Below are 144,179 nucleotides of genomic sequence, written 5' to 3' on the forward strand. Positions count from 1 at the left end.
TTATGGAAGGATCTAGAAGATACAGCATCATTGCCTGAGAAGTCACACACCTGATTCTAGGTGTCGTGATTACAATGGCAGAGCAAAGATACACACCCAGGTCTTCTATGGGTACCATTTTGAAATGGTCTCTTTTGAAGTCATTAGTCTTCTGGAATTCCAGATTAATCAGAAAATGGGACGATGTAACAGCTTAACTCTAGTGGGAGGAAAGGTGAAAGGAACAGCTTTATACTTCTTTATGCATCCAGTGTATGGAATCTTCGGCCGTCATGCAGGGGTAATCAAGGGACATATTATTTAGAGTAGTATTTGGACAAGCTGCCCTGGAATGCAGGCTCCCAGAATTACTCAAGATCAATAAACAGTGTTCCTCAGAGGGCACCGCAGCAGGCACCCAGACCAGCAATCCTGCAAAGGCCTGCGACCCATGCATTCCATTCCATTCCAGAACTCACTACAGTGGGACTTCCCAGTGGCTGGAGGAGAAACAAGTTTCAAGCACATGGTGTTTCAGTGGACTTGTCTGATAAATACTGGAATGACAAATGGTCTTTCACTGTCCCAAGTGCTGAATGGTAAAACACAGTGATGGCTCCCTGGACAAGTCACATTCTGAGCTGGCAAGACTGCAGCCGAACCAAGCACAAATTCCCAGAGTCCTTTGGCCCCCAGACCAAACTCTCTTCCTTGGGAAAACACCACCCAAAAGCAAGCACACCCCAAACACATGGCACTCTCCCACAGAAACAACTCCAAAACAGCTTCAGTTCTCAGCACAAGCTCAACTTTTGAAAAACAAAGGGAAGATGCTCCTCTAGGGAGAAGAGTTTATTTCTGACTTCCCAGGAATTAGCCTTCTTTGGCACTGTTTTGGGAAGATGCCTCGCTTGGGGCTTTGATGAGTTGTAATGATTATATGCTTATCACCCTTGTCTGCTCCAAGCAGAGAGATTAAAATCCAAAATGCACTTCTTAGCACCTAGACGCCAATAGTGTTTGTTTGGAGAAGGACATTTCCTACATTCAGCTTCCTGTTTCCGTGGGGCTTATTTTTATTTATGAATTATTTTATTCTTTTGAAGTGTGCTTTAGGATCTCTCTGTCTGTCACTATGAGGGCTGAATCTTCCTGGAGTCTGTACTCATGTTCTGCACAGAGGGCTTCAAATAATTTTTGTGGCAGAAATAATGGTTGAGGTGTTTTGTTTAGCCAGCACTGAGACTTGAACTCAGGGCCTTGTACTACTCTTGCTTAGCTTTTTCCATTCACAGTTGACATTCTACCACCTGAGCCACAGCTCCACTTCTGGCGATTTGGTGATTAGTTGGAGATAGGCATCTCATAGACTTACCTGCCCAGGCTGGCTTTGAACCTCGATTCTCAGATTTCAGCCTCTTGCGTAGCCAGGCCTATATATCTAAACCACCAGCGTTCAACTTAGTGATTGTCGTTAAAGGTGTTCCATATTTTGTGTGCAATTTTATGAAGTCTGAAGTTGCCATTGTTGACTTACATGTAGTTGTGATCTAGTTAACATAAAAAAAAACCCAGCTCTTTGGGAAATGTATGAGGGGGATACTACAAAGGGAAAACTTCAGGTTGCCAGCTTGCAAATTCTTACATAAAGAGAGTAACAAAACTTTATAGAATATTTTTTAAATTTTCTATTGAAAAAATTGGTATTACAAATGCCACAGTTTATATGCTGTCTAAATACCTGCAAGCTACAAAGGAAGGCTTGGTGGAATATAAAAGAGCAAGTTATTTAAAAAAAGAACACACACAAGATTACATACATGGTTGGGGGCAGAAAAGTACACGAGACTCTTTTCTCCAGTTAATCAGCAAAAAGCCAAAAGTGGAGGTGTGGCTTAAATGGTAGAATGCCAACCTTAAGCAAAAAAGTTAAGGGACAGCACATAGGACCTGAGTTCCAGCCCTAATACTGGTACAAGAAAGGACATATGTGTATATAACATATATAACTTAGTAAATATTACACAAATGTAGTTTTCAGCAACATTTGTAAGTGATCAGTAGCACCACAAATTATTTTAAATGTTGGCAATTCACATTAAGAAGAATAAAAATATTCATCCAATGTGACCTTAGCCTCTCTCCAGGGAAATAGCATTATGGAATAATTCAAATAAATGACAAAAATTATTTCCAAATATGGTTAGGCTTTTTTCATATTTACACAAAGTTAAAGACTACACTGTCTCTAGCCTTTCAAGGTTTCAGTATCTCCATTATAGTCTAGGGAACCATCAATGAGAAGTCTGACTTTAGTCTTATCACAGACGACGTAGCACAACCTATTTTGACCCTGGTTTAAAAATTATAAATGTCCTGGGCTGAGAAGGTGGCTCAGTGGTAGAACACTTGCCTTGCATGCATGAGGCCCTGGGTTCGATTCCTCAGCACCACATAAGCAAAAAGAAAAAACCCAGAAGTGGCACTGTGGCTCAAGTGGTAGAGCGCTAGACTTGAGCTGAAGAGCTGAGGGACAGCGCCCAGGCCCAGAGTTCAGGCCCCATGACCGGACCCCCCCCCAAAAAAATTATAAATGTCCGTAATTTCAAATTGGTGATGTGTGCAAGTTTCTAAACAAAAGCTGACTGCTTTTCAACATTGTCCTGAGGACTGATTGTTTTCCAGAAGCTGGTGGAGACATGGGACATGTCTAAAATCACTCCCGTGCTCTTAAAATGCAACGAGTAATCAGAAATAGCCCAAGGAAGATGAGTAAGAAGAGCTGAGCCATGTTTGGTAAACGAGTTTGCTAAAAGCTACTGTTCTGTGTCTCTTCCTCACTTATTTGGCAGTGACACTCCATGACACCATTCTTCTAGCAGCAAAGAGATCAAATAGATTTTTGGAGAGCCTGAACCACTCTTCTAGAAAGCAAAGAAAATAAGGATCACATGCCTCAAAAGCCGATCCCTTCCTTCAGGGCTTATGAAAACAATTCTGAAGTCTGAAGATTCATTAGAGTCATTTTCTATAACTTCTGAATTTTATTAGAGAACAGAAAAGATGCTGACAGACGAACACCATTCAGATGTTCTTCAAGCCACTGTGGACAACCAGAGAAGTAGCTTATTTTTTCTTTTAAAGGGAATCACTCTTCTCTGAAGAGCCAAGAGTTGGTTATTACGTGGATGCGTCTGCACGAATAATGGCTGGTACTGATGTGGTCTGTGCTTCCTCTATTGATGGTTTTCCTCTGGGGTTGGTAGCACAAGGACCAGGATGTCTTGGTTTCAGGGAAGCATTTGATAACATTGTTTCCCTGATGGTGACATGCGAATGGAATGGCAGTTCTGCTGGATGACATCAAGGACAAACTCATTCTCTCCAGCCAGGCGTGATTAATGGCTCCTTGTCAACTTGGTGGGAGGTCTACAGAAAAGTGACACAGGGATCCCTTTCTGGCCCTGTCCTGTTGGTGTGCCCCCCCCCCCTCAGTTCCTTGGGTTGAAAGTATGCCTATCACATTTTCAGCTGCCACAAAGTGAAGAGAGATTGTTAATACATACACGACAGAGCCAAGATACAAGAAGATCATCAGCCGGGCAGCACAGACTGAAACTGGAAAGTAGACTTTGATAAGGAGAGGCCATCCTAATTTGGAAGTTAGTAATGAGTTCAAGAATTTCAACATGAGAGATATAGACACAGCATAGAATCAGGGAGAAATAATCTGACTTTTCAAACCCAGAACAATGAGGGCCCTTAAAAGTTGAACGATTTGTGAATATATTACACACATTTTTGACAAAGCTTCATCCAAAAGAAATTCCTGTTTCAGCACCACGCAGCTCTATGGATGTGGAGAAACTTCCAGTCAGTCCTGTGTTTCCATCCATCCTCTTTAAATCATGAGATCTGCTGAGTATTTTTCTGCTCGTGTGCTTGTGCGTGTGTGTGTGTGTGTGTGTGTGTTTGTGTGTGTGTGTGTGTGCATGCGTGCAGGTGTGTGTGCGCACCCTAGGACTGGAGGCAGAACTCCAGGCCTCCCACTCTTCTTTGGCTGTTCTACGCAGGGCTGTCACTCTGCCACTCGAGTCACTGGGCCAGGATTTCCAAGGCTGGCCTATTCCCATTTCATCACGCCACAGCCCATTGTAGACACCAGGCTGTCCCTAGTAGAAAGCCAATAGCTCAAGAGGAAGTGGACCATTTCTGTTCTACTTGGTTAAATATATACAAATCACAGACCAAAAATTCTTCTCTCTTGGACCCTTCTTGGTTATTTATCGTTGAAATGTCTTTTAACTTTTGGACAGTTATGACATTTTAAGGCATCAAATCCAAATATTTGGAAAGTATGTAAAAATGCCCAAATAGGAGTCCTCTCTCATCCTACCAACATACCCCTTCACATACTCTCCAGAAAAGAGCTTGGTTGAGAGTTGTACATATCCTTACAGGGTATTTTATTTATTTTCCAATCACAGAGAATACCCATTTCTCTGTCTGTGGCAACAATCACGGGAAGTATTGCTACTGGCTATGAGATAGATACAAAAGTCAGGTGAGTAAATGCAGGACATACTCTCCCACAGGTAACAAGAAGCTGACAGGGCTCTGACCTTGCTATCTAAATTAATTAGTTCTTCTTCTAATACCAGGCTACTTTGAGGCTGTAAGAACCAGCCTTATCTGATTATGATAGAAAGAATTATAAAAACAACACAAAAGACTAACATTGAAGTTGAATTCAGTTAGCAACTAAAGCTTTCACATTAAAAGAGGGGAAAAAATGTGTACCAAACTGTATAAAGAAATATGTAAGCCAAATCTCAATCAACAATGTGCCCTAACTATTGGCTTTAAAATGTAAGACAAGAAAATAACCCCCCCAATTTTAAAGTGATGATACGGGCATTTGGGTATTTTGTGTTGGAATAGTCTGTCTCGATAGATTCTCAATTTCTAGCTATTTGCACCCAGCACCAATTTATGGGAGAAGTGAAAAGCACTGTAATTCAGGGGAAGAAAATGCATGTCTTTCCCCCCCATAATGCTTCCTTTTTTAGAGGAGTTGTTTATTTAATAATCAAAATCAGACATACTCCTTGCAGGTTTGGCAAGTGGCTACCAGTTTGAGATCCATTCTGATTTGATTAATTGGACCACAGAGAAGACACAGGAACAGGCCCGACTCAGTCTTTCCCTTTTTTCTCCATGAAACTAAACAGTTGGGCTTTGCTTCATTAATATATATTTTTTGCCTGTATACATAAAACCAGAGTGTTACATGTTCTAAAGTCCATTGTTGGCTTTAGGGTGTTTTATTTTGCGGCTCCTTCTCTTCCTGATGGGAACCTGCTTGATGTTTAACTTCAGAGCTAGTTGCACATACAATGTGCAGACGTGAAGCATGATAGGATGGATCCCCAGTGGTTGTCCCCACACATGTCACGGAGAGACATGGGGTCTGGCAGACACCAGGGTTTCAGGGTAGCCCAAGTCCTGACTTACAGGGATTCTTTGGGAAGCTCAAACAAGATATTGGAGGTGACCAGGTTGGAGTCAAGCCGCAAGGTCTCCCAGTCATTGTTTGATTGCTTTAACCTTCTCTCCGCACCCCTCCATTTGAACTTGAGGCCTCCATGTGAGAAACACATTCCATTTCATGCACTCCAGCAGGTTCTCAGGGACACCCAGAGCCTGTAGAAATTTCAGTAGCCTAACACCTTAGGTCATTCCTATAGCTGCATAAGACAAACTTATGTTAGTGTGTGAAGGAAGTCAAGTTGTATTACTACTAAGTAGTGCAAGAGGTACACAGATTTGGCAACACACGTGTGCATACACACATACACACTCACACATTGGCATGTAAGTAGTTGGACTCCATTTCCAAGAATTCTATCCTTCTGATTTTGCTATTCCTATTGTTTTTCTTATTCTTTAATAAATGTAATCAAAATGATACTTGATATTTTATTTTGTTTCAAATTCCCCAATTCTATACTTACTTACTAAAGTATTTTGTCTTCTTCAGCTACTCTGTGTGTGTGTGTGTGTAAGCTCACCCTTTGCTTTTGTTTTTGTGCAAGGCACTCTACCACTTGAGCTGTACCTTCACTTTGGGTTTTTGGTGTTCAAAAGGTGATAAGAGTTTTATGGACTTTTCTGCCCAGACTGGCTTCAGACTTTAATGATCAGATCTCAGCCTCCTGAGTAGCCAAGATTATAGGCATGAACCTGGCACCTGGCTGTATTCCATTTCACTCATTATTATCCTATCCTATGCCTACAATCCAGCCAAAAACATAATAGTAATTCAATAAATATTAGAACAAACACTTTGTGGCAAAGTGTGATAGGGTTATTGCATCCTTTTACAACTCTTTTGTGTTCCATCATTTGTGGGAACAAACCCCCCAATCTTTGTCTCGAGAATAGGGATTCTAAAATGTTTTGGTGGAGACTGGAATCACCCTCCAAGTTGTTAAGAGAGAGGGCTGGGCTCCGTTGTTTCTGACACTGTAGGTGATGGGCTACCCATTGTGGAAGGCGAATATGATCAAAGTACCTTGTGTGCTGTGTGGCAACGATGAAACCCCTTGTGTGTGCAATTAATACACATCCATAAAATGTGCACATCTGGTAAGTTACCTGGTGATACTGCTTGGCTGGGCTCTGCACTTGAAGAACTTCAGTTGCAATCGATACACAGTTTTGGAAGACAGTTTTTTGAGTCTCTGTGTTCTTAAACAGTCGTGAGGAGCCAGCTCCTCCTTGTTTACTGTAGCAGACATGGCATTGAATCTATGGGAGATGGAAAGAATCTATGGGAGATGGAATGAATCTATGGGAGATGGAATGAATCTATGGGAGACAACCTTGCTTCTTCCTAAAAGCCCCAGGAGACACTTTGGTATGTCAGCAAACGTGTGTGGCATTGCTCAGGGGATTCTGTTTCCAGCAGTGATTTGCTCCGGGGGCAGAGTCGCTCCTGATTCTCCACAGGGACAAGTGCCTGCAACTGAAAATCCAAGAGGGAGGGAGGATGGGGAGGTTTAAGTTTCAAACATCTTTCACTGAGGAATTAATTCTAAGGAATCACACAACAATCAAGCACGAGCAGAGTCCAGACGCTGTCATTCAGGGCAAGCTTACCCTCGAAGCTGGCACCCCGCCAGCCAAGAGCCAGGTGCCTCTCTTGGATCTCAGTCAAATGCCCTCTGGCCGCCTACAGAGCACTCAGGTAGGATCCTAACTCTCCCCTCACCTCTGTCTGCCCTGCTGGATTACTAGTTCAGGTCCTACCTAAAGATACCCCACTGGCTGGCGAGGGTCCAAGCACTGAGGCTTAGTCTTCATGTCCTCTGCTTTGTTGCGGGGATGAGAGCAGGCTTGTCGTGGTGAGGGTAGACCATAGGTCCAGCTCTCTCTCTGCTTTGAGCTCCCCTTAGAGACGTCCTGTTCACACAGGGTGACAGTGCTCACGTCTTATGGTCCCGGACTAGTGGCTACAAAAAGAAGACAGAGGGCCAAACAATCAAAACGCTTAGATCTATGGTTTCACATAAAACCAAACAAGATACTAGGACATCTGGGAGAGGGAAGTGGGGTGGAGTGGGAGATTAACTGTTCCAGTGAGGGGCCTTTCTGACACGCCCGCCCGTCACCCAGTTCACTGGTTAAGAGAATACTAGGATAGGATGCTCAGGTTAAAGCTCAGAGGTAGAGAGGTGACATCCTGTTTACCCAAAAGATGTGTTTGAGAGTAGGCATGCCTATTGAATAGACAGAAGATTTGTGTTTGTTCTATGAAACATTAAAACAAATAATTCACCTCACAAACATTTAGCCCTAGGAAGGGCAGCTGATGGAGGAACCAGTGGCTGTGGGCTGAAGTCTCTTCCTGCAGGGCGGTCTGGTCCCAAGCGGGCCGGAGCAGTCCTAGGGTAGGCCCTAGCTTTGGCTGGGGGCCTCTTCAGTGGTGTCCAGCACCAAGTTCTATTGTCTAAAAGCCCAGTGGAGTCTAAGGCAGTGGTTCCACTCAACCACCCTTTCCTCGCTCCTTCACTTGCGATCACACAGGCATCCAGCCTGGATGGGCTTGCTGCTTTCCAGGTTCCCTATGGTGATTTCCCCTTACTATTCTTGCTTCCTAGTTCCTGGTAAAAATGAAAGGCCAGAGAGCATTCTTCCTTTGTGTGAAGAGATAGAAATGTTTATGGGAAAGAAGTTGATAGAAAGTCCAAGAAGTTCTCTCTCATGGTTTGGTCTAAGTTTATTATTAGTGCCATTTCCTAGAATTCTCTCTTCCTCTTTGCTGCTATTTGTTGAGTTTTTCAGCACATCTCTTCCTTTCTCTGCCCGCCCCCACTTTCTCTCTCTCTCCCCCCCCCCCCACCAGCAGGTCTTCAGAAAGCTTCTCATCCCCAGGACATAACCTGGCCCCCTAGATTTCTGCAATCATGGCCCCTTTCAGACTTCCGGTCTTCCTTTTCATTTAAGATGATGATCTAGCATCTTGTCCAAACCATCAACCACAGCAAAGATCACTGTTAGAATTCTACACTGGTGGAGTCATGAAATACACAAAATAAGATAATCTCTACAACAGCCTTCTGATATAAATACTATGATTCCCAGTTGACTTTTTCAAGGAAAGCGTGGAGGAGAAGAGAGGAAAGAAGTGGGGAGAGGAGAGGAGAAGCCACCATCAGAAATAAACTAAACACAAATGGATTTTAGGGTCCCAAAGTCCAGCAGGGTAGTCTTTTTTTTGCTTTGTTTAATTTACTGGGTCCTATGACAGATGTTGGAAGAGATAGGGGAAGGGACGCTACCCATGGTGGAGGTTTGAAAGGTTCTCATGCAGAAATCTGAGCTCAGCTGATACCAAATGATGCGTTCCTCTAGTTGTGGCCGACTGGACTGACCTCCTATTTATTATATTTATAAATAGACCCCTTAGGTCAGTCCAAGCCCGTGATGAGAAGCCCAGGCTTGGCTTCCCTCCCAGCTCCATGGCTGAGAGAAGGCTTGGTAGCATTTATAGTTTAGAAATTGACAACATCTTGTGGTAGTTGTGTGAAGCCTAAACCAATGGCTCATGGTGTGCCTTCAGATCAAAATGGGCATTCTGTGTCGCCATAAGGAGGAAGCCTGCCTCTCCCTCTTGCCTCCTCTTCCTCTGTCTTGCCCCACTGCCTTATACCGGTGGGCAATGAATGAGCAGACACAGCGTCTGCTGCACTGAAGAATAAGAGAAGGAAAAGAACTACCTTTTATTTCTTCCGGGCACATTAACAAGTTACTTGATATGTGCAGATGGGCCTGGGTTAGAGTGTGTGATGGGGGGGGGGGCGGCTAATAGTTCTGTACAAAATAAAGGGGAAAGGAGAAGGGGAGTTTAGGGGACATGGGACCTTAAGCTGCCTGGTGGGTGGCCGAATGGCTTGTGAGGAAGGGATATCTGATACTCACTGTAAATCCGGTTCCACCTGTGTGATATAAAACTCGTCTGGTGGTGATGGTTGCACGCTATTGTGCGTCCACTTAGTGGCACTCACTGGTACATTTGCACATGGCTAAATGTGCAAATTTTAGGAGATGTGCATTGTAGCACAATAACAAAAAGGCCAATCTGGATCTCCAAACTTTATTGGGAACTGCGAAGCCTGCAGATGCCTTCCTGGCGTGGTTTGGAGCAGGGAACACAGTCCTGCTCTACATCCTGGTTGATGCAGGACCCGAGAGAACCCAGCAAGGTAAGAAGAGGGGATGGGCAGAGTCGGTGGATGTGTGCAAACGTGGCGGGGGGGGGGGGGGGGGGGGGGGGAGGGGGAGGGAGCAGGTCCCTGTGAAGCTATTCAAATCCCAGGCCAGGACGTCAGAGTCGCTTTGTAGGCAGGATTTAGGGATCACATCATTTGTGGTCGCATTGAAAGGGACAATGCCAACTGCCATCTGGAGGACACAGAAAGGAGCAAAAAAACAGACGGAAAAAGACTCGGTTGGAGTTTCTCGATGGCTATATACATCACTTGTCTCCCAGAGCTGTTACAAGACTGAAAGGAGGAAGATACCAACACAGATCAGAACATACCCAGTGGTGCAGAGAGATGTGCCCTTTCCATGCCCACTCTCCTCTTTCACGTGTGTTAAATGGTTTATTTTCCATCCTGTTACATGCCTTCCATAGTTAACCACTTTGGAAAGCTAACAGACAGTCTGCACCCAGGCCCTGAGTTTTAGTCTCAGTGCTGGTGCACACACAGACCACACACACACACACACACACACACACACACACACACACACACACACACACAAGTCACCTAACATTTGCAAGGTCAGAGGTAAATATCTTTTAAACCGTGCAGCTTGAGTGCTTCTACATAGGTGAACAATAAAAATGAGGTGAAAAGGACAGATCCAGAGCTTGTTATGCCTGGTCTGCGGCCTTGACCTCTGACCTAACCCAGCAAGGGGTCCCAGTTGCCTGATGTGTTGAAGAGCGTTGGTCATCACACGACCTTCAGTTCTGCAGCGGGGGAGGGTAGGATGAAGGACCTTATTGGGGGAAAAATATATGCTTGGCTTCAAATAACTCAAGAGATGCCAGTCTCTTCCTCCCTTCTCCATTGTGTGGTGCTCACAGATGGCTGTTCTACAGCTATGCTGTCCCTCGTCGGGGGTCCTTCTGCATTGCAGTAAATGCATCCATTATACTCCTTTAATGGATGACATCACCATCATTAACAATGATGGCTCAGGGAATAATAGTACCTGTGATTACTCTGAATATAATGCTAGTCAAACAACATGCGTATAAGAGTGTGTATAAACCAATCTCAACGCCATCAAACAGTGCTTCCAGAAGGAATTCTTCTTAGCTCATATTTATTGGGCTCTTGAGGGAGTGGGTGATGGACTGATCTGTCTTATTTTCTGTTTGGTAATACTAAGGATTGAACTCAGGGCCTTTTGGTGCTTGTTTGGCAAGTGCTCTACCACTTGAGCTATGCGCCCAACTTTTTTCTTTTTTTGCATCGGTCATTTTCAAGGTAACTCACTGGACTGGATTGTGAGCCTCCCATTTGTGACTCCCTGTGTGGCTGGAGATGGCAGGCACACACCACTGTGCCCAGCCGTGGGTTGAGATGAAGTCTCAGGAACTTAAAAAAAATTTTAACCCAGGCTGGCCTTGAACAGATCTGTTCTTTGCCCCCCAAGTAGCAAGGATTACAGGCTTCAACCACTAGGGCCGGATGAATTATTCTTGGTCTCTCCACATTTTCCAACATATTTGAAGGCTTTTCAAGAAGAGTTTCTATTGTTTTTTGGTGGTTTTTTTTTTTTTTTGGTCATCATCAAAAGTAAATATTTTAAAATTCAGTAATACCTATAAATTCTCTATATAAGGTCTATCAGTTGGTTCTAAATGCATCTGTGGTAATTAATGTGCTTTTACAGGGGGGTGGGAGAGTTGTTTTGTTTTTGTTGTCTTTGTGTGCTTTTAAACCAAAAATAAACGTTTTCTAATTAAAGCAATGTGCTGAAGATTGTGTGTTTGCAAGAGCTCTTTCATTTACTAGATGGTTAAACACACCAAGCAAGGCAATATTTAGGCAATTCTGAAGAAGTTGTGTGTGTGTGTGTGTGTGTGTGTGTGTGTAAGGAGGGGGGTTGGGCATTTCAGTTGTAATGATTTTTCTCTCTGTCATTTAGCAGTTTTGGTTTTTTGTTTCCAGGGCTTTTTCATCATGGCAGCACCGGGCCATTTGAGGTACCTGCTCTCTAATCAGCCCTGGCGAACGTCCAGGTCCAGTCAGCCTGGGCGGAAACTCTCTAGGCCCAGGGTTTAATTGGGGCCACCCACCATGGAAGCGCTTCCTCGCTTTGTCCAGTGAGATGGAAGCTTTGACTGCAGTGCACATAAAAACATCCCACACCGCTGGGCAGGCACAAGTGGGCTCCGATGGCCTCAGGCCATGTATTGTGAGCTTTTCACACATTTCCAAAGGGCTCCCCAACCATCTGAAATGCAAGACATCCCATCTACTGGCAGAGGAAGACAGAACTCCCGAGAAAGAACAATACCAAGTGTTTGCTGTCTTGACAACCAGATGAGAACCCCTCCACATAGATCCCACAAAGAAATACACTCCTCGCCCATACCTTCTGCTATTATTTCTCAGGTACCTCAGACTTTGTCATTCCTTACACCAAAATAAAAAAGTGCATTGAGATTCAGTCATTGATTTTAAATGATCCTCTTCTTAAAATGTGGGCCCTGAAGCATTGTGGAAATGCCAGGGCCCAATAGCTCCCCAGCTTCTGGAAACGAATGGCCTGTGTGACGGGTCACAGCCCCACACAACACATCTAGTGGGCCTGGCTGTGTAATGGGGGAAGGCAGGGTGTCTGGAAGGGGCAGATCCTGGTAGGTGTTTGGCTTCTGCCCATAAGTCAAGGGTGCTGTGACCTTGGAGCATGCTTAAAATTAGAAATGTCTAAATTAGATGGGAATGTTGCATCTGTAGACATCCTATTGGCTGAGGTTTCTCCAGATCACAACAGCTGGCACCCTGGGAACAGAGACTCACCCTTCCCATACCCCACCACAGCACACAGGAGGATGGAAGAGAAAGGATGGGGAGAGAAGGTTCACAAAACTGCCACTTGCCAGCACCTACACTGACACTGAGCTTGATGTTCACGGTCTGTTAGGGTTCAAATGATAGTGGGGAACTGACCCGTCTCACAGGGTGATCACCTCCACCTTGGTAAGACAAATCACCCTGCATCCATGTAAGGTGATCTTAGCATTTTTACCATCTTGTGGGTGAGGAAATGGAGGCTTATCGAGGGCAGGCTCACACCTGTAATCCTAACCACTCAGGAGGTTCAGAGCTAAGGATTACAGTTCGAAGCCAGCCTCAGCAGGAAAGTCCCTAAGACTCTTATCTCCACTTAACCAGTAAAAAGCTAGAAGTGGAGATGTGGCTCAAGTGGTAGAGTGCAAGCCTTGACTGAAAAAGCAAAAGGATGGTGTCAGTCTGCGTTTATAGTTATCATTTCAAATGGTGCAATTCTTTAAAGAAGATAACTGCGAGGGTTGGCTCATTCTCTCTGACATTTTGAATGATTCTGTTTTTGTGAATGGAGTAGAATCTCTGCCTTTCTGTTTCTATATATCCACTCATTCATTTAGAACATTTCTTGCACTTCTACCTTAAGGCCCTTTTGCCTGGCTGGGCTTAGGAGCCAAGCAGTAGGTTGGTGAGGAGTGAGCGGGAAGTGGCTGTGGATGTAATGTGTTCACCTTAGCATGCCACTGTCCATGTAACGGAATTCGTGAGGTAGCACGAGTGCCTGGAAAGATGTTGAGGAAATGGAGGGACACAAGGAAATCAGGAAATTAGAAAGGGCAATGCAGTTCATGGCTCTAGGTGGAATACCTTTTTGCTCTTACTCAGTTCTTCAATCCAAAGTAAGAATGGGTCTAAGAGAGGAGAAGATATCAAGCCAGGCTGGGCACTGGGAATGGCTCTGCCCTGCTGGGGGTCGGGGAGAGGGGGTGATGGGAAATGCAATCCAGCACACCCCAGGTTGTAACAGTCACATTTGCATCCAGGTCCCACCTCTTGGGCCAATAATTTCTGTCAGCATAAAAGTGACATGCTTTGAATTCAGAAGAAGGGAAAGGGAAAGTTGAGAAAGCGGACCACCCTCTCCCACCCAAACTCAAGTCAAACGAACTATGAATAAATATAGCCAAAAACGCAACAAAAGATACAACAAATCAACACCAAAGTCTTTATCACTCAGCGCTGGTACTAGAGCAAGGATTTCGGTGCCAGGTCTACCCTGTATCCTTTGTGCTATACTTGGCTTCCTCCATGAAGAAGGAAGGAGAGAGAAACACCGCTGGAGCTTTAAATCCTATTGGCTTGAAGAAAGCAGTATTGGCACCCAAGTGGAAATAGAAGGAGAGTGGGTCACAATGATTGTTTGATAATATATTTAGTTACACCAGAATCCAGACCGACTTAATTGGAATATTCCTGGGGATGCCAAGAATGAGTATGGCTAACAACCTTCCAGGTGCTTCTGATTAACAGGGGTTCCCAGTCTCCACCGCTAGCCCCCTCCCAGCCGGATACTTACCGAGCGCTGATGTACAACCCTGTACTCCATAGGATCATAATGGGGAGGGGAGCAGGGGAAAATGATCACTGAAAACAGAAGTCATTTACCCTTCCTGGCATCTTCCAGCCCTTTAGACTCTTCCCTGATTCAGAATGCTTTAGAACTTGCCTTCAGTTTGTGTGTGCAAATAAGTAGCCTTGTTTTCATGGTCAGGCAAACAAGCCTTTAGTAGTAGAGATAGGGGAAAGAAATGGGGAATGGGGTAGGGGAGGGGGCAGGTCATGGCTCAGCGTGATCCACCAAGAAAAATGGAAAGCCCTGAGTCCCTGAGTTCAAGCCCCGGCACTGGAGCGTGCATACACACACACACACACACACACACACACACGAATTAGGGAGGGCACAAGGTTACTCTCAGACGAGTTTGGACAAAGCACCCACCCCTCTGATTTCCTTTCAGGTTTCCTGATGGCTGGGCTGTTGTCTCCAGTCCCACCCCTCACCCCCCTTTTTTTTTTCCAGTATGCTGCTTGGTGACAGAATTTCAAGCACAGTTAGGGTTTTTGATGTTGTTTCCCTTCATGTCCAGCTCTTCCCTGATGTCACATTAAATAGTGACCTGGGTCCCCTGCACGTAGATGCCTCCTACAAATGCAGATGTGAGCCTACACCAATGCTACACATCAGAATTGCGATGGATGTGACCCAGGGAATCTGCATTTCAAACTAGCATTGTGGGTGATTTCTCACCAGGAGGAGGTGTCACGTTCTGACTCTACAGCCTAGCTTTCTTTACCTGTCCCCTGTTGCACTCAAACAGACTACTTAGGTTGATCCATAGGCCAATCTGTCATTCATTCTAGGCTTGGCACAGACCTTGTAGAACTGAGCAGGGCAGTATGTCTACCTTCGCTGGCATCACGAGGTCCAAGGTCTTCATTATTGTACTCCTTGATGCTAGCAGGGGACAGTGGCCTAATGTGCTCCAGTCTGGCCCCTGTTGAGTTCAGGACCTGCATTCCATAGGAACCCTAAGACCCACAGTGGCCATCTCCAGCATGATGCTGTACTGCGCGCGCGCGCGCGCGCGCACACACACACACACACACACACACACACACACACACACACACACACACACAGAACCATACATTGGCTGAAATCTGAGTTCCTCGACAGCCTTGCAAATCCTTCCATCCAACCGCCTGCAGTGGCTGCCTCTTGCTCAGCTGGTCATTCGCCCATCAAGGCAAACGCTGAGTCCTCTTCCTTAACAAAGCTGACCTAGTCTTTTTGTTTTCTTTTTCCATGTCAGCTCCTAAGAGATGCTTTGCGTGCACATTTGTTCTCTTCCCTCGCTCAGCCGCCTCTCCCCCTTCTCATCTGCCTGAGCATGTATATTACATTCAGTAATGACCTTGCTAGGAGCCTTATGATGCTCTCCCGTGATGGGGTTTGGGATCCTTTTCATTCATTCCATTACTGTTTTTGAGTTATCCACGGAAGTTATTTGCGCCCCCGGCACTGCCTTGGGAGAAAGTGTGGACAAATGAATCAAATACACGAATTGAATGGATGGCCGGCACAGCGCCATTGGTTGTACAGGAGGGCGCTGACAGGCTCTGTGTGTTATGGCTGATGGTGGTGGATCTGGGTGTCCAGGGCTTAAGATTCAATCGTGCAGAACTGGCAGCATGGTTCCCCCCGCCCCCCCCCCCCCGCACCCAGGAGAAGGACCGAGGTGTGCGTGGGGGGTGTGGGGGGGGGTGCTGGCTCCTGGCGCCAACTCTGTAGCCCTCTAGCCGCCCGGGACAGGATCCTGGGTGGGTGGGTGGGTACGGTGCATGCTCGCAAGCCCTACTTTGTCATGGGGGGGGGGGGGTGTGGAGGCTCCCTGGCCGGGCCTGGCGCTTAGGAGCTGAACTTTAGATTCTCCCCACTCTCGGTCCCGCCGGGACTCGAAGTCGGCAGGGGCCGGAGGAAACGTGGCGACGTCCTCTACCTGAGCCCGCCCCGTCCCGCCACCCCCTCCCCGGGGAGGGGGGCGCTCATCCCAGGCCTGACCCAGCCCCCCCCCTTCTCTCTCTCGGCGGTGTTGCCTCCCTCCCCTTCCCTCAGCTCGGAACCCCACGCCCTCGCCGCAGCACGGGAGCTCAGACGAGCCCGGTCGCCAATCAGGGCGCGGAGGAGAGGCGGGCGCTGAGCCCGGCGCGCTGGGGAGGGAGGGGACCCCCTACCCCCTACCCACCCGCCACCCACCCCCGGCCTCAGACACCGACCCGGGCGGACGCACGGACGGGCGGGCGTCGGGAGGGTCTCCCCGCCGCTGCCGGACGATCTCGCCGCAGCCCGGGGCGGGGTGGGGTGGCGGGGGGGTGGGAAGCGCTCCCCCCACCAACCCCGCGTGCGGTCCCCTGTTTGGAGCCGCCGCAGCCGCCCCCCACACCCCACACCCGCACGGCGCGCGCCCGCCCGGCCGGCCCGGCTGCGGCGGGCGGCTGCGGCGGCGGCGGCTCCCACCTGGCGCCGCACCTGGGGCGCCGCGCTCCCGGGGCCCCCGCCGGGGAGAATGCGCGCCGCCGCCGCCGCCGCCCGCGCGCCGCGCCCGCCGCGCCCGCCGCGCCCCGCCGCCCGCACCTGACCATGGCGTGCGCCCTCCTGCTCGCCGGCGCCCTCGCCGCCGCCGCGGGCTCCGGCCCGCCCTGCGGCCCCGCGGGACTGGGGCGTTTGGCCCAGGCAGGTGCCACCCCGTGGGGGGGGGTGGGAGGAGGGGAGGAGGAGGCGGGGGTCCCGGGGGAGGGGGAGGCGGACGCCCCCCCCCGTGCGGGGAGCCCCGGGGAGCGGGGTGGGGGGGACGCCCGCCCGGTGCCAACCCCGCCGCGCCGCTGACCCGCGCGCGCGCGCGATGTCACTTTTCCCCCTCGCAGGCGCTGCAGCTGGGCTGCCTGGGCGGTGCCTGGGTCGCCGCGGCCGGGGCCGGTGACAGCAGCGGCGGCGGCCACGGCGGCTTCAACGCGGGTTCGTATCTGCTCTGCGCCCCCCTCCCGCCCTCCGCCCCCCGCCCCGCCCCCCTTTGTCTGCCCCTCTCTCCGGCTGAAGGTGGAGGCGCGCGGGCAGCAGGTGTGCGCCGTCCGCGCGGGCCCCCGGCGCGCCCGTGGGGCCAGGACCGAGAACGCAGCACGCGGGTGGATCGGGGCCTCAGGCTGCGGGTCCCAGAACGCAGCGGGAAAACCATCCACCACCGAAAAAAAAATCCTCTCCCTGTTTCCCAGATGGCTAGTTCTGTTCAGAGACAGACAGACAGACAGACAACCGACAGACAGACCCCTAAGGGCGGTGAGAAGTTAGGAAGAGGACACAGGTGGAGGCACTTGCTAGTCTCATTTCTTCCCTCTCTTTGGAAAGGCCCGCCGACCCTAACCACTGCCGGTGGGGTGGGAACTGGGAGACTCCGCTCCCCACCCTCCTCTTCCTCCTCACTCTCTCCTTCTGGCAACTCTGGGGGGATCACCCCATGCCCACAGGTGGCCTTCTCCTAGACGGCAGTGCAGCGGGAGCTTGGGGGCTTGGCAGGCTGCATCTGCTGCCGCACACTTCTGCTTATCAACTCCCCCATGGAGAAGGGGATCCCTCGGTTTGCACTGTGTGTGTGTGTGTGTGTGTATGTATGTATGCATGTATATATGTGTGTATGTATGTATGTTTCCACCAGCCGATGCCTGATTCATTCATCCTGTCTAGCAAAAAACAAAAAAAAAACACCCCAAACCTTATTATTCCAACCTGGATTCTTTGGCTCTTCCTTTCTGATCTTTGCAAGATTACTCTTGATGGGGACAGAAGCCAACTACTAGGATTTCCCCTCCCTCTCCCTCTCCTCTCCCCCTCCCCCAGGTGGAATTGTACAAAAAGGTTGCTCGACTCTGGGTGACAGAGAGGGCAAGAGAAGCCTGAATATTATCCATGGGTCAAAATGATCATTTTTGTCCAATCAGAGGCTGAGGTTTCTCAGTCACCTTCCCCCCACCCCCACCCCTACCACCACATCAGGCCTGAAGAATGCTTCCATTCCAGTCTCCATCTCTGAGGTCCTCCTCTTGGGGCAGTTCCTGGAGTAGTGAATGGGATGACTTTTGACAGGATACCTCTCACTGCGCTTCCCAACAGCCTGCGGACTTAATCTTCCCTTGGTAGCAAACTTGTACATAGCAGGTGTGTGGGGCGTGTGGCTGAGGCTTCCACAAGCCTCCCAACTAAGAGCAGGCAGAATTTCAGAGGATTTGGGACAAAGCTGTAAGAAACAGCTTACGGTGGAAACTCTTGTCTGGACCGTATGTCAGACATGGCTTTTGTAGTCGGTTAGGTTTTACTTTGGTAGAGGGAGGAGGTAGGCTTTCTATTAAGAAAAAAAAAAACCCTGTGTTTAATCAAAAGCTACATCTCTGCAAAGTAATATATTGGAGAATATTTGTTTAAGAGATGTGAAATACACCCTGCTCAGGTGTCTTTTCCCCTCAGGTTGACAGAAGGGAAAAGCTTTTTTAATTTTTTTCCTTTCTCAGTTATTGAAAAAAATATGGATGCCAGTTATATAAGATAACCACCTGAAGGAGAGAAGCACGGAGAACAATTGAGACAGGAATAAAGGATGTAAGGATGAGCATTGTCCAATCAATAGAAATCACAGATGGGGCAGAGACAGAAGACAACCATGCAATATGATTGTCACCGAATTCCCCACCCCCAACCTCAGTATAATTAGAATATCATTGAGATTGATCTATATCATTGATATCAATAACATTGATCTCTGGTAGCTACAGAGTTTCTGTACCCTGTAGCTTTTTATTTTGTTTTTGATTGTTGTTGACTGTTTTGGAAAACATGGAAATTCCTCCTGCTTTTTCTTCTTCTTTTTTCCCCTCCCTCCCTCTTCTCAGTAACCAAGAACCGAAGTGACTCAAACGTGCCTCTTATTTGTTCAGAATCTTTATAAACACTTTCCAAATTACTTTCCAGTTCTGTGCTTGGAGAAGCGAAATGCAGAGCGTTGGTTAAGTGTGACTAGGACATATTCTAAATCATTACCGGGGGAGGCGGGGAGGAAGATGTTCTCCAAATTCAGTGTTTAGTAAAAGAAAGAGAATGTGCTGGTGTGGCTCTCTCAGACTTGTTCAGCTCCCCACCTCCCCCTTTAGAACATACAGCAATTGGGGGTGCTCTGGGGAGCAGCGAGGGAAGGTGGCTTTCAACATGTCTTTCCAGGTGTCCCGAGCTCAGCCACGCCCCCTTGGACATGTCTGAGCAAGGTTCAACATCAGACTCTCCAACCTGGTTCTGAAAATTCTGGGGTATTTTTATGCATGAGGCCGTGTTTGAGGCTTGTGATGGAACCAGATTTTCCCTGGAAGAGCTGGTAGGAAAATACAAATGGCAAGATGCACTGAAAGTTTGTTCCTGCTGTGTAAATAGTATCGGCAACCTAGAAATGGCTGTTGCTTGCGAATGAGTTACCCTTGGCGAATTAAATCCTATCCAAATAATCGACATTGGCTCCCAATTCATTTTAAACACCAAGCTGTTGATCCCCTTGAAGTAAAAATCAGTTTACCTTTGTGATTTTATATTAAATTTATCTCCCCCAATGAGCATAGTATAATTGTACATACGGATCTATGGTGGATAAGTAGGAAGCGTCAACCTCTCTTCTAACAGACTGTGTTGTGGTATTTTCTGTAAGTGTTCTAGAAAAATGCATCATACTTGGGCTTGGACTTTAGGTCCTAGAGCTAATTGCAGATGCTGCCAGGTGCTTGTCTGGCTGGGCTATTCGGAAGTCTTGTTCTCTCTAGGTACATAGCAATAGGATGGAAGATCACTGGGCTGTCCCTATTTTCTTGGCCAGCCTGTCACGAAGTGACCATTTGGCACTGTGGGTTCTGGGTGCTGACAGCTCAACTTTTCCCATTGCAGATTACGTCTTTGTCACGCCGGTAGAAGTGGACTCGGGCGGGTCTTACATTTCGCATGACATTTTGCACAACGGCAGGAAAAAGAGATCGACTCAGGGTGCCAGGAGCTCCCTGCACTACCGGTTTTCAGCATTTGGACAGGAACTACACTTAGAACTGAAACCCTCGGCGATTTTGAGCAGTCACTTTATTGTTCAGGTACTTGGAAAAGACGGTGCTACAGAGACTTGGGAACCTACGGGGCAGCGATGTTTCTATCAGGGATTTATCAGAAATGACAGCTTCTCCTCTGTTGCTGTGTCTACCTGCGCTGGCTTGGTAAGTCTGTGTCCCACCCCCATGTCCGGTTGAGTTCACTGTTCGTGGTTTGCATAGGTGTCATTGAGCAGATGTCTGCAAATATTAAGAGCTAATTTGTAGCTAACTGCCTGCCCCCCACGGTCAGCTTTTGATACTTACAATATTCTCAATTGAATTAATGTAATCTGCTCTCTGAAGAAAAAGGAAAGAACATATAATAGAATTTTAATGACCATTTAGGACATTCTTTTGATGTTTAATGGTCTGGGCCTTCACGTTCTCCATGTTTGAGAGGATTCCCCAAGGAAATAAATTTGATGGATGCCATTCGCTTTGTGAAGTCTTGGGAGCTCAGCCTTCTATAAATCTAACCAGCTGCATGTATCTATGTGACTCTGAAATATGAAACTATATTTCAATGCAAAATTGCATTCAGCAGTCTTGGTCAGTCCACCTTCAACTTTGTACAAGGAAAGCCTTTTAGTTTCTTTTAAGTAATCTGTTGATGTTGTCTTGCAAACATAAAGAATCCTTTTAGACTGGGTGCTGGTGGCTCATGCCTATAATCCTAGCTATTCAAGAGACTGAGATCTAAGGATCACAGTTCAAAGCCAGCTTGGGCAGGAAAGTCTGTCAGACTCTTATCTCCAGTTAACCTGCGAAAAAGTTGGAAAGGAAGCTGTGGTTCAAGCACCTTGAGCAAAACTAAGAGACAGCGTCCAGGTCCTGGGTTCAAACCCCAGTATGGGCACACATACATGCAAAAATCCTTGTAGAACATGGCTTGGTGGTGTTCCGGGCTTGGCAGGATGAAGTTCGATATCCAAGAAGGCAGAAGATTTAAAAGCATCTAGGACAAGTGTTATTTCCTCTCTTGGAATGCCAGCCAAGAATTGTGTTGTGAACTCTATTGCATACAAGGTCGAATCAACTAGACAAGGCAAGAAAGGCATTTAGGCTTTTACATTGTGTTGCGATCAAGAAATGTGATTGAGAAATATCTTGGATTGACAGAAGTGTTTGTGCCTGTGAGGCAGAGTGACCATGCTGTGGCCTGTCCAGAAGGAACATGTTAGAAGGCCCTTTGAGGGTGTCATTGGGAATGCCTGGGGCACAGTGTGTCGTAGGCAAGAGGAACTGCATATTTGGGGGTGGAGGAGGGCTCCCGTGTTCTTTGCCAGTTGACATTTTCAGTTAAGATGTGATGTGACTTCTTTTTGTTTAATTTTAAATCTCATGGTGTGGCCTGAATTGTGGCTAAAATCTTTCCTCATCTGTACAGTCACAATATTCTTCCATCTATTTAAATTATAAAGTAAAGCAAAGAGCAATTCCCAACGAAGCTGGATCCATTTAAGCAATGACTCCAGCTCACTAATGACCTGTGTATTGTAACCTGGTTACAGCCACGTGTTGCACGTGCCCAACTAGATCTTGGCTTTCTGTTTGTTTTGTGGTGGCGAGTCTCTTGCTGTGTCTCAGCATTCCGCCATTCTCCTGGATGGCCCTCTGTCTACTCAGAATTCAGAGCCTTTAGATGCCTCCCTGAACCTTGTTTCATGACACTGGTGGTTAAGAGCGTTCAGCTTGAATTTTGACAATCATACCCACACCTACCAAGAGGGCCCAAGGCATGTTATCATTTAAGCTCTATGCACCTTCACTTCTTCATCTCTAAAATGGGAATCATGGGACAGACCACGCCCCCTACGAGGCTGTGGAGAAGTGAGTTACATGGAAAGCAGGCCAGCAGCCCCTGGCTCTCCAGCTCTTCTCTCTCTACAAAACTTAGCTTCCCTTGGGATTCCATTGTCTACGAGGGATAGGAAATCTGATCAGTCATCTCATTCACAGATTTTGGGGAAGAGATTTTTGTTATTGTTGTTCCAACACTGTGGGGGGGGGGGGTGTGTGGAGGGGGGGAGGTGCTTGAACTCAGGGCCTGGGCACTGTCCCTAAGCCTCTTTGCGCTCAAGGCTAGTGCTCTACCACTTGAGTCACAGTGCCGCTGCCAGTTTTTGAGTGGTTCATTGGAGATAAGAGTCTCACGGGAACTTTTCTGCCTGGTCTGGCTTCAAACTGCGATCCTCAGATTTACCCTCCTGAGGGGCTAGGGTTACAGGCATGAGCCACCTGCACCCAGCTAGTTCTTTTCTTTTTAAGGAACTCACTTTGGTTTGGTGCTGACAGAAAAACACCAAAGCAATGATTTCTCCCTACATAGGTACTATAATAATCTATATTGCTTTCTAACTCTGCAGAGATACTCCATGAATAAGTTTTGTGGTCATGTAAGTTAAGGAAACTGTAGGTTTAAAGGAAGTTAGATGCCTTTCATACCTCTCATGCTTTTCAATATTATACATTGTGGATCTCCAAGAAATGGCACTGAGACCACTTTGACCATTCCCCTTCTTCTTAAGCTTATAGATCTGTCAGCTTCCTTTACCAGCATTCTGTGTTTCCTTATAAAACAAGCATTTTCCAGTCCTCAGCTTACTTGTTCTTCATTGGTACCCAATATGACTGATGGTCCTGATTTCTGGCTGAGGAGATAGATATGACTTCAGAAACTCTAAACCAAGCTCCCGTCTTTATATGAGGATCCCACGAGAAGACTTTACCTTGTGTTTCTGCTTAGGCCTGTAGTACATGGACTTGTTTACCTTTGAGAACCTCAGCAAAGACCAAGCTTGTCAGAATGGTTAGGCTGCTTTGCTGTTTCTGTCAGACCCTGTGTTCAATGTCTGATTATTCCCTGGGCTCAGTACCCCACCAGAGGTTCCCAGTGGAATGCATCCCATAGTAAGAGTTTCCACAGCAACCCTTGTGGTCTGGGTTCCCAATACACTACTTATTTTTGTCACTTGGTTTCCCTTACTTTCTCTTTTCTTTTGTCCCCAACAATTATGTGGCATTTTTTTTCATCCTCCATGGCTGGCTACTCTAATGTCCCCATTGTGTCTTTCTTTAGTGGTGGCTTTTTCAGACTTGGACTTCAGTGTTCCATTCTCAGGAGAGCCTGGGTCCTTGCAAGAAACTTGGGAAGCCATTGGCTTTCAAAAGGCACCAGCGGTGGGGATGCCTTGATCTCTCCTTTTCAAACACTCGTTTTTAACACTCAGGGAGCTCAGTCATTGACTTGTCTCTTGCTAGTCACTGCCTGCCAAGCAGTCTTTAGAAAGCTCATTTCCATTCAACAAAGGGCTGAAGTTGAATGACTTTTATCCTTGGCTCTGCTGGCTGGAGGCCTCCTGAACTCTAGGGATTGTTGAATTACATATACCCCATTGCAACTTCGTGGACTCTCTGGAGAGGATCACGTGAAATTAAGGATTAGGCTGGATCGTATTAACCAATTTTCTAATACAGGCTGACCCCAAATCAAAGGCGTTTTCTTAGGCCATTACTCAATTTGTCAAGGGTAAGAAAAAGAAAAGAAAAGACTTTTTAAAGTTTTTTTGGCTTCACTTCACTCTACCCTCTTCACACACGATTTGTGGAAACACTTAATTATTTGCTTATAACAACACTTTTAGCAACACATCAGACCAAAAACTGTTAAAAAAAAAACATCCCAAAGCCAAGTTTCTTGCCAGAGTGTTGCGCTGCGGAGTAGCTGAGCCCAGGCTGAGGATCTCACATTAGAGTGCATGGCGCCCATGCTTCCTCCCTGGGTTTTCTGTTTGTCCACCAGAGACAGCCACTGAAGAATCCATTTCCCAGCTCCCTGAGCCCTGGGCTTGGTGAGTCCTGAGCTTGCCTCTGCCTCCATCTTTCTCATCTGCACAGTGGGAATGGTGATTCTCTGACGTAGGGTTGGGAGGCTTTGTGTCGAGTGCTCAGCTGGGCACAGCCTTGATTATTCTTGGCTTTCAGCTAGGTTATAGTCTTAGGCAGGAAATGGCCATTGACCCTCTCTTCTCCCCATCCCCTGTCCTGAAGGGTTTTAAAGCCAGTCAGTCAAGAAAAGAGTGCTTTGGGTTTGGGCCACCATGTTGGTAGAGACACCGAGGTTTAGAGGAAAAAAGAATCATTGCAGCTGGGTGCTGGTGGCTCATGCCTGCAATCCTAGCTACTCAGGAGGCTGGGATCTGAGGATTGGGGTTCAAAGCCAGCCTAGGCAGGAAAGTCCATGAGTCTCTTATCTCCAGTTAACCACCAGAAAACTGGAAGTGGGGCTATGAGTCAAAGTGGTGGAGTTCAAGCCTCATAACAACAACAACAAAAAGAATCATTACTTTATCCGCTAAGAAGAAATAAGAAAAAGGACACACAACTTGTACCCATCCCATGTGAGGGAGCATTGCATGTCATGGCTTTGGTTCTGTCTCAGGTACCAGCTCCAAACCCTTACAGGTTACATGAGTCAGCCATATTGTTCATCTTTTTTGCATTTAATTTCTTCCTTGATATGATAAGGGTAATGATAGTATTCCTTCTCATGGGATCTGTAGATGTTTGATTGAAATATGATACTGGTGAACATTTAAGACAATACCTGGCACCAGAAAGAATATTGGTGTAGCATGAACTTATCTAATCTGAAAATCTGAAATGTTCCCAAAGCTGAAACTTTTGAAGTGACAACAAGTAGAAAATTCCACTGACCTCATAGAATGGGTTCAACATAAAGACACGCTAAAAATAATGTATAAATGACTTCATGATTATATGTATGTGTGTGTGCAACATAAATAAATTTCATGTTTAGACTTGGGTCCCATCAGCAAGATATATCATTATATATGAGAGAAATATTCCCAGATTCTCCCCTATCCCAAATCCATAACATTACATCCTAAACATTTTCAATGAGAAATACTTAACCTGTTGTAGTAAAGATTTGGTAATAATTACAACTATTATAGACCTTCTTCCCTAGAGAAGTTTTCCAAAGTCAGCTAGTACCAATACTTATCACCCACAGGAAGGAGGGAGGTTTATCCTAGATAAAAATAAGCACTTAGAGAGATTAAAACTAGAGCTCATAGTTGCTGGTGGCTTAAGCCTGTAATCCTAGCTACTCAGATCTGGTCTCTCATGGTTTGAGGCCAGCCTGGACAAGAAAGTTCACTACCTTCCCTTCTCTAAAATAACCAGCAAAAATCAGGACTGGAGTTATGGCTTGAATGGTAGATTGTTAGTTGCATGAAATCCTATACTTTGTCAGAGAGACAGTCATTTCTTCTTGGCGAAGAGCTGAAATGTGAAATGAATTCAGGACTCTGATTGTGGGAAGAGATATATTCACTTCTATTAACATGAGCATTCAACATCACTGTCAGTCTAAATTGGATGCGTGACAGACAAAGCTACTGAGAACTCATTTCATCCTGGTTTTCCATGAACCAGACAGTGCCTTTGAGTAGTCCCCTCCAGCAGAACATATGTGTTGGTAAAATTGCATGGTTTCCCACCATTAGCAATAAACAATTTGGGGAGAAAATGGTACTGATTAATTCCTGAAGTCCGAATCTAAACAGGCTTAATGATAGCACTGCACAGGAAGGCTTTCGTGACCAAAACTATTTGCTTGGCCTTCATACACATCTCTGTCCACAAGCCTAAGAGTTCCTCTTTAGTTACACTAAGTTATTCTCATGAAAGCTTGTTCCCACGGGTTCTTTTTTTTATCCAATTACAGGACAGAATACATTCAAATAGCAAAGTGCAAGTCTGCTGAGCTTTCTGTCTAGACAGCAAGCTCACCTCTCCTGAAGGGATGGATGCCTTTGATGGAGCTAAGGCTTTCATTTTCAGTAGACTTCTTTTGATTGCTTATTCATGCCATGGAGCTTTGGAATAATTTATCTGCCCTTTATTACCACCACAAGTCAAAGGGGAAGCATGCTTTGTAATATAAATGATATAGTGCCCATCATTAATTTGAGAGAAGTCGGCTATGTGCACACCCCTATTTGAGAGACGGCACTTGAAAGAGATTGAGATAAGCTTATAAAGAAGATTATATCAGCTGATTTACCAAGTTCTCTAATAGGGTGTGTTTCAGCCTCTATGTGTTCTCCCTGTGATTTTGCAATTTCATATTCCCTTTTTTATTTTAATTGACCACTTCCAGGAGACAGATGAAGATTTACTCCAAATCAATTTCTCTGGGGCTAATGAACATATCTGTGTGTGTGTGTGTGTGTGTGTGTGTGTGTGTGTGCTAGTACTGTGTCCTGAACACAGGGCCTGTGCACTATTTCTTAGAGTTCAAGGTTAGTGCTCTACTACTTGAGCCACAGCTCTACTTCTAGCTTTTGGTGGTTCATTGGAAGCAAGAGTCTTATAGACTTTCCTGCCTGAGTTGGCTTCAAACCAAGATCCCCAGATCTCAGCCTTATGAGTAGCCAGGATTATAGGCATGAGCCACTCGTGCCTGTCTATGAACACACTTTTTTAAAAAACAGATAGATGAGGCTGAGTCTGTTTTATGTGTATTAGAGATGAGTAAAATATATTATTTAAATGCATTGCTACTACCCATATAAGTATTCTTATCTTAATAACAGGATTTTTCAGTAAAATGCATGATAGGATGAATTCGATTCTTGCCAAAGGTATAAAGAAATATTAATTGCTGTTAAGTTATTACGTGTTAAGCACAGTCCTTTACAACTAAAACATAATTCTAGAAGAATGGCTCTTGGATCAAGGAGGCATAAAAACAACAGCAACCATGCTGCCATGTGTCCTGGCGGGGTCGGAGGGCACGGTTGTCCTCAGCTGAGAGCGTGTGTCAAGGGCCCAATCACAAACTGACTTTATTTACAAAACACATTTCCACAAATTTATTCGTTACTTTCAGAGTATACTTGACATTAAGCATGGTGATGTCAGGTAAATGCTTGACACCCAACATGTTTCAGATTTTGGAGTTTCGTTTTGTTTTTACATGTCGGGATATTTGCATAGACTTTACTGATCGAATGTATCTAACCCACAAATCCCAAATCCAGAAAGGCTCTGAGATCTGAGAGTTAATGTCACCTTGATGCTCAGAAGGTTTCAGATGCCAGAGTATTTTCTGACTCTCGGATGTAGCTACACAGTCTGTAGCACACCTGTCTTCAGGGGCTTCAGCCATCTCATGAACCAGGCAGGAGTCTGGGGGTGGTTGGACTGCAGCAGTCAAACCATCTGGGAATGTTTTAGAAGATGTGTATTTGCTTTTGCATTTTACAACATGCCAACCCAGACTACTGAAAATAACTGGACCACTGAAGAAACAGAGAGGATATTTATAATGAAATGTGCCCTTAGTTTCTCAGGAGGAAAGAGGTCTAACTATATGGGTGTGGGTTACAGATATGGATACTGTTTCTGGGTTTGGAGTTGACCTAAGAGAAACATAGAATGTTGTCTCTGCTCTCTTGACCTGTATATACACAGGGGCCATGGGCAGTTCTGGGAATGAAATCAGGAATGTCCTCTGTGTTTTCTAAGTATGCCATTGCCCAAGACTCTTGAAAAGATGTTTTCCCTTGTTCCTATCTAGTGCATATAATTGGACACTTTACACATACATATCTTTTTGAAATAGTAATTGTGTTGGGGGAGGATTTCACTGGGATGCAAGGTGTACAGCTTAGTTCTCTATTATGAATAGTGTTAGCAGAAGACCCAAGCATTCATCTGTCTGTTTCATCCTTTCCTTTGAAGACTAATTTGCCTACATGACCGGTACACTGCTATTTCTATAATTCACAATAGCCTCTAAATTGCTCAACCTTTGATGAATATACCAAGTAGGCACAGTCAAAGTCACACTGGAGTGTAGGTTCTTTTTCTTTTCCTCTACTTCTTCCTCTACCCCATCCTTCCATCTCCCCATCCTCCCAACTCCAAACATTTATCCTTGGCTTATTCTGTGCTACAGAATTATGAGAGCCTCTGGGCAGATGAGAGTAATATGGTTCTTGAGTTCTCTGACATTCCAGCATGAAGGCAGAGAGTAATGACGTCATGAATATAAATGCACATGGATAGTGTGACAAAATGAACATTACAGTTGAGAAATGTTTAAATCACCATAGGTGCTAGGCCCTAAAGTTGAACTAGATGAATGAGGGGAGAGGAGAGGAAAGGGGCTGTGCGGAGCAGAGCAGAGGAAAGGGGAAGAGCGAGTGATTCCATTCGTCGGAGGAAACATATAAACACCAGGAAGAGGTCACTGCTCACGGACTTCCTCCCTGCGAGGGCTTTGGACACTCACTTTGCGATTTCTGCTCAAGGTTGGTGCTTTCCCACTGAAGCTACACCTCCACTTCCAGCTTTTTGCTGGTTAACTGGGGATAAGAATGTCATGGATTTTTCTTGCTGAGACTGGCTTTGAACTTTGATCCTCAGATCTCAGCCTCCTGGGCAGCCAGGATGACAGGCTGCGCTCTGTCTGCCTTGCCCCTACCTAGTGGGATTTAGATGAAGGTGACACGTCTTCCTCAGTCCCTAGTCAGAAGGTCAGATAATATTGACTGCATGGATTGGTTCACTGTAGTGACTGGAGACAAACATTTCCCGGGATCAAGTTCTGGGCCACCTGGGGTAGCAAAGATGCAGTTGCTGGCAGTCATTCTTGTCACCTGAGAACAGGGTCACATGACCCCGATGTCCATATATTCCTGAAATGAAAGTTCTATGGGCTTTTGAAGCACTTGAACCATATACTAGTCTTCTCTCCCCTTCCCATTCTCTTCTCCCCTTTCCTTTCCTCTCCCCGCTTCCCTTCCCCTTCTTTGTCCTTTTCCTTCTTCTCCCATGTTCTCCCTCCTCCTCTTCCTCCTCCTCCCCTCCTCCTCCCCCCTTTCTCCTCCCCATCTCATCCCCTTTTCTCCCCCTTCTCTCCCCCTCTCAACTTCCCTCTTCCCCCTCCTCCTCTCTCTTCCCTCTTCCCCCCCTCCTCTACCTTATTAATCTAGTTCATTTGAAATGAAAATCCAAACTATGATAAAAATGATCAACTGTGGATTCTTTCCACAAAGAGCTCATGGGCTCATAGAGGAACTAGGCAAGCATAAGCAACATTGCACAGCATCAAGGGTAGCTGGCAGGTTAAGTGCACTGGCCATTTGCCCACACACATCATGAATCAATATTATTGAGTACAGTGCCCACAGCAAGAATATCACAGCATCTTGTACTGTCAATATGTGGTCTTACTAGGACATCTTGGATACATTATCTGCCTTGTTGACTCACTACTTCTTATGTCAGTTGTCTCATTGGGACATACCTCTCCCCTTGTCTGCTGACAATAAGGGCAGATGGCATGAAAGCAGGAAAATACCAGTGAGTACATCATACGCCTGTCAGCAGGCGGCTGGAAGGAGGCAGAGACTTCATGGTTGGCTTGGAGGATGACTTCACACTCTGCAACCACTGTTAATTGATTTCTTTGAATAGTTCAGATGATGACAAGCGGGTTAATGTTGGAAACCAAGAATACTTACCGGTGGATTACATTGCCCCAAACTCATATGCAGTTCATTTGTGCCTTTGAAGATATCTATTTCAATGAGTCTAATTTTAGTGTGTGGTAGACTTTTATTTTTAACGAATGACAACATAAGTGAGGTGGTTTTTTTTGGAGGGGGTTGTCTTTACTCCATGAAATCTTGTATTTATTCTTTTGTGTTGCATGGAACATTACCTCTTGTTTGCTCTAGCACACCCTTATTCATTGAGAATATAATGAAAGCCAAGACACACACACACACACACACACACACACATGCACGCACGCACGCATGCACACACACACGCACACACACACAATTTTAAGTTCTCTAGGATCCACACTAAAAAAGAAAGAAAGGAAGAAAGAAATGGATATAATTTATGTTGGTATTAGATTGTATTGTATTAAACCTAATATGCTACACATGTAATTATTCCAAAAAAATATAATCAATGGGTGCCAGTGGCTCACGCCTATAATCCTAGCTACTCAGAAAGCTGAGATCCGAAGATCATGGTTTGAAGCTAGCCTGGTGAGATCTTATCTCTACTCAAAAACCCAAAGTAGAGCTGTGTCTCAAAGTGGTAAAGTGCTAGCCTTGAGTAAAAGAGTTCAGGGACAGCATCTGGGCCCTGAGTTCCAGCCCCATGACATATATATATATATATATATATATATATATATATATATATATATATATATATATGTATGTATGTATGCATGTATAATGCAGAAACTATTAATGAGATGCTTTTATTTTTCATATCAGACATTTAAGTCCAGGGTGTATCTTCTAACTTGAGCAACTACCATGTAAGAACTTCCTAATGTCTACCACACTGCAAAGAACAAATATAGTCTCTTGTATTCTGAGTTTTACTAATGGGACAATGAAGCAAGCGGATATGATTCTCTTTTCCTTGAGTTGTTTGCTGACATTGTCTTCCCCAGAGTGCTTTCAGAGTCCATGCAGTCTTCAGTTGGATGCTGTGGTGTGGACAGGGTGGTATTCTGGTTTGCAGACACTTAGTTATTATACAATTATATAGACATTTGCACAATTCTGTTGATGAAAGCCAGATTTAAAGATGTTGAATTAAATATTTCCCTTGAAGAGAAATGAAAGAGATTATGCTTTGAAAATTTTCAGAAGTTACATATGCATATTTTCTTCTAATTATATCTGGTTAAAACTTGCTAGCTGAATTAGCTTTGCTCATTTTTTTCCCTTCAAATAAAAACCTCTTTATTAAGTTTCAGATGTATGGTTTGTTTTCATAGTAACTTTCCTAGGTACATTAAATAACACATATAGGAAGTAAAAGAGAATATAGTTTTACCAAGATCCCTGATCAGGAAATTTAAAAGCTAATGCCACATTATTACCAATCCCCCCATATAACAACAACAACAACAACAACAGCAACAAGAATAGCAAGAATAATCCAGATCAATGGATACATTCAAAGGTCCATTGTTATCTGACGCAATGTCATATTTAATGTATTAGAATCTTAGCTTTTCTTGTGTTTCTGCTCATATGGATATTTGAGTGGATTTCCCTTGCTAGAAGGAACGCTGGCCAAAGCAGGCATTTCCACGGAAAGAGAGGAGAAATCAGCCAAGTAAAAGATCTTCTTCTTACTGCATCCCAGAATGTCTTCTTCACTGATGGAGAGTTAAACCCTGACTATAGTTCTAATAACACATCCATGTGTTGATTCCTGGTTTCTCAGGCCCCAAAAAGTGTTTAGGGGGTGTGGTTTCCTGGAAAGAAGAGTAGGTAGTGTTTATTCTATGGAAAAGATTCGCAGTACCAGGAAAAATGGCAGTGGATGTTTCCTTTCTCTAATCTGACTGGTAGACTGAGTGTGGCTAGGCCCGCATTAACCCACATTCTCCAGAGAAACCAAACCAGTAGTTCTGTTTTATATATCTGTGCTAGTCTCTGTAGGGAAAGGGAGAGGAAGAGGAAGAGACAGACAGACAGAAAGAGAGAGGAGGGAGAGATTTATTATAAGGAATTAGCTTGTGCATTTTGGACACTGAAAAGGCGAAAGATCTGTTGTTAGCAAGCTGTAGACCTAGAGAGCCAATACTATATATTTATCTATCTCAGAAGGCAATAAATGACAGGTGTTTCAGCTCAAAATACAGGCAGTGGTCATGGATGCCACCTTATTCAGACTTTTTGCTCTATTTATTTAGTCCTTCAATATATGTGGGTGAAATCCACTCACATTGGGGAAAGCTATACGGGTCTGCCAATTCTGATGCTAGTTTCATTCAGAAACACCTTCACAGGCACACCTAGGATAATGTTTAGTTATCTGGGCATCCTGTAGCCCCATCAAGTTCATTAACCATCACAAGGTCTTTTGACCATTCTTTGCAAAGTTGGCTTTTACACTTCCCCTTTTCCTGACATAGTACTCTCTGTACTCTTACAACTAATAATGTGATTATTTGAACGATTTCTCTCTCTCCTGCCCAGAGGTGGCTTGTGTCAGGAGGAAATGAACGTTATTGTAACAATACATTCTTGCACCCAAATGTTTAAAATATAAATGATCCAGAGAAACTCCTCATTCATCAAATGTACATTGAATATGATGAACTCGAATGATCTCCAGGAAGCAGTAGGGCCCAGTCATCCTCAAGAAAGCATTCACTTGAGAGATGCTTCATTGTATCCTTCCTTACTGGCTTGATTTGACTAGTGAACTGAAGGTTGTGCAAAGATCAAGGACAGATGTAAGACAGCCAGTGCTGTATACTGGAGAAGCAGGGAGGCTGGGAGTGGCATTCTGCCCGTGAGTGCCAATGGTTGGTGTAGTACAGTGGACATGAATCACCACATTAAAGCATTACCATCATACCACTCACTTCTGCTCATCATCTAAAATGAGTAATCAGTTTATATTAGGCTCCACGGGCATTTTTTGCAGAAAAAAAGAGATGCCTTCTAATGTGACAAATGAACCAGTTTAAAATGATGTGGTGGTCTTATAAAATTGCCAGGCTAGCATATCATACCGTGCGTTACACTGTATGATTCAGTGGTTAAAAGAAATCTTTTGAAAAGATTGAGCATGCTTGAATGTGAGGTTGCCATGTGGATCAAAGGAAGGGGGATTTCTCAACCACCTGTTCTCAGTCGTGGGTTTGGTTCCAGCCCCTTTCTGAAAAGTCAGCTCCAGTGTTATTCATTGTTTTCCTTCTTTTGCATGTTTGGTGGTATTGCCTCTTCTCATTTGCAGCATTTTCTCACAAGGGTTAAAATTCTAAGATGGCACAGGAGTGAGAAATGTGAGACTTGGCTTTACTTCCCAACTCTTTGCAAATGTGTGTCTGTGAACATATCCTTCCTCTTGTCTCGTCTGAAGCAAAGGGATGGGAGGGAGATACATTTACCTAGATGTCATCTTCGGTGCACCTGCAGACTCCTTGTTTGGAATGCTTCATGATTAGAAAAAATTGGTTCCTAAACCTATCCCAGATCTATTGAATCATAATCCCTGGGCCTATGCAGTCTGTACTTTCATTAAATACCTTGGAGGATTCTTAGGCCATTTTGAGTGTCAGTGAAATTTTTAAAAAGGATCCTGGATCATGCACTTAAAACCACTTTCCTTCTTTATTTAAAAAAATCTTTAAAAAAATTCTGGATTGCAACCATTTGGCAGATCCTAACAAAACAGAATAAAACAGGTATTGATTATGTGATAGCAAAAAGGGCAAGTATTTCATGACATTTGGCAGTATGAGTTCTAGTAGGTTCACTGAGCAATGTGATTGGAGGTAGCTTGTAGCTCAAATGAGTGTGTGTATGCTTTTTTCTAAGCCACAGCTTTTAGTCAAAATAGTTTCAGACATGCTATTGTAAAACATCCATATTTAATGGATGTATTGCATAGTCCACGCAAATGTCCGTCAAGATAGTGACATTGCATGAGTTGCTGAGAGCCGGGCAGCTAAATCCCAAAGACCAAACTGTGCTAATAATGGCAGGAGGTATGGAGTCATTGGGTAAATAAATCTTTTCTCGCATTGATGGGTCTTAAAGACTATATGGATCTCTGTACATCTGTGCCATTTTTCTCTAACCCCAAAGCACAAGAAAGATTTCCATTATTTGAACAGAAAGGGAGCACATTTCCCTCCCTTGTCAGCAGAGGCTTGCCTTTGATAGTCCAGCTTTTAGCTGAGCCCAGACTCAAGACAAGGCTTGTTTGATGAAGCAGACTCGTCAGAGTGCTTCCCCATAAATGCCATCAACTTGTTGATTTAAGGGTTTCAGTGTATACTGCAGGTCATCAAGACCCAAACATAGCACATGGGTTTCTTTTTTTCTTTTTTCTTTTTTATCTGAGGATTCAGTTCTCCATTGTAAATCTGTCAGCCTTGGCTGTTGAGTCAGCTACCGTGAACAGAATGTCTGTGACGCTATTTATCCTGTCATATCAGCTTAGGAGAACAGTTTCTTTTGTGGCTCTCTGTGGAATAAGCCTGTCCTGACTGAATGCTACTTTTGACTCTAATGCAGTTTCTTATCTCTATCTGCTTCAGTGTCTGCTTTCCTAGGACAAAGCTACAAGAAAAAATGTAGTTTTACTCTCAGGTTTTGGACTAAAAGGTACCTACCACTCAATTTACAAGGTGCTTCTGAAATCCTTCATAGCATTTTACTTCTCTTTTTTAGAGCGTTTCAGGGTCTGTTTTTAAAAAAATGAACTGAAAAAGCATCTAGATGGAAAGGCATATACCAAAGTCTATAGCTCAATGAATTTTTGTGAGTTGGCCACTTTGCTGTAATCAACTCAAATGGCCAGCAGTAATATTTTACAGTTACCATTCTACAGCTGCCTTGCTGAATTATTTTGACTGATATTTTTGATGCTAATAAACATGAAATAGTCATATTGATTTCATTTTGGGGGAGTATTGGTATGTAGAGAAGAAGCTGATTTTTGTATATAGAATCTTATCTAGAAACCTGTCATCAATTTTGAAAGTTTGTTTAAGGACTCTTGAATTTTCTGTGAGTTTCTTGTATGTACAGTCAATCAGATTATTGTTGGTATTATCTCTGTTGCTAGTTTTCTGATCATTTTTATCTGTTTGTTAACACCTGTTGTGATTATATGATTTCTTCTGCCTTTACTAAATAGATTGAGCCAACCTTGCCTTCCTAAAGTAGGCCTTATGTAGTAAGATATATTATTCATTTTAGTCATTGCTATGCCATTTTGGCACTTTGTGTTCTGGATATGCTGATATCCCCAAACACAAATCCCTATACTCTATTTTTTTGAACAAGATTTTGCTTGAGAGTCTTTTCTTGATTTAACCTTGTCTTTTCAGGCCATATCATTGAATGCGTTCAGGGGAAAAATGACATCTGATGATCAGATCACCTCATTTTGTTTCTCTTTTCTCCGAAATCTTAAATCTTAACCTCTGTGTGTGTGTGTGTGTGTGTGTGTGTGTATACTGAGGCATCAACCCAGAGCTTCATGCTCTGGCTTGGCTTTCTTCCTCATGCCTTGTGCTCTACCATTGAGCCACACCTCCAATGCAGCATTTTACTAGTTAATTGGAGGTTAAGAGTCTCTCAGACTTTTGTGCCCTGGCTGGCTTTGAACTGAGATCCTCTAGGCTAATGGCTAGGCAATACAGGTAATAAACATAGACAGGGACATAAAAGAGGGTCCCAATTCTGATAAAGATGGCTTACCATATAAGAAGAAATACAGAGCCAGAGTCTGGTGGCTCATGCATGTAATCCCAGCTATTCTGGAGTCTGAGAGCTATTCAAGAGGATCTCAGTTTGAAGCTAGCTGGGAAGGAAAGTCTCCAATCAACCAACAGAAAGCCAGACAAGGAGCATGGCTCTAGTGGTAGAGCACTAACAGTAAGCAAGAAAGCTGATCAAGCATGTGAGGCCTTGTTCTTAAGCCCTAATGCCAGTGAGAATGAGACAGACAGACAGACAGACAGACAGACAGGGACCAGAGATTTCTTCTCTACTTTGTGAAGGATCAAGGCGAAGGTAGTCATTTGTGAACTAGAAAGAAACCAACAGGTCTTTGTTTTGGACTTGTAACTTCTATAGCTGTGAGAAGGAACTCTTGTTTCTGTTCATGCCTCCCAGTGTGTGTGGCATCTTGCTGTGACAATCTTGCCACAGTGGTGCCGGAGGCTAATTACCGAGCAACCTGTGGAGGTAGAATACTTTTCTCTTATAGTAAGTGTGCAGTGGAAGGATTCACTTCTTAAGCAGAATTTATTCATTATCACGTGGAATCGAAGCTTGGCTACAGTCTCTGTGTTCACTTAGAGCGTTATGACAGATCTGATCCATTGACGACTGAAATGGGCTCTCCGCTGGCCCCTGGAGTGGACCGTGTGACCTGCTCTGCCAAGAAGAATGGGGGAGGCACTCCAGACCCCAAAAAGAATTCCATTGTGTCAAAAGAATTCCATCATTTTTGGTGTGAATTTTTTCATTCAGGATGGAACCATTTTGGATGTATTTGACCAAGGGCTGCTTGTCTGGACATAAACCCCAATCCACTTTAGCTGTCAACATGCCACTAAGGAGTCCAGAATTTTCTCTCTGAGCCCAGCACAGGGGTGGCCAAGTAAATGCTGCTTCAAGACAAACACTTCCCCCTTTGTCTGGAGGTTAATGTCACTTTCCGTCAAAGGCTGATGTGCCTGCAATCACTCTGAATTTTTTTTTTCCTCACCAGTGGCAAAGGCAATTAACAGCAGCCTTAAAACATTTCTTCTCCCAAGGGTTATTTTTTTCCTTTCATTAAGACACTGTTCAAACATCATTTTCAGAAAGAAAAACAAAATCTTCGATACTCTCAGACTGAGTGAAACGCTTCTGCCCTGATTTCTCAGAGTTTTCCCATGTCATCATAATGCATTGCAATTCTCCCTTCAGGGAGTGGGTCCTTTGCCTGCTAGACTGGGAGTAGCCGAGGAAGATACCCATCCTGACCATGTCAGCATCCTTGGAACCTGGCACCCTATCGGTCACATCCCATGCCAAGAGTGGGCTGTCTATGAGATACATTAGGAAAGGCAATGGACCCAGGGCCCTGGATGGGCCTTTGGGAAGCGAGAGCCATTCATTACACCAACAACTTTACTCACAACCCCCAGCTACCATGTATGTAAGAGCCAAGGGATGTTTACTCTCATTCCCAATCTTCTTTTGAACAGTGTAAGCACACAGACTGTACAGTGAACTTTCCATGATTTTATTATATTTTCCCTCATTATTAGATTAACTGTCATTAATCATGTCCTGGAAATGGCTGGAATATTCCTCTCTGTGGGTAAAAAGCATATGGTGGGTCAGATTTTGTGTTTGTAACAGGGAACTTAAGAAAGTGGAGTATCTCCTCGTGTAACTAAAGTTCTAGATCTCTGGGTAGCATAATGACTAGGCGTCTGGAGCCAGAGTGGATAAATCATGCTTTTGTCCATTCAGTGCCTGTGGGTTAGGGGCAAGTGACCCTCTGCGCTTCACTTTCCATGTCACTGAAGTAAAGATGAAGTTAACAGAGGGGTCAGCAGAACCTTCTAGAAGTTTTATTTCCCACCTCCACCAAAGATGACAAAAACAAAGTGATGTCTGTGGTTCATCTAAAAGACAGCACCTAATAAGCAGTTCATATCGAGGCTATTATATGTTAGAGTTTATGGTAATAAGGATGATAAAAATGATTACAGCCTGATCATGTATCACTGTGTAATTGTTACCTACTAATTGCTTCATATGTACTTGATAGATGTTGTATTTCTACATCAGTGGGGGGAGCATGTCTCATGAGGAAATGGGATTCGGAGGTAAAGCACTCAATCATGGCTAGAGTTCTTGGTATTGAGCCAAGCCTCTCATAAAACTACAGAGAATTGGGGTAGTTTTGTTAGACTAAGAACTGGAAAGTTAAGACATTAGCTTGATGTTGTTGCTGTTGTTGGGGTGGTGGTTAGCAAAATCTAGCCATGTTTTTCTTTGTTTTGTAAAAATATATTTTCTACTGGGTACAGGTGCCTCACACCTGGAATCCTAGCTATTCAAGGAGGTGAGATCTTAGGATCACAGTTCAAAACCAGCCCGGGCAGGAAAGTCCATGAGACACTTACCTCCAATTAATCACCAAAAAAACCCCAAAACTGGATGTGAAGCTGTGTTACAAGATGTGTTACAGCACTCATCTTGATCAAAACATAATGGAGTGCTAGCCTTGAGTTAAAAAAAATGTCCAGGCCCTGAGTTCAAGCCCCATTAATGACAAAGAAACCACAGGGGGATGTGTGCAAAGACACAGGATGCTGGCGTGTTGGAGGATGGCACCCACTCTGTCAGCTGCAGCTGGGCCTGGAATCAGAGAGGAGCCTAGGTCAAAGCCACCAGGAAATTCTTCCTGGGGTCCCTGAATTGGAAGGAAGATTTTCAACTGTTCAAGATGGAAGATTCCACTTTTCAATTTTATTGTCTTACTGGAAAGGTCTGGACTGGGGACACCAATTAATTCTAAACGCTACCATACCATCTATTTCTTGCTACCAAAACTTTTTTTTAGGCTAAATGACCAGGTATTCCGACCTGCGCCTCTCTTCTTAAAGATCCACGTAGGATTCCAGATGGCAGACAACAAAGCTGCCTGTAAGGATGCCTGTGACAGTTATTCAGGGGTCTTGAAGTGATTGTGCAGTAATCACCACAGTTGGTATTAATAACAGCAGCTACACTAGTGGTAACCAATCACACACCCACATTGCATGAAATGTGCCCAGTGCAGGACCTGACCCAGGCACTTGACTTGATGCTTCACAGTGTGTGTGTGTGTGTGTGTGTGTGTGTGTGTGTGTGTGTGAGTGTGTGTGTGCGTGTGCGTGTTCTTTTGGATCTTGATACCAGTAAGAGTCTTTCAGAACAAACAACCAGACATCATTTAGTTTTATTGTGTCTTAGGGAAAATAAAACCCATGAATCTTTTAGAACACCTCCAGCATCTCTGAAGCTCTTGTTTCAGGGGTAACAGGTATGGTGGATGGAGGATGTGCATGTGACTTGGGAGGAAGGCAAGTTCTCAGCAGTGTTGTTGGGAGCTGATCTCGCTGAGTCTCTGCTGCTCCTCTTGGTTGACTTGGTTCTCAGCACCTCCTGAGTGGTGGCAAGAGTGGCCATGAGTAGTTCTTGTCCTTTGTCCCTCCAGGGGGCAGTTTCAGACTAACAAGACAGAGAGTTGATGCATAGCCAGATGACGGAGACGAGCTCATTTCTTAACCAGAATAAAAGTGAATTGTGAATTGTGCATCCAGCTACCACCTGCGTACATGGAATGAAGGAGGGGTGATAGCCACATCTCCCCAAGAGTTGCTGTTGCTGCTGGTCCACAGGAATAATTACGACGATGACAATGTTGGCTGGGTTAATGGAAAGCTCACGAGTATTGATTCTTTAGACACGGTCTTTGAGGAATCTGACATCTTCTCATGATTGGACTTAGGCAAATGGGAAGAATCATTCTTCTCTTCTTTCCAATGTACCTCATTTCCGTCCCAGTAAATAAACATGCCAGGTACTACTTCCTTTTCACACCATGGAGTTTTCTTCTTTCCCATGTCTAAATCAGATTCTCAAGCTATTTTTCTTTCTTGCTCGCCATGTAGAAATAATAGCATTAGGTTTGGACCAATATTGTATTTTAACAAAGCAACAGAGATTGGCATGTTTTGTGAACAGAGCGGGGAGAGCCTTCAGTAATGGGGTTGGAATTCACCTGGTTGCTGACTTGGGTTTACAAAATAAACCAATCCTCATTTCTGACACGTGTTTTTGGAATCTTGGTTTCCCTTGTGTACTGGAATTTAGAATTTCCTCTTTGCAGGTTTTTTTCCTCCCTGACCAATTCTTTTACCTTCCACGTTTGTTTGGGTTTCTCCCTCCTTCCCACATTTGTTTTTTGATTAAGCTTTCTTTTTTTTTCCTTTTAACCTTTGAAATTTTCCTGTGGTTTCGGTCTAAAATGATTTTTCAGCCTTGTGGGTCTGATAATAACTTCCTTCAAAATTTATACTAATCATGTGAAACTGGTTCATAACCCATGTGGTGTCTGGAAATAGTTACTTTTAAATGACTTTATGCTGAAGTGTAGTCATATTTTTGTAGAAAGGCTGTGATCTGTTTTTAATTTACAGCAGTTTGAAGTTGTATTGATTTTTTTTTTCTGCTGATATTTCAAATTTCCCTTCATGGCAAACACCGACAGTTGATTAACCTCTTGGCTTCACTGTCAAGTGGAAATAACTTTATTTGCCCAAGTGGATGTCTACAGATTAAAAATTCTTAATTCTAAGCGGGAAACAAAAGCTTGAGAACTATAGAGTGCTGTGGTTGCTGATGGAGTAGGTAGTCAGTGGCTAGTGAAAATCTTGACGCTGTACTAGCTGGGTGGCCATTGGCTCATGACTTAATTTTTCTTTTTGAGGAACGGTTTCCTCATCTACAAAATATCAGTGTGGTATTTTCCCTGCCCTCAAGGGCTGTTAGGAGAACTGAGATGAAGCAACATGGTGCCCAGCTCATTAGGGGAAGTGCTTCACAAATACGAAAAAGTACCACTATCACGGTGAGTACTTGCAGCAATAGTGGTTAAAAATAATAATAACCTTGCACATCACTCTCTTTAGAGTAGACAGGACTGTTGAAAGGCTTCTCTAGATCTGGTTTCTCCAGAACTCTGTGGCTGTCATCCATCCCCTCCTTTGGCTATTACTATATTTTGGCCGTTGTTAACTCCTACTCAGAGTTCCAGCCTTTGGTAGCTGATTGCTGAGTACGAAAAGTATGATCCTTGCCTTTCTGAGATGTGCAGTTCAGCCTTATCAGGGTGGCAGTTCCCTTATTCAATCAGTGACACATACAGTTTGAGACTTGGCTTCAAAATGAAGGTGCACGGTACTGTGAAGGCCCTGTGGAGGCTGAGGCAAATCTGAATAAATAAAAATGGTGTTTCCTCCGAGGGGTGGTGGAACAATACCAAACCAGGCAAAGAAGAAGTATGTGGTTGGCTGATATCTTAGTCTTTTGAGCTGCTGTAACAAAATACCATGAAGTGTGACTTATAAACAGCAGAACTTTATTTCTCAGAGTTCTGGAGGCTGAAATCAGAGATCCAATAGTAGCATATTCAGGTTCTGGCGAAGGCCCTGTTTTGGGTTGCAGCTGCCAGCTTCCTGCTGTCTGGGCCCCGTCTCTAAAGGCACTAATCCCTTCACGTGCTTTCAGAACCTAAACCACATGCCCCAGGGCCCTGAATCCTAAGACCACCATGTGTGGACTATTTTTTTGAGGGAAAATTGTCTCTGCTGACTTAAACACCGACTCAGTGTTCAGAGTACTGTTCATTAGGGTTGATTATCTCAGCCCAAACAAAATGCTTCCTGATAGCTCACACCTGCTGTGCAACCCTGTCCCATGAGTCCATGCACTCCGGCAGCCTTTGGTATGGAGACCTTCAAATGAGGCATGTGATAGGGTAATATGCCAGGGAATTGAAGGACACTCACAGGAGGATGTCACGCAGCCTGTTCAGTGTGGCTACCACATGACCTTGAAGAAGTCCTATTCTGTCTAGGATATGCAGTTTTACCTCCACAACGAGCAAGGGGAGTCCTTTGAATGCTTTAAGTGTTATTTGTAGAGACATGGCCGACTTTGGGTGAATTGTGATTGGCATGTTATCCCGTTGTTGGGGCTGGCTGATTCTGCGTTCTTTCCTTCTGTGAATGCTTACCTTCCCCTCTTCTTGTAGATACTGTGAACTTTACACTGGCTATAATCCTCTGCCAGTCCATTCATCATGTCAGTGTAGAAAAGGATTGGGTACTTGCGTTAATAATCTCCTGCTTTAATGACTTATTCACTTACTAGGAAACAAAATCCATTCTTCTTATTCTAGCCAAAGGGTATGATTTTTGTACATCACACTTTTGCACAGGAACCTGCTCCGATGAGGGGGAAATGGGCCAGAAACATAGGCATTCAAAGTGTGTGTCAAAGTGTTATAAAGGAAAGCCATGCCAGGGCCAGGCATGAGGAAGTGGGGTGGGAATTGTATGCTGACCATTTAGGGAAGTTCTGAGAGTATCACATACAAGGAGAAAATGTTCTAGATAGATAGGGTCTTGTACTCTTTGTCTGGGATGGCTTTGAACTACCATCCTCCTGATCTCTGCCTACCAAGAGCGCCAAGAATCATGAAGTAAGCAGCCTATTTTGACTGGTGACTAGTGTGCTAGACAGCAATGACCTCTCGGTTATCCATAGGAATGCAGCAGGTCTGGCAATTCCTGACGGGTGATAAAAGATGAGATCACCCAGACAGACAAAAGGGGTCCATGTGTCCTCTTCCATGGGGCAGCTGGATTTAACTTATACACTGATAAGTGAATACTTTGGGTGGTATGCAAGTGTATGCAAATGTATTAGCTAAAATATAGTAGATTCAAGGGCGATCATAATTCCTTAGAAAAGCAGAATCAAAGTTGAGCAAAATAAAATGCCCCAGGTACTCTGAAAGATGTGGGCGGGGGGGGGGGCGGGGACCAAGAGGAAAGGGGTAGAAGAATGAAGAAATGAAAAAGGGGAGAAAGCAGGCAAGAGTCCAATGTATATATCTTACAAAATTCAGAGGAGTGAGGGAAGGGGTATGTAGGGGAGAGATGGGTGAGAACGTTGAAAGGGGTGACATTGATCAAGATGCATTGCATTCATCAACTGCCTTTTTAAATGGAAACTCCTTTGTACAACTACTTAAAGATACTTTCTTTTAAAGAAAGATGAGACCTAAGGTTCTTTGCTTCTTTCAACTACCCAGTTGCTTACACAAGGCCCAAGTGCCCTCCTTAGTCCTTCTCTCTGCTCATTATTCCTAGTTAAATCCCTGTGAATCTGCGTCCTTCTCTTCCATTTGTATACCCCTCAATCCATTGGTTGTTTTTATTACCCTTCTATTCCAAGCAGTAGCTACTAATGGCTTTCCCTCCTCAGCTCTTCTTGACTTCCTCCCCATCGCAACCCAGCCCTCTCTTGAAAATCCTTTCGGAATTGACATTTTTCTCAGGCTAGAGCTTAAAGTCTTCTAATGAACCCAGCAGCATTTGTGGGTTTATTCCCAGTTGTACAGTTCTGCCTGTTTCACGTCCACTGAAGGGAAGTCTTGCTAATAATCTGACTGCATATGAACTTTTTCTGCTGAAGCATCTGTCCCTTCCATTGTCAGTAGTGGATGCATGCAAATGCACATGGACCTTCTACGCTTCACCAATCAAATAGCTACAGGCCACTGGATCCTGCTTTCTCATTCACCTCTGCCCCTATATCTCTTGTTGTAAGAAATCACCCCAAGAATGCATTCAAATCCTCTTACTTATCTTCCTAGTTCTTGGGTGGAGATGGGGCTAGGTTAATGGGGGTGAGGGATCAGGCTGGTGTGGGGGGGGGTGTCCCTGGTCAGAACTTGAGCTTCTTAGGGCCATAACCAGCCTAAGGCTTGAGGCCTAGGCCACTGCTTAGCCCATTCTAAATGTTCAATAGTTGCTGAATGACTTAATTGGATAGCCACCCTCCGTCACAAAAAGACTTTCCCAGATTACTGTTCCCTGTGGAAACAAAGAAAGAAAGAAAGAAGGAAGGAAGAGAAAGAGAGAGAGAGGAAGAGGGAGGGAGGGAGGGAGAGAAGAAGGGAAGGAGGAAGGGAGTGAGGGAGGGAGGAAGGACAGAAGGAAAGAAGGAAGGAAGGAAGGAAGGAAGGAAGGAAGGAAAGAAGGAAGGAAGGAAGGAAGGAAGGAAGGAAAAAGTAACATGTGATCTTATGATCTTATCTCCTTTTTGTGGACCTAGATGACCCCCAAGCTGGGGCTACTCTTGGTTTTTATTTGCTGTTGAATCACATCCCTGATTCTCTCCCCTTAAAGATGTCTTCATTTAGTTAATGAATGTCAGTTTCATTAGAAGCTGCTTTCTTGTTGCAAAAGCATCTTTTGGGTTATAACCCCAGGTTCTTGGGAGGCAGAGATAGAAGGATCATAATCTAAGGCTAACACCAGGCAAAAACACAAGATCCTATCTGAAACCACCTAAATAAAGCAAGCAGGGCTTAGGCTGTGGCTCAAGTGGTGAGCACTCACCTATCAAGCAGCAGGTCCTGAGTACAAACCCCGTTACTACACTCCCCCCTGAAAAAAAGGTAAAAAAAAAACCCAGTGCATTTGGACATTATTCATTGAATCAACACATACTTACTGAGAATCTGTTATGCATCAGTCACTAGCTATTGGTTCCGAGAAAACCAGAAATTGCAAGGTCTGCTGACCTGACTGCTGGTAGGGAAAGATGATCAGGGAGCACAGTGCTTCCAGAGAGGAGCTGGGAATGCAGTGGGCTCGCTCAGTGCTGGCTGAGTCCAAGGTACTAGTCGAAGTGGTCATGTAAACCACGTACTGTATACGTAACACATTTGTGTTTTCAATGCCCAGAGCGAGCTTGCGTCCGAAACGTGTCCTCTCTGTATGGTGAGGAAACTGAGGCACACAGGGTCACGGGTCTTCTGAGCAGTAGAGCCAAACTTCCAACCCAAACATGGAGTTCAGTCTGTGGCTATATGAAATTCGGACTCTCGGAGGACCTGTTTAAGTTTAGCAGATGGAGAAGAGCTTTCCCAAAAGAGGAATGGGACTTTTTAGGAAGATGGTGTTTATCATCATCATCATCGTCGTGCTTCTGCTAGAGAAAGCCAGAAACAGGTTTAGCAAGTTTAAAAAGAACAGGCAGGAAAGTAGGAAAGGCTGGGGGAGGGGTGGGTAGGAGATCCTGGTGAGAGATGAGAGGCTAGAGAGAACATAAACGCAGGCAAAGATGTCTTGTTCTGGGCTGCATGGACGTGGATGTATCTGTAGCTACACGTGCGAGCAGTCGTCAGCGCTTAAATAAACCCCTGGAGAGAAAAGGCCCAATTTTCCCCGGTCTTGTTTGTTGTGGATGGCCAAATGGTAGATATTGGCTGTCATCTCCAGTCACCTAGGATCTTAGCCATGGTTGGAGAGTCAAATAAAACTCTCTTGGCAGAAGTTAGCAAAAACTCTGAGCATCCTGACGTTGGTTTTCTTTGTGTCATCTTGGGAAGCCATGGATAATGTGCTCTGTAATTGTCCCTTTCGAGGAAAAGACAAAGGAGCAGACAGACAGAATTCTCTTTTAAAATACTTTGTTTTACTGTGCCAGAAGTGCGCATGGAGTTTGTGGCTGGGCAGCCAGGAGGATGGCCGAGCTCCCTCTACATGCGTGTCTTTGAAAGGTGTGCGTTTTGCAATTGGTACCATTGTTTCCATTGATAAGTGAGAAACCTAGATGTCCTTGGCTTGTTGCAGTGCAATTCATCTCACCGTGCGGGGGACCTGAGCCCCCTCATATTTTGAATAGATGGAAAGGGATCCCACACAGCCTGATCTATAACCAATGAACCAAAGAGCGGCCTAAAGGGCCACAGTGTGGTGGCTTCCTGTCACAGTGTGCTCGTGACTGGAACAAGACCCGCATGATGGCTGAGTGAACTAAGGATCTAGGGGAGCATGAGGGAAACTCATTCATTCGTTCCCTAGGTCGTGTGGTGGTGAGTTAACAACTTACGCTCTGTCTCCCATGTTCTCCAATCCATGGCTTAATAAGGCTGAATCTGGACAGAGGGGGTTAGTTTAGTGGAATGTAATTAGCTCTTGGCAATTTTTTTTTTCTTTTGCTCCCAGGCTCCCTCCTTCCCCCTCCTTCCCCCACTTCTGTTGGGAATGGCAATTTGGGTGCACCAGAGGATAGCTCCCTGAACAGAGCTCTTGACTCACAGGCAATCTTCTGTAGTTTGTTTCTGCATGAAGGCACCAAGAATTCGCAAACTCACGGGCCCTGCGAGGTTAAATAAACTATGCTTCTGTCCCAGCCTTCTAAGAAGGCTGTGTTTATCTGCCAGGCTCCTGTTCACAAGGTGAACCATTCATTGCGCTCTTGAGGCATGCCCTTCCCCTAGCAGTGTACTGTCCATGCATGCATATTTACTGCTAAGCAATGCTAAAACGAATTTTATGTTAGTCTCATTTTATGGATGAGGGAACTCAGGCCAAAGGAGATTCTGCAAGGGGTCCAGTGTGGCAAAGAATTTAAAGTGTGAAGTCAGAACCTGAATCTAAGTTGACTCAGAATGCATGTTCTTTTCCCTTTACTTCACTAGCGGCCAATTATAAATACTCCAAGGTATTACCTCTTTAATGACTAGATGTGCAAGTGACACATTTGTGGAATTGACTTTCTGCTGGATGATCTGGCAGACACAAAAGAAAGAAAAGATAAATGAAATTCCTCAGTACACGAGACATGTCTTAATACATCAGAAATACAACAGCCAGGGGCTGGTGGCTCACCCCTTACAACTTGTTTACTCAAGAGGCTTAGAGCTGAGGGATCACAGTTTAAAGACAGCCTGGGCAGAAATTAATTCCATGGTACTCTAGCTTGAGAGAAAAAAAAAAAACCAGCAAAAATCCAGGCTGGAGGAATACCTCAAGGGGTAGAGTCCCAGCCAAGCAAGCATGAAGCCCTGAGTTCTAATCCCAGTGCAGCCAAAATAAATGCCTGAAAAGGTCACAAAGTCAGGGGTGCGCAGACACCAGCTGTTAGTTCAGAGGAGAGTAGGAAGCGGGGACTTAGAACTGGGAGCTGCTGCCTTTGGCAGAAATGGCTTCCGCATCACAGAGTTACCCGCTGATCTTCCCAGGTGAAAAAGTGAACAGACTAACTTTCAAGACCCATCAAGTCCAATCTTTCCACTTAGAAGACAGAAAAAAAGCCTGAATGCTAGGTGACAAATAACCTGCCAGTAATTGGTTTTGACCTTTTTTAAAAAATATGTATTTATTGATATTATAAAAGTGATGGACAGTTACACAGTGGGTGACAGCTACATAAGTCAGATTTTTAAAAAGTGCATTTCTTTTTGAACAGCGTCACCCTCTTCCTTCACTCTCTCCCAGTTTTTCCCTCCTGTCCTCACCCACAAGTTGTGTAGTTCATGTTCCACATGGTGTGTGGTACCCTGCCCCTTACCCTCCCAGAGACAAACAGACTTAAGACACAAGTCAAATGTAAAGACAACAAAACAGCCATAGCAACAACAAACATCTCTCATTTCAATTTCTTGGAGTTCATTTCCTGAAGTAGTATTTGATAGGATCACAGGTGCATAGCTGTTGAGCCTTGGTGATCCGCTCCTATGAGTATCCAGCAAATTCTTTGATCTTCCCAGATCCCGTTTCCTTCCTCTGTAAACGGAAGGGGAATTGCAAACATCCCCTAATCCTATGATTATTTTCCTGGGATTTACAATAAGGCAGGGAGCAAAGGGAAGCAGAAGATAAATAACTGCAGAAAATTGGGACCAGCCGTCTCCAGCATGGCGGTCACCCTTGGGAGAGCTTATGAATCCCAGCTTGTCATCTAGCCCCTCCCTCTCTGTGGCCACCCAATGGGCTGGTGCCACGTGGCATGTATTTCACTGCATGTTTAACAGCTGGTTCCTGGCATGGCTTCCTGTTCCAGCTGTCTGTTTAACAAATGAAGGCTGTCAGTTCCAAGAGAGGCAGGGCAGGGCAGGGCGGAGAGCTTGACATAACCCATCACCACTGCAGAAACAAGTAGAACCATATGTCTTCCTGGTGGCGCATCAGCCTGCAGCAGCCTTGGGGATGGAGAAGCATCATTTATTCCAAAAGAAAAAGAAAAAAAACACCAAAAGATTGTTCCACTAGCTTGCAAACATAACATCCTATTTGTGCATTTCTAGCTGGAATATAGCATGCCTGTCAGTTGTTCCTTCTTGGAAAGACATTGTTTTCAGCCAACATGTATTGAGAGTTGACCACATGAATTCCTCACTCCCCAAACTTAGCAACCAAATAAACGGAACTTAAATAGCAAGAGATAACAACAATCTGATGGTCAGATTGCTAGGAGTTAAGAGTTTTTCCTAGCAAGGGATACTAAACATATAGCAAAATAGGCACCTGAACAGATATGATATAGAAGGTCTAGACTTTGATATGTGGGTAATCTATATTTCTAATGCTTAGATATTTCTTTTAAAAAGGAAATCTAGAGCAAAGATGGTGTATTAATGAGACTTGATACACTATAGATGGTAGGTAATGTGCTTGTGATGTCAATTCCTCCTGTCTAATTTCTTACCATATTTCACAATTCTTTCACGGCTATAAGAGTCAGAAAATCCCTACAGGGATGCACTGCTGGAGTTTTCTATCACATTGCTTGGTTCTTAGGGCTTTTCCCTTCCGAATATTGGCTCCTTTCCACTGTTGAAGTATTATCCTCAGAGCTGGCCCACCCTAATTTCATCCTTCCCACAGAGTCCAGGATGTCCCTTTAGGTTTTTGGCATAATCTCAATGCCACACCAAAGCCATCTGTGTCCTCAGGGCACAGCATCAGGTACGACATTATCTCTGCTTTGTGGGAGGATTTTGATCACCAGGACTAAGCAGAACCTAGAGAAATAATAGTCCCTTCAAAGGGGTCTTCAGAGTGTGCTGTGACCAAGTGCAGGATGGGCCGGGGCCTGTGGGAGAGGTCTGTAAATCAGAATGAGGACCTGGGAGAGAGACATATCTAATTCATCGGTTGTGTTCCTCTTCCATAGTGGGGGAGTGGGTCAGGAGAATCCTTAAATTCTAGGCATCCGTGTCTTGCTTCATTTTTAGGTCTTCCTCAGCACTGAGCATGTTATGTGATGGGTGGAATTAGTCCACAAATATTTACAAAGCATCTACCATGCGTGAGACACTGGGCATGCAAAAGTCAGCAAGACAGACACACGTCACAGCCTTTGTGGCACTCATTGGGAGCAAAGGACAGAAAGCACAGAAGGGAGAAGCTCCCTGTGGGACCAGCAAGTATTGATAAGGCACGTTACAGGTAAACCAAACTGACTGATGTTGAAAAATGACAGGAGTTAGTTGTGTCTTGATAGACTGTGATGTGGAGAGGGTACTAAAAGAAAGAAGATCGCTAGAGCAAGGCCATGCTTGGCACAGAAAGTAGCCGCCACAGAAGATTCTGGGATGGGAGCTTGGCCTTCCTGTTTCTCAAACAGCAGTAGAACCAGTGCAGCTCTAGCTCAGCTAAAAGGAACAAGAGATAGACAATACCAGAAAGGCTACCTGGTGGGATAATATCCTGGGTGTAATATCCCTACTCTTGGTCGGTGACCGTTCAACGCCATGCTTTGGGAAAAGTAACTATGGAGCAAGAAAGACTAGAGTTTGGCAACAGGGGAATGAGCTAGAAGGTCATTCTGTTGGTTTATTGAGAGGTGATGCGTGACAGACTGGCCTAGGGTGTGAGCTCCAGAGATCTACTCTTAGGTTGATATTTGCTAACATTCTCCCTTCTCCTCCTGCTGGTACTGGTGGGGGTTGAACACAGGGCCTTGTGTTCTTGCTTGGCTTTTGTCTTTGTGCTCTACCACTTGAGGCATGTCTACCATTGTGGATTTTTCCTAGTTAGAGATAAGAGTTTCATGGATTTGTCTGCCTGAACTGGCTCTAAACTTTGATTCTTAAGATCTCAGCCTCCTGAGCCACTGGTGTCTGAAGCCTTTTCTTGTTTTTCTACAAAGAATTAGTCTAGATTTTTACTCTTGACACTCTGAACTGCAGTGTGTGGAGCCAAGATAGTTGTCTAAATAGAAGATGGCTATATTTTTTTTTAAATCACTTTCTCAATATAGAAATTTCTATTAAACAATTGAGTAGCCCACTGACTTCACGGAATAAGAGGGAAAATAGAAAGCTTCTGAACCGGTTGGTCTAGTCCAGGCACTTAAGTAGCTTAAGCCTTTGATATTAGTTCAACCAAGTAAGGAAGTGAGTAAAGCTGGAGGGCTTTCAGGATAATTCACTGGTTTTTTTTTTTTTCAAATTCCCTCCCTCTTCAATCACTCTGTCTTTAGGGGACTATAAATGGGGCCTTTTGTCTTGTTACAGCCTGGAAGGGAAGAAGGGAGGGCATGGTTTGGATGAGGGGCCTTTGCTCAGGGGGAATGGGGAACCTGAATTTTACCTGTTGCTTCCTGCTAGGATTTCCTAGCTGTAGGGTTAAAGAAGACATTGCACAGCTCGCTCCTGGCCTCACTCTGGGGCTATACAAAGAGTTTGTTTCATGATCTTAACTGCTGCTGATGGTACCCTGAGATGGTTCAGCTCTTGGGTACAAGGCCTAATATTATGGTACCCCCCCCCACCGCTGTACAGCAAAGGAACCACACAGGATAGGAAGATAGTAAAGAGTGGTTATTAAGAAAGAGGAATTGCTATACATCTTGTGAGTGAGAATGGCAGGGAAAAACTGGGAGAGAGCGAGAGAAGGGGTGACGTGGTTCAAAAACAAAAATGTGTTCATGACCTGACTTTTGTAACGCTTCTGTACATCACCTCTACACTAACAATGAAATATTAAAAAAAAGAAAAAGAAAAAGGAAAGAAGGGGGGAATTATGCCTTAGAGGTGAGGTAAGCAATCCAGCTAAAGTCTCACTGTGTAGAAGTTCTTGGAGGCTGGGGTTTTATCCAAGATGTCAGGGTTACTAGGTGGTGCAGAATGAGACCCTCCCCATATGACTTAGCCACTAAGCAGAGACTTCCTGTTCCTCTTCGCTCTTCCTGGTTTAATCTTGACACAGGGAGTGGGTTCCATAAGGGTATAGACCATTATCTTATTCACTGATGCTGAGTGTGGACTACCAGGTGTGAAAAAAGGAATCTTCGTAGCCCAAGGTGTCTCCCCATTCCTGCTCACGTCTACCTATCATCCTTTTCTAATGGAACTCATCCCCCACCTCCTAGTTACATACCCCCAGCCTGATGTGACCTCTGCATCCCCGCTGCTCTGGCATGTGGTGATAAACACCACTGTTTGTTGCCCAACATAGGGAGCCTGCACCAGTGGTATCTATCTATGATAGAGGCTGTGTAGAAAGTAAGGAGGGGCATGGAGTGAGGACTGGCCAAAGTCAGGACACAGATGTCCTTTGTTGAGGAAGCCCACCAGCAGACTGTGGCCTGAAGATTATTTGCCAGTGGGAGTGGCGAGTTTCCGGGGAGATGGTGTCAAAGCCAGAACACTGAAGACAATCCAAGAAGTCCAGGACCGATCTGGAGAAGGAACACACGTGTGCGCAAAGACTGCTGAGTGTGAAGGACTGAGTAGATATTTGGAATGGCATGACACTGAGGGACAGGGGACAAAGGCCTACAGGGAGCAGGATGTACAGGAATCTGTGAGTCCCCAAGAGAGATTCCTAACCGAGACCAGGGTAGGAGTGGATGTCCGTTGGGTTAGAACTCCAGGTTGGAGAGGACAGGTGAGATTTGGGGTTAGTAGGTAAATAGTTCAGAATGTGGACTGGATGCTAGAGCCATGGCTCAGGTGAGAGGTGGATGGGTGGGCACCTGGGAACGTAATGCAGGCGATTTCTGGAATTGTGGGGCTCATTTTAACCTTTCATTCTGCCTGTCGATCTTCTCCCATCATCTCTGTGAGGATATGACTAGGAACTATTTTGTGAAGCTTTAAAAAAATACCCAGCATGTACCTGGGTGAGCCAAATCATCCATCTGGAACTCCAGGTTCTAGCTGTGTCGGCCCATAAGATAAGTTCTCCGAAGGCAGTAGATACTTGAGGTACTGGGACATTGAGGTCCAGACCTACATTCTAATGGGAGCTTATGAAATCACGATAGAATACATTAGCTGCACATTAGTGTGGGCATTTATATCTTCATCACCCTCTCCCATGTTTACTAGCATCTGCCAGGCAAAGGCAAACAGGATGCCCCAGAGTTAAGTCCTGCAAACCCACATACACATCAGAATCGGCAGCCTAGCTGACAGCTCAGTGGTAGAGTACATGTACATGCCTAGAGTGTGTAAAGACCTCGGTCCCTATCACCTCCCTCTCTCACCTCTCTCTCTCACACACACACACATACACACACACACACACACACATACACACACACACACACACACACACACAAACTTGATAGCATAGTAGCAGTGAGCATTAGTTCAGGAGATGGAGGACCATCCGCCTTACTAGTAGCCATGGCAACAAGGTATGTAATGATGCAGATAAAATTGGGATGGTAGATGTAGAGCCATTTCCTGTCTCTCCACAGGAAGTTGTCACTACACAGATGCTGGGAACGGCCCAGGAGAAAGGGGGCTCCTGCGGGATGGATGCATGGCATCACAAATGTGTTCTCTTGTGTTTGGCTCTTTAGTCAGGTCTGATAAAGACGCGAAAAAACGAATTCCTCATCTCACCGTTACCTCAGCTGCTGGCCCAGGTACATAACTACAGTTCCCCGGCAGGCCACCAGCCTCATGTACTGTATAAAAGAACAGCCGAGCAGAAGATCCAGCAGTACCACGGCTACCCCAGCTCTCACCAGACTTCTCCCGGTCACTCCCCAGGCCAGAGCCCCCCGGCACCCCAGAGTCAAGAGACAGAGCACCACCCCCATCGAAGGTGGCAAAGGCAACATTTTTGTGGACGACGCAAGAAATGTATGTAAGGAAAGTTTTTTCTTGTTCTGTGCTTAGGAGGGACTCGCTCCACAGGTTGTCTTGGGAGTGGGTGGGGCTGCCCACTGCAGGTTAGGATCTGGGCTGGGCAGCTTCCTCACTGCCCTGGATGATGGTGGGTCAAGGAAGCACGGGTAATCATCCCGACGGCCCATCTGTCTGGGTTAAATTCAGAAATACTGAGATGTGGGTTTAAGGGTAAGCTGCAGGTCTCCACCTTGGTTCTTGGGAAAGGCTTTGAGATGACCCCCTGATGAACCAAATTGGAGGTGAATCTGTGGGTGTGGTTGGGTGTTCCTTCTGGGGACAGGAAGAAGAGATCGTCCAGAAAACAAGAACATGGGCTCTAAAGGGAAGGGGGAGTGCCACACGCCTGGTGACTTTGGGAATACTTTGTGAGCCAGTAAGAGCTCTGGAATGTTCTTGATCAATATTGTACAATAGAAATATCATGCAAGCCCCAGATATAAATTAAAAATTTATAATAGTCATTTTAAATATGTGGAAGGTCAAATTAATTTTAGAAACATGCCCTCTAACCCCCCAAAACAGATAATATCATCATTGCAACATATAGAAGAATTTCTAATGAAATATTGTGCATTGTCTTTTCACATTATATTTGGGAAATCTAGTGTTTAGTGTGTTCACTTTTTAATTCTATTAGCCAGGCGCTGGTGGCTTAGATCTGTAGTCTGAACTACTCAGGAGGCTGAAATCTGAGGATCATGGTTCAAAGCCAGCCCGGGCAGGAAATGTCTGTGAGACTCTTATCTCTAATTAACCACCAGAAAACCAGAAGTGGAGGTGTGGCTCAGAGTGGTAACGTGCTAGCCTTGAGCAAAAAAGCTTAGGGCCTTGAGTTCAAGCCCCATGACTAACAAAAAATTTACTGTTATTATGAAGGTGTTGTACAGAAGGGATAAAGTTGGATAAGGCAAATAAAGAGTACGTTTCTTTTGTGGTCTTTTTTGTGTGTTTTTTTTTTTTTTTGGTTGGTCGTGGGGCTTGAACTCTGGGCCTGGGCGCCATCCCTCAGCTCTTCAGCTCAAGGCGAGCGCTCTACCACTTGAGCTACAGCATCACTTCCAGTTTTCTGGTGGTTTATTGGAGATAGGAGTCTCACGGTCTCTCCTGCCCGGGCTGGCTTTGAACCGCGATCCTCAGATCTCAGCCTCCTGAGTAGCTAGGATGACAGGCGTGAGCCACCAGCGCCCGGCAGTACATTTCTTTTGAACAGTGTCGCTCCCTTCTCTCACTCTCTCCCAGTTTTTTAGGTTTTTTGTTTTGTTTGTGTTTTTGCTTTTTGTCAATTGTGGAGCTTATACTCAGGGCTCGGGCACTGTCCCTGAGCCTCTTTGTGCTCAAGGCTAGCATTCTACCACTTGAGCTGTAAGCCACCTCTGGGAATCACAGAGACTTTTCTGCTTCAACTGGCTTCAAACTGTGATCCTCCAATCTCAGCCTCCTGAATAGCTAGTATTACAGGCGGGAGCCACCGGCACCCCACTTTTTAGTGTATTTTTATGGCTCAATTTCAATTCAGATGATCAGTTTTCATGAGAAGTTATCTGTATTTTGATTTCCACAAGTTTTCAAGTTGAAAAAGTCGATTTCTATAGTCCAGTTGTCTCAAAGGTACAAGCTTTCCAGATGCTGAGAGAAGTATTACAAATGTAAATTACATTAAATAAAGAATTGGATTTATCTGTTCACCAGCCACATTTCAGTGGCTCTGAAGCCACACGTGGTAAGTGGCACTGCACTGAATGATAAGGACCAATGAGGGCTCTTAGGGATAAGAGGAGCGAGCATCACAGGACATTCATTGTGAGTTATCATACAGAAAATGTTCTACCATTTCAACAGGCTTTTGTTGGTGGTTAGCTCCTCTTTAAGGACCATCCTGCTAGCATCTCCCAGTAATACTGGAATCCGTGATACCGTGGTGTTATGGTGGTACTGCTGTATATGTAGTATGAGACATCAAAGCTAATGTGTAGGGTTACCTTATGCATGGTTATCCTGCCCTTTTCAAGAAAGAAGCAACAGAGACCCAAGATGATAGGGCTAATGAATGGTGAACTTTAGTAGGGTTTGTTTTAAATCTAACGCTACATGAGGTTCGATCCTGTGTTCTCCTTCTGTGGAAGGCTGGTTTTCACTAGTTGTTGTAGTATTACAATCTTCCTTTATGACTTCAGTCCAACATCTCTGTCCTCTGTTTTCCAAATGCCATTGTCTTTATCTCTCCAGGGCTCACCAGACTTATCACTATTCGCTCACGCCAGGTGTTGTGCCCATCTCAGCAAGCACCTGTAGGTCTCTAATCAGAGTAAGGCCAGTATAATTACTCTGTTAAGTTTTAAACCCTTTATGACACGTTTTTGAAATCCCACACCTGACTTGTTTCCTCCAATAATGAAGTCAATATCAGCTTTAAAAGTCCTTTATTTAGCCACTTCCTTTAAAAATTATTTTTAATGATCCTTTAGTTGTACAAAGGGGTTTCATTTGAGCTGTGAGTACGATGCATCTTGAGCAATCTCCCCCAACCTCACCCATCCCCTCCGCTGACCTGGTTCCATTTTTCCTTATACACTTCGAATATTTTGCCTGCATTCACCCACCCTTTGACAATTTCTTGTGTGTTGCATTTAAGTTTACATTGATGAAACAAAAATAGAAGACACAGGTAGTGTTTCATAAGAGTTTTGTATTTTATTCATGAAATAACATATAAAATATTATCAAGTCAGCTCTGACTAGTAATGCATATTTGCATAATTTTAGGGTAATAAGCATTTCCTCCTTCAAAGACCTATACTGATTTTTGTTGATTGCCTTCTGTACCAAGTAGAATTGCAGTTTTTTCTTTTTTCTTTTACTGTTTTTGTCTTTTTCTTTTTTCTATTTTTTCTCTTCAGAGTATTTTTCAGTGACTAAATAAATCCACCCATCATCTACCCATCCATAGATACACTGATCTACACTTCCACCCACCTACAAGTCCATCCATCCATTAGTCCACTCAGCCATAATTCCACTCATACACTGGTCCACCCATCCCCTGCTCCATCCAGCCATGCATGAATACACATCTATGAAATAGGTCTTTGTTAATCACTTATTAGGTACAAAACATCAAGGCAGGTGTTGGTGATGGCATTATTAGTGAAGTGAGGGTGGCATCGGTTTTCTACCCTTGTGTAGACATTGCCTTGTCTTCCTCCTTCCCGTCTTCTTTCACCTCTTTTGGTCTACTGAGCTCACCTAGTTACCCTCTACTGACATTCCTTCCAAATGTTCTTATGGTCCTCATAGATGCCCCCAAGCCTCCTTCAGAGGACACCTACCTGAGGTTTGATGAATATGGGAGCTCAGGGCGGCCCAGAAGGTCAGCTGGAAAGTCGCAGAGGGGCCTCAATGTGGAAACCCTTGTGGTGGCAGACAAGAAGATGGTGGAGAAGCATGGCAAGGGAAACGTGACCACGTACATTCTCACAGTCATGAACATGGTAAGCGAGGTCAGCGTGAGCCCTCCCGGGCCCCCTAAGGAAGGGGCCTTCTGGTCCCTCTAAATCATACAACAGGGTTGGTGGATTCTGAGATGCAGCCAGCCACCTGGTTTTATGGAGGCTGACAACGAATTCTAAGAAATGGATTCGTAAGGATGTACCTGGTTTGTCAAATTAAAGCCGACACACTTGTCAATGTCTGGTTGATTCTCACCATACATTTTTCCATTTTTTTGAGACTTGATTTTCCTCCTTGTGCTAGGTTTCCAGTTTGTTTAAAGATGGGACTATTGGCAGTGACATCAACATCGTTGTGGTGAGCCTCATTCTTCTGGAGCAGGAGCCTGTGAGTGGGAATCTTTTGTTTATTTCTCCATTCATTCTGCTACGGAAGACCAGCTGTCTTCCAGCCACGCCACGGAATAGTCATGATAGTTGAAAATCTGAAATTATGTGGATCCCTTTCCTCAAGGCAAGTGCTGTCTAGTTGGACTGTGAAACCAAGTAAATTAACCTACAGCACCACAGAAATCATTGTTTTCACATTAACATAGGCAATATTAATATATGCATTCATGCATGCCAAGACAGTGGCCCACACCTATGAAATGCCTATATAATATAAAGAAAAGATGAAGGATATAAATACTAGGTAGGACTCACAAGGTCATAGAGGAAAGGGGTAGTTGGAATTTGCAAGCTTGGTATACCAGGCCATCCTTGGTAGATGCAGAAGAGTAGGGTGACAATAGATGGGGGGGAAAAGCAGTAGAACGTGCTTGTAATTCTTCTGTGCTATGGAGACTAAGCAAGGAATGCTTAATCACCCTTGAATCAGTTCCTGAGAGGTATAAGACATTGGCATGGGGCAAATCACAAAACCAGAACATAGAATAACGTGTCAAATTGCATGCCCCTCACTGTTTTGTAGTGCTTTGATGTTTAAGTTGTATTTTTTGACAACAGAGATCACCAGTCTGAGGGACTGTTTTTATACCCGATGGGGCTTTCTCTCTTCACCTATAACCCTAATGAAGAATTCAAAAGGCAGGGAGACAGAGATAACAGAGAAAATGATCCAATTGCCCAGGTGTGGACAGCTCCAAAGGTTAATGACTTGTCAAATTATCCCTGGGATTTTTAGAAAGGGAGGACATGTGTCAGTTGGGTGACATTTTTGCCTCTCATCTCTCCATATATGCACTGCCCAAGGCCGTTGAAGCCCACAGCTCTCCAATTCAGTGATGATCAAAGATCTTATCTTAAAACCTTCCCCTTCCCCCAACTCAATCATTTTGACTGAGCAAACATTTTGAAAAATTATTGTTGTAAGGGTAATCCCGCTCTTGCCTTTGAGAGTCTTATGACTTCATTCACTCAGTGGACATTGTATTGATGGTTGGTTGATGGATTGTAGTGTAGGATGTACCAAACCATTGGCTGGAAATCTCTCAGGAGAGGCAAATAAGTTGTGGTTACTGCCTTGGTTACATGCTCTATTGAAGACATCATCACTCAATCATTTATTATCTTTTAAGATTTTATAAAGGTGGTACCTGGTGGCGTGAAGAAAGGTACCTGTAATGGATAGAAGGTTATTTCTGGTAGAAATAGAATTGATTTGTAAAACCATATTACTGAAACATTGTATTTACTTGAACAGTTGTGAGCAGCATTTACCATTTCGTGTTTATGGCTCTGTGACAAAAATTACACTCCGATTTGCATGGGTTTCCAATAGGGAGGATTGTTGATCAACCACCATGCAGACCAGTCTCTGAATAGCTTTTGTCAATGGCAGTCCGCCCTCGTGGGAAAGAATGGCAAGCGGCACGACCACGCCATCCTGCTCACGGGCTTCGATATCTGCTCCTGGAAGAATGAGCCGTGTGACACTCTAGGTATGGTATGACTAGATCCTTCATGCACACCTACTTGGTAAAAAGCACAGTATGGAAATTTTGTATTAAATGCACAGTGCCCTGTGAAGCTCATTGAAAACAGAGTCACACCCTACTTAATAACAGGGACACATTTGGAGAAGATTACAGAGATGGACACAGCATTCCTAGATGCTATACTCTCATGAGATCACTGTCATATGGACAAGCAACCCACTGTTGATTGAAACATCATTAATGTACATTATATACACTAGCACATGACAACCATGTCTGACTATGGAGTTCCCTCGTTGTACCCTAGTGAGCGCAGTGTGGAATGGGGAGCTATGTATTCTGATCACTTCGGTTTTCATTGAGGTGTAAGATGACGCATCATTGTGTAACTAAACAAGTTGTTTCATAAGCATCATTACTATAGAACTGGGATACTGGAGACAAGTTGCTTGATTTTCGTGGTGCTTTGCTGTCCCACTAGGTACCAGGGCCTCCTCAAGGTATTTGGTTTTGAAGGACTCACTTCTTCCAAAGTTGCACAGGATACGGAGAGTAATGACTATATATGTTTTTATATTATACCTGTGTTGCATTTCCTATTATATTCCATTGCATATAACCGGAATTTAGCCCCTCCTCCACCTTTTTTGATGAATTGGTGATTATTTAGGGCAGGGGCAGCAAATGTTCTCTGTAAAGAGCCAGAGAGTAAGTATGTTATATTCTGCAGACCATCACTCTGTGGTAATTACTCATCAATTGCATTCGTGCAAAAGCAGCCACAGGCAATGCATAAACAAACGAGCATGGTTGTATTCTACTGCAATGCACTGACAAAACCAGAAAGCAGAAACTAGTAAGAGTGGTGCAGATGGATGGGTAAGACAAGGAGCTGAGAAAGTTTATGTGGTTTCCCTTCACCAATCATTTTCTTCTCCAACATACTTTCTAATCCCCTATGGTTTATTAGTGATAAAAGTAGATTGGGCTTTATGTAACATTTTTTAATGCTTTAAAAATTCTCTCTAATGTCTCATGTTATACCTTGGAAGACAAGCCTCTTTTAATTCACTATTAATCACAGTCTTGAAGAAGCACAACTGCTTTGGGAATTGCTTCGTGAGAAGGGCTTTTAAAAGTGAATTTTGAAATTCCTATTCTGAGTTTGAGATGCATAAGGTAATATCTGGTTACCAATGCATTGTTAATGTTTCGAAATGATCTTCTGAGAAAGAGCCAACCAGAGACCAAAGTATAAGGAAAGACTTGGAAAGACAAAAACATCATCAGGAAACCCACAAACTGCTCAGACTTTTAGCAGCATGTTCTAATGCAGGCAAATGAACAATGCATGATTCCTGAAGTTGGGGTTATTGACTGTGCCACCTGAAATGCATTGATTTCCCCTTTCTGGACCCCAGTTTCCTTATCCGTAACTCTCTACAGGAACACAAACGCATACTAGACATAGAGATAGAGCAGGGTGTGGTGTTTGGCTAGCATCTGAGGCTGCAGTCACCCAGGATAAGGGTCTTCATATTCTGTTTCCCTGAAGATTTTCACATGGGATGGGTGTGGTCAATTCATAAGCATGTACTTAAAGTTCAATGGCTACATTGTCCTGCTCTACTGGTTGTAAAGACACAAAACTGAGAAGAAAGACGTCCACACCCTATAATATAGATTGACATGGAATCAGCTTTTATAACTGCTTCTGGAAGGAGGCGACTTTGGGAACACTTATCACATTGTAGTAGCTGGGAGAAAAATGAGCATTTCATGTTCTGTGCTCTAGAGAAAGACCAAGATGTGTGTTTTCTCTTGGAAAATGTATCCAGTGTTAGGACAATATCACCATGGTTCAGCTAACATGGTGCATTGGAATAGTTATCAATTAGTCTGATTCAGATATTAAACTTAGGTAAGGCACATAAGTTTTCTATGACTTAATCTAAAATGGGAATTGCAGCATCCATATTGATCTCACAAAAGTGAATTGCCATCTCTCTATTATCTGTCTGTCTGTCTGTCCATCCATCTGTCTTGTCAGTCAGTTCGTTCGTCAATCTGTGTCTGTCTGTCTGGACAAGCAGAGAACTATATACCATTAGTGTTTTCCTGCAAAACAACAACAAATCCATTAAACTAAAACTGTGTGGAAAATTTTGAGGACAACAGAGTGGATTTCATCTGTGCTCCCCCCTCCGGTTGACATTTGAACCCGATCTCTCTACAGGGTTTGCACCCATCAGCGGAATGTGCAGTAAGTATCGAAGTTGTACCATCAATGAAGATACGGGACTTGGCCTGGCTTTCACCATTGCTCACGAGTCAGGGCACAAGTAAGTGGCTCCTTGATTCACAGCCTTATCTGAAAACTGGCCAAGTGATTCACCAGCATTCCTCTCAGGATTATTATTGATTCAGGTGGGATAAATGGGATAAAATTCTTAGAATAATGTCTGGCTGTAAGAAAGGCTCTGCCAAGGCCATCTCATCAATGTCTCTGTGTTATAGCATTTCTTGTCTGCACAAGTGGACTGCCTGTTGTTTAAACAACTCTCAGGTCTTCCCCATACTTATTTCCCTTCCTACTACTTCAGTGAAGCCACCTCTCAGCTCATCCTTTACACCAAGGAAACAATCAATAACAGAGACATATAAATCCCCTGAATACAATTGCATGTGGTTAAACTTTTGTTGTTGTACATCCTGGGTATTCTTTTAGTCAGTGACATGTACATGAATATTCTTGTAATGGGTATTCATAAATCTCGCTTTCATGAGACTAAAGTTAGAAATGATACTAGAGTTAGCAATGAGAAAAGTTGAAAGTAATAAGATATATTCATTTTGGTAGGCATGTAATTTTGTATGGAGACAATGACACACAGAACTTTCAAACATTATTTGAGTAATAGCTGTGGCACATTCAAGGAAGCACACCACTTTACGCAATGACTTATTGGATATACCAGTTTAGAAGTGTGTGTGTGCACACGCACACACACGCACACACTCACTCATGGGCGTGTGCACGTGCGTGCACACAGGTGCATGTAGTGTATATATAATATTCACATGCAGGTATATTTTATGCAACATGATTTCTTTTACATATTCAGAGTATCCAATTCTGACTTAAAAGCAAAGATCACACATTGAACAGCAGTTGATAGCAACTCGTTTTTGTCTGTCTCTTTCTTACAGTGTTAATAACTATTTCTCACCTGGGTTTATTGACTCTCAGTGCATCTCCCCCTTCCCTGCCCCCTGGTTACCCCTTGGCGAATGGGTTCACAGAAGGGTGATCTCTCCCCTCTGCCCAGCTTTGGCATGATTCATGATGGCGAGGGCAACCCCTGCAGGAAGGCAGAAGGCAACATCATGTCTCCTACGTTGACTGGAAACAATGGAGTGTTTGCGTGGTCTTCCTGTAGCCGCCAGTACCTCAAGAAATTCCTCAGGTAAGACAGATGAGAGCAGGTGTATGCCCAGATCTGGTAACAGTAACACGGAATAGTGTTTAATGGATGTAAAAAAAGAAAAGAATAAAATTTCTTTTGACCTCGCAATAAAACAAAAATAATAAAATTTAATAACAACAACAAAAACATCCTGAATGAATGCAATGATGATCAGATGGTATTATTGTTATTGCTGAAAAATCAAAGGCCTTCTATGGAGTCAAAACCTCTCCATATATTTAGCCCTGTTTCATTCCGCCAGCAATGCTATTATTCTCTTCATTCTAAAACTTAGGAAGTTGGGTCTTAGACTAATTGCATTGCTTAAGGAACGAGAGCAGGTAAGTTGCAGATTCACATTTAAGTTCATGCTGACCCTAAGATTTGCCTTCATAACTCCATGTCTCTTCTTTGTCTTCCAAAGGTTGCTGCACATATTGCCTTTCTACTATGGGGGGAGAGAGAGAAAGGGGGAGGGACGGAGGGAAGGAGGGACAGAGGGAGAGAGAGAGAGAGCACGAGGTTATTGATTTACTGAACCTATTTTAATCTCATCAATCCATAGGTCCTAAGAATATTAAAGATATTCTAGTAGTGCATATGGTTTTTTTTAGTAATAAAAAACACATTCTTGATGGGTCATTTTGCTTAGAAATGGTGACAGGCCAGCTCAGTGTCCAGAAATCATCCAAAGGAGATGCAGCTATAGATAGTCATTTTGATAAGTCAGAACTCTGAGACTTATATTAGTATAAGAAGAGTTAAGTACTACTTGATTCATACTAAACAATGACCATCAGGTTTAATTATGAATGTAGATGTATCCTTGCAGACACATGTAGATAGAGCATTTGTAATCTGTGTTGCCACACATGCCTTTCAACAGACATTAGTGGCATTTCTTCGGGAATTTATATTCTTTTTTTTTTTTTTTTTTTTTGGGGGTCCGGTCCTGGGGCCTGAATTCCGGGCCTGAACGCTGTCCCTCAGCTCTTCAGCTCAAGGCTAGCGCTCTACCACTTGAGCCACAGCGCCACTTCCGGCTTTTTTCTTTTTGCTTATGTGGTGCCTAGGAATCGAACCCAGGGCCTCAGGCATGCAAGGCAAGCGCTCTACCACTGAGCCACCTTCCCAGCCCGGGAATTTATATTCTTGATGCATTTATACCACTACATATTATTTGTAAATATTAACAGGATTAGCGAGATGTGTGGGCAAGGCCAATTCAGTGTAAGAATGTCTAGCCCAACGATGCCCAAATGGTGATTAAAAACATTGAAAAAACACTTTTGCTGTGTAGTAAGCATTGCCAGTCAGATGTTCTTGTTAGTTTTAAGTTCATGCTTTGAGGGCATAAATTTTTCTTTTCTAACTCATATGCAATGTATTCAATAAATATGATAAATCAAGATCATCTTGATGTAGAAAAAAAATCTTCACCATGCATATATTATAGTTAACTGCTTTAGGGCAACAATGATGGTAACAGCAGCTAACTTTGATTACTGTGCTGTGATAAATGTATTACATTCTCGTTTGATCCGTGAAACAACCCTTATCAAAGTCACTGACAAAAATGAAAGTCTTGGATGTATGATCAATAGGCCCTCCATTTATCTGACCTCCGAAAATTATGTGTAACCACCTTGATACTTAACCTCTTAGTAATACCGTAGTTTAATTATTTAAGTAAGTGAAGATAAAGTTTTTTTTCTAAGAAGTGAGGCTGTCAAGACTGATTTTCATCTCAACATGTCATAAACATACCTCACCCATCAGTGTATCCCTCCTCCAGATTCTTTCAATAACCTTAATGAAGTTTTTGTTGTAGTTGGTCATGAGGCTTGAACTCAGGGACTGGGCACTGTCCCTGAGCTTCTTTGCTCAAGGTTAGCACTCTGCCACTTTGAACCACAGCTGTACTTCCTGTTTTCTGGTGGTTCATTGGAGATAAGAGTCTTACAGACTTCCCTGCCTGGGCTGGCTGTGAACTGTGATCCTCAGATCTCAGCCTCCTGAGTACCTTAAAGTTGGTGACGCTTATTTGAGGCAAAGCACATCCTTGACCTGTGCCTCCTCACCTGTAAAAACAAAACAAAACACATCAGGATTTAAAGTGAAGGTGCTCATTGTCTCTGTCTGGGTTGTTGTATAGCTCTAGTGCTTCATCCTTTCCCCAGAGTAGACATGCAATAAAAAGTGGTCAAATGTCATAGGAGACTGTCGAAGGAAATTTCATAGTTTACCGTTCCCATCTCCTGTCCAATCGCAAGACAGGTCCCTTGAATGTCTGGGCCACCCAGTGCCCTGGGACTGTGGCATATATTATCCTTTCAGATAAGACTCACTTTGGGGAATAAATAAGTATTAGAACTTTAAATTTCTACTAGTTTTCTTTAACTATGTTCTAGTTTTCTTTGTATCACTGTATTCAGAGGGGGGCAGTTTACTTTAAGTGGAGAGCTCACAGATGACCTGGTAATTAATAGGGATGTGTTTTCCACTCTAGCACACCTCAGGCTGGATGTCTAGTGGATGAACCCAAGCAAACAGGGCAATATAAATATCCGGACAAACTCCCAGGACAGATTTATGATGCCGACACTCAGTGCAAGTGGCAATTTGGAGCCAAAGCCAAGTTATGCAGCCTTGGTTTTGCGAAGGTATGTTTGCTCGTGATGTCCAGCTTGCATTAAGATTCTACAGCCTGTCTGTGTACCTACAGGAAGGATAAACATTTGCTTTGCAGAGGTCAAAGGTGAGAGTCTGGGTTATCTCTAAAATGTCAGTTGTTTGGCGTGATGATTCAGTGGCAATTTTACTGTTGATGTGTTATCCAGACCCAGGTTAAATAGCACCCTTGGAAAAAATTCCTCCTGTCTACATATAGACTTCATCCGCTAGTAGTAAATCTGGGAAGAATAGCTTTTACTTACTTCTCATCACTGATTCTATAGTCTTCACGTTTATATCCTCATCTTCATCACTAAATACCTCCATGTGCCTTTTATTTAAAACTGTCATTGGTAACCAATAGTTTTGTAGAAATTCAAGGTGTAAATTGAGTGGTCTTGGGTATGATTTTTCTGTTGAGTCCTTTTTCATTCAAGACATGAACAAGAGAAATGGGAAAATGCAAAAATTCACCCTGTAGAAAGGAGAACTCTCTCATTTCACTTTGTCAAGGATCGTATCATTGTCAGTCTTACCAAAAATTAGGACCATTGTTAAGTTGGCATATTCTCCATATCCAATGAGAAGTCCTGGGTACCTGAACAGGTCTATAAACATGAAGGTAAATAAACATGAAGGATATAAAACCAGTGATAAGGATAAACTGTTCTTCCCAGATTTACTACTAGCAGATGAAGTCTATGGGTGCCAGAACACGCAATTAGGGAGGTTTGAACTTCCTCTCCGTTAGTGTCTTATTACTTGTCATCCTCCTTTACTACCTCCTCTTTTTCTTCCTCCTCTTTCTCTTCTTCATTGCTTCTTCTTTCTCCTCTTCCTCTGTCTCTCCCTATTCCTCTCTTTTACCATTACGCACCACCAGCTCCCATGTTACCAATATCAACTATAGAAACATGCGTAGGTCATATCAGCGCCATCATAATTACCACCACCACCACCACCACCATCCTCTACCACCATTACCATCACCATCTCCACCCGTCATTTCCAGCAGTAAGGGATTTATTTAAGATTTGTTTGACTTGACCTCAAACTTTTAAAAAAATCCCTGAGACGTTCTTGCCCCTTTTCACTTGGATCTTAGAGAAAGTATTCAGTTTGCCCAAGGCCACAAAACTATTTTAAAGGACAGAATCCACACAAAAAAGTTTATTCTGCAATGACGTGGAGCTGCTGCTTCTCCTTTGAAGACCAGCTTTTCTTGACCTAATACTCAGTCATTAGTAGCAATCTTCATTCATTGCGCAGTATCTCTGCCTTTTTTCCCTACCTAATTGTTTTTGTATTACTCCACTCACTTTCAAAATACAAATCCTGAGAAATAGTATCTGTCAATCATAAGTATGATAAGGAGATATATGTTAAATGCTGAAAGAAAAAGTGTATCCAGTCACATTTCTTGGCATACCTTCTGTGACACAAGGGCTTCCCTCTGGCTAATGTTAATGTATAATATGTGAAAATGAACAGATTCAGGGCTGACTCTGACTTGCCTGTGAAGTTGAGGCTCTTAGGCAGAAGTAAATAGCCATTCACTTTGTTGGAAGAGAGCTGAGTCCTAACATGGTCTCTTCATCACTTTGTTCTAGAAGATTTATTAGTGTCCTCAGTCATCAATCAGGTATTTATTATTCGCTTACTCTGCAGCGAGTGAAGCAGCACTGGTAATGGAGTTACTCTCTTTAGAAATGCAAAGGAAGTTTCTCAAATGACCCTCATTCCTGCAGAATCACACAAAGGTACAGACATCTTGGGGGTGCCTGTTGTGTGTCAGTCCGTGTACAGGGCATAAATAACCATGCTGAAGTTATACATCATTTTCAAGAACCACACTATACTTTGAAAAGATAGTATCTCTGTCTTGGAGAGGGTCTTTGTAGAGAAAGGGAGCCCAGGGCAATGAAGATTCCACACTAGACCGGGGACTAAAATGATGAAAGGCACAGAGAGGAGAATATCTGGAGGATGGGGAGGATAGCTTCAGAAAGAGATGTTTAGCTGGGCATGACGGTGCGTGCCTGCAAGCTCACAGCACTGGGCGTGTGGGGCTCTATTGACACTGAAAACCAAACAAGACAAAAAGGAAAGGTGTGTTTAAGATGGCAAGGAGGTGAGATGGAGAAGGAAGGAAGCATTGGTGGATGGATCCTGAATGTGGATTATTCTACTGCTTGTACCTTTCACCAGAGGCTCTACTCCAAGATCATGCACAGTGCCCTTGTGAGGCTGGGGGGTGGGGGGACTTCTGACTTCTGAAGCAATGGAACCTCCTTGCATGTCCAGCTTAGCACTGAGAGTACTAAGCTCAACTTGGTGACACAGGAAGTACTTCTTCAAAGTCTTCACCAGCCTGTCACTACTTCCTCTTCCTGTCTTTCATTCCTCAGTTCGTTTTATTCCTGCCCCTCCCCGAGACCATGATTCCTTGAGAGGAAGGGTTAGAGCACCAAACAAACTCAAAACAAATTCCCCAAGTACCCTACCCAGCTAACGATGCAGCATTGTCAGTATCACAGGGAACTTATTAGAAACACAAATACGCTGGTTCTATCTGCACTTACGGAATGGGAAACTTTGAACAGGATGACTCTTATGTAAGCTTCGGTTGAGAACCACTGAGCTAGACAATCTTCATTGTCACACACACACACACACACACACACACACACACACACACACACACACTCACACATTTTATAATTACATAGACCTGGGTTTAAGGATCTTTTTTTACCACTTATGAGAGGCCTTCAGCAAATGACTCAGCCTCCCTCGGTGCTAATTAGTGTCTACATAGGTAACTGGTAATGAGAAGATAATCATAGTACTGTAGGACTTAATTTGGTATAGTCGCACCATTCAACAAATGAGAAGGCTTTCCTCTTGTTCAGACAGCATCATGGCTGTCTTTTCGCCTGTCTGGCTATTCACAGTGGCTACCTTGTCAGGGTTGGGGCTGGGGAGAGTGTGTCTGATGCTGCCCCTATTTTATCCCTCATCTCTTTGGTACACGAAGTACTATCTTGGTTCTCTTCTGAAGTATTTGTATTATTCAGTGTTTCGTGGCTGCCACAAAATACTTGGGTTGGGGTCCTTGTGAAGAAAGAAAGCTTCTGTAGCTGGTAGTCATGGAGGTTCACGGCCCTGGTTCTGGCCTTTGGTGATAGTCTCCTTGGTTGTGTCACAAGAGAGTAGGTGGCAATGGTTGGAGCATTGGCCATCATCCGGTAGAGAGACTGAGGGGGCCAGATTCAAGTTCTATTACTGTCATCCTTTGAGAACCAACAAATACCTAAGAGAAGTATAAGACCTTCCAGGACATGTCTTATGTTTCCTAATACTTTCTCCTGAGGCTCCATTCCCATCATTGTCAAAGTAAGACCAAGACCATCTAGCCAAGGGTCCTGTAGCATTTGGAGTGAGTACTCCTGGCTCAGTAGTGAATTTGTATTGTCTTTCCAATGATCCTAGACACAGAGAGAGTGTTAACATACTTCCCTGCTGGTGGTTTTCTTGCACTGGGAAAGACCAGCTGGACCAAGGGACATCTTTTTAGTTGGTCCTGTGACTGAGTAGCTAGCGCAGGTACTCTCATAGAGCAAGGGACTCAGCACAGGTACTGTCCTCGAGCAGATGCTCAGTCACTTTGGCTTAGAGGCTCACTGCGAAAGTTTGAAGCCAAAGAGAATGGTACCTCCATGAAGACGTTTTACTTCCAGTGAGTGTCTGGAACCCATCATTTCCCTTGAACAAGAGTAGAACGCTTATGGAACCATAGCTCCTCTGTACATCACCTTTATAGTAACCATTTAAAATTTGTTTTAAAAAAGCGTAGACTGTGTATGTCTTTCCTCTTTGGGAATAAAAAGAAACCTCCTACCATCTAATCACACACTTCCCACTGCAATCCACCAGCGTATTATATCATTCTTCATCTTCTGTTAACTTTCTTCTTACCCTTGCACCCACCGGATATTGATGGCCACATATGGGTTTCAGATATTTCCTTGCTCAGGGGCATAAACAGTGATCTGTGTGTCCTCTCCTGTGAACAAGTAATCATTGTGCATCCCAGGTAGTGAGTTGGCAATGCATGAGGGCTCCCTCCTCTAAAACACCTTTCTCTGGGCTCCCTCTCACCTTAAGGTGTCACAACCAGGAGCTGGTGATGCTGCATTGTCACGGTCTGGGTGCAAATCCCTTGCCTGACCAACGCAGGGCTTCACAGGGATGTGACCTAAGAGCTGATACTCATCCTCAACCAGTCACTAAGTTTACACTGCTGGTTGAGCTCACAGTGGGAGGAGGAGGGGCGCTTTTCATTCATCCCTGTTCATTCAAGAATCCAGAGTGACTTCCCCGATAAAGGGTGCCTCTGAGCATGCACACAGCTGGATCTGCTGGTTTTGTGCTACTTGGATTCAGCCCCCACACTTCTTGCCCATGACCTCTAGATAGAACACCTCGGAAGGAGAACTATCTATGCCAGCACCCTTCTGCCTACACACAGGAAGGAGAAAGTTAACCCTGGGAGACCGTGCCAGACCTATTTGGCCACAGATCACAACCATTCTCCAATGTTTCTTTATCTGTGATAAGGATAAGATCTTGATCTCCATTTGTTTGACTCCAGTGTCTTATTTTATCTACTGTAGAACAGACAGGGGACATTAATTATTGTTCCCCTTAAAGTAAGGAAATGGAAGTTCAACAATCTGCCCAAGGTCAGGGGAAAGATAATAGAGCAAGCAAGCAAGAAAAAGAAAGAAAGAAAGAAAGAAAGAAAGAAAGAAAGAAAGAAAGAAAGAAAGAAAGAAAGAAAGAAAGAAAGAAAGAAAGAAAGAAAGAAAGAAAGAAAGAAAGAAAGAAAGAAAGAGAAAGAACCTGAATAGGCTTTAGAGACAAAGTTGTAGCAAAATCTTGCTAATTCGTTTTGAATGCCGCTCTTAGAAAATGGAGGAAAGATAGTCATTCTTGTGTATAAAAATCGCTATATCTATTTAGTTTGTATTCTTCAAGCATGTTGTGTGTGTGTATATGTGTGTGTGTGTTGTTGATACTTTTGGGATATGTGTTTCTTTCCAGATTTTCTGAAGTAAATGTTTTGCTCACATTTATACAACTAGTAAGTAGGAGGGTAGCAGAGATAATCCTGGGGTTTTGGTAGAGTAGATTCTTGACCATACAGCCCTACCTCTTAGGTTATCTTTGAGAATATAAAATCAGCCCAGTGCCAATCCCTTAATGACAAACATACACAAAAATAAAGGAAAGAAGGGGATCTGATGTATAAACAGCTCATTGCAAAAGATGAACAGCAGAGAGTCAATAAATACACGGAAGCATTATTCATTCTTATCTGTCAGAAATATATAGAATAAGTTGCCTAGTGGCATTACCAAATCTTATCAATGATAAAAATGAAGCCACTGGAACTCCTGCTTACTGCTAAGCACTGGAAAATACTACAATTATTTTGAAAAAAAAAGGGGGGGGGTATTGTTTCAGTTTTTTTCCTGACCTGTCTTTGACAATACTGGGCATTGAATTCAGGGAATTGCATTTCTGAGCAAGTGCTCTACCAATTGACCCATACCCTTAGTCCTTCGTTGTTTTTCCAGACAAGGTACTTGAACGTTTGTCTAGACTGATCACAGACCACGATCTTCCTACTCTCTGGACTAGCTGAGATTACAGATGTGTGCTACCACACTCAGCCTATGTTTTGTTTAAGCATATGAAATTAAATATACCTTTATCTTCTGTCTTAATCTGACAGAATAAAATATATGTCCACAAAAAAGACTTGTTCAGGAATGTTTTTAGTTACTGCTTTATTCAGAAGAACCAAAGGCAGGAAGCAAATTAAAATGTCCTTCAGAAAGAGAAGGTGAAGAAAATTTCATTGTATTTATTCTGTGAAACTCTATATATCAATACAAGAAGAACAGCTATTGATATACACAAAAACATAGATAATAAAACCCACATTGAACAGAATACCAAACGAAGTCCACTTGGTATAATTCCATTTCTATGAAATTTAAGAAAAAGCACCCCTGATTTCTAGTTACAGACATCAGAACAGTGATTGCCTCTGAGAAGGTTATTTTTTGTGGGGTGAGATGAGTGTTCTGTCTAAGATTATGGTGGTGTCTTCAGTGGTGTATATATTTTGTCCCAACTTCTATAACCATGTGCTTCAAATGGGCGCCCATTATTGTAGTAAATTATACCCCCTGTAAACTTGATTTAAAAATGATAGCAGTCACGATTCTTGTTGATGGTTACATCTTAATTATTGCTTAGCTTATAATCTTGGGTAGTGAGGTTAAGCATAAGGGGATTGAAACCCAGGCTGAGCAAAAGCTCACCTGCATAAGGCAGGGAAGAGTTTTCCTATGATTGCACAGAAGATAAACACTCTGTCTTCCCCATGGGGTCATTGTGAGGAGCCAGGAAAATAACCAAGGGGAGCCTGGGGAGATAGGATCTATGCTTCTTTTTTGTGGGGGGGGGGTCACATGTTTCATTTCTAATTCTTAAATTGCAGGCTCTTCTGAAGGATTTCAGAGACTTCAAAGAATTATTGATGTAGATGAGTTTTCTCCTTATAGAATTAATCATGCACTTGGCTTACAGGAAATATTGATTGTACTAGGCATTTCTATTCTAAGCTCTTGGGATGCATCAGTGATAAAGTGAACCCGTGGACATCCCCCCTCCCCCACCCCCATCCTACATCGTGCCATGACGAAGAGAATGAAGGCCAGGAGCAGAAAACATTGTAACTGAAGTTGTAAATGAAGTCACTAGTAATGGCGTAGGATAAAATAATGAGGAGGCTGATTAGGTATTGAAGTTGAGGTGTTAAAGTTTGTGTGTGTGTGTGTGTGTGTGTGCACACGTGTGTGCGCTGGTACTGAGACTTGAACTCAGGATCTCATGGCCTTATTCAGTTTTTACAGCCAGAGCTGGTACTCTTCCACTAGAGCCATGCCTCCATTTCCAGCTTTTTGCTGTTTCATTGGATTTGTCTGCCAGGGCTGGCTTCAAACCTGGATCCTCAGGTCACAGCTTTCTGAGTGGCTTAGGATTTCAGATGTGAGTTCCTAGTGCCTGGCAGCTGCTACTAGTGCAGCCATGGAGGTAGGGGTGGAATTTAGGCAAAGAGCTGGTGGAGGCAAAGAAGTGTTAGGAGTTCAGATAGGTGGAGAATTAGAACAAGCAGAGACAGGCCCTGGTTTGGAGCAAACTGGACGTGTTGGCAGATTAGCGTATAACCAAGGAGAGCAGAGCAGAGTGAACTCATATAAGACCAGATTAGAGATAAAAGGGACTTGGTGACATATGGCTTGGAGGTGCATTTTCTGTGAGTGAAGTTGTGTGTGTGTGGGGGGAGGGGGGTTGTGCAGAGGAGTTGCATGGGTCCAGGCAGAGGAAGAGCTGGTTGGCCTGATGTGGGAGGATTTCTCTGTAGAACTTTTCTTCCCTGCCATCCAATATGGTAGACATGACTGTGTCTTTCTCTCTCTTTTATTATCTTCAAGTACTTGTACAGGGGAGTTGCTGTTTAACAAAGCAGTTGATCAATATCACCCCTTTCAACATTCTCACCCATCCCTTCCCACTCACCCCTTCCCTGTTCTTAATTTTGAATGATTGATCTACATGGAATTCTTGACTACATTTTCTCCACCTCATTTATTCATCCCCCTTTCCCACTGACTTCACCCCACCCCTTTCCAGTACCCGCTTCCTGGTGTTTATTTTTTTGAACTCTGACTTTGCCTTTCCAAGGCATTTTACTACTTAAGTTCTCCCATAGATCTACCTTATTTCACTTAATATATTTCTATATGCTTGCATACCACCCAGCATATTTACTTACTTTAAGAACATGAACAATGACTATGGTGACAGTGAATTTTTATTTAGTTTTAGGTCATCTAAATTCCCATTTAACAAGTCACATGTAATGACAGGCTGCCGTATTGGAGATCACTGTGTTGAGAATAGACAGGGTAAAGGTGATCAGGTGACAGATTTACTGGTGGAATGTGAGAGGAAGACAGGAATCAAAGATGGCTGCAAGATTTGGAGCCTGAATGGCTGGAAGGAAGGATGGAGGTGTCACAAAATAAGATTGGGAAATAAGAATGTGGGACAGTCTCTGGGGAGAGCAAGGAGGATTTTGTTTGGATGGTATCTAGTTTGATTTTTGGAAGTCATTAACTCCTCCAACATGTCAAGTTTTACTTCTTAGGATATAGTGAATATAACCAGAGAACATGCAGCGATGACACAACCAAATACTGACAGCTTCAAGCATCTTTCCTTAAAAATATGGTCTTGTTGGGGAAAAAAAAATCATAGCCAGGCAACATGAGACTTGAGGGGCCTCTGTGGTTATTTCTCTTTTTCTCTTAAATGACGACTTCAGGCCAAGTAATTATAGATAAGGAAAAGTTGGTTGAATACGCTTGGAGGAAAGGAAAAAAAAAAGGACAAGCTCCCCCTCTCTGTTTACTTTGAAAGGAAGCCTTCTCAGAGGGCTTTCATGGTCGCCAAAACATGTAGCTGGCTATAATTACGTTTGACTTCTGTACCTCACCACAGAAGAAATAATACGTTCATCCAGTCTGTCTTATTTCACTCTGGAATTTGTGTGCTTTGTTGTTGTTGTTGTTGTTGTTCGGTTTGGTTTTGCTTGATTTTTCCTGGTCCTCTGTGAGCACTGTGTGCTGACATTCTGTTTTGAATAAAATTTAGAAAAGAAGACTAAGCTCTCCTGTTCTTTGGTCTGTTTTACAGTCACAGTGGCCGCATGGTATGGGTTATGACTCTCCCCTGGCTGTAGGAAGGAATATTATTTAATTCTGAATGCTTCTCCTTGCAAAGGTTGAATGGCTTCAATGGCTGCTTCTCATTCCTTCTGTTTGACCTGGATGGTTCCTTTTTCCACACCAGTTGGTTCTCTTCCAGCCAAGAGTGACTCCTTATGGAAGGACAAGCAATGCTACTGCTGATTCCATTTGTGCAGACGCTGTCTCGTGATAGTTAAACTTCTTTCACAGGACTACTGTCAGAACCACATTTCCTAAAGGATTAAAAATGGCAGTGAAGGTGAAGACAGTAATGATGACCATGATAGGTGATTTGGTGGGGGGAGAATTGTGTGAACTATGCAAGTGAATTTACAGATATTACGTATTATTTACATGCATCACAACATCCTTGAGCACCACTCCTGAAATGCTGATTTTATCACTTTTTGTTTTACCATGAAAACTAAGAAATTTTCAGCCATGAATTGCAATTCAAGGAATTCTATAATATGTCCATGACATGGATTTCAATCAGAATTGCCTTAATTTAGTTTTGGTCTATTCTGCTACACACTGGTTACAATAATTATTAGAAACAATATCCCTTAGATCACAACCAAGTATCTGCTGATAGTTGCCACAGCCCAGCCACTGCTGAATTCATGTTCAGTAATGTAGCATGTAGTTTCTAGAGAAACTTTAGCCTTCCACAGTCATTAGAGTGCATTGCCTTGCTACTGCCGACTTCATTTGCCTCCCCAAATAATTTGTCTTATTCTATCCACCCCAGAATATAGAACTGCATACAAAAGCTTTAAATGTTTTCATTTTTGCTTATGTTATCACCCTTAGGAGTGTCTGCTTTTCTTTCAGGACATTTGCAAATCACTGTGGTGTCACCGGGTGGGCCACAGGTGTGAGACCAAATTTATGCCTGCAGCCGAAGGGACCGTGTGTGGCTTGAGTATGGTAAACTGCATACTTGCTTGCTTTTGTTTTTCAGTCTCTGGGGAGGTGACAGGGCCTAGGACCCAAATGACTTGTGTTGTGACTTAGCATGGAATGCCTTGGCTGCATGTGTTTTCTGTCTTCTCTGGAAAGTTAACCAACATTGCCAGGCACCGGTGTCTCACGCCTGTACTCCTAACTACTCAGGAGGCTGAGATCTGAGAATTGCAATTTGAAGCCAGTCTGGGGAAAGACAAATTCAAGGGACTCTTATCAGCAGTTAAGCAGCAAAATTCCAGAAATGGAGGTGTGGCTCAAGTGGTGGAGTTTCAGCCCTGGGAGAGAAAAACTAAGGAAGACTATGAGGTCTTGAGTTCAAGCTCCAATACTGGCATGCATGTGCGCGTGTGTGTTCACAGACACACGCACACACACACACACACACACACACACACACATAATAGCATCCATCAATGAGGAGTTGAGTTGAAAGTTTGCCGATCTTTACTGTTGGCTATTGGAAAGCAGCATGAGCCTGTATAGAAGTAAGTCTTTGGAGTCCTTACAGCGAGGGACAGGAGACAGTAGAGATACAGAGACGAAGAAAACTCAAACTCCAGGAAACCACAATTCAGTGATGAAACTATGCAGAAGCTAACACTCTCTCTTTTTAAGATTCGTCTTCCTTAAGCACTAATTGCTATCCAGGCTCCAATGAATAAAAAAATGAATCCTGCTAGGGACTAAGTATGAACTTAGAGTTTACAATGTGGGGATATGCCAAGGTGGACATTGCAAGTTTGAGTTGAAGTTCCTCAGCTGGATAAGAGAAAGAAGAGATTTTTAGGGAGAGGCCAAAAATAAAGGCAAATCACAGACACACAAGAAGAAATGGGTGAAAACCATGTACTTTGATCCCAAAATACATGTGCAAGGAAAGTGGTGTTTGTACATACTCTCATTGAACGCTGTTGGCATAGCCAGGTGCTGGTAGCTCATGCCTGTAATCCTAACTACTTAGAAGGCTGAAATATGAGGATTGTGGTTCAAAGCCAGCCCTGCAAGAAAGTCTTTGGGACCCTTATCTCTAATTTACCACCAGAAGACTGGAAGTGGAGCTGGGGTCCAAAGTGGTAGAGTGTTAGCCTTGAGTGAAATTGCTTAGGGACAGCACCCAGGCCCTGAGTTCAAGTCCCAGGATCAAAAAATAAAAAAGATATTGGTATAAGTCATAGCCATTCAATGGTACTGAATATTAGAAGTAGCCTAAGAGTTATGGATAGATGGTGGTTGGTTCTATCCATTTGTGCCAACAAAGCAGGCACATATATTGGTTTTACCATTAGAACCAAAACATACAAAATATACACATTAATTATGTATATATTTTATATTTAATCTGACATGTAGAATATTATATAATAATAAACACATTTTCAAGCAAGGAAATGATATTAAAAATTAAGATCTGTTGGCCAACCATTTGCCCAGGTTACAGATAGAATGAGTCCTAGTGAGGAGCTTTGGCTACTGAGTGAAATTCAGTCTCAGCTACTTATGTGGTTATTTGGGTAGTTATGTGACTCTAAGCAAGTTAGTATTTACTAAATTGCTCTCATCTATAAAATGCTTTATCTCCAAAATGCTTTTCAAGGGCCAGATGAGATTCTGCCCCCCATTTTAGGGACACAGAAGCCACTTCCTGGGCTGTAGCTGGTGATAACAGTAGCTATTGTTTGCTGGTTCTTGTTTTTGTTTTGTCTCAGCCCAGTAGAGAGAGCCAGTGAATCCTGATGGGGAAGAAGTATGCTCATGATAGACAAAAAAAAATCCTCACATAACTGACTGCTTTTCCCCTCAAAGTTATCAACAATGTTTTATGATTTCATGCAAATGCTGAATCTGGTGATTAATCCAAGAAGGGGAAAAATTAAAAAACGGAAGAATGGATCAGTACCTGGCAAGAATTTGAGGAAAGGCAGCAATATCTTAACCTTGAGGAAGTGCACTAGCAACAAGATAGCCATAAAGCCAAATGTATCACAGGGTAGAGTGAAGATACAAAAGTCAAACAATCTCGTCATAATTTTGTAATTGAACTCCTAACTTCTCAGCAAAACAAAAACAAAAACAACCCTGGCATGGTCCAAACCCACCCCTTTGCGTTGTGTTGCAGAGGGCTCTAGGAAACTCTGCAGTTCTGCTAAGCTACATAGAACTTCCGTGCAATAAAAACACCACTGGGGGCAGCTGGGATCTATGGGAGACAATGTAGCCTCTAAGAAGAGAGGACCAGTAAAGCTTGGTGTCTGTTACAAGGGAGAACTAACCCAGGAAAGTTAGAATAATTCTCACCCCTCCTCATGCAAATGGTGGGCAAATAAATATCATTTACAGAGTTAATCCATTAAAGACACCACAGGAGTTGAATATCATCCAAGGGTCAGAAATAGAGACCTTTTATCTCAACAAAAGGGAAATGTATGTTACTGGATGAGAATGATTTTTTCAGACTTAAAAATTAATCCATTTCATACGACAAAAGCATAATGTGTGTGTGTGTGTGTGTGTGTGTGTGTGTGTGTGTGTGTGTGTGTGTACTGATAACGTGCATGTGTACTGATTCTAGGACCTGAACTCAGGGCCTGGGTGCTATCCTTTAGCTTTTGCACTCAAGTCTTAGAGCTCTACCACTTGACCTACAGCTCTACTTCCAGTTTTAGGAGGTTAATTAGAGATAAGAGTCTCACAGACTTTCCTGCCCACGCTGGTTTAGAACCACAGTCCTTAGATCTCAGCCTCCTGAGTAGTTTCCCACTACAGACCCTAACCACCAGTTGACAAAAGCACAATTAGTATCTCTTTTTCTGATGTCAAGACCATCATTCATGGTGATTGATACTTCAGTTTCTTCCAAACCATTTTCTTTTCCTGGAGTGAAGAATCTGAGTGATTTCTTAAATAACGTCATTTCTAAGGCACCGCAGGCTTCTCTGTTGTTGGGTGTGATCCCTTGGCTGGTGGCTTGGCGGCGTCTTCACTGAAAATTTTACACTGCTCACAAAGTGTGCAGTCTTCAGACTGCTGGTGGGAAAAATCCACCCCTCCGTAGACAGCAGCCTGTACCTTGCAGGAGAATAATGAGGAGGACCTGTATGTTCCTAAGACCCTGCAAAGACAGACTCCTGTCTATCCAGGTGTCAGTGGGGATCTTTGAAGGCTTCCTGTCACCCCTCACCCCCAACCCATTTCTCCTTTTACTGTGTAGATGTTTGCCTCTCCCTGTGTTTTCCCAGCTGGTCTGATGGAAGCATGTCCCATGTTCTTTCCGCAGTGGTGCCGGCAAGGTGAATGCGTGAAGCTTGGGGAGCTGGGGCCCCGACCGGTGCACGGCCAGTGGTCCACCTGGTCGAAGTGGTCAGAATGTTCTCGAACTTGTGGTGGCGGAGTCAAGTATCAGGAGAGACACTGCAATAACCCCAAGTAAGACCTTCATGGCCTCGGTGACTTTGTGTTTCACACCTGGTTTTCTTCCCTTTGATTAGAGGCGATCACGGAGGTTTGTTTCTTTTTTTTTTTTTTTATGCTGTGGGTATAAGCATGTCTGGGTGCCGGAGAGGGCATGGTGGGCAGAGCTGAAGCACCTCAGAAGAGTCTCTCTGTGAGCGAATAGGATGACCAAGGTATTTACTCGCTACCTCTTCTGCGGGCAGATGTGCCAATAAATGCCCAAGCTGTTGCAGGTCTAAGAAATGTGATTGGCCCAAAATGTGCATCTCTCAAACACGTGATCTAGATGAAGGGTGCCGAATGGAGAGCGAAATTTTCTCCTTCTTTGCAGTATTGACAAACCAATTTGAGTGTCTTTCCAGACAAAACAAAACAAAACAAAAAAGAATCCACCCCGTGGATTGGAACCGGCCTGGGTCAGCGGCGGGTGGTGCGCTCCGGTCAAGGCATTCTACACTCTGTGCAAAGGAAGGGACATTTCAGGGGCTTGGTTGTGCTCGTCCTCACCTTCCCCATTTGTTGTTGCTGTTCTCAGTATTAGGGCTTGAACTCAGGGCCTTGTGCTCTCAATTTGGCTTGTGCCACTCAAGGCTGGTGCTCTACCACTTGGACCGCAGTCTAATTTCCAGCCTTTTGCTCGTCAATTGAAGATCAGAGGCTCATGGATTTTTCTACCCAGACTGGCTTTAAACTGAGATCCTTAGATCTCAGCCCACTCAGCTGCTAGCATTGATTACAGATGTGATTCACCAGGACCAGGCTGACTTATTGAATTTTTGAGTTCAAAACAGTTTAGAGATAATTGGTTTCTTGAGTGCCAGGGACAGACATTCGTGTATTTCCTTTACTTTATGCCCCCATGGGCATTTGTGTGTGTGTGTGTGTGTGTGTGTGTGTGTGTGCTGGTCCTGGAGCTTGAACTCAAGACCTGGGCACTGTCCCTGAGCATTCTCCATCAAAACTGGTGCTCTATCACTTGAGTCATGGCTCTACTTCCAGCTTTTTGGTAGGTAGTTGGAAATAAGAGTCTCATGGTCTTTCTTGCCCAGGCCAGCTTTGAACCGTGATCCTCACATCTCAGCCTCCTGAGTAGCTAGGATTACATGCATGAGCCACCAGTGCCTGGCTGGACAGGAATTTTAAAAAATAAACTCTGTTCAAGAAAATCAATAGTGATGCACTAAAGCATTCTAGAACTTTCCTAAACCACATGCCTGTTTGAGAGTTATTCACTAAGTAGTCTAATGCCACTTATCAAATGGAGTTCAAAGGAAATCCTGTGTCTCCAAAACAGTAATTGAGCTGAATCTGTGGCCCATTTTCCAGCCAGTGTGCAAGTGCGTGCATATATACATGCATTTTTTCCATAGTTCTCTGCGTGGTCCTAATAACCAGGACCCAACCAATCCTGTGTTGTCGGGATGAATCATACAGACGCAAATATGTGGACACCTCATAGAGCTCAAGTAAAGACGAAGGCATGTGCTTAGGCTTTTCCGTCTCTACTTTTTGTGTTTCATCATAATTTACTATACTAAGTGATATGTTGGGAATGTTTTAAGTGTTAATTCATATTAATAGTCATGCTTCAAGCTATGGAAAAATGGACCTGAGTTGTAAAATTGGATGGAAAATCCAAATGTGGGCTGAGCATGGCTCAAATTGTAGAGTATTTCCCTAGTAAGCATGAGTCTCAGTACTGTCAAAAGGAAGGATGGAAGGAATGAAGGAAGGAAGGAAGGAAAGAGGAAAGGAAGGAAAGAAAAAATAGGAAAAGAAAGGAAGGGAAGGAAGGGAAGAAGGAAGGAAAACAAGCAAAACAACAACAAAGCTCAAATAACTGTCAGTCATTATTTTGGATGAGTTGACTTCATCCCATAGCAGAGAACAAATTCTGCAAGTTCATAAAAGCACACATAGCGGGGATGGGAAGGTGGCTCAGTGGTAGAACGCTTGCCTTGCATGCCTGAGGCCCTGGGTTCGATTCCTCAGCACCACATAAGCAAAAAGAAAAAAGCCGGAAGTGGTGCTGTGGCTCAAGTGGTAGAGCGCTAGCCTTGAGCTGAAGAGCTGAGGGACAGCGCCCAGGCCCAGAGTTCAGACCCCATGACCGGACCCCCCCCCCAAAAAAAAACAAAAAACACTGTAGGGGCTGGGAAAGTGGCTCAGTGGTAGAGCGCTTGCCTTGCATGCCTGAGGCCCTGGGTTCGATTCCTCAGCACCACATAAGCAAAAAAGAAAGAATCCGGAAGTGGCACTGTGGCTCAAGTGGTAGAGCGCTAGCCTTGAGCTGAAGAGCTGAGGGACAGCGCGCAGGCCCAGAGTTCAGGCCCCACGACCGGACCACCCCCCCCCAAAAAAAAAGCACACATAGCATGCTAATCAGCACAATGTGGATATGTAACACAGAAGTATTAAGAACTTCCTGTCTATCGACAATGGCTATGACCTAGCTGTGGCTCTATCTTCTTCACCAGCCATGCATAAGCTAGTTGTCCAGACTGCCCTGATTTTATACATGAGAGATTCCAGCTGGGGAAAGACAGACAATCTTCAGATCCAGAGCTGTCAACCCCTAGAATCATAGCCATGATGCTTACTGACTCTTTTTGTTGTTGGTGGTGTTGGTCATGGGGTTTGAACTCTGGGCCTGGGCCCTGTCCCTCAGCTCTTAAGCTCAAGGCTAGCGCTCTACCACTTAAGCCACAGCACCACTTCTTGGCTCTTCCTCTTCCCAAGCAAGTCCCTGCAGCCTTCCTCACTTAAACCTAGGGTGGTTGAGCAAGTAAAGAACTCCAGAGTCCCAGGGTCTGAGTTTGGGCTCTGTTCTATCTGTTAGTCCTGTGACATTCACTCACAGTTTCCTGAGCTCCTTCTTGCTGCTTTGTCCTTAATCCACAAAATAAGGGGAAGGCTGTGTCCATGAAGAATTCATTCCAAAAAAGAACCCATTTCACTTCCTTAAAGAAGTTGAGTTCACATGAGGGGTTATTTCTTGACTCATAGGCAGAAAGTCTTAAACTGGGAGTTGGTTTTAAACATGCCTTGTAAAGATGACTAGCCCTGGTCTAGGAGGTTTGCACTGTGCTTCTCAGATGGTCATTTAAGATGTCTTCAGGGGTTTGATCTCACACCATAGCTGATGCATGTTGGAGGAGTTGCTCCAGCCTATTTTGAAATAGCATAAAAATCTTCTGGCAGCATGATTCCCCTTCTGTGGAAGTCATCAGAGAAGAGGACTCGAAGTACGCTGAAGATGACTCAGGGCTGTTTTACAGAAGACTTGTGTTTCCTACATAGACAAGGAATTTTAATCACACACATGCATTAACCCCTCAGTCTCCTTTCATGATGCATGTTGGCACGGGTTGTGTCGGTGCTAAGATTGATCCTGTAGCCTCATTTCAACAGTTAGAAAAAGCTACACAAAGGCAGGAATGAAAAGAAGCAATTGCTTTCTGTCTAGAGCAGGCTGTCTTGAGTAGTGAGAGGTTGTTTTCAGTATGGCTGGGATCTTTTGGTGATTGTTGTTCTGTACTTGGCTTTCTGGTGTTGGCAGCTTGGAGTCAGCCAGCTCAGATCTGAAGAAGCTTGCCACGAGTTCATAGTTCTTGGCGTTCTGATGAGATTTCTTCTTCTGGGCAGGGAAGCAGGAGGCCACTTGTAGAGGTAACACGTGGTCATGTAGGGCGTGTTTTCCCTCAGAGTCTTGAACCAATGACAGTAAACCTCACCAGGGGCAGACGATCATCAGTATTAGCTCCAGGACTGACACAGCTAGCGTAGAGAATGTAGCCGATGGGCTCTCTGTGGCTTCTCTCTGAGCTGACATTTAACAATAGCAAGTATGAGGAAAGGTAGAGAGAGAGAGCTGGGATGTCAGGAAATGGAAGAAAAACCAGAGAGATGTAGGATGGGTGTTGATGCCAAATCATAGGGTAGTGTACAGAAGTGTACCTGTGTGTCACTGTGGACATGGAAGAGTGTTTAATATTTAAAAAACACCAGAGATTGATTTAACGTGCCAATCCAATGATTGAGCAACAGTAGTGATGGCAGAAGGGTATGTTGAGAAAGATTTAGAAGCAATGTGAAGCTTTTGCCAAGAGGAAAAGATTTCTTGGTTGATCAATTATGTATTCCGTGGAAGCCATGTGAAGCTTTGGCCAAAAGATAAAGGGATTTCCTGATTGATTCATTATGTCTGCCTCGGAAGCAAGAAGAGATAAGCAAATCTTAGGCTACCCATTTCCATTCACGCAGTGTTGACCCTCTCTCTCTTTGTTATTAATGTAAGTGATTGATAAGGAGAGGCTTCTGTTGGCTAGCATTAAAGTTCACGAATTTTATTTTTAGGCCTCAGTATGGTGGCAAGTTCTGCCCTGGATCTAACCGTATTTATAAACTGTGCAACATTAACCCTTGTCACGAAAACAGCTTGGATTTTCGAGCCCAGCAGTGTGCAGAATACAACAACAAACCTTTCCGTGGATGGTTCTACCAGTGGAAACCCTACACGAAAGTGGAAGGTAACTCTGCCTCCGTCAGTGTGTAGCACCGGGGAGATCAATGCCTATTCATTCCCCACAGTCATCCTGAGTTAGATATTTGCCAAACCCTGCAGATTTTGTCTCCTTTTCTACAAGACATACCTTGTCTCCATACAAACACAGTTAAGGACTAACTTACACATAGTTGAGCAGAGTTATGGACTTTGGGTCTCTCCCTCTTTCTGACACATCAGAACCGTCACATCATGGCTTGAAGGCCTGTGACATTCCTGCATTTTAAGAATAGGGGAAGGTGTGTGTGCATAGTGGCATATACCTGTAGTTCCGTCACTGGAAGGCTGAGGCAGGCAGATGGTGAGTTTGAAGTCATCCTGGGCTACCTAGCAAGACCCTTTCTGAAAAAGTAAACAAGCAAAGGAAGACTTTATTCATAGATACAGATCATCTGTCCTAGGGTGGTAAACTTTGTTTTTTTCCTTCCCGTTTCTTATGGGCAAGTTTATTAATTTGTCTAGGAATCTGTGGGGAGGGGGCGTGGGGGAAACCAAGACTTCGCATAGACTTGTTAGTTCCTGGAAATGATGGAAAAGAGGATGCATGTGTCTTCCAGCTCCCTAATTTCATTTGCAAAAATTAGGAGGTATTCAATAAAGCTATTTAAAAAAAATTGTAGTTGACAGAGAGACTTTCAATCCACCCACACGCACATCTACATATTTCAACCATAACAATTTAATTTCCTTCATACTTATTCTATCTTCTATGGAGGGATTTTTATGAAGCATAACTGTTTGCAAACTGTTTACACATTTGCTATAAAACTGTTGTCAGGGATATAGCTCAATGTCGCCTACATAAGGTCTCATGTGAGAATTGTCATCTGGAATTCCTGGCTGAGGAGAACGCTTTCTATTGGAGAAATTGGCCCCATAACTTCTTTCTGATAACAAGAGCTCTATAAATACATTTTTTCCTCTTCTTTTTCTGTGATACCAGAAACTTCTCAGGGTGTTAATGGTAAAAAAAAAATGTGTTTTTAGATTTTAGGAGTCATTGTATTTGCTCTTTCTTTTTGAGTCTGATAGAGATTTTTTCCCATCTGTTTTTTTTTTTTTTTTGTCTGTCATGGGGGCTGAACTCTGGGCCTGGGCACTGTCCCTCAGCTCTTCAGCTCAAGGCTAGCACTCTACCACTTGAGCCACAGCACCACTTCCAGCTTTTTTCTGCTTACATGGTGCTAAGGAATCGAACCCAGGGCCTTATGCATGCAAGGTAAGCGCTCTACCGCTGAGCCACCTTCCCAGCCTTCCCTATATGTTTTAGAAGTATTATTGATCTCATACATTTTTCTTTTCCTAAAGTATCTCAATCTTCACCACTCCACATACCTGACTACATCATCTAAAGTTTCAGTCTGGGAGTGGAAGTGCATATAGGTAATCCCAATGCAAACCTCAGTACCATGGAAAGTAAAATGTCAGTAGAACACAATGACATCCCTTTATTTACGTAATGTTAATGACACATGAAACCTTGAAGGCACAAGGTTCCACAACCCAGCCATCATGTAAATAGTGAATATTGCTAAGGATTGGGAAAAATAAAATTCTTTTGTATTAACATTCAGTCAGCTTTATATGCATCATCAAATGGGATTTTTTTTTTATTATTAGTGTTTTTTTAGATTTTATTTTCTTGGTGGCACTGGGAATTGAACCTGGCCTGGTGCTTGCTAGGTAGCTACTCTACCCCTTGAACTATGCCTTTAAAACCATTTTTGCTTTGATTATTTTCAAAGTAGGGTTTTATTTTATGCCACAACCAGCCAGAACTGTGATCCTCCTCTCTGTGCTTCACTGTGTTGCTGGGCATGACAGACATGTGCCTCTGTACTCAGCTATTGGTTGAGATGGAGTCTTGAAAACTTTTCTGCCCTGTCTGGCCTCAGTCCCCAAATAGCTAGGATTATAGGCTTAAGCCACTACACCTGAAGGAATTCATATTTTAATGTTCTATAAGTGCACACCCATGTGTGCACATGTATGTAGAAAATAGTGTGTAACCTTGGTTGCTTTGATCATGATAGTTTTTTTTGGCGGGGGGGTCCGGTCGTGGGGCCTGAACTCTGGGCCTGGGCGCTGTCCCTGCGCTCTTCAGCTCAAGGCTGGCACTCTACCACTTGAGCCACAGCGCCACTTCCGGCTTTTTTCTTTTAGCTTATGTGGTGCTGAGGAATCGAACCTAGGGCCTCATGCATGCAAGGCAAGTGCTCTACCACTGAGCCACCTTCCCAGCCCCAAATGATCATGATAGCTTTTGTCCTTACAGTTTCCTCTTGTCCATGGCCTCTCTTGATCTCTTTGCTTCTAGAGGAAGACCGGTGTAAACTCTACTGCAAGGCTGAGAATTTTGAATTTTTTTTTGCAATGTCTGGCAAGGTGAAAGATGGAACTCCCTGCTCCTCACACAAAAACGATGTCTGTATCGATGGGATTTGTGAAGTAAGAGAACATTTTTTTTTTGCCTTGGGGTGTAGGGTCATGTGTGCACGTTCTTAGGTTAAGCGTGTACCACAGGAATGTGCAAAGAGTCTGCCAGGGTGGTGTGGAGAAAAGGAGCAAATTATTCAACTTGAACAGACATCTCTAAGTGTGTCACCTTTTACACGGTTCCTGTCCAAGCATTGCAACTTCTGCTTCCCAATGCATAGGGCAGAGATGATGGCATTTCCTACTCCATATAGAAGATTTAAGTAAGAATATGTGTCATGTGCCAGGGTCTCCTAGCTACTGAGTTGGCTGGTATCTGAGAATCACAATTTAGGACCAACCTGTGCAGCAAAGTCTGGGAGATGAAGTCTTATCTCCAGTTAACCAGCAAAATCCAGAAGTGCAAGTGTGGTTCAAGTAGTAGAGTTAAAAAAAAGCCAAAGGAGAATGCAAGGCCCTGAGTACACACACACACACACACACACACACACACACACACACACACACACATACACACATACACACACACACGTACACACACACACACACACACACACACACACACACACACATACACACACACACGTACACACACACACACACATACACACACACACACGTACACACACACACTATAAATAATGACTAATTTCTTGCATTTTTTTTTACTAAGGCCATACTCACTGTATTATAGGAATCTCAAAAACATATTTTGAAATACAACACTTTTTCCCAGTTGTTTTTTTTTCTTTCTCTTTGGAAACTCGTTTCTCGTTCACTTGAATTTCCTTGTGAGGTCCTTTTCGAGGCAGGGTGTTAGGGGTTGAGTGTGTATCGTCCAGCGTTTTTATGTCCCAAGCTGAAGCAGGCCTGAGAATCTCACCTGGCATTGGCAGGCGATTGTATATTCCAGTTTTACAGATCTGGAGTCCAGGCCTTAGATGTATTAATGTAACATGTGCAGCCAGGCATCAAGAAGCCTGGAGCCACAGTCAATCTTGAGGCTGTGCTTTTACCCATAAGCTGGCTGCCTTCTTTAAATTCCATAAATACAGAAAGCCGTGTGTCAGCAGGTAGAGAGAGCCACTGGCTTCTCTCACCTTTGATTTTCTCACTTTATTTTTTTCTGTTACAGCCTGTGGGATGTGATCATGAACTTGGCTCTAAAGCAGTTGCAGATGCCTGTGGCGTTTGCAAAGGTGATAATTCGACTTGCAAGTTTTACAAGGGCCTGTACCGCAATCAGTACAAAGCGAATGGTAAGCGATACTGCTGTCACGTGGCTGGATGAGTGTGAGTCACACCGAGATGGCACACAAGCATGCCTCCTGCGTGGAGGACAGCTTGCATTTCTTGTTTATGAACAAGGGAGCCGGGTGTCTTTGAGGAAGTTCTTCAAAGCACTGCGTACCTCCCAAGGATGTTGCATGAATTCCTCCCTACTTTGCAGTTTAAATGCACACCTCAGGGCTGGGAAGGTGGCTCAGTGGTAGAGTGCTAGCTTTGAACTGAAGAGCTGAGGGACATCGCCAGGGCCCAGAGTTCAGGCCCCATGACTGACCAAAAAAAAAAAAAAAATGCACCCTTCAGACTCTTATACCCTCCCCCTCCCCCTCCACCCGGTCAACAAAAATCTTACTCTGAAATATAGAGAGTCCAGGCACACAGTGGAACATGAATATCTGAACCTGGTCCCCTAAACATTTCAAGTAAAATTAAACCCTCAAATCCTCTTTTAAGAATGCTAAACATGGAGAAATGGCTGTATTTAGGTAAAATGAGCAGAATTTTTTTCCTTCCTTCCTTCGTTCCTTCGTTCCTTCCTTCTTTCTTCTCTCCCTCCTTCCCTTTCTCTTTTCTTTCTTTCTTTTTCTCTTTCTTTCTCTCTCTTTCTCTCTTTGTTTCTCCTTCCTTCCTTCCTTCCTTCCTTCCTTCCTTCCTTCCTTCCTTCCTTCCTTCCTTCCTTCCTTCCTTCCTTCTTTCCTTCCTTCCTTTGTTTTTAATGCTCCTGACTTATTATCTTTAAGAGTTTGAACAAAGTGGGGTTCTGTTCAGCCCATCAGTGTATGAGTATAGTGCGTTTTACCCTTTCATTCTCCCCCATCTTTCCCAACTGCATCCAGCCCCTCAAGTTGCCAGGTTCCATTTTCATATACGTACATTTGTGTGTATGGTGTGTGTGTGTGTGTGTGTGTTTGAGGTGTTTGTTGATCTAGAAAAGAGGTGAGCCAATGACCACAGGTGCGTGTGTGGTTAGGACACTGGAAATGCCGCCTTTTCTTTCTCTGGTGTTTCTACCAATTAGAAAATGAAATAATGGCTCACTTTTGCCTCGTAGGATAGGAGTGGATGGCAGTTAATGATTCCAAAAGCATACAAATTGACACTGTCTATCTCCATGCCTTCCTGCCACTGTCCCCCAATGTTCAGTGTAAAATTACTGTTTCCATACAGAGTATTACCCAGTGGTCATCATTCCAGCTGGGGCCCAAAGCATTGAGATCCAGGAGCTCCAGGTTTCCTCCAGTTACCTGGCTGTTCGCAGCCTCAGTCAAAAGTATTACCTGACTGGGAGCTGGCGCATTGACTGGCCCGGGGAGTTCCCGTTTGCAGGGACCACGTTTGAATATCAGCGCTCCGCCACCCGCCCAGAGCGACTCTACGCAGCAGGACCCACCAACGAGACGCTGGTGTTTGAAGTAAGCTTGACTCACTTTTCAATCCTTCTATGCTATTTGAGCTGGTTCAGAGGACTCCAGTCCTTTTAGTTCAATTTGTTCCTGATTAAGCTAACTTTTTTCTTTCTTCTGGCATTACAGTGGTTTCTTTGTGCCAATACTGAGGCTTAAACTTAAGGCCAAAGTGCTTATCCTTTAGCTTTCTTTGTGTGCATGGCTGGTGTTGTAGGGCTTGAACCACAGCTCCACTTTGCTGGTTACTGGATAGAAGAGTCTCACAGGCCTTCTTGATTGAGCTGGCTTTGAACTATGATTCTCAGATCTCAGTCTCCTTACTACTAGGATTATAGGTGTGAGCCACTAGTGCCCGGATAATTACAGAGGTTTAACTCAGTGCTTTGCACTTGTGAGGCAATTGCTCACTCAGTTGAACTACACTTCCATCCCTCATCCCTCAGGGAGAAGGCAGCTCCGTTTTTAGGAAGAGGACAGAAGGCCTCCAAGAGTGTACATTGATCTCACATTGATTTTCACATTGATTCTTCTCCATTATGCTCGGCTTGTGTGAAGGAAGGATGCTTATTCGATTATTCCAGTTTGTCTCTGTCTCATTTGAAGAGCCAACTACTCCTGTCATAGCTGGCCCAGGAGGCAGAATTATATCCTAGAGGAAACGCTTGAATATCAGCAGAGTGGTAGTCTTGCAAAACCACAATGATTTTATAGGCTATAGGTTCCCCAGAGGTAAGAAGAGACACAAAAGGAAAACACACATGAATGGATAATAATGTCAGAAATAAACACAGCTGCACACATCTCCAAATGGCTGTGTAAGATTGCTATCAGATGTGCATCTCCTTCACGTTGTGCCTCAGAACTCTCTCTTCCTTGAGTTTAATGGCTTTGCAGTCATGGGCCAGTGATGTGCTCCAGTGTTTTCTGAGGGGACAATGACCATGTTCCCCAAAAGCGTACAAAGCAAGGCTTGCACTTTCTCACTTTGAACTTTGGTTTCTTACCTGTGAAGTGAGCAGTGGAAAAGGCATCCTGTCCATCACTCCTCCATGACTGTAACAGAGCGCCAGGACTTGGCAGATGCAGTTCACGTGGAAGAGCACTTGTCTGGAAGTGCAGGGTCCTGAGTTCAATCCCTGGTGCTGCCAGAACAAAAATAAACAGAGCCTGAGACAAGCCACTTATATAGAGAAGCAAGTTTTTATTTTTTGTTGGACTCGGTTTTGGAGGTTCTGATGCGGATTTGTTGACTCTGGGGCCCTGGGGCCGGTGGTTAGGCAGCAGGCCCTGGCAGGGCTGAGGCAGCAGGTCCTGGCAGGGTTGAGCAGGTCCTGGCAGGGTTGAGGCAGCAGGCCCTGGCAGGGCTGAGGCAGCAGGTCCTGGCAGGGTCTCATGGTAGAGGGAGCTGCTCACCTCATGGAAGCTAGGAAGTGAAAGTCGGGGAAAGAGGAAGGACAAGGAGGGTCCAGGATCCCAACATAGCTGCAGTGACTCCTTTCCTCCCACTAGGCTCCACATCTACCATCTCCTAATAGCCACCTAGGCCAAGGACCAAGCCTTTAATCTGATGGCCTTCCCAGCACTTACCTCACTGTCTGGCCAGAAAAGTAGGGAATATGAAGGAAAGTTAAAAGACTTCCCTAATGTATACAGTCAAGAACAAGCCAAGGAGACCTAGGGTCCAAATCTTCTCCCTCCAGAACCATGAAGTCTGCATTCAGCCCAGTCACACTGCTCTTCTCTGCCCTGGTCAAGCAAACGTATGAGTGATACAGCCGCTGTTAGCATCGTGATTGAGACTGCGCTGTACTGAGACCCGGAGGTCCCTCTGTGCAGGGATTATGTTCCTAAGTTCGATGCTCCAGATGACAAAAAACGTTGAGCCTTAAAGGGGTGTCAGCTGTAAGTGTCAGGATTGAGGTTTACACTCGAATCCTTCCCTTTTTGCCTAACACTGAAGATGCTGGAAACTCAGCCACTGAGGAGAGACAGCACAGTGTTTCTGGGCATGGAGCAGCTGTGCTATTCAGTAGGAAGGACAGAAATAAGCACAGGAGAGGGGAACAAAGAGCCGTGAGGACAGTCAACGCTGGCGACGTCACTGCCGGGTAGGAATTCATGTAGACAGAACCTGTCCACCTGTTTTGTTCAACACCAGCATAAGTCTGTGGAAGCAGGAGGCCGATCTCAAAATCACACCTGAAGGGAACTGCTCTCTGAAGCTCGTTGGGTGGTCTTTGTCTCCTTTCTGTCTTAGGTATATCGACTAACTGATCTCAGATTCTTGGCCCTTCTTGGTGCCCTTCTTGGTGCTGAGGGAGGGACATACTGTTTTCCCCTGTGATGCTTACAGTGTGCCATGTCCTCTGTCTTTTTTTGCAAGGTGTTTTGGTTCAGATGTGTAATTTTTTTTAAAGCAATTTTCAGCCAGGCACGGGTGACCCATGCCTACAGTCCTAGCTACTTAGGAGGCAGATGCAAAGCAGAAGTGAAAACCAGAAAGTTCCCCTTGTTGTCTGCACTGACCAGATTTGTGGTCAACGAACATTGTTCTGGCATACAAGGGTGTCATTCCAGCTTTGCACCAACATAGTCTTGTGCTTTGGTTCAGCTAAGTGCAGCAATGTGTCTTGTTCAGCTGCATAATTTAACCCTGACATGAATGAATGGATTTAATCATCCGTTTAACCCAAGCATAAACTAGTTTAATTAATTAATTTATGATTTCTTAATTTTTTTAGCAGCAAGTTTTGAGAAATGAAAGCTTGACCTTGGTTCAGGATGGAGTCTCTAAAATAGACCTAGGACCTCAATCTGTCCCTTTGTAAATGCAGACAGTTCCTTGAAGAACAACAGTGAATCGGTTAGGAGAAATGTGCTATTTGGACATTCATAGCTTGCTTTAAAATAGGTTTTTAACTATATGTAAGGAGAGCAGAACTATAGCAGTATCTACAGCAATACAAAATGATGGTTTCATCCTGGTAGAGTGAAGTCAGTCTTATTTTCTGTAAGGATGGACCTCTATCCTTCTACTTATGCTTCCCTTTGCAGTTGGGAATGGGGTGGGAGGCATGGGCCACCATGCTCAGCCTTGGACATGCTTTCTGGGATGAAGTTAAGAGTTCATTCAAAAGTTGCAAATCGGGGCTGGGAAGGTGGCTCAGTGGTAGAGTGCGTGCCTTGCATGCCTGAGGCCCTGGGTTCCATTCCTCAGCACCACATAAGCAAAAAGAAAAAAGCCAGAAGTGGCGCTGTGGCTCAAGTGGTAGAGCGCTAGCCTTGAGCTGAAGAGCTGAGGGACAGTGCCCAGGCCCAGAGTTCAGGCCCCATGACCAGACCCCCCCGCAAAAAAAAGTTGCAAATCAATTTGTGTGGTGGTAGAACATGCCTGAAATCCCAGCTACCAGAGAGGCAGAAACGGAAGAATCATGGTTCAAGGCTAGCTAGGGCAAAGTCACCATGAGGTCCTAGATGAAAAACAAACTAAAAGCAAAAGTACTGGCTGGAGTCCTGGCTCTGAATCCAAGCCCCAGTACCACGAAGAAAATCACAACTGTGTTCCAAGGTTAAAAAATAGTCAAATCCAGCAACCTACTATTATGCCTATTTTTTTTTTTAAAGAATGTGAGTTTAGTATTTAAATTACTGTTTTCAAGAGAACAGCATCAGATTTCTGGTCGGTTTTAATCACATGCTTATATCTTTCCAAAATTGATAGTACACCGTTACTTAAAAAAAAAAACCTCGAAATTACAATAAATAATAAATTACATTTTTTCCAAAACTAGAGTATATCTTAATCTCCAAGTGATCCATAGTTTAAGTCTTTATAGGAAGTTAAATAAAGTTCATATGCTTCTCTACACAACAAGTATGAACTGAACGAAAATGAATACTTTGGGAGCCAGAAATATGTTCACTCCAATATAAAAATGTTGAATGTATTTTATAATCCTGTGGGATGCTGGAGTAGAGTGTGTGAGCCTACCAAAATGAAGCATGCAGCTCTTTCCCCTGGAAGTATCATCTCTCAACAAAAGCATTTTCCCTTTTGGCTGTTGAAAATCGCTGCATGTTCCTAAATTCTTATGATTGCGTAAAATTCCAGAGCAAGGCTATGGTGTCAACACACCTCAGGGTCATTCTGTGATGTATTCCATTTTTTTCCTCTTCATATCTCAGCTAATTCCCATCTTCATATATGAACTTGTGGTACATAGTAGGCTGCAATCCAAGTAATTTTTTTTCTTCTCTTCATTGGCTGTCTGATGACAACAAATTAAACTTTGCCTAGGTATCTGTTTGATACAAGTCTTGTGCTAGAGGAATCTCCAGTGATCTCTTTATAGGTAGAAATCAGGACACCAGAAATTTGTGCTCTCGGGTGTTTTAAGAATGTAAAGAATGAGTTTGGGTGCATGGATCCCATTCTCCTTAGTGTCATAATGGATTAGACAGAGAGCTAGCTGGTGATGCCAGTTAATCCTTACTATGTGACTTTGAACAAATTGCTTAAATTGCCCTCACCTTGACTTCTCCATTTGGAAAAAAATTCTTCAGGGTGAATTAGTGACTTCCACTCTGTCCTAGAGCCCTGTCCCCAAACACTGTCAGAACACCAGAAACCGTGTGTCGTCAAATGACAGTTTCTACACAGTTCCTCACAGTTTCTACAGCTGGCATGGTATCTAGAACATTGTACATTGAGCACTAAATAAACTAATTAATTAATAGGATTATAGTGGGAATGAAAGCCAATGATAAAATTCCTTTGTTCATTTAACGAGTCTGGTCTTCTTTCTAAGAGAAACCCTTGTGGGATTTCATTTCCCCAGAGGAACTTGAGGGATCTGTGTGCTCCCTGAGGAGGTTCCTGGGCCCAGGGTGTGAATCATTTACACTTGGGAAGTTGCCAAAGACTCATCAAAATCCAAAACAGGGAACTGTTTCCCATGGATAGCAGGCTTACTAGATCTTTCCATTGATTTCTGGAATTTCGTAGTATAAGGCAGAGTAATACAACCTTGGGAGTAATTGACTTTTGTCCATTAACCCCAAGAAATAAGTGCCTGGACTGACACCAAACAAAAGTATCTTCTGCTTCTGGTTATTTTTATATGTCAGAGATTTTACACGACGTCTTCGTGGGGAGCTCAGAGTTGAAAGTAAATGGGAAACAGACCTTCCCTTTTATCACTAAGTCATGAGCCAATCCAGTTCTACAGTGCAGACTCGTACTACAGGCAGTATTCTCTTTGGAACTTTTTTCTCTGGCTGTTTCCACATTTTGCAGCAGGTGGATGTCCACTTAAACAGTGCTGGCTGGTTGATTTCCTCAATGGTCCAGAAAGATTCCTAGGGGTAATAAAGCATTTGTATGATCATCTTCGGCCGTAAGTGTGTAGGCTGTATTTAAGTCCATCAATCACATTTCTGTTTTGAAAACGATACACATTCAAATGACTAATGTTTCTGCATTACCCCCAAAGGAGAGAAGTAGTCATATGCACAGCCCCCAAGGAAAGAAAGGCTATTTTGGCAGTCATATGTTTTCTGAGATCATAACCGATATGGGTTTTATATAAGCAGATAATTTCCATTTATTTCAATGCATTCTCTACAACACGGGTCTGGCATAAAGACTAAAACATTGCTCATTGAACTCATGAACTTATTAGTCATCTGACAGATTGTTAAAGTGAGCTTATATTTCGATAGTGTCTAGGGGATGAGGCATTATCTGGTTGGGTTTGGGGAATGAAAAGAATAGCTTAAATCTGTGTTCATCTGCACCCCTGAAATAGCTACGTTTAGTCTGTTTATGTATGAGGAGGGGGTGGTGGTAGAAGAATTAAATTGTGAAGTGGTAGAAATGTGAAAATGGAGAATCAGAATTGGAATTTGCACATGGCCTTCTTCATCTGATGCAGGCATTTGTGCTGGCCTTTGGGAATATGTTTTTCTTTTTTTTTAACATTTAGATGTAGGTAATTTGGGGTGATACTGGAGTTTGAATTTGGGCCTTGCACTTGCCAGGTGGGCACTACTCAACGTCTTTTTTTTTGGGTATGGTCGTGGGGCCTGAACTCTGGGCCTGGGCGCTGTCCCTCAGCTCTTCAGCTCAAGGCTAGTGCTCTACCACTTTTTGCTTATGTGGTGCTGAGGAATCGAACCCAGGGCCTCAGGCATGCAAGGCAAGTGCTCTACCACTGAGCCACCTTCCCAGCCCTACTCAACGTCTTGAGCTACGTCCTCTGCCCTTTTTGATTCTGTTTTTCTTCTTATAGTGAATATGCTTGGATAGGTTTGGACCACTGTCATCTACCCACACTTCCTGTGCATTGGGATGACAGAGGTATACCACTGTGGCCAGCTATTAGTTGAGACAAGTTCTCGTATTTTCACCTGTGCTAGCACTGAACCATGATCCTCTTGGTCTCCATCTCCCAAGTGACTGTGCCTATAGATGTGAAGCACCGGCATTTGGCTAGATGTAGGCAGGTTTTTTTCATGACTGAGGTTTGCACTGGCTAGGTAGGCACTCTACTACTTGGGCTACACCTCCAGCTCTGGATACAGGTGATTCGGCGTCTCTGGCTTCATTGTTTAAGCAACATGGAAAAGTCTTATTCCACATACAATTTTAGGAAGCCTTGGCAATAAAAAATCACAACACAAATTCCTTTACTTTGTGATTAGTTCAGTTCTTCCTCTTTCTTCCCTCCTTCCCTTCCTTCTTTCCTCTCCTCTCTCTCCCATCAGTTGAACCCAAGGCCTTGCATAGTGTTGGCATCCATCCCTAGCCCTTTACTTTCTTCTGTACTCAGTTTTCTTTGTCTGTCTTTCTGTCACACACACACAGACACACACACACACACACACACACACACACACACACACACACACTACAACAAAGAGTGAGTCATAGCCTATCAAACCGTGTAGTAGTTGGAAGAGAAGCAAAGCAATTTGCGGTGAGAGTTCCAGGTGACTTCAGCGCCGTCTGATACACAGAGCATGATAACACAGACGACTCTTCTGTCATTGAAATATGATCATCTGTATTATTACAGCACTGCTTTTTTTAACTTAACAAAGTCTTTCAAACACATGAACAACTCTTTTTTATGTTAAGGATATACATACCTCTGTTTTTTTTCTTGTCTTCGAGGGGCAAGGGAGGATATTTGAGTGTCCATCCCTCAGGCACAGCACACGCAGGCTAATCTTGCGGTTGGAAACTCACTGTTGCTTTAGTCATGACAGTAAGTGAGAAATAGATTAACCCCAGGCTAGTTCCAAGACAGGAAAAGACATCTAAAGAAAATTACTATAATAAACAACTTCCTGTACTCTTTTGGCAAGAGGAGATGATGGGGTTGGCGGGGGGGACAGGCCAGGTGGACCAGGCATGGTGATCAATGAGATGACAGCGAGTGAGTGACATGAGCGACTATTAATTACCTCCCGCTCAGCTGCTTCCCTGGGCCCCGCCGGCAGAGTCCTCCCCTGGGTAACAGGTCTGGAATGGGAGAAGATATTCCTCGAGATAAAATCAGAGTGCCGGGGAGGGGACACAGTGAAGACACGGAGTACAAAAGGCCAGGAAGAGGTGGAGAATTAATTTGGAACAGATGACCTCAAACTCAGCCTGAAGAGGCTGGCTTCCCGGCACTTTGCCCAATGGCACATCATTTTTCTGGAAGTCACCATGTGCTGTTTGAAGTGGAGGCCTCTGGTGAATTCAGAGCAAATACTTCTGGGATCGCTTTGGGGAGTACTATTTATTTCTCTTCCCCTCAACTCGGAAGAATGTAGAGGAGTTGAGTGAGTGTCACGGGGGAGATTTGGTGCCTCAGCCCACACCTCAGAAGCTTGCCTTTGAACTTTTGCCTCTCTGGGTCTCCTTGTGAGCATCGTCTCCTTGTGAGCATCGTCTCCTTGTGAGCATCGTCTCCATGTGAGCATCTCCATGTGAGCATTGTCTCCATGTGAGCATCATCTCCATGTGAGCATCGTCTCCTTGTGAGCATCGTCTCCTTGTGAGCATCGTCTCCTTGTGAGCATCGTCTCCATGTGAGCATCGTCTCCATGTGAGCATCGTCTCCATGTGAGCATCGTCTCCATGTGAGCATCGTCTCCTTGTGAGCATCGTCTCCTTGTGAGCATCGTCTCCTTGTGAGCATCGTCTCCATGTGAGCATCGTCTCCATGTGAGCATCGTCTCCTTGTGAGCATCGTCTCCATGTGAGCATCGTCTCCATGTGAGCATCGTCTCCATGTGAGCATCGTCTCCATGTGAGCATCGTCTCCTTGTGAGCATCGTCTCCATGTGAGCATCGTCTCCATGTGAGCATCGTCTCCATGTGAGCATTGTCTCCTTGTGAGCTTTGTCTCCTTGTGAGCATCGTCTCCATGTGAGCATTGTCTCCTTGTGAGTATCGTCTCCATGTGAGCATCTCCTTGTGAGCTTTGTCTCCTCGTGAGCATCGTCTCCTCGTGAGCATCGTCTCCTCGTGAGCATCGTCTCCTTGTGAGCATCGTCTCCATGTGAGCATCGTCTCCTTGTGAGCATCGTCTCCATGTGAGCATCGTCTCCATGTGAGCATCGTCTCCATGTGAGCATCGTCTCCATGTGAGCATCGTCTCCATGTGAGCATCGTCTCCATGTGAGCATCGTCTCCTTGTGAGCATCGTCTCCATGTGAGCATCGTCTCCATGTGAGCATCGTCTCCATGTGAGCATTGTCTCCTTGTGAGCTTTGTCTCCTTGTGAGCATCGTCTCCATGTGAGCATTGTCTCCTTGTGAGTATCGTCTCCATGTGAGCATCTCCTTGTGAGCTTTGTCTCCTTGTGAGCATCGTCTCCTTGTGAGCATCGTCTCCATGTGAGCTTTGTCTCCTTGTGAGCATCGTCTCCTTGTGAGCATCGTCTCCTTGTGAGCATTGTCTCCATGTGAGCATCGTCTCCATGTGAGCATCGTCTCCTTGTGAGCATCGTCTCCTTGTGAGCATCGGCTTCTTGTGAGCATCGTCTCCTTGTGAGCATCGTCTCCATGTGAGCATCGTCTCCATGTGAGCATCGTCTCCATGTGAGCATCGTCTCCATGTGAGCATCGTCTCCATGTGAGCATTGTCTCCTTGTGAGCATCGTCTTCATGTGAGCATCGTCTCCTTGTGAGCATCATCTCCTTGTGAGCATCGTCTTCATGTGAGCATCGTCTCCATGTGAGCATCGTCTCCATGTGAGCATCGTCTCCATGTGAGCATCGTCTCCTTGTGAGCATCGTCTCCATGTGAGCATCGTCTCCATGTGAGCATCATCTCCATGTGAGCATCGTCTCCTTGTGAGCATCATCTCCATGTGAGCATCGTCTCCTTGTGAGCATTGTCTCCTTGTGAGCATCGTCTCCTTGTGAGCATCGTCTCCTTGTGAGCATCGTCTCCATGTGAGCATCGTCTCCATGTGAGCATCGTCTCCATGTGAGCATTGTCTCCTTGTGAGCATCGTCTTCATGTGAGCATCGTCTCCTTGTGAGCATCATCTCCTTGTGAGCATCGTCTTCATGTGAGCATCGTCTCCATGTGAGCATCGTCTCCATGTGAGCATCGTCTCCATGTGAGCATCGTCTCCTTGTGAGCATCGTCTCCATGTGAGCATCGTCTCCATGTGAGCATCATCTCCATGTGAGCATCGTCTCCTTGTGAGCATCATCTCCATGTGAGCATCGTCTCCTTGTGAGCATTGTCTCCTTGTGAGCATCGTCTCCTTGTGAGCATCGTCTCCTTGTGAGCATCGTCTCCTTGTGAGCATTGTCTCCTTGTGAGCATCGTCTCCTTGTGAGCATCATCTCCTTGTGAGCATCGGCTCCTTGTGAGCATTGTCTCCTTGTGAGCATCGGCTCCTTGTGAGCATTGTCTCCTTGTGAGCATCGTCTCTATGTGAGCATCGTCTCCTTGTGAGCATCACTTGCACATCAGACTCCTGCACTCACGTCAGCCATGAGGGGAGCTAGCGCTGCTCATCAAGCTTGGAAGCAAAGGAGAAGGGAGAGGAAACCATCCCAGTGTTTGCATTGCCAACTTGCCAAACCACCAACCTATGCCAAGGCCCTGCTCCTCTGAAGCTTACGGCACGTGCGGTGCCATTGAAGATTCAGCAAGCAAGGATCCACCAAAGAAGGGTACTGCATCCCTGTTGCTCAAAGAGCAATGAAAGAAAGCATTAGGAATGTGTAGGGATGTATAGGAAAATGGACCAACATGATTTAAGAATCATAGAGGCTTAAGTTAGATATTAGCCCGTAAGGTCAAGACAGGAGAGTTCTCAGTTCTGACCCCACGTCACAAAATAAATATTTGAATGTGCTGCTGATCCCAGTGTAGAATATTTTCAGCAGTTAATACTGTTGTTTTTCTTCTTTGGTAGTCTGGGATTTGAACTCAGGGTCTTGTACTTGCTAATAAGCAGGTTCTCTACTGCTGAGCTATCTCTTCTGCCCTGTTTTTTTTCACATTTTAGATCGTAATCCTAGACCTCATTTTAGAGCATTCGAGACTGTGAACTGAGAGACATAGTGTTCAGATTTACAGTCACTCAATATCACAGAGCTGAGTTCACCTCTCACCATCTGTATCACCTGGGTACTGGGTGACTCTTCTGCATTTTTGAATGTTAGTAGCACCTTCGCATAATGTGGCTACCAATTTTAAATGAGATCATGCATTTAAATGCAGTGACATCACCACCACCCCAGTGCCCAACCCCCACCCTTTTGTGCTCCCCCATAACCCAGGATAGCAAGCATAATGCTATTGTGCCTCCCACCTGTAGGAGGGAGTCTGGGATACTTTTATGTCCAGGCTGGCCTCTAACTATAATCCCCCAATCTCTGCCTCCCAAGTAACTAGGATATGGGCCTCTGTGCCTGGCCCAGAATGCGCTTCTTTTTTTTTTGTTTGGGTTTTTTTTTTAACTGTATTTTTTGTCTTTTCTTTTTTGGTACTGGGGATCGAACCCAGGACATTGCACTTGCTAGGCAAGTGCTTTGTCACTGAGCTACATCCCAGCCCTGCTCTTCTTTTTTTTAAAGCAAGCAAATACATTATAGATGATAAGAACCAAGTTCAGTAAATAGAAAGCCAGTCTTTTAAAACCATAGCAGATTTCCATGGGAAAATGAGGACAACTTCTTTAATTTTTGTTTGTCAAAAAGGACCTTCAATAATAACCAATAAAATAGGGATACAGGTTGACCCATTTCAACAATGAAATGTACAAGATGCTATGTCGAAAAACAAACTTTACAATTTAGGCGGGGTGGGGAGGAAGGATTGTAGTTGTGGAAATGGGAAGGAAGGGAAGGGAGGGGAAAAACAAAGGAGGAGGCAACAGTGCTTGATAAGAAATGTACTCATTGCCATGCTCCTGTGATTGTAACCCCTCTGTATGGTATTTTCACAATAAAAAATGTATTTAAAAAAATAACCAATAATAACAATGACAGCAACAGTACTAATAATAAACCAAAGCCAGTGGGAAGCATTTAAAGGGTTAACCATAACAAAAGTAGAAGTAAAAGAAAAAAAAAAGATTTTCCCCCAATCACTGCATGTGTTCTTTGCTTTCACTTCCGAGTCCCCGGGCAGGAGCAGCCTCTCCCCTGCTTCAGAGTGCACGTGGTAGATTCCCACTGTGGCTTCCCCATTTAAGAAGCTGTAAATTTTATTCTGTGAACCCTCCCCCCCACCCAGCGCTCTGGGCTTCCGAGTGTGGTGTCTGCACTCAGGTGGCTCGCGTGTTAAAGGTGGACATGAAGGAGTTCTGAGGGTCTGGAAGTACTTTAGGGCTTTGCTTGCCAGCTGTAAAGGAAAGACCTGGTGCCAGTTGGCTGGAAAGCTCCCTGGACTCAATCCAGTTAAGTAGACAGAAACACTGGCGAGCTTTCCAACTTTGTGCGTTGAGCAGCTTGGTTCCATAGCCTAGTGGGCTGCATGGGGTGGCTCAGAAGTGGCATCAAGAGATGGCCCGCCATGACTGGGCGTGTCTAGGAGGTGGGGGTGTTAGTGTTCCCCACCAGGGCCAAGAAAAGCAATGGCGGACTCTTGACAAGGTCACTGAAAAGGCTTCAAAGTGGATGTGATGTTGGACACTGGATGGCTCATGCCTATAATCCTAGCTACTCAGGAGGCTGAGATTTGAGGATCCCAGTTTGAAGCCAGCCCAGGCAGGAAAGTCGATGAGACTCTTCTCTCCAGCTAACCAGACAGAAGTTGGAAATGGAACTGGGGTGCAAGTGGTAGAGCACTAGCCTTGAGAGAAAAAGCTAATGTCCCGTGCCCAAGTCCCAAGTTTAAGCCCAGTACTGACACGCACACACACACACACACACACACACACACACACAAATAGATGCCAATGATAGGTGTTATTGTTTTGAAATCATGGATTGTCTGAGATATATTCTCCTTTGTTGAAAGAAGCCACACTCTTAGCTATGTGGTTGTTTGTACATCTCTCCAAGGCCCAGCTGTTGTCTGTGAGGAAGAGGATGGTGATGGCCATATCTTCCTTCTTCTATTTGGATATACACGAGCCTGTCAAATTGGGAGTGATCATTTCCACCCATATCGAAGGACAGGGCAAAGCTCTGTTACACCACAGTGTCATTTAGACTTGGACAATGTTCAAGTTGGGTCTTCAAACTGACCTAAGTGGGAAAATCCTAGGTGGTGGTTTGGGCAGATCTGGTTTCAGGACCGTGGTACCTCCAGAGTTCACGTGGACCCTGGGCTCAGAAGAGTCGATGTTTGTTTCAGTGCTGTGCTAAATTCTTAATAATTTTTTCCCCTTTAAACAAGTAACCTTGAGTTTTCATTTTGTATGGGGACCGCAAATCATGTGGCCATTTCCTGGAGATAGAAATTGATTTCCTTGCCAGAATTCAGTCTTCCTTGCTTTCTTTCTTGTCTTTCTTTTTTTCCCCCTTCAAAACAAGAGAGAACCATAGTGATTTCCTTTGCTGCATCCACTATCCACTGTTAAGGGATGACTGTGTTAAGCACCCTATAGCAAGGAGCAAGGTAGTGCTAGTGTTCTATGCTCTTTTATCATCTTCCTCAATGCAGCATAAAAGCAAGGGCAGAGAGAGCACTCATTTACTCATTTATCTTGGAGAAGTAGAAAATAGGGTATTATAACCTATAGTAATTAGAATGAGCATACACTCACCTTTCATCTTTTTAGCACATAATTGTCTTGTCAGCCTACTGCTGTGTGATACGGACAAGAATTCTCAGTCTCCAGGATTCTACTTACAACTTTGCACGTGGATTTATAGCTGTGTAGACATTCGAGTCAAGCCTTGAGTCATTTGATTTTGTAAAGTTGGGGTGCCTTTATTCACTTGTGCCTTGCCTGGAACTACTGGCATGTTCAAGACATAAATAACACTAGGCTCTCTAGATCCCTGGCTTATAAAACCATAATAGAACACACACGTGCAGTTGCTCTGGGTTTTATGACTTACTAATGTAAGATTTTATATTTCTGCGAACACTTACAGTAAAGAGTGTCATTTTGCTTCTTGCTGGATACATAAATTACTAATTGCCTTACAAATAGGGAAGAGATTGGTTTCATTTTTGCTTTTTTGTGTGTGTGGCCATGAGGGTATGAATTCAGGACCTTGCACTTGATGGGCAGGTGCTCTACCTCTGTGTCATACCCTTAGTCATTTTTGCTCCTGTCATTTTTTCAGATAGGGTCTCAGGATTATTCCTCAGGTTGCCTTGGACTGTGATCCCCCTGTGTAATAAGAGATGATTGCGTGAACCCCATACCTAGCTTTTTGTTTGTTCATTGGATGGGGTCTTAGGACATTTTTCCCCCTGTCTTGGGGGTGGGGTGGGGCATGGGTGCCTGGGCTGACCTCAAACATGAATCCTCCCAATCTCTGCCTTCCAAGTAGCTGGGATTATAGGTGTGAGGCACCACCACCAGTCAACCCCCTCATTGCTTGTACAGATTCCATGCCGTGCTGGTCAGATCTTTGCGTTTCTGAGGATGTTTCGCTTTTGTTTCGGTGATGGGGAAGGTGATCCCAGGGAGGAGCATCTGACTGGCAGAGGACCACAAGTGGGTGAGGAGAAAGGGGAAGAGAGGAACTTTCCACGGATTTGTTGCTGCGGCGGCAGTTGCTGTGAAGGGCAATGGAGAAATGGCACATGAGTTGGAGGGCCGTGTGGAACTGAGATAAATCTTGAGAGCTCTAATACCATCTGATCCCCTACATAGAGAAATCTCAGTCAGCTAGGGGAGAGGAGGCAAACAGAGCAGAGACGTAATCAAGCATCTGGGGGAAGGCGGAGCTGGGCACAGGATGAGGGAGGTGGCCTTAGAGGCCAGGCCAGGATATCCAGGAAAGGAAGGGAGGGGGTAGGAGGGGACAGAAGAGGAATGGGGCAAAAAGGAATCTATGGATATAGGCTCAGAGGTAGGTTTGGCCCTGGAAGATTACTTAAGTCTCTTCTTGTTGATAGCATCAATCATTTTTCTGATGGTTGGTTTGAATAGAGGACTGGGGAGAATGACATCTTGATTCTTTTTAATTAGTAGTAATGGACATTTCTCTTCAACCCATCTTAGTCTTCATAGCAATATTTATTTTCCCATGCTGTGCAGTGAAACCACCAGCCATGTGCACTGTCAGGTCTGAAATAGATGTGAGAAATGAAAACAGAATATAGTGAGCGCCCACCCAAAGGTCTGCTACACCAGCCTGAAGTCACCAGAACATGAGCCTGTGGAGCTCGAAGGCCAACAACTAACATCCTTTGGTATTTCCTCTACATTTGCCTTAAAAGTCTATTCTTCTGTGGCAGAGGAAGTCAGGCTGGGGTTTGCATGGTGAGAATGGAATGGTGCTGGGAAGCAGAGAGACATGAGGAAGTGTCTCCTTTGATCGTCTCTGTCTAAATCTGGCAGATGTGGGGTGCGGGTCCTGACAGCACAGCCTCGTGTCCCCTCCAGGGCTGCTGCCGTCACTCACTCCATCTCTAGTCCATTTCTCCCACATCAGCGTTGTACCCTGCTTGATTACTTCCCCTGGAAGCCATCTGCATTTCTATTGAACTGAGAAGACAGCAACCCAAAGTACTGCATTGCAGATGCTGCTCGGAGTGAAGGAGAAATCGAGTCAGAGTACCCTCTCTTCTGTGCAAAACTGCCCTCACCATTCTGTTTGGATTGTGGATACAACTCTAAAGTATCTGTATTTATTTCAGACCATGTGAAGACATTAAAAGAAAGGCTTCAGAAATGCCAAATGAGGAAAGCATAAAACTTCTTTTAAAAAACCCATGCAAGCTTTGTTACAGGATTCCCAGAACGGCTGTATGGCTTAGCCACAGAAGTAGGAGAAACAAAGACTAGAGAGACCCTCAGACTTCAAAGACACTTGGGACTTCAGTTTTAGGAAAGGTTTACCTTTGGCAACTGATAAGAACATGACATTTATTCATTTGTAATGGTTTTTCCTGTTAGATTGGATTTGGATTGCTGTAAAGGATGTGGGAAGAATAGAGGTCTACCTATCCACATTTTTATTCAGGGAGTTAGCAAAGTATGTATTGTTGCAAAGTGACATCTATACCATGGAATGTTAAGAGGTAGATGAAGCTTGGTGTGATGGCTCATGCCTATAATCCCAGCTACGTAGGAGGCAGTGAATGAGGCGGATCGCATCTGAGGCTTGATTCCACCTCAGTCAAGCTGCGTGCAGTGTCTGGTGCCTCTAATCCCAGACAAGAAACCTGGGCAGGAGGGTGGATGTGGCTCAGACTCAGCCTAAGTAATGATATCCTAGCAAAAACAAACAAACATTTTCAAGTGAAGCACCAGTGGCTCATGACTGTAACTCTAGGTACTCAGGAGGCCAAGATCTGAGGATCCCCTTAGAAGCCAGCCTGGGAAGGAAAGTCTGTGAGACTCTTATCTCCATCTAACTGCCAGGAAACTGGAAGTGGCGCTGTAGCTCAAAGTGGTAGAGCACTAGCCTGGAGCAAAAGGGCTCAGGGACAGTGCCTGGGTCCTGAGTTCAAGCCCCATGATTGACAAAATAAATAAATAAATAAATATTTTTGTGGCAGTACTGGGGCTAGAACTCAGGGCCTGGGCACTGTCCCTGGGCTTTTATGCTCAAGGCTAATTCTCTACCATTCAATCCACAGCTCTACTTCTGGCTTTTTTTTTTTTTTTTGGTGGTTAATGGGCATGAGACCTCACAGACTTTCCTGTCCAGGCTGGCTTTGAACCACAATCCTCAGATCCTAGCCTCCTAAGTAGCTAGGATTTTAGGCATGAGTCACCAGCATCCTTTAAGATAGATTTTAAAAGATTTTTAAAAGTGAGCATGGGTTGTGTCTTAGTGGTAGACTGCCTGTCTAGGATGAGCCATGAATGCAGACCCCAGACCTACCAAAAATTGTTTTAAAGACTTGGAATATTTCTGGATATGTTTAAACTAATAGCAAAGTGGAAACCATTTGTGACACCCTAAAGTGCAGTCTGACCTGGAGAAGGTCTGTGGACAGCTGCCACTCTCCAACACTAATTGAGGTGGGATCTCCCAGACAGAGATATGGCCAGGCCTTCTCTATTTTTAACCAGCAGTAGCCTTTCATTGGAGCACAGATGCCAAGTTCTGGTGGTAAAGAGTTTCCACAGGAATCATGGGGTAGGAGAAGACAAGTTATTTATATTCATGTTATTTATATTGAGCTTAAAAGTACGTAAAATGAGGAGTTAAGAAAAGAGGGAATTTAGAAGAGAATGTCTACCCACATATAAAAAAGGTAATAGAAGTTTAGAGGTGTTAGAAGTTTCAGGTAAGCATGATCTTGTGTGTGTGTGTGTGTGTGTGTGTATGCTGGGGCATACACATGATCTTCAGACCTCAGCCTCATGAATAGCTAGGATTATAGGCGTGACCTTCCTTGTATGATCTTCTCTCTCATTTTATTTCAGTGAGTAGTCAGCTGCTTCAAAAGTTGTTGGAGGAATATTTTGAGATAAGAACAGAAAAAGCCAGCAGAGTGGATGACACTGGAAAGTGTCCAATGAAAAGATTATCTTACCTCAATCATTAGACCTTTTGATATTGGAGTTTTCTAGAACCCTTGTATTTTTAAGAATCAGCTACATTTTTTTTCTTATGTGATCAGATAAGGCCATTGATAATGCACGCGTTCCTTTTAGACTAATTTTCTCTGGAAAGTCTATTGGAAACCCATTTTGATTCTGGAGTTGATAAGAGGTAACTCTCAGTAAGTGTCCCGTGGTTTTGTTTTGGTTTGTTTTGGAGGGGGCAGTGGTAGTGATGGGTGCTACCTGTGTGCTACATTTAAAAAGTTGTGGTTCAGTACACACCACGAAATAGATCCATGTGGATTCACTAGTTGCAGTGCCTGTATGAGTGTGTGTGCACGCTCGGGAGCATGTGTGTGGGTGTGTGTACGCGCAGGAGCATGCGTGTGTGTGTGTGTGTGTGTGTGTGTGTGTGTGTGTGTGTGTGATACAAGGCTCTCAAATCTAAGTTGAGACCCGAAAATAATAACTTCCTCCCATTTTCTTTATTAATACCCAGCATTGAGATCCTATGCAAATATCAAATTGGATTTTGGTTTTTAGCATTTTTCTACGTCACAATTTTTACGTTATGGAGGTACACTTTTTTTGGTTTATTTCTGATGATTATTTTTTAATTTTATTTTATTGTACAGATGCTGTACAGAGGGATTACAGTTACATGAGTAAGGCAATGAGTACGTTTCTTGACATGATTTAAAAGATGTGGCAACACTTTAAGTCACCATAAAACAAACTTGGGAGCAATAAGTGAACTGACTTGAAGGTCAAAATGACATGCAAATATCTTCAAAATGTTTAGCGAGATTTCTGTGATTCCAGGGTCTGTCTGACCTGAGGGATGATCTCTCATGGTTATCGCTCACTTTCCAGATACTGATGCAAGGCAAAAATCCAGGGATAGCCTGGAAGTATGCCCTTCCCAAGGCCCTGAATGGAACCCCGCCAGCAACAAAGAAACCCCATCACGCCTGGAGCGCTGTGCTCTCCGAGTGCTCTGTCTCCTGCGGTGGAGGTGGGTGATGTCCTGGTTCCTCTTCTGAGGCTGTCTCTTCTTTCACCCCAGGTCTCTTTAATACTGTAGGTTAAACAAACAAGGTTAAAAAAGCCACCCAAGGATGGCCCCTCATAAGACCTATTTCCATAAAAAGCAAATATTATACTACTTGAGAATTTTCCTATGTAGAAAGAAAGGGATCCTAAAAGGATCAAGTCAACCACAACCAAGGCTCCAAAGTTCACGCTTGGAACTTAGGGAAGCAATATAAAATACACTTATTTATGACAATATAAGTTCTGTGAGTTTATTCTCTTTTTATGTCTCTATACAGAGCTCATATACGTAGATTGGATGAATGGATGGATTGGTATGAGTGGGTGGGTGGATGAATGGGTGGGTGGATGAATGGGTGGGTGGGTGAGTGGATGGATATGTGGATGGATGGGTGGATGAGTGAGTAGATGGATGGGTAGGTAGATGGATAGATCAACAGATGGATAGGTGAATGGATGGGTGGGTGGATAGGTGGATGGATGGGTGGATGCATGCATGGATGAATGGATAGACTGGAGACTGGCCCTCTGTTTCCTGTTACTTAGACCACCTATTGGTAGTGGGTGGGTCTTCCTACTTAGACTATCCCACAAAGCAAAATGAGATCTAAGATTCTAAGAGAATCAGGATCAGAGACAAATCAAAGATGATGAAGAAATTCTTATGTCTTTAAGGTCCATCTATAGGTGCCCAAACTAAGAGACAAAACTATGGTTGCCTTGGTTTTTTTTTAAGAAAGTTATAGTTATCCCTGTGTTCCTAGAATCCACTTGAGCACTAAGAATCTATACATTAGTATTATTAAAATATAAACTCTATTATCTCAGGGATAACTAGTACTCAAATTAGTTGCAGCTGGATCAGAAGGAAGTATCTTTACAAAATATATAGATTCCATCTGTCAAGTGGAGTATCAGAACACTGGTAAATCCAAAGCAAAAATTGAAAAGAAGATTGAATTACCTAATAATGTTCACTTTGTCACTCCTGCCATCTTTCTAGGTTACGTAAGTGTGAAGGCCATTTGCCTACGTGATCAAAGTACTCAAGTCAATTCCTCATTCTGCAATGGAAGAACCAAACCAGCAACTGAGCCCAAAATATGTAATGCTTTCTCCTGCCCGGCCTAGTAAGTCATCTGGAAACATCTTTCTCTTTGTGTTTTTACCCAAATGTCCTGGTAATGGTGGTGGAGAGTAATGTGCAGTCACTGTCAAGACTTCTTTTATCCAACTCTCAACAGAGACTCCTCTTCCTGGAATTGAACCAAAGAGCTATTTAAATAACACAATCTCATATTAGTTTAATTTGCATGTGGTTGTATGCTTAACTTTCATGTCAGTTGTCCAAGAATTTAAAAATCATAATACTGTGCAGACCATGAAACCCCAAATGCAAATTACACAGTAGCAAGACACAAAATAAAAAGAGGTGAAAGCTGAGTGGAGACGCCCCACTGCTGATGGTCCCTGTGGGGAGCTCAGTGGGTTTGTTCTTGGATCGATTTTAGCCACTCCATTGTTTGAACACTAATTTGAAGTATCTTCCCAGCCAACTTGATTCACTTGAGCGATTTATCTTCTGCCAAATATATTTCTATAACTAGACATCCATGCATCCATGAGTGTTTCAGATCATCTTAAGAAGTAGTATTTTGTTTATGACAATGTGATCTTATTACACAGTTTTCATTTAAAGAAGAGATGAGATGATCCTACAAAAGTCAAAAACTCCCTTTCTCTTTGTGTGTGTGTGCTGGTCCTGGTGATGGAATTCATGGCCTGGATGCTGTCCCTGAGCTTTTTTGCTCAAGGCTGGCATTTCTATCACTTGAGCCCCAACTCCACTTCTGGCTTTTTAGTGGTTAATTGGAGTAAGACTCATGGGACTTTCCTGCTGGGGCTGGCTTTGAACTGCAGTCCTCAGATCAAAGCCTCCTGAGTAGCTAGTATTACAGGTGTGAGCCACTGGCACCCAGCAAAAGGTACCATTTTTATAGAAAAGTATTGATGCTAGTAATTTTGTAGTATATCTTCTTTACATCTTGTTATGAGATAAAAATAATTATAAAACCATAAGGAATTAATCTGTGATATTGAGGGTTTTGTTCAATAATATGGATCATGTATTTTTTTTAAAGAACACACATAGTTCTAGAACTCATGTGCTCAATTCTCTACACTAAAGGTTTTTAAATTTTACATATCAGGCATGTGGGGGAAATAGAAGAAAAAAGTATAAGACTAGGGAGGTGACAGACTTAAAAAGGTGTGACTAAACACATTTACTGATTTGCCTTTATTTTCCCAAATGATAAGATTATGTCTAATTAACACACACACACACACACACACACACACACACACATACACCACACACACACACACACACACAAACACACCACACACAAAATATCCTGGAAGTAGAGCTATCAAGTGGTAGAGTATCAGCTTGAGTAGAAAAGCTAGGGGACATCCCAGGCCCTGAGTTCAAGCCCCAGTACCAGAAGAAAAAAACGTATTTATAATCAAAGATCAATCTTAGACATTGTTACTAGGATTCAAACGTATCTCTTCTAATGTATCTCTTTATGCTATATTTTACCTACTATACAACTTCAGTTAATCAAAAGTGGTTACTGAAGCTGTGGCTCACATCTATGATCCTAGCTACTCAGGAGGCTGAGATCTGAGGATCATAGTTCAAGGACAAGCAGGACAAAAAAGTCCATGAGACTCTTTATCTCACCAAAAAACACCCGGAAAAAGCCAGAACTGGTGCTGTGACTCAAGTGGTAGAGCACTAGGCTTGAGCACAAAGAGGCTCAGGGACAGTGCCCAGGCCCAGAATTCAAGCCCCAGGACCCAGAGAGAAAGATGGTTTCCATTGATGAGCATTCAAGTATCTTCCATGACTCAGATGGTAATGAAAAAAAGAATTGGTAGGGCAATCTTTAAATAGATAACCTGGGATTAGATCTCTAATTCCATCAGCAAATTGTCAGACTCTCCAGGAAACCAGTTGGGAATTGCCCAACTACTTCTAGAAATGCTGTCTGTGAGACTTTCTGCAGACAGACTCCACTCTCCTATAAACACCCACCTCTTCTCCACACCAGCCTCTTCCATTCACCTCATGATTGTCCTGTTTACTATGTGTTCATCCCAGTTGCAGCACTGGTCAAAAAACAGTGTATTTCATAGTCCATGCATCCGACTCTCCACTGTTTGGTTGACAAGTTTGGGGAAAGAACGTGGCCCCATTCATTATTCTAACCCTGGGGTGTAGGGACATGCTGGTCCCACAGTGAGGTTCTCAGTACATTTGGCTGAATGAAATGAGTCTCCTACCCCCAGAGGAGGCAGGAACGTGTTTGTTTGTCCTAGAACTGCATTGTGGTGAACTACACTTCCATGTATCTGGGCCACATCGGCCTATAGAACAACAGTGAGCACACGTGGGCCTCTCTGGTTATAAAATAGACCCAACGTTTCCATCAGAGGACTCACGCCCCATAGCAACTGCTTTAGAAGTGACCACCCAGAAGTCTTGCCTTCATTTGAAAAGCCCTGCTGTTTTCCCCTGAAAGTTGGATGCCAGGAGAATGGAGCGTGTGCAGCAAGTCATGCGCGGGGGGCCAGCAGAGCAGGAAGATCCAATGTGTGCAGAAGCGTCCTTTCCAGGAGGAGGAGGAGGCGGTGCTACACTCCCTCTGCCCAGTGAGCACACCCACGCAGGTCCAAGTCTGCAATAGCCACGAATGCCCTCCAGAATGGAGCCCGGGGCCCTGGTCACAGGTAACGTGCAGAGCGTTGGCATCGGTTGTTGACAGCTTCCTGAGAATGAGTTGTTGGCCTGGCTGCAGTTCTTGTGGTTCTTGTGCACCTCAAGGACTAGGGGTCCTTTAGAATCGTTCCACACGTGAATGGGGCTTGTCTAGGGAGTATAGCTGGGCAAGGAACTGGTACATAGCTCTGGCTCCCGAATTCTCCCAAAAATAAAAATAAAAATTCAAAGAATGAAGCAGAAAAGGGATATTTGACTGTTGTTTCCATGGCCGGGCCTGGTCAAAAAAGAAACAAAATGGAGATCCGAATGGCAAATTAGCATCTCTGACAAGTTCCTGGTAAGGCGTATTGCCCTGTAATTGGCAGAGGCATAGAACCACCTGCCACTCACCACTCAGTCTCCCAGTCTCTATGATGGATGCTATGCTGAGAAATCCTCTGCCCCGCCCCCATGAGCACAGCTGGAGAGTTAGGGTGCGCCAGCCTTAGGGTGACACAGCTTGTTACAACCATCAGAAGGCTGCCGTGAGGGCTGACGGTGGATTGGGTCCTCTATCCTGGTGCAATTATTGGCAATTTTGCTCAAGTGGTGAACAATAATTCTGCGAACAATTCCTTAATAATGGCCTCCAGCATTGGCCCAGATGCTATTCATCTGAATTTGCATGTTTTGCTTTGTCTTTCCTTTCCTCCCCCTCTTCTCAAGTGTTCCAAGACCTGCGGACGAGGCGTGAGGAGGCGTGAGCTCTTGTGCAAAGGCTCCTCTGCGGAGTCACTCCCTGAGAGCCGGTGCTCCGGCAGCCCCAGGCCCGAGGCGCAGGAGGGCTGCGTGCTGGGACGGTGCCCCAAAAACAACCGGCTCCAGTGGGTGGCCTCTTCGTGGAGTGAGGTACATGCTGTGGGGGCACTGCTGGGCTTTGCTTAACCCGTCTCCCTTCAGACTCACGGGGCTCCGTTCTTCTGCACACATGGGGCCCTACCCACTGCGCTTCCTTCCCCCCAAAACAAGACACGCAGAGTGATAAGAGAGTTCCTGGCTGACCAGAAACGGATTACAGGGAGAATCGTGGGCAGGAGGGGTTCTCCAGCAAGCCTGAGCCATGAGCTGCAGCAGCCTCACACACAGCGGGGCTGGGAGAAGGGGGTCCTGGCAGAGGGCTGCGTGCTCTGAGAAAACTCAGACGTGACCCTCGAGTTACATCACAAGCTATTAGGAGAGGGGGCTAGAAAAGGGTTCTGGCAGCACTGAGGAAGCATGCACACTGTCAATGAGAAGTAGCATCAGCCTGGCCGGCCAGTCTTTCACTTTAAGAGCAAGGGAACTGGATGACGCAGGCAAGGGCAGGTCCTAAGGTGCGTGGTGCAGGAATGAAGACGGGAGTGTTTCAGGTGTCCGGAGAAGCCCTTTGAGTTCTTAAAGCGGTAGCTGTGTAGCTTCCGGTGTCCAGGAGGCTAGGAGAGAGGGAGGAGGCCTTCACATCCACGGCTGGCTGGAATTCACGACGGCCAGGTGTACACAGTGACCAGCCAGGTCTCTGCAATTGAGGAACTGAGATGCTGAGAAAAAGAATTTACCAAGAAACAATAGGGGAACAGGTGAGGGACAAAGGAGGAGGAACTTCTCTCTGGCCAGCACAGATCCATTCCATATGGCCCTCAATGAGACACACGGGGCCAGGGGGTGGTTAGCACCTGGCCATGTCTCTCTCTCATTCATTTTCTTTAAAAGGCAACAGACTACCTAGGCAGACTTACTGTGTTTGAAATCTGTACTTACTGTAGGTATTGACTTTAGGGGAGCCTGGCTCCCATCTTTACAAGGGAGCGGCCAATGGTCATCCGTGTGTGTGGCTGACATCTTGAAGCACACCTGTTTGACAGATGTACCGTGGAGCCGTGTGCTCCTGACACCTGTTTTCTCCGCTCCCAGTGTTCCACCACCTGTGGTTTGGGTGTGAGGAAGAGAGACCTGAAATGCAGCGAGAAGACCTTGCAGGGGAAACTGGTCGTGTTCCCAGAGAGGAGATGCCGGCATATGAAGAAACCAAACCTGGACATGGAAGAAGCCTGCAACCGACGAGCCTGCCCAGTGTACAGCGTGGCTGCGGCCTGGTATTCGTCACCATGGCAACAAGTAGGCACCTGCAGATTGAGGTTAACGTTGAGGAGAGGTGGGGGAAAAGATGGAGGCAGTCTGCCAGACCTTGTTCTTGGCTCCTCGGTGATTCTCCAAACGTAAGGAACAGGAATAACTATTCTCTTCTTCAGCCAGTCGTACTGCCCGTGTGACTGTAGGCAGGCTGTGGGATCTGTTGACCTTAAGTTTTCACGTCTACAGCATTGAGATCGTAACCCCTGGTGGATGACTATTTTTGTTTTTGCTTTTCATATGAATAATTCTATTTTTTTTTGGTAAAAGAGGTACTGTATAAAGCAAGCACCTCGTAGCAAGCACATTCTGCTCAAAAAGTCACCAATTTGGAAAGGCTGCTGATGGGCACTGCTCACATCTGTAGAACATTTCTAGGCCCTCTGTCCTCTGAGGGCTTCCCTGTTCTCTGTGGTGTTTGTCCAACAAAATGAAGACTTCATCTGTCCGGAATAAACTATTATAACTAATGTAACCAATAACTGATTGACTGGATTTCAAAAGCAAAACAACAACTATCCATTTATAGGCTGTCCTTTACCTTGATATGATATATCACGACATAAAATTGTCAATTTGGTTGTTTAAAACAGCAGAGAAAGCCTTATTCCCTAGTGTTTATTCTCCTCCTCCTCCTCCTCCTCCTTCTCTTTTCTCTTCTTCCTCCTTTCTCCTCTTTCTCTTCCTTTCTCCTCCTTTTTCCCTTCTCCTTCTCCTCATTCCTCCTCCTCCTACTTCTTTTTTATTCTGCTCCTGGGGCTTGAACTTAGGGCCTGGGTGCTGTCCCTGAGCTTCTTTTGCTCAAGGCTAGTGCTTTACCAAGAGCCACAGCTCCACTTCCAGCTTTTTATTTTAATTTTTTTATTTTTTGGTAATTTAGTGGTGATGAGAGTCTCATGGACTTTCCTGCCCAGGCTGCCTTTGAATCATGATCCTCAGATCTCAGCCTCCTGAGTAGCTCGGATTACATACTGGTAGCCTGAGCCACGAGTGTCCGGCTTGAATCTTTCTTCTTTATGAGTCACCTAACTGGGAGACACATTTCCCCATAGACTTCCCTCATCACCTGCTCTGGGGCAGACCCTCAGCGCCACAGTCCACTCCAGACAATCCATTTAACCAGCAGGCTTCCTGAGAACGTCAGGGACGTGGGCAGTCCTTCTATTTGATGCTGCCGGCCTCAGGAAGAACGCCATCCCGCCGTGTTTCTGACTCTGTCTTCCTCCCACAGTGCACGGTGACCTGTGGAGGTGGAATGCAGACCAGATCCGTCCACTGTGTGCTGCAGGGCCGGCCCTCCTCCAGTTGTCTGCTCCACCAGAAGCCTCCAGGACTCCGTGCCTGTAACACGAACTTCTGTCCAGCTCCTGAGAAGAGAGGTAGAGAACCCCAGCTGCCACCAGTCATCTTAGTTATTTGGTGGGGGGGGTGGGGGGGAAGGGTGAGGGGAGATTGCACATGCAGATAGACTCCATGGCGTTAGAGTCTCTCTGATCCATGCTCCCTGTACCTGTATAAGGTATAAACTCTGGGATAGTCATGGTTAAAGTCAGTTCGTTTGCATGGTCCAAGGGCAACATGTAATTCTACAAGACTCTTAAAGCCAGGAATTCTGACTTTGGAAATGGGAAATTGCCATTTAAAAACCTTTCCCCTTTAAACTTAAATTATTTGTGTTCGACATAGTGGCTCGTGGCTGTCACCCTAAGGTATAGCAAGAAATCCTCAAGGTGTGACCCACTTGCCTCGCAAGTTTGAGGCTCTGAGTTCAAACCCCAGTATTTACCACCACCACCCCCCCCAAAAAAGTTCTAAATCCTCATGCACAAAGGCTAGGGTTAAGAGGAAATTGCAGCCCCTCCCCCTGGGCACTAGTAGGAAGGGCCAAGGAGAGGGGCCAGTCCTGAAAGTGCCATCTAGACAGGAGTGAGAGGATACCTGAGAAGCTGGTGAGACCCAGGAAGACCGCCAACTCAGTTTCTTGTTCTCCCAGCGTCTGACACCTCCACGTTCTCCCTTAAGAATACAACAAAATTACTAGGCCCTCCACCAATCATCCACTTACGTTTACATTAAAGCAAACATCCAATTTTCACATGTATGGGACTTCTAGAATCATCTGAGTGTCTTCTAAGAAGACTTAAGGCATCTTAACTTGCAGCTAACAAAACTAGAAAAGACAGGTGATAACTCACCTATCTGCAGGATACAGTGCGTATTTAAACATACTCACAGTGTTGAAATTGAGCCTCCAAACCGGACGTGCAGATTCCCAATAGATCCAAGAGAATCAGAGCTCCTGGGCCTGCAGACTCAACCTCCAGCCACCTGAAAGCCATGGTTTAACAGGCCTCTTCATGCGCTGCTGAGAGTCTCGTCTTCAATCTTTTGGGCACTCAAGTCAGTTCCCAGGTTATGGATGGTTGATCAGACATTGATCTCCCACTATATAGGATTCCTTTCCTATCACCTGATTTATTCTCTTGCTATTTAAATTTGTGAACGGTCACATGCCCTTTCATCCTGTCCCCGCCTCAGTCTTCATCCAGACTGTGTAAAAACCACCACAGAGAGCTGAGCGCCAGTGGCTCACGCCTGAATGCCTAGCTACTCAAGATTCTGAGATCTAAGGATCATGGTTCAAAGCCAGCCTGGCCAGGAAAGTCCATGAGATTCTTATTTCCAATAAACCACCAGAAAATTGGAAGTGGCTCTGTGGTTCAAGTGGTAGAGCTCTAGCCTTGAGCTGAAGAGTTGAGGGACAGTGCACAAGCCCAGAGTTCAAACCCCTCAACCAATCCCCCCAACACACACACACACACACACACACACACACACACACACACACACACACACACACACACACACACACACACACACCCCCCACAGAGGCATAAGGTTAAGTAGGTGTTTGGTCTACAGGTCACCATCTTAAATGTCCCGAGAGTACCGGAGCTCACGTGGTCAATGTGTCTTGTCTTTTCAGATGATCCATCCTGCGTGGATTTCTTCAGCTGGTGTCACCTGGTTCCTCAGCATGGTGTCTGCAACCACAAGTTTTATGGTAAACAGTGCTGCAAGTCCTGCACAAGAAAGAGCTGACCTTGATGTTGACGGCCTCCTCTCCGGCCTAGGAACAGAGACACTTACTGCCTGTCAGTCTCCAGGGAGATCAGCCACCTTCCCAATGGAAGCAAAGCACTGTAAACCAGATGCTGCAGAGTTGGAGAGAGGGAGAGAGAGAAAGAGAGAGCGAGAGCGAGAGAGAGAGAGAGGAGAGAGAGAGAGGTTCCTTATTTGATCTCAATAAGCACATGGTACTCTGTGAAACACTTGACAGTAGGAGGCGATGACAAATCTGACTTTATAAAATAGAAATCAAAGAAATAATGGATGGATTTGCACTGCTCTATGAAAGAAGCGATGAGTCACACGGAGCTAAGAAGTCAAGTTTGCATTTTGACCAAGTGAGGGACAGGTCTCCCACCCTTGAACTTCAAGTGATTTCATGGCAAAGATGCGACCCACAGGTCCTGTAAGACTTCAGGGCAAAGACTTAAGACTTGGATCCATCACAAGTGGGATGGGATTCCTTGTTGAACCATTACTTGGAGTTCACAGTTTGACCAAAACAACAACAACAACAAAAACTATGAACACCAAAACCAGGAGTTCTATCAGAAGCCAAATGGTGCTCACAATGATGCTTGCTGCTGGACTGGCAAGTTTCACATTGTTTATTGTGTGTGTGTGTGTGTGTGTGTGTGTGTGTGTGTGTGTGTGTGAGTGCTGCACACATGCTCATGTGTGTATGTGCGTGCGTTGTTTTATTATTTTGTGTAAAGTATAATCTGCTTACAGAAAGTCTCCAAGACTAAAATTTAACAACTTGAAAAGTGTTCCAAGGAAATAGGACTGAAACAGGACTCATGAACCATTTAGGATCTCTGTGTAGCTGAAATTCACGCTTGGAAAGCAAATATTCATACAAGACAAACACAGATGCCCTCCACATGATAGCAAATCCCCCCCAAAACTTTTACGTGTGGGGGGGTGTCTCTAGGAATTGGCCTGCTGCTCATCTCTGCTAAAAAAAAAAAATCTAGGAGGTACTAAGTGGCAAAATAGCTGTGTCTGAAGGAAAGGAAAGCCATCATTTCTAATGGTCCCTGGGTATTATCAGAGTGCTTGGAAAATTAAAGGCTGCTTGTGGCTTTTTCTTACCAGCTGACAAGTTTAAATTTGCTCTAGGATTTAGTGAACAAGGAAAAAAAAAAAGAAAAAAATGTCGAGAGAAAAACCCACTGTCTGTGTGCAACATTAATATGAATAAATCAAAATATGCCAAGACCTTCCAATGAATTAAGAGTGTTTTCCAGTGTTTTGGGTCACCACCCGCAGCCAGCTGTTGATAGACATTAACAAGCTTAAAATTGTTCTCAATTGGAAAAACTCACCACACACTATTTTGCCAGAACCAAAGTAACGTACAAGACTATGTCCTCCTGTCATTTTTTGAGAAGTGGTTTATAAAGGGTGTATTTATATAGTGCTACTCCAGAACCATCCCCCCCCCAGCTCCTTTGATGAATGTAACTCAATTTCACTACTTTAAAAAAGTCTCAATTCAAATAAGGATTAGCCAACTCAGCACGACCAACTAGACAGTGGCTTGTTAAATTTAGCAAACTCCTTTGTTCCTCTACTTATTGAAATCATGAGTTTTTCAAACCCAGAGGCTGATGTAGAACTTCTCTTAACCTACTTGGCTGGCCCTTTTGTGGCCATTATATCATGAGAAAAATAAAATCTAATGTCCCACATCACCACCTCTTTGCCCTCTGGAATGACAAGTAACTTGTGTCTTTATATATAATTATCATTTTATTTTATGGAAAAATTAATTTATTAATAGCCTATTATGTGTTCTTACTTGCTTCTCTAAGTAAGTGCTATTAATTCTGAGGAAAAAATGTTGACTAAAACCATGGATTATAGAGAAAAGTCAAAATATATGTGTAATATTTAATTATTTTATAAGTTTTATAATAAAGTATTCTGTTTCTTTATCTTTTGAACTGGTTAAGTTCTTGAGCAAGTTAATGAGAAGCTAGTTATTTCCAAGATAATTGAATTGTATTTGATCAAGAAGCACAACGATTTCATTAGAAAGAGAAAAATATTCAATCATTGATTTTTTCCCCCTCTTGGCTTCTGATGAAATCTGAACCTTTCAAGTGCTGAGAGGAAATGAACGACACGTTGAAATTCATCTTGCAATATTGTTTTCTACCCATCCAGCATGAAACATTTATGGAAATCATCTAAGATAAAGCTTCCATCCTTTCTCTTTTCCTACTTGAATTCTGGTCAGATTTTTTGCAATAGCAGAGTGAAGAGAGAGAGAGAGAGAGAGAGAGAGAGAGAGACGGGGGGGTCAGAAGAGGGAGATTGAAGGGAAGAAAAAAGTCCCAGCAATTTCTGTCAAGTTTTCTAAAGTAAATCTGAATGTATTGTCTATGCATCTAGGACTACACACATGTACGTGCACATACAGAGTTCATATGTGTATGTACATATGTATGTATATACATACTGATTTTATATAAATGACTGCTCTACAGAAAATAACTTATGGTTAAGAATGGAACAGATGGCAGGTAAGGGTATCTTTGGGGGGAAGTAATAAAATATTAGAAGCACCTCCATTAAGATTAAAGGGGTACCAGGGATTTACATGAATGCTTTATATATGTTGAGTCCACACAGTGTCAGGGAGATACCATTTCCCTTCGTTTTCAGGGGACGACTCTGTGAAAGAGAAATTACATATTTGGGCAAATGGTCAACTTGTGGTAATGTAAAGGCTCAAATCTGGACCCCGTTGTTGGGAGTCAGGGGGGCCTTCAACCTGTCACTGTGCTGGGTTACCTTGGGAGTCAGAAAGAGAAATAATATGTGCGGAGCTTAGAATTCTACAGTCCTTGAGATGTGAATGGACGTGGGCAATAAGGGATTTAGCAATGATGAACTATGGGCAGAGCGGGGAATTGTAAGGTGGGAAATAGGGACTTGGAGATAATAAATTCCCACTAAGTCCCACTTTTCAACATAGGATACTTGTTGCATGCTTCAGTCTCCAGTAACTGCTTCTCCCTGAGATGATAGTCCTTTTCCCCGGAGCTGCTAACTGCAAGTCCATTAGGAGGCAAGGACTTTGGAGTTTAGAACCCATGATTGCCAAAGGTCATAGGCAAGAAGTTACGTGCTGGTTTTAGCTCATAAAATATAGAAATAGGGATAAGGACCTCAAGTTTTGTCTGCCTTGCCGTATCTTTCTCCTAAGAGCTTACTCCCTTGAACACCTAAAGCTGGGGTCCGTCATTGCTGGGATCCTGGTGCTGGCGCCTGTCCAAGTGATGGAGTGGTATTGTCTTCCTGCTCTGCAGGAGCCCAGGAGAGGCAACTTGCAAACTTCTCACTGATTTACCATCCCCCTAAGTTTACCTTAAGCACACATCGCCATCTTCTATTCACTTCTTACTGTATCCGTTTGAGTAAAACACCACTTGCTATCCAGAAAACCTTGTTGAAAGCACACACTTTTTAGGACTCCGTCACGTCTAGCATAAATAGACGAAACTGGCGTGAAAGTAAGCCTGGTAAATATTAACATGAAGATTTTTTCATTTAAATGTTAAAAAGGGAGTCATGATTGGTTTATAAAATTCCTATCAGAAGAACAGAATTCCTCAATGAGAATTACTGAGGGGTTTCTAGCCCCCTCCCCTACAATTAAAACCATTCAATTCAGCATCACAAAATTTGTAATACAGTTGGAACTTTCTGTCTACAATATAATCTTAAAGAAAGATCCACATGTACAACAACAAGAGAATCTTGAATCCCAGCTCCTATTTCCTCCAAGGAAGGGCAAATTATATCCATGTATCTGTCCTAGGCTGATAGAATTGCCATGCGACTTTGGTTTAACCCATCATTTTTGTGTAGAAAAGGGCATTTGTAGACATACCCAGAATGCATTTCCCCAAATGTGTCCAGTTGTTAGTTTCTGCCTGGTGACAAATTACCTTTCCCATTTCTGCCTTATCATCACCAAGACATTTGCAAGATGCCCCTAGCGTTTTCATAATGTAAGCTAATGAGGGACACAACTGGGGTTCGTATTCAAGCCATTCAATAAGGTTGAAAACCATTTTATAGAATCATTGAAGTTCAAGGGTTGTTCCTTAGCATTTGAAAGCAACAGACCCTCAGAAACTACATTTGCCGAATAAAGCACCAATGCCAAAATCAAACCTGCAAATTTCCGAAGGGTAACTAAAAGCGGAAGAAAAGCCTGTCACGTCTACCTCCATTCTGTATCTGTCTTTTCCTTCTGCTGTCACCTTGGAAATTGAGGAGAAAAGAGTTGGAGCTGCCCCCACCCCCACTCCCACCTCCTGCCCCAGACAGCAATGTCTTTCTTCTGGCTACTGGGTTCCCTGACCACCTTGGGGTGCTGGTGGGGTGGTTACCCCACACTGGAGACCAGGACAGTTTAATAATCATGCACAGCTCTGGCTCCCTGCCCCAATTCTCCCTGTATTGAAGACCAAAGCTCAAGGGGACTCCCCTTTGTCTTTTCCCAGCTAACTCTGCCCTTCCCCCCATGACTCCTCCCTTTATTTTGGCTTGCTGACATTTGGAGATTCCCCAGAGCTGGGCCTCTGGGCTCTGGCTCCACCAACAGGGATGGAAAAGAATTATGGGATGCCTATGAACTGGAGGCACTGGACGCCATGTTCCCCCACTTCCTCCTCACCTGCATCCTGGTAGGTGATGCATAGGAAAGCTGGTGTAGGGTGTGAAGAGGGGGCCATTGGCAGGAGGGCCTCTGCAGAGATCACCTTTGAAGGTGGCCATTCCCACGGGTTGTTCCTACCCACAGGAACAGATGCAGGCACGCTTGCCCTTTGACACCCTTGGCTCCTGCAGCTTGTGCGCAGGAGAGACCGGCGTCTCCTGTGCAGCAGACCTCAGCAGCAGCACTGGTGCTCACGGAGCACCTGCGCTTCTGCACTTTCTCAGTCCATGCACTAGGGACTGAGTGTCTCCTTTATCTTGGGAAACAAAATGGGGGGATCCTCTTTCCGCTACTTCCTCCACTCCTTCTCTGTCCTTTGGTAGCCCTCCCCTCTCCCCCAAGTTGGATCTAGCTAGGATTACAGGCGTAAGCCACCCAGTGCTCCACCCAGGTTATTTTATTTATGAACACACACACACACACACACACACACACACACACACACGACAGGAGACCCTGTGTGTGCTTTGCCAAAGGCGTGGTGTTTTTCATTGATTTCTCGATTGTGTTCTCTTTCAGCGAATGTCTTGTTATGACATCCCTGTATTTACCCATTTTTGATCACTTGCTGCCTGGCTGGCTGGAGAGCAGGCCGTGTCCCATTTCCTGAGGGATTGTATTTGTTTCTCTGAATTCTCATTCGTTCTGGGAGAGTTTGGCCTGCCTTTCCCTTTTTCCTTTCTAAGTTTTGGAGATAGGGTTTCACTGAGTAACCCAGGTTGACCTAGAACTCATGATCCTCCTATCTCAGTCTCCCAAGTGAATTTGGTAAGAGTAGCCACAAATGTGTTTATAGCCATCTTCATTGGTGGGAGGCGGGCGGTAAGGGAAGTGGTTAAATATATCTCTGATCAGACTGTGGTTGGAGAGGGTAGAGTGTAGGAAAATCTCCTTTGGTATTACCCTTTTTTATACCCTACACTTTGAAAGAGAAAAAGGGGAGGTATCTTGGGTGTGGAATTTTGGATAGTGTTCTTGTGGATTTTATGAAACCTTTTTTTTTTAACTCTGCTTTGAGTCATCTGATGAAATTTTAATACTTTGCTTATAAAATGTTTCTAGGGCCTACTTAGAAAACCAAGAATAACAAGGTAATGACATGGTAATGTCCCCTCCCCTGGGACTGGCAGTAGGAGAGGGCAGGGTAGGAAGGGTTAAGGATGATACACCATGCTAATGTCTGATGTTAATCATCCAGACTCTGTAACTATGTCAACCTTCAAACAGTCTGGGAGAAAATCGCTAACTTGTCAGATTTTTCACATGAACCAGACACACTCAATTCACATAGACAGAGATCAAGGCATTTGCATCCACACAAACTTGAAGTCTGTATCCCAAGTTCCCTTCAAAAACCTAGCTGACATGATTTCTTTGGGACCCTAATTTCTCCACCCACAAACAGGCATTTAATCATTTATTCAACAGCAATTGCATTGGACTATGCAAGGTTGAAGAGAACTAGTTTTCAACATTCGCACTTTGTCTCCCACCCACCCTTTCCCTTACTTTTCTTAATATTGTAGTATATACCATGAATTCTTGACTGCATTCTTGAAAGGGAGGAAATTTCAAACCATATATTGGATGAGAACTTAATAAACCAGGGAAGGAACAAATAGGTATTTCCCAATAGATGATATACAAAAGGCCAACAGATAAAAGATATCCAACATTACTAGATCACCACAGAAATAGCCAAAAGGGTCAGCATACTTCCCATTGTAAGAATAGTTAATAACAAAAAGGCCAAACATAGAAAAGGAATCCTTTGTATGCTGTTAGTGGGCATGTAAATGAATGAAGACACTATAGAAAAACAGTACTGAATAGCTATTGAAAATATTAAAAAAATAAAATAGAACCATCTAGGATCCAGGTACTCCACTTCTGGGTATACGTCCAAATGGAATGAAACTACTTTGTTAAAAGTTATTCGCCCTCATGTGTCATGGTAGCAGTATTCACAACAGTAAGGAAACAGAATTAGACTTAGTGGCTGCTGCAAAGTAAACAGACATGGAAATATGATCTACTCTCACACTAGGGAATCTTATTTAGCCCTAAATCCTGACATAAGCAACAACTTGAAAGAATCCACAGGACATTATGGGTTAAAGTGAAATAAGCCAAACCAAGGAAAAGAAACACTTGATGATTTACAATGCTCAAACGCAAAGGAGAAGAGAATAGCCATTTTCTAGCAATAGCTGGGAGGAGGGAGCGAGAAGATATTGGTCCATGTTTCAGATAGAAGAAGAGAGAGTTCTCAAGACTTAAAGTCCAGTCTGGTGACCAGAGTTAACAATACGATAAAACTGGAATTCACTAAGAGGTTAGATTGCAAATATTTTCATCACAAGGGAGGGAGAGGAAGAGGGAAGAGGAGTCAGGAAGGAAGGTTTACAAAGGGGAGAGAAGAGGGGGAAGTGGTAACTGTGATAAGTATATTCATTATCTTGAGTGTAGCCACCACATACCAAAATACGTAGTCCCATACCTTAACTACATACAATTCCTCTGTCCGTTATAGTTCAGTATAGCTGGGGGAAAAACAAGAGGGGGCGGGGAGGAGGTTGTATGGTTCTCTAGCTTTCCAGGAAATAAGCTGATAAACAGCGTCATTCATGGCCTCGAGTTCCTGAGGCCCTGGCTTGTTGGAAGCTCAGCTGCCAGCTTCTTGGCACAGGTGTGCGTCTGAGGGCCTCAAAGGACCCAGCCGGCAGCCCGACTGCACACCAGCTGCCAGCTGCCTCCCTTCCCCAGAGTGGGAAGGAGTTGTTTCCCGTGTAACAGTTAATTAACTCCTGACTGGGTGCATGCTTTCACCTCTTTTCCAGTGTCACCATCTTGCTGGCAGAGCTCGCTGCTGAACTGCAGCCCAGCCTCTCTTAGGAAATGGGAAATCACCTTTGGCTGGGGCTAAGGACTTGTTCTCTCTCCAGACCTATTCACCCAGGTAGTGGTCTCCGCCGGAGGTCAGCCTGGGACTCTCAATAGAGCTTTTGTTTCCACCCCCACCCTCTCCCCCCATCTGCCAGGTCCGGAAGATATGAAATAGGATTTGAGGCAAGATTTCCTTGCTGCTTCTCTCTGGAAGGCACACTCTGGGTATTGTCTCCTGGCACAAAGAGGCTTTCAGAATTACCCTGTGTGAAGGATTGCTTTTGAGAGAGAGAGAAAAAAAAAGATTATGTTTTAGGGCGGAGGTATATTCTGAAGCCCCCAGTACAAAGTGGCAGGGAGATTGAGCAGCAATCTAGATAATCTTATCAACCCAGATAATTCAGACTTAGGTTTTATTGCCTTTAAAGCAGCCAGAGTCAAATAATCATGAGCTAGTCCCAGACAAAAGCAGGCTGGCATTTACTCAGCTCCAGACACGCAAACGGTGTCTGACGCACTTGGGATACACTTTTTCTTTTTAAGTCACATGTGAGTTCCCTTATTATCACACAGAAAAAAAGAAGATTTAACTGGGGTTAGAACACAGGTCTATTTCAGGCAAGAAGTAAATAAACAAATCTACTTAGGGAGGGGAACTCATTTTTTTAATATAAATGAATAATAAGGTATGTTTAGATCATGCCCTGGGTCATCCATTTAGAGTGGTATAAATAGATACCAACTGCTTAAAGAGTCTGGGAAATAAACACAAGCAGGCGTATTGTGGAGCCACACAGAGAAACAAAGAAGCAAACTTGTTTCCTTTCCTCCCTCCTTTTCCTTCTCTTCTTCCCCTGTCTTCCCTTATCGATGGCTTTGTCCTGGATGTGCCATGGAAACGGAACAGTCGCTGCGTGGGAGCTAGAATCCCGAGTTCCCAGATGGAAATGATGTCCCCAGACATCATTAACGGCTAACACAGAGAGAGCAGACTCCGTTAGAGAGATAGCTAGACACGAGCATCTCCTAATCCTAGGGATGGTTCACTATAAATCTCTGACCCCAACTACACCACATGTTAGATGAAGAAGACTCAACTCAATACATCACAGGAAATGCTTGAAGTACTGACCTGAGGCTTCAACTAACAACCATGGGAGGGAGACAGAATGCACAGTTTTGAATCTGATGTCATGAATGCCCTGTTAAACTAAAAACTATTTTCAGAGGATGTAATAGAATGCAGAGCCCTGACAATATAATCCTGATTGCAGCTAGAACATAACCTAAACTTACTTAACAAACCATTAAAAAAATAAGGACCTATTTCTGTGGGGAAAGATGGTCAAGCTATGCTTACACACACACACACACACACACACACACACACACACACACACACACACACGTGATCCAAAATGTTGGAAGAACCTAAATGTTTAAAGCTAGAGAAGAAACTAATGATGATACTTTCATACTCAAAAGATGAGATAGGAAATTATCAGGGAAATGTAGATTATAAAAAAAAAAAAGAAGAACCAAGCCGGGCGCTGGTGGCTCATGCTTGTCATCCTAGCTACTCAGGAGGCTGAGATCTGAGGATCGCGGTTCAAAGCCAGCCTGGGCAAGAAAGTCTGTGAGACTCTTATCTCCAATAAACCACTAGAAAACCAGAAGTGGCGCTGTGGCTCAAGTGGTAGAGCGTTCACCTTGAGCTGAATTGCGCAGGGACAGCGCCCAAGCCCAGAGTTCAAGCCCCACAATAAAAAAGAAAAAGAAAAAAAAAGAACCAAATTGAAAAACTGTGATATTGGCAGTAAATAATGTTTTACCAAGCGAAACAGAAGGATGGATAGGATAAAGAGAAGAAGTGATGAACTTCAAGACAGATAACGGAAAATACCCAACTTGGAGACAGATCGTTTGAAGATCATTGAATAAAAGTAGGAAGCTGTGATGATGGTAGAAATAAAGACTTCCAAAAATCACTGCCATAAAAATCATGACTAGAAATTAGCTAGAGATAACCATCTATCTGGACAGGCTGGGGCAGGGAATGCATTCACTTAACAAAAGTAAGTGTTCGTAGGAACAGTGGATTTTTGGTGCTTTCACTTAGTGTAGTTTGGTCCTCCTCTCTCCAGCAAGATGGCAACCGGAAAACCAGGCAATGGTTTTCCATGGTGATATGAACCATCAGCTAGGTGAGCTCAGAGAGGCCACAGAGAAACATTAAAGAGGACTAGGTCACTTCTTACAATTAAGTGACATGATTATAATTATGAATTTGTAAGTGTATAGACAGAAGCATGTGATCGAAAGCAAGGTACTGGCAGAAATGGCTTCAGGTGTGAATTGTAGCGATTTATTTCCTGCTGGATTTGTCTCCACCCACCTTTATTAGACTCTGATGAAGGGTGACCCTCTCTCCTTTCTAGACAGCTCTCATTCCCCACTGGTGGATGACTTCTGCTTCTGCTTTAGCAGCTTCAGTGATGGGAAGCCAGCCACCAGCTTGCTAATTTAGAGAGTCATAGGACTTCCTGATGCTAACGGGCTACTGACATAATTCTGACTCCCACTTAAGACCTGGTAGCTTCATGTGCAGAATTTTTAGGACCCGTATAGACTAGGAAAGTCTGCTCCCTGTCACCAATCTGCTCATTCTCTTGAGATGAGCACCATGTTAATCAATATATCCATAATAAATTTTTCTGATCTCTAACTCTAGAGACACTAACTGTAGTTGAGCCTCTGGTGCTTTTTTTAAAAAAATTCTGTGCCCTTCATCTTGTATATGTGTTTATCTGATTTGGGGAGAGGAAGGGAAAGCACAGAAACGATGGGACAAAGGGTGACTAGATACCATGTTGGAAATGAACTATATCACTTGGGGAGGGGAGGGAAGTCGGGAGGGGAAAACTGGGAATGAGGGAGAGGATGACACCATTCAGAAGGAAAAGTACTCATTAGCTGACTTGCATACCTGTAACCCCTATGTATATCACCTTTACAATAAATTCTTTTTTTAGAAAAAGAAATAGAATGAGAGAGACTTCATGCCTACTGCGATGTCTCGAGCTGGCTTTATAAAATTTATTCTAAGAAAAGAAGCTAAACTCACCTCAATCTGCCAGTTTATTTGCACCAGATTACAAAAAAAAAGATCTGAAACAGCATCGGATTGAGAAGATGTTTTTGTAGTCAAGTCCCATGAATATTCCAGAAATGTGCAGACTGTGGTAACTCCTCTGCCAGCCTGCTTTTCTGGCCTGCCTTTCAGTGCTGGAGTTAGGGGTTCACTGTTGAAGGTCCAGGATGTCTAAAATAAAGATGAGCTCATATTTAATCAAGATTTGGCTTGATCCAAGCCCTAATAGAGAAAGCATAAGAAGCGATTGGGTTTGTGTAAATCCTTCGCCTTTCCAGCCGAGGTTACAACACTTGGCAAGCATTAGTGCCTGTTAAGTGATTTGGATGTCTTCACAGTTGCTTAATCGGTAGGTTCAATCATCTGGGGTTTTAACAACTTTTAATCATTTAGTGTACGATATGATCCCCGCAGATCCTGCCAAGCCAATTTCAAGAGAGAGCGGAAACGGGGTAATGAAGCAAGATTGTGAAACAGAAGGTCACCTTGTGACTTGTTTTTCGTAGGACACTAAAATCGAAGATCCTGTGTATGCTGGCGTTATGTTGATCTTGGTCATGCAGTTGATCTTTCTTTGTACTGTGTTACACAGTACAATGTATTCAGAAATACACTTTCATTTTATTTTTAATGGACTTAAAAGTTACCCTGGCCCACTTTCAAATCATGGCTTTGTTGGGACATCTTCATTCGATGTGAGGAAGATAGTCACCTGAGGCCATGTAGCTCCAAGGCTTTCAGTCCTCAACTGTGCTTCCGAACATTAGGGTACCTAGAGGCCTACCATGCAGCCCAATTTTTTTATGTGGGGATACATCTTGAATGAGTAACCTTTGTTCCTGAGCTCCTTAGTGAGTTGGCTGACACATTATCCTTTCTACATCATGGACTTTCCCTGCCAAATCCCAATGCACGTTGCAGGATTTCCCTGCTGAAGTTTGGTTCCTCCTCTTTTTATCTCTCCAGGGCATTTCCGCTCCACTTCCCCCACACAATGGACCCTTAGCACTAACTTCCTCTGGGTATGTGCCTCTCCAAGGATCCAACTGACACTGAAAGTTACTTAAAGCCTCTAAGATTCAACTTCTTCTTTCAAATGGCTGCCATATATATAGATAGATAGATAGATAGATAGATAGATATATGTATATGTATAGGATCAGAATTTGGAGGGGTTAAATGAGGTAAAATACCCAAAGTGTATTGGCTGATAGGAGATCATAAAGGTTTTTGTATTTCTTCATTCATTCATCATTGTGAGATGCCTAGAACCAAGCATGCCATCGTATGGGGAGTGAAGTCATCCTGGATTTCCTCGAGGGCAGGCATTCTGGGTCTTGTGAGTGTAAATATATGAAATGTAAATGTCAGAGGACGGAGCAGGGGCATTTAGCCTGAAATGGCAAGGAAACACTAGCGGGGGAGAGAAGTCACATGGTTTGAGTCTGGGAGAGAGCACACGTGCACCAGGCAAAAACCAGTACTCAGCCTTGTAGAGCACCCTCACACTCAGGAGAACAAGGTAGCAGGGTCACGAGTTCAAACCCAGCCTGGGCTACAGAGCCAGACTCTGTCTCAAGAAACACATTTTTAACAGGAGGTTCGCGTCAGAAGCAAGAACAGCATTCAATCTCAAGAACATCAGAGAACTAGGTGGAGTCAAAAACCAAGATTGTTTTCTGTACATCACCTTTATAACCACGATTTTAAAAACTATAGTTCTTCATTTTTTTAAAAAGAAAAAAGCAAGAGTGTTCAGATGTTAGACAGCGAACAGTATAACACCAACGGCAGTGTAGACAGATCAAGGAGCCTTGCTAGAGATGTTTCTTGCTCTGCTTTAAAGAAAAGGAAACCGAGTAAGACCCACAGTAGCATAGAACACCTAGCCCCAAGTTACCATGTGGAAAGTCCTTGTTACACACAGAGAGACACAGCCTATTCTGCAAATCCAAGGACACCACCAAGGTCGTTCAGAGAAGCCTGAGCAGATTGTAATTAACTGATCCCCTATGGGAGAGAGGAGGGAACAATCTAAACACCAGTACAGGAGGGGTTTTCTAGGACATATTCTTTGTGCTCAGTAGCTTAGAGATGTTGAGCACACTTTGGAAGAAACAGAAGCCAATGTACACATTCCCAGCGGTTAGTCTATTCCCCCTCACCTCCCCCCACACACCATATTATCAATTATGCTGAAGTGATGCTAAGAACCTGACAGGACCTCCAAAGGAAGAAGAAAACTTCAGCCTCCAAAACTGAAGCTGGTCCTTGTGCCTTCCTCTTAAGCCATGGTATCTGGCCCTGTTTTCGGGTTTGCGTCTGGTCTGCATTCCTTTTGTGGATTGAAGTCAAACCTTTGCATACCTTCCATTAGGATTTGTGTCGATGATGTTTCTTTTAATAAAATACTTTAAAAAGGAAGGAAGTATCCAAATGCCTATAATCTAGGTCACTGATCTACTGCATACAGGCTGTCTGACTAGCTGAAACAGCTTTTTATTTTTTAAGGATGAGGGTGATATCAGTGTGTGCATTCACGCATGAGTGGTGATCTTCAGCCCCTTTTTCTAGAGCCACGTGGGCTCCAATTATCCCCTCACCCTCTGCTCCCATTTCTTGGTTCAAGGAGACCACACAGGAGCAGGCAGCTTCTACAGGAGGCTACGGCGACGAACCGTGGGACTGCCAGACCCATAGCAGGCCTGGGGTAGCATCCATCTAGAAAGAAACCACATCTCACGCTGAGCAAGAACACAGACCTACCCAGCTCAAGTCCCTTCCTTTCTGGATGGGGAAATTCCAGGTTTGATTGTAGGGATGGACTTGCTCCAAATCAGGGTCAATTTCACAGCCCAGGCGGAATTAGAATCCAAGCTCTCTGCTTTCCAGCCCATTGCTGTTGTTTGTCTGGCTCAGTGACTCAGAAGGCAATGAAAAGTTCCAAGTGTTTTTCTTTCCACACTGGTGAGAAAAGTAGGATGCAGTTTCTTTCAAAGAAAAGCCTGGCCAAGGAGCCGGGGGGGGGGGGGGGGTAGTGGCACTGTAAGAATGGTGCAAGGCTGACGCTTTGATTTTGCACATTCTCATTGTCTTTGCACAGTCTTGATGGAGTGCATTTTGCTCACCTGGCTCTGAGTAATGGTAAACCCATCAGCCACTTATGCCACATGGTTTAGTATCCACCCTCTCTTGCACCTCATGATGAAATTACATAAAGTAACAGAGTAGAGAGAAAAAAAAGAATGTCAGTGGAACGCTGGTGACTCACATCTGCCTGTCATCCTAGCTATTCAGGAGGCTGAGGATGATGGTTCAAACGCCAGCCTGGACAGCCAAGTCTGTGAAACTCTTACCTCCAATGAACCACCAGAAAACCGGAAGTGGTGCTGTGACTCAAATGTTCGCCTTGAGTGAAAGAGCTCAGGAACAGTGCCCAGGCCCAGAGTTCAAGCCCATGACCAAAAAAAAAAAAAAAAAAGAATATCTATGTTGCAAAAACTCTTGGGACTCACCTTACCTCACATGTCCTAAAGGACAGTCCACGGAGGGTGGAAGAGGTGGCCATTGGCCAGTGTCCACTGTACTTATAAACTGATTCATTGAATTGAAATATCTTAGTACAACTACCTGGAGATCATTTTTTACTTATTTTTTTTAAGAGAATAATCCATGGGAAAGAGATTTTGCTGTCGGAGAAAGATACTGTGGTCAAATGGAAAACCTGAGAGTCATCCAAATCAAAGCGATTCTTGACTACGGTACTTAAGGTCTCGTGGTCTTTACTAGACAAACGCATATTGATGTTTCCAGGAGCGCAAGACACGAACTTTCCCAGACTGAACTCCTTCGCATTCCAAAGACTAGTGTCGCCTGCAATACAGTTGTGAAATGGTGTTCTTTTCCCAAACTGAGAAAGGAAAAGAGGGTCTGAGAGGAGAAATGACAGCCAGACCTTCAGGCAATTCCTTTCTTACTGCCTTATCCCTAGACTTAGCAAGAAATGCTAACCAGTGACTAGTAAAGAATAGCTAAGTTCAGCCGGGCACTGGTGGCTCACGCCTGTAATCCTAGCTACTCAGGAGGCTGAGATCTGAGGATCGCGGTTCAAAGCCAGCCCTGGCAGGAAAGTCTGTGAGACTCTTATCTCCAATAAACCACTAGAAAACCGGAAGGGGCGCTGTGGCTCAAGTAGTAGAGCACTCGCCTTGAGCTAAAGAGCACAGGGACAGCACTCAGGCCCAGAGTTCAAGCCCCACGACCAACAACAACAAAAAAAAATAGCTAAATTTTTCATCTATATTATCTTCTGTGGTCTTCATTAAAATCCTAAGGGGGTACTTATCATCTACTAGACAGATACGAACATATCCCAACTGTGTGATACTGGTCAATGGTAGTGCTGAGAACATAAACAAGTAGTTGAATGAATGCAACAGTAGTAGAGGACACTTTGTACTATAGATACAAACAACTACCTCCATAAAGGACAGAGAAAGCCATCAGGGAAAGGGATGTGCCATCAATGCCCCAGATCCCACAGCTACATACCCCTGTTCCCCATGATGTGGCCAGCACAACTTGTGCACAGATGAGAAATGAGAAACACATCCTCTCTTCCTGAGACTCCCTGATCAAAGCTGGAGAGATGCCAACCTGGCTGTGTGGAAATACCAACTCACACCTCCCCCATGTGTCTTGTAAATGGCTCGAGTCTCTCCTGCCAGCCCAGACACTCACAATGGATTTCATGTTGTGTTGCCTTCCTTGGCCTGAGTTGCACGGTAATGGATTACAAGTGAGAAGAGGCAGGACTGAACTTTGTCTCTGGACTGAATGTGTTGTGTGCCCATGGACATAGCCTGCCCTCACTCCCGCTACGAGAAGCAAGACTGTCCTCCTCATTCCCGTGATGCCTGGATCCCGGGACCCTGATCAGCTCCACCGCCACACAGGAGGGGACTTGTGATGACCACCTGCATTTTGAAATGAAGAAAACATAGCTCCACAAAGATAAACCAGCTCCTTCCATGTATGGCTATCCACAGCGATAGACCAGGGGTGGCCCTGATTCAGAATCCACTTCCTATCATCTCCATCCTCACAGGAAGAGTCAGAAACGCAGAGATCTTTTAAAAATCCTGCTGAGTGACCCATTGGCAAACGTGTGGATAGAGATGGAACCGGAGCGAAGGGCTGTCGTCTTCTCCTGCTATGATTTCAGCTCCCAGGTCGCCGTTTACTTGTTCACAGAAGCAAGGAATAGGTATGCCCCCTCTCAAAAGCTGCAAGGACCAAAGGAGATCAGGGTCTGGGAAAGATCCCATAAACCCTCCGCCCTTATCAGAGTTGCCTATTTCTATCTTTTAACAAACCTACAGTGAAGAAGTCTGGCAGGGGGCCAGCTGCTGACTGGCTGGACCTTGGATTCACTCACCTAATTTTTTAGGGCCTTGTTAAAGGTATGAGGTCATTTGTCTTTGTTAGTGGGAGATCTAGTGATGAATTCAATCTGTAGCCTAATTAGCCCCAGGCCTGTCTAGTCTTTCCGGGAGAGGACCTGTCCTATCTTAGCAAAACACAGGCAACCTGAGACATGGGGAGGAGAGGTTGTCATTCTAGAGCGTCATGCTACTCTTCCCACAGAGGGCTCCAATCAGTAAGGGGGGCGGGGGTCCTGCTGCTTCCCAGAGTCTCTACTTCTGCTCAGAACAAACTGAGGGTAGTGGGCACCAGCATCGAGGGGCTGACTGAAATTGCAAATCCCAACAAATTGCTTTTCAGAATGGCGGGATTCCTGAGCTGTGCTTCGGACCCTTGCTGCATTGGTGTGAAGACACAAAGGGATGGATTTCCTTAGGGGAAGGCGGACACTTGTTAACGCTAGTTGTTGCTCCACGAACATGCCTCCACTTGACTCCCAAAAGATTTTCTGAACAGAAAGGCTGGGTGGCTGCCAGCTCAGCTCAAAAATGACAGAAAGATTTGCTCAAAGGAGTTTACACTTCACATCTGAAATCACGCTTTGTTCCTGCCCACGGAGGAACTGTTTACCATCCATCCAGTAGCTTAGATAACCGGGCCATTACGTAACCTTGGGCAATCTAAAGGATCTCCATTTAGGCTGTGCCAAAAAGTGGATTGTTTTGGCTGGGTGCCAGTGATTCCCATCTGTCGATCTTAGCTACTCAGGAGGCTGAGGTCTGAGGATCATGGTTCAAAGCCAGCCTGGGCAAGAAAGTCCATGAAACCCTTATCTCTAATTAATTACCAAAAAGCTGTGGCTCAAAGAGGTAGAGCACTAGCCTTGGGCACGAAGCTCTGGGACAGCGCTCAGGTCTTGAGTTCAAACACCAGGACCAGCCACCCCCTCCCCTAAAACCAAACAAACCAGTCAACTGCTATTTAAATTCTTCTTCCATTTTGCCATTCAGCAGTAAAACCTCTTTGCCTACTGATAGGAGATAAATAGTTTTTATTAAAATCCTGTGGCAGGGTATACGTGTGCGCGCGTACGTGCTGAGTTCTGTGACCTCTTTTTTCATATTATGAATTCCCAGTGCTTTCATAATGGTCCTCAGAGTCACTAATTTCCAGGTCCATGATGAAGGGGTCCTGATAGGGTCTTTGCAGGCTTCTAAACGAACAACTGAAACAATATGACCTACCTAGGAAGCAGGACTCATAATACAACCAGGGACCCAGTGCGTACCAATCATGAAGGTTCAGACCAAATGCATAGGAATGAAGCAATTTCAAGGCAACCTATGGGAAGGCCTCTGACATGAAATTTCAGACACAAACAACAACAAAAGAGCCTTCCTTGTCTGGATCCCTTGGTGTATAAAGGCCTCCATTATCCGGTGCCTATCAGGATAAGATCAGTTCATTATTGCTCACCTCCTTGGTAGCTGAATGGGACCTTGCTAGGTATGGCAATGCTCTTTCTCTGCTGTGTCTCTATTCTACAATCTTTTCCCTGACACCAAACCCTGACTTCTCTGAACCATCTAGAATATTCTGCTAGTCTGACGCAATGGCTCACCTTAATATTATTCTTCAAGATTGCACGTCTCTGAAGTGGCCTTGAGTGGACTCTATGGTCTTCTAGCATAGTTGTGGTAGATTGAAAAAGATGGCCACAATTCTTCATCCAAAAGGTAGGGTTTTGTTTCCTTATCATCCACATGTGGGCCGGTCTTCATCTTGCCTTGATTAACAGAACTTGTGCAATGCAAGTGACCGTGCGTTCCGCAACTAGTAGAGGCTTCCAAACAGCCTGTTCCCCTCTTGAAATGTAGCCTTGATGTAAAGAGCCCTCTCTATCCTGCCGGAGGAGGAGTCCAGGTAGAGAAGGATCATTGTCTTCCAGAAATCAGAGTCCAGCTGGATCACACCCCTCGGTTGAGCCCATGAGTGGCCCCCAATAGTGACAGACAGAGCAGCAGTTGAACATTCATGGTTTGAAGGGATGTAGCGGGGTCGCTTGTACGGCAGCCACACTGAACAGTGAAGGTATTTTCCTTAGGGGTATTGGAAGCCACAGCAACTTTTGTATTGGGGACGGTGAATTGTTCCCATGAGGAAATCCTCTTTGTTCTCTCCTCCTCATGCAACCAAGTCCTACTTGGTATTGTTAAACAAAACGTGTAAGAGGCTACTGGAGTGGACAAGACTCCTGCACTGGCTTCAACAGACCAATGCAACAGAGTTGAGTGATGGCAGCTAAGCTGTAGCAAGTCACAGGCAGCTCTGAAGCCAACTTGGCTGATTTAAGCGGTTCCCAGTTAGGGGGCCGCTAGGTAGTTCACGTCTGTGTTCTAGTATAATATCGTCGGATCACACTGGTGGTAAGAATTATCTCCCAGTTCTGGGACCAACATTTCATGGACTACTTTTTGTTTTTCCATGCTCAAGTAAACTCTACGAAGGGAATTTTCATGTACTAATACTTACTCGGGTCTCTAGCTGGACAACCTTCTTATGTAAGGAAGTTTACTCTCCTGGAAAGGAATTGATTCCTTTTAGGGGGGCTCCTTGGCACCCTGCTCTTTCCCTTTTCACTGATTGAGTTTCATGCCCTAGCTCAGTAAGGTAGAATAGAACCTGTCTAGTAGTGTGGACTATGTGGAGAGAATTTCTGCTTGTCAGGGAGTTTATCAGTCCTCCCACCGGGACACATATTCAATGAAGGGATCATGCTATAGATGTTTATTCTGAAATGAGGTATACTCTGCCTGTGTAATGAATGGGTCTGGTTCAGAGGCTCTGACTCTGTTAATAAGCTTCCATTTGATCAAAACCTGCTCCCTGCATAGGCAAAGACAGGTGCAATGTTCCCTTTAACCTCTACTTCTTTAACCTATGGTATAGAACCAGTGTAAGCCATCAGCCAATGGTCTCACTACGATGGTCAGCATAGTAACAGTTTATCCAGTTTCTTTTCTAAGAATTCTCCAGGTTCCGAGACATACCTGCAAAATGTTGATAAACAACAACAAACTAGCACCACCAGGTGAAATCTGACCAAGGCAAAGCAGAGAAACATGATTGCATCCAAAACTTGACTTGGAATTGTATTCTTTCATTAACGCCACTTGGAGCTCATATTGATTCATAGTGCTTCTGCAGCCTGGAGTACCCCATTGGGCCAGCATTGGGTCCCAGTTCACCTCAACCTGAGAACACACATTTGATCTTACTACCATCGTAGTAATGATGGGATGATTTTTATTTATCCTTGTCTTAAAATTTATATAATTGTATTTATTCAACTCTGTGACTACCAAAAAAAGGGGGGGCTGTTATGCAATGCTCCTGGGAATTGACATTCAAGTCAGAAGTCTACACTGCATTCCACTTCACTCGAAGTTGCCTTTAGTAGAAAGGTTTCTATTCAGCACTTGGCAGTATTAAGTAATCCAATGGTATTCCATTTGGGGGAAAAAAAAGAAAGACAATTATCAGTGATGCAAAATTCCTCTTGGGTGAATGATATTCTCTTGCTGTTCCTAGGTTGGAGGAGAAGCTGGGGCTATAGAAAAGAGTTTGGAATCTCAGATAAATTTGGGATGTTCCCCCCTCTCTCTGTTGCTGGGAATCCAACCAGAGCCTTGGTGCATACTAGCTGGGTACGTTAACTCTTAAGTGCCCTCCCAGACCTATGCTTGAACTTCCCTCCTAAACACCCGCATTAGAAAGCGACACCAAAGAGTCAGTGAAGTGTAAGGCATGGGCAGATGAAATGAGTGGATTAAACCACCTATTGAGAGTGAGTGATAGGCTCACATGCAGAGCTGTGCTCACCATTGCACGCACAGAGGAGTATGCCCAGTGTCTTAGCTCTTTATCTTTTTCTATTGAGTGCAGCTAACTCCTATCCTTTTTATTTATTTTTACCCTGGATGATCTTGAGGTCTAATGAATCCTGCCATCGAAATCTGTATTTAATGTGGGATACTTCCTGTGATGGCTGAAATGTAAAAGGGAAGGCAAAAAAAAAAAAAAAAAGAAACTGACAACTGTCTCTGATGGCTGAACTTCGGTGGCTCAGAAGCTTTGTCTCAGCTCGGAGGTCTTATGAGGGACAGTATGCACCTGCATGGAAGCGTAAAGCATGTCCAGGCACGAAGATGTTCCCTGACAGGGAGAGCCTTGGAACCAGACCCTTTCTCCATGCAGGGGTGGAGCCTCAGCACCCCCTGCTGTTCACTCTGCATATGACAGGAGGCAGTCAAGGCTGGTGGGAGCATCTCTGGGCACATGCTGCCATCTGCTGTTCTCGGTCACATTTCACAAACCTGTGGAATGTTCAAGAATACACCTAGGAGCCTGAAGGGCTGGGCCCAGGTGGCCTGAATCCTGTTTGGTGTTGGTAAGAAAACTCAAAAGGAAAAAGAAAGCTGTCAGCACCAATAATACCCTGATTACTTCCAAATATCCTCTGGACCCATCCTCCATTATACAATACAAATCCCTGTGAGTACTGAGGAGAGGAAAAGAAACGAGAGGACAGAAGAGGACAGGAGAGGAGGGAAAGGCTAATTTGCTGGGTACTAAGTCACAGGAGAAACAATTCTCAGTGTCCTGTTTCACTGTAGTGACTTCCATGAAGAAGTTATAACTCAAAACTGGAAGGGTGCAACACTCAGAAGAAAGCCCAGCAGTCATTTTGAGGTCTACAGAGCTGAGCTTACATGGGTTCTTTCTTTGCCATGAGAAGCTCAGAAGTCTCAAAACCTCAATGTCTCAGTTTCCTTGTGGCTAAAGAGAGTGACCGAGCTGGTGAAAAAAATAGCCTGGAACACAGCAAATACTTTCCATTTGAACTCAGTTTCTACACCTCCTTCCCAACAGACATACATCAGCCACGCCTCTCCCTTCACATCCCAACCGCTGCTCACATCTGGTCTGCACACACTTGTCAGCCGCTGCCTGAACAGCTTCCTGGGGTTTTAATAAAATGCCTGCGGGGAAGGTCAACAGGAGCAAGCCACAACCTCTTCATTCTGAATGCTAGGGGTCTATCAGGGTGTCTGAAGATGGTTTTAAAGGAAAATAAACACTCTGGAAGAATGTCATGTATGCATTCTGTTTTAATTTTACAGGAACTTCTGAGATTTCTGCACACTGACCCAGGTGTTTGCCCATCACATCCATTACTCATGTTCACCCCTTGTCCATTCTGTGTTCAAAAGTTCCGTTTGCCCCTTGACTGATGACTTAAGGTTGCAGTGTTTTTTGTTTTGTTTTTTTTTTTTGAGGATCCTTGAAATACACGGAATACTACCCTTGGTGAACATTCTGTCATACCCATGTCAGATCCCTTCATATTACTTTAATATCTTTCCAGAAACTCATCTTTAAACATCCTTAAAAGTGACCATATATGAAACCCTAATGCCAAAGAAAAGAATACAAAAGACAAAAAAAAAATATGCTACATTGGGGGGGGGGGGGGTGGAAAGGAGTTGCTCATCCAAGATTTCATTTAAAAGTTTAGTCTGTATTTCAGGCATTTTAAACCAAAATAAGGTTGTTGATTTTCTTAAGAAACTTTAGTTTTTAATCTCAAAAGGAATAACCTCTTCTGCAAGTGATTGCATGCTATCCAATTAGAGCCCAGACAGCCCACGTAACATCTGTCACACTTTGGAGAAAGTGATCTCAGCAAATGAGAGAGCATTCCCTTTTTGTAGGTATCTCGTATTCCTAGCTGGAGTCCAGGTTGAATAGACACATTTGTCATTCCCATGAGAGCATATACTTCCCAATTCCTTCAGTGAGGAGAGAGAAGGAAACTGATGTCTTATTTGACCCAGCAACTCTTATATTAAAACTAGCATTTTAAGCCTGTAACCCTAGCTACTCAGAAGGCTGAGATCTGAGGATCATGGTTCAAAGCCAGTCCGGGCAGGGAAGTCCATGAGACTCTTATCTCCAATAAACCACTCAGAAAACTGTAAGTGGTGCAGTGGCTCAAATGCTTGCCTTGAGTGGAAGAGCTGAGGGACAGCACCCAGGCCCAGAGTTCAAGCCCCACGACTGACAAATAACAAAAATTAATTTCAGATTTGCAATGAGATCATTGGGAAGTCAGAAAGAAAGGTTACGTGTCCCAATTCACACTTCTAGACAGGAGGATCTCAGGCCTGAACCTGACAGTTCTTTTCTTAAGCCACAGAATGGATTTTTAAAAAGGAACATTCAGGAGCAGTTCTTGTGACAGTTTACAGATTCTCAAGCTTCAGTATTCGAACCAGCTGGTGGCCTGGTGAAACCCTACCTGGTTCCATCTGGTTCAAGGGGTGGGGCAGGGTCCCTCAAGTGTATTTCTAGTAAGTTCCTAAATGATGTGTGGACGCCACAAGCTGGGCATCCCATGCCCCTTTCCCTGAGCCAAGACGTTCTTATCTCGGGGCCGGGGCAGGTGGTTTAGAATGCCAAGAGTACATTATCAACCAGAAGAAAATTTCAATGCAGATTCAAGGGTGGACACCATCCCAAATTGACTGAACTCTCCTCTCTGCAGGCACCCGTGTGGAGACCCGGGATGGAGCAAACACCCAGGTCCCATTTGGCATCCTTATCCCTTGCCCATCCTACAGATGAATAACAGATGTTCTCTAAGTCTTGAGGTCTGCACCTTGTAGAATAGCAACCACGTGGCTACAAATTCTATCTTTTCTGTGATGGGGACAAGTGGAGGTCTTAAAACAGGTATTAAAAAAAAAAAAACACCTCCTAGTTCATCCTCATCTCAAGACAGTATATTTTTCAGGATACTTCTTTATCCTGGTGGATGACCTTGTGCCTAAATACCTGACCCAGAAGCAATTCTATCACACAGGAGACTTCTCTAGACCGGAAGGCTCCAGTTTATTCCTACCAAGGTGTCTGCTCTCTAGGAGAGCCACGTTCAGAAACGTCACACTAACAGGATCCCAGCGTGGTTATGCATGCTCTCTGTGGTGGTACACACAGGAGACAGGGGCACTTCAAAAAGACCACGTGCAAAGCAGAGAAATGATTCTCAGGACTGTGCTGTTGATCATTTGGTTTTGCTGGGGTCCGGAGCTGTGCGGGTACTGGGTTTGGGATCAGTGGAATGAGAAACTGGGAGCCAAATTGCAAACAATGGTCCGGGGAAGAGAAGCTTTGATGGACTGAAGGTGGAAGGTCAGGACTGAAAATGAGTGCCCAATTGTGAACAAATGATATGCACTGCAGTCAGTCTCCCTACACAGCAGAAAAGGTAAGGCCTTAAAAGACATGATTGACCTATGATTGTAGGAGCAAATATGAACTAGAAAAGGCTGGATTCTCCTTGTTTAAAATGAGAGCCTTCCTACGCCATCCTTTCCTAACTTCTTTCCTGATCTCTCTCTCTGAAATGCATACAGATCTTTTCAAAAGCTAAAAGGTTGCCTCTTGCAACCTTCCTGACCCTGTAAAGTCCCTTATAGGCTGAGAAACCATCTCTCTGAAATAATCCCTTCAGGGTTGTTTACACCCTCATCTCAAAGAGGGGTAGCAACCTATCTACAGCAGTTGTCCTGATCCAAAGCTGCCATTTATCATGTGGCTTTCCTTGGAAGAAAGCAAATTAAAACGATTGCCCTAATTTTGGGTGAATTGTATGTGACCGCGTCAAGTCTGCTTATTTTAGGACAAGCTGTTGTTCAGCACAGTGGGCTCGGGTTCTGTTTTTGTTGTTTCGTTTATTTTATTGAACTCTGAGCCTAGGCGCTGTCCCTGACCTCTTCAGCTCAAGACAAGTACTCTACCACTTGAGCCACAGTGCCACTTCCGTTTTTCTGGTAGTTAGTTGGAGGTAAGAGTCTCACAGACTTTCCTGCTGGGCTGGCTTTGAACTGCGATCTTCAGAGCTCAGCCTCCTGAGTAGCTAGGATTACAGGTGAGCCACCGACACCCAGATTATTTTTTGGTTTTTATTGTAAAGGTGATGTACAGAGGGGTCACAGTTACATAGGTAAGGTACTAAGCACATTTCTTTTTGAAAAGTGTCACCTTTTCCCTTATTTTCTCCCAGTTTTTCTTTCTCTCCCCACCCTCCTCCCCACAAGTTGTATACTTCATTGTCAACATAGTGTCTAGTGTGTATCCCTAATGAAGTAGTTCACCTTTGTCCACCATTTCTGTGCTTCCCCTTACCTTCACCAAAACAGATAAAAAGTGCAGAAATCAAAAACAGCGGCAAAAGAGCATAAACAAACGACAAAAAAAATGAAAAAAAACACAAGAAGTAAAATAAAAACTCATTTCCATTTCTTGGAGTTCATTTCGATGAACATAATTTTGTATGATTATATGCACATAGCTATTGAGCCTCTGTGATCCTCTCCTAAGAATATTCTCCTTTGGTATGAATGTTTAAAGTCCTGTTTAATTAATCATGTCCAAGTGTAATTATTTGTCTTTTACTATCCATTGTGTTTACATGTAGATTTATAGGCATATTCTAATTACTATGTATGAGAGAAACCATGCAGCCTGTTTCTCTGGGCCTGGCTTACTTTGCTTAATACAATGTTTTCAAAGTCTTTCCATTTCCTTACAAATGGGGCAATATTATTCTTTCTGATGGAAACATAGAATTCCATTGTGTATACATACCACATTTTCTTGATCGTTTATCCAGCGAGGGACATCTGGGTTGATTCCATATCTTAGCTATTGTAAGCAACTCTGCAACAAACTTGGTTGCGTTGGTGGCTTTTGTGTGGCCTGGTTTGTGGTCAATTGTATAAATAGTCCAGGAGTGGAACTGCTGGGTCCTAGGGAAGCTATGTGCTTAGTTTGCTGAGGAACCTCCATATTGCTTTCCAGAGTGGTTGAACAAGTTTACATTCCCATCAACAGTGTAAAAGTGTTCCTTTAGGTCACATCCCTGCCAGCATCTGTTATTATTTATTTCCTTGATAATGGCCATTCTAACTGGGTTGAGATGGAATCTCAGTGTTGTTTTGGTCAGCATTTCTTTTATTGCCAGAGATGCTGAACATCTCTTCAGGTATCTATTGGCCATTCTAATTTCATCTTCTGTGTTTGAATTTCTTCTTTGTCTTCTACTTTTCATAGGGAAGTTTCTTGGGTTGGTAGGAGATTTTTTATTTTCCCAAGAGGGTCACACAGAGAACTGGAACTGAATCCAAGAAAAACACTAATGGCCTCAGTTCAGGCCTGGTAGTTCCCACTGGCACATTGTGTGTCTGCTACTATTTACTGAGCTGGTCTTTTCACAGGGCAGTGTGACTTGCCTAAGCTCTGATGGCAGAAGCTGACATGACAGTTTCTGCTACTTTCTCAATGACTTTCCAGAGGCCAAGGCTAGGGTAAACACTCAACAAATGCTATCTGACTTGGAAGAACAAAATGGATTTTGATCTTAACTCACTGCTATGGTGCTACACATCTCCCAAGTTTCCATGCTTTGAAACTGAATACCCACCTGGAGGCGGCAACTTAATCTGACCACATTGTGAAGAGGTGGGCCTCTGAGTGGAGACCCCAAGATTAAGTTGCCATGTGAATCCTGTGGTGACACAGCCAAGCAGCTGCCACCACCTGTGGCCTCTGACACCTGTACACCTAGAGCCAGGACCCGAAATAAACCTTTCTTCTTTATAAAGCTCCCCAGCCTTGAATATTTTGCTTTTCATTAAAAACAATCCTATATTTAGTAAAGGAAATGAAGGGGGGCTGGGGAGGGCAGCTTGGAATGCTTTCTCAGTGTGATGTGGGCTGGAGAAGGGGAAGGAGTTGGAGGTCTTGAGTATACTTTATTCCCTGGTTCGTTCAGGATGGCCAAGGCCAACACGGGCTGTGCCAAGCGCTATGTAAGCCCTGATTCAAAGGAGGCCCCGCGCGGCTCCACCCTGCCCCCCAGACCCCCCCCCCCCCCCCCCCGCCCACGACTCTCCTGTTGGTCACGCTGCTTTCTTTCTAGCCCATTCATTCCAACGTAACAGCACAGGGGTGGAGCGGAACGCCCTGGCGGCCCGGAAGGTGGACACCCGCATAGCCTGAGAGGGCCCGGGCTGGGGTGCCCACCAGTGTAGGAGGAGGGCACTGCGCGGGCCGGCCCCACGGTGGGGCTGAGCGCCGGGGAGCAAATCGCGGGGGGCCCCGCGGCGAGGCGGCGCCGGCTCCCCGCCCTGGCTCCCACCCCCAGCGGCGCCGGGAGCACGGACTCGGGGCCTGGGAATCGCGGTCTTTATTTCCGGGGCGGGCGGGCGGGTCCGGGCCGCGCTCAGGGCCAGCTCCACCTGCGGCTCCAGCCGCTCCTCGAGGCGGGCGCGGGGGCGCCGACGGCCGGCCTGCGGGCAGCGGGGTCAGGCTGCGGGCCGGGCCCGGTGTCCGACCCCTGCTCCCCAGGGCCCCCTCCGGGGACCCCGCGCGCCTCGGCGTCCCCTGAGCGCCTACCTCTCCTCTGCGGACACGGGCTCCGCTTGCAGCCTGTGGAGAGGCGCAGAGGGAAGACAGCGGGGGTCGGCGGGGGGCACAGAGCAAGCCACAGAGGCCTGGGAACGCCGCACAGGACGCGGCCCTAACCTCACCTGTCCTCCGCGCAAGCGCCCAGCGACTCCCCCGGCGAGCGCTCCACCTCCAACAGCCGCGCGCCGAGCTGCTGCCCTGCGGGGGCGGGGTGTCAGCGAGGCCACGCCCAACCCGAGCTCCAGGCACGCCCCCAGAGCCTTGACAACGCCCAACGCTGCCCGCCCGCGAGCTGGCCACGCCCCCGCCCCCTAGAGCTCAGACCACGCCCCCAAGCTCTGAAAACGTCCAACCCCGCTCTCTCGAGATGAACACGCCCATCCGCCCCCTGGAGCGCGGGCCACGCCCATACCACGCCCCGCGCCCGCCTCACTCTCAGCCAGCAGGTGCTCCAGGCTTCTCTCCAGGGCCTGAATCTCCTGGGTCAGCCGCTGTTCCAGCATCTGTGAGGTCAGAGGCCCCTGGCCTGTCCATCTGTCCGTTTGGCTGGCTACACCGACCGCCCTCCCCCTTTGCGCTTCGGGCAATTTGCACTACATCAGCTCATTCATTCAACTATGAACGCATGCACGGCTTCCGCTGCAGAAGGAGGCCCTGTGAACAGCTCAGAATTCACCTCTTCCCACTGTCCTCATCCAATACTCCCAGTTACGCTCGGGCAGCTTCTGGGGAAATGCCGAAGCCACACACCGCACCCACAAGGCACAGCTTCGCCCCTCGCCCCTCTAGTCACGTGTCACCCGCTCCTGGCCTGCCCCACGGATTCTCGGTTAGCGTCTGGGTTTGCCTCCCCGTGTGTGTGTGTGTGTGTGTGTGTGTGTGTGTGTGTGTAAGGGCTGTGCCCTGCCCTGAGGGTCACTGTTGCCTCTCCCTGCTACAGCCCTGCCCGCTGCAAATGCTACAGTTGGAGCAAGGCTTTCCCACAGCTCCATCTTCAGCAAGCTGGGGGAGGCGGGGTGCCCTGATTCAAAACCAAAGGTGGCAGGAAGAAAGGAGCCCCGGCTCCCCACAGTGCTGAGCCTGAGCAGCGGGCACGTAGAAGCCGGGCTCACCTGTAACTCCCAGAGGTCCTTGTGCTGGTACATCAGATCCTCCAGCTGCTCTCCCATATCCAACCTGGGGCCCACATCCAAGAACAAGACATCACAGTTTAGAGCCGATACCCAGCCGCCCAGAGCCTCTGGATCTGGGGTTCCTCATTCGTGCCCCCTCCTTCCCACAAGCTGTGCAGCCCACTCCCACGCTCCCCCCCAAGGCCCACCACACCCAGGCTTGGGGGGTGTCCCAGCATCCTCTCTATGGGTCTCTGCCATCTGAGCGTTCTGGTCAGGGAGGTGCTCTGCATTGTTCTGCACCAAGTGCTTCCTGGGGAGGGAAAGACCACCCTCAGGCACACCCTGATGCGCCCCAGGTCTCCAGTGGGAGTGGGGGTTGGCGCTCTGCTCACAATCTTCATCCATCACCTTTCTTCAGGTGAGTGTGAACCTGTCAAGTTGTCTACTCTATCCATTTCATGCCTTCCCAAGAAAACTTCCTAAGAGGTGTGGTTTTTCTTTTCATCATGGATTCTACAGCCATGATCTGAAGGCTAGATATAATCCACCCATGGTTCTCAGTTTCCTCGTACATAAAATGGTATAGCGACGGGACGGTGACATTAACTCCTATGAGGGTCATTGTGAGAGCAAGTAAATACATGAACACAAACATCCATCAGAGCATGCATGGTTAATCATGTACACACAGTCACTACCTCTCATCAAAGTTCTCCACACAAAGTCAGGCAGCATGAGAACATCAGCCTCTGGCCCTAGAAACGTGCTAAGCAAAGGCTCAAAGGATGAAGAGAAGGGTGGACAGACAGTGAAAAGAACAGTTGATTGCATGAGTGATTGGCTAGAGGAATGATGGCTGAGTAGAGAGGATGGTTGGATGGAAAAACAATGGAAGGACTTTTAGAAGGATGGTCACATTTCTGGATGGATGGTTAGGGAAAAAAGAAAGAATGGCTTACTAAGAGAAAAAAGAAGAAAGAAGGAGAAAAGATGAATGCACGGTTAGATAGATGCAAAGTTGAAGACATGGCTAACTTGGCTGGTGACTTAGTCGCATAGTTGAGCAGATATAGGGGTAGGTGAATGGATGAATGGGAAAGGTAGTGAATGACTGAACCTAAACTAGAGGGATAGATGGAGGGCACAGAGAAGCTGATGATCAGTGGGGAAAGATGACATAATAATGAGTGACTATGCTCTTGAGTGAATCTTACCACCACCTAAAATCAGAGGCAACTGGACAAGTGCCTGGCCAGAAGGAATTTCCCTCTCTACTTTCTGGAGAAGGAGATGAGGAGTATGTGTCCTACTGAGATGCTTTCCCCTCTGCTGGAGGGGGAGGTGAGAGAACCTGGGCAGGGCCTCTTACCACTGAGCCTTGCTTTTCTTTTTGTGCCAGTGATCTTGCAGGATCTTCAGTGCCTCTGTGGAGAGAAGGAAATCAAGGAGGTGCCGTGAGGAGCTCTTGATGAGACAGGGGGTGAGCAAAGAAAGGAGCCCCACATTGCAATGGGTAGTGGAATGCCCTGGGAGTCTGGGTGTCTCCTGGAAATGAACAAGCAGCTGAAGGAGACATCTAAGGAGAGGTAAGACACCCCCCCCCCCCCCACACACACACACACAGACAGGAGCTCAGGTTTCAGGGCTTCTCCTGTGGCTGCTCAGGAAGAGTGGGTTCCCGTGTGAAGTGCAGGGTAGGATACAGGAAGTGGCAAATACCTTGTTTCTTTCTCAAGACCTCCTCCAGGTGTGCTTCCTCTCCATTCACTGGAAAACACAGTGGCACATTCAGCCCCCAGGGACTTGATGGAAGGGGTCCAAGTCCACACAGAATGCTCTGTTCAGCCCAGGTGAAGAGACTTCATGCTAGCCTTGCCTCACCTCCCATGGGGGCCATCCTGACCCCTC

General features: G+C 44.5%; 2 protein-coding genes across 2 annotated transcripts in view; one reads left to right on the forward strand and one right to left on the reverse strand.

Annotated features, from left to right (window-relative positions):
- Positions 1-16,776: 16,776 nt before the first annotated feature.
- Positions 16,777-114,397, forward strand: Adamts18 (ADAM metallopeptidase with thrombospondin type 1 motif 18). Its single transcript, XM_042700843.1, has 23 exons — positions 16,777-16,869; positions 17,061-17,151; positions 20,107-20,423; positions 52,298-52,583; positions 55,926-56,119; positions 56,382-56,465; positions 57,861-58,020; positions 60,254-60,359; positions 61,347-61,484; positions 63,994-64,147; positions 73,880-73,975; positions 77,289-77,437; positions 81,821-81,993; positions 84,346-84,476; positions 85,600-85,723; positions 86,919-87,163; positions 105,178-105,319; positions 106,361-106,487; positions 108,948-109,155; positions 109,853-110,035; positions 111,077-111,280; positions 112,527-112,674; positions 114,282-114,397. Exons 1-23 carry the CDS (start codon positions 16,777-16,779, stop codon positions 114,395-114,397), a joined length of 3,669 nt encoding a protein of 1,222 aa, XP_042556777.1.
- A 26,717-nt stretch (positions 114,398-141,114) lies between these two features.
- The window catches only part of Syce1l (synaptonemal complex central element protein 1 like), a 5,891-nt gene continuing 2,826 nt past the window's right edge, over positions 141,115-144,179 (reverse strand). The window contains exons 4-9 of the mRNA XM_042700844.1: positions 143,991-144,038; positions 143,641-143,695; positions 142,269-142,332; positions 141,590-141,659; positions 141,279-141,354; positions 141,115-141,177 (exon numbers count right to left, since the gene is read on the reverse strand). Coding sequence (XP_042556778.1) covers positions 141,141-141,177; positions 141,279-141,354; positions 141,590-141,659; positions 142,269-142,332; positions 143,641-143,695; positions 143,991-144,038 — 350 coding nt within the window. The 3' untranslated portion in view covers positions 141,115-141,140. The remainder of the gene's footprint in view (positions 141,178-141,278; positions 141,355-141,589; positions 141,660-142,268; positions 142,333-143,640; positions 143,696-143,990; positions 144,039-144,179) is intronic.

The sequence above is a fragment of the Dipodomys spectabilis genome, unplaced genomic scaffold, assembly GCF_019054845.1.
Source record: "Dipodomys spectabilis isolate Male_0828 unplaced genomic scaffold, ASM1905484v1 ptg000273l, whole genome shotgun sequence".
In the NCBI taxonomy this organism is placed as follows: Eukaryota; Metazoa; Chordata; class Mammalia; order Rodentia; family Heteromyidae; genus Dipodomys; species Dipodomys spectabilis.

Bases quoted from the DNA above. Each gene is read 5' to 3' on its own strand.
- Adamts18 (XM_042700843.1), top strand. From the start codon at position 16,777: ATGGCGTGCGCCCTCCTGCTCGCCGGCGCCCTCGCCGCCGCCGCGGGC. The intron at 16,870-17,060 runs GCAGGTGCCACC...TCCCCCTCGCAG, and splicing joins GACTGGGGCGTTTGGCCCAG to GCGCTGCAGCTGGGCTGCCT. The intron at 56,466-57,860 runs GTGAGTGGGAAT...GGTTTCCAATAG, and splicing joins TTCTTCTGGAGCAGGAGCCT to GGAGGATTGTTGATCAACCA.